This window comes from Phragmites australis, chromosome 16, assembly GCF_958298935.1.
Source record: "Phragmites australis chromosome 16, lpPhrAust1.1, whole genome shotgun sequence".
NCBI classification, from domain to species: Eukaryota; Viridiplantae; Streptophyta; class Magnoliopsida; order Poales; family Poaceae; genus Phragmites; species Phragmites australis.
The window spans coordinates 868,665-997,993 of record NC_084936.1 but is presented as its reverse complement, the minus strand read 5'-3'; the positions used below and the strand labels follow the sequence as shown (position 1 = coordinate 997,993).

The window sequence follows — 129,329 nt, the reverse complement described above, 5'->3', positions numbered from 1 at the left end:
TATGATAGTAAAAACGATGGCAGTTGTAGTTAAAAAAAAAACCTGTATAGCACTATAGCTCACACCTCCTTTGCTAACTTCAGTGTCTATTTTGGTTGACAGGCCATAACTCTCTGCCCCAATGTTGCAGTATATTGGACGAACCGAGCACTTTGCTATAAGAAGCGGAAGTCCGTAAAACTGCTACTCCCTTTTGATTGTTGCATTTTATTGATCAATTTGATGCATTTTCCAGTGTTTTCATTATACTGTGTTCCTATTGAGTTTGGCAGTGAGTGGACTAAGGTTGAGGAAGATTGTAGAACGGCCATCCAGCTTGAAAATCACTCTGTTAAGGTGAGTGGGAGTGTTGATATCTCTTTAGTTATTCTTTATGCATATTTTGTTCGAAGCTGACGATGTGCATGGACCATATTACCGAGAAATGTAATGTGCATTTTAGGGACAAGGTTTTCTTGTAAAGAAATTAAATTCCATTTTCCATCACATTTTTTTGTTGACCAAATATGAACTTATCTGGTATGTTTTATGTCAGTAATTCACCTGCTGCGCACATCGACATGCTAGTTGATTTAGGCTTCATTTGGTATTGCTGCGATCGTCTGCTTTTGAAAGAGGGGGGAGGCAAGAACATAAGAAATCAACTCAAAATCACATCAGAGAAGAACATAAAAAAATGGAGGCACATGATGCATCGATTTTTCATTTGTATTTCACTTGTTAGGATTTATTTACAGACACTCCTAAGCGCACTCCAAGCCTAGGGATAACTGAAAAAACCTCTATTTTAGAGCTGAAATGAAATTATTTTCATAGAGTTGGTAAGATTCTAGTTACTAACTGGATTCTTTGGCTTATCACTATGTGAAACTGCCCTTTATGTCACATGAACAAGCTGAGGTTGCCTGTTGTTGGGTTCAAATGGAAGGTGCACTTGAGAGCAGGTTGTGCTATGAAATTGCTCCTGTTGGCCATTATTAACTCAATTGTTGAGCTTGTTTTTGTTTGCCTCATGCAGCTTGAATTGGATTTTCCATAGGTATGATTTGACAATAGGTAGAAAGTCCTTTGTCGTTTGTTATTGGTTTTATGTTAAAGTGGTTGTGAAAATGGTGGCTAATATTCTCACGTCAGCAAAATGATCTAGAATTGCCCTCCAATGATGTATTCTTTAAGATATGTTTGATGTATTCTTTAAGATATGCTTCAAACGTGTATAGGGATTGTTTCAAGATTCTTTGACATCCTTCTTCAAGGGAGTATGTTTGATATGTTTGTAATTAGGTCCTGGTATTCAATGTTCTGTAGTCAAGGTAAGGAACTGAATATAAGTCAAAACACTATAGAATCTGTTTGTTACTTGTTTGCTAAATTTGATCCTTCTGAACTCACTGTGGGTAAATGGGTGTGGCCACTTTGAAATTGAACTTCAACTCACTGTTCGAATTGAGATGGCACTGCATTGCAACATAGGTGTTCTTTTGTTTTCTGGATGTGGATGAGCAAAACATAATTTTTATCCTATCCTACAATGTCAATAGTCTTAATACCTTGTCTGTACTGATGATAACTTATTTACTACGGTGTCAGGCACATTACATGCTCGGTCTTGCACTTGTCAACAGGCAAAAATTGTCTGAAGGAATAAAGGCTCTGGAGAAGGTTCTCTCTCTCTCATGTGTGCGCGCTATAGTATTACTTTGCTAGTTTGCTGCAATTAATAAAGTTGAAGCTACTTTTTACCAGCCATCAATATTAAGCTGACCACTTCCAAAACTTCATTTACTGACTTCCCAAAGTACCCACTTGAACTGTGTGTAAATAAAATAATGTTCTCATTGTGGGGTGATGGTCCAACTGTGCCTTAAGCTGGCCTTTGTTCCTGCTCCATCTTGTCACATACAGTATACGATGTACAGACACAGGATTGCCAACAAGCATAACACACCATATTAACAAAATGGCATCCAGATGCCCTGTCCTTGTTTCCTCTCTATTTTGTAAAATCAAAACTCTGATCTTAATCATAATTAAGAATAGTTGAATTGTCAATGAGTAATTGAGTACAATAACAACAAAACAGGAAAAAGTACAATTTCAAGCTCCGCTTTTAATGTAGCTCTCTCTTCTGATGATGGTATTGTTCCAGTTAGGAATCAAATTTCTGCTTATGCCATTTTTACTGCTGAATAAAACTTTGCAAAACTAGTCCTTGGAGCTTGGAAGAGGTGCACATCCTGCAAGTTACATGGTTGAGGCAATCTGGCAACAGCTTTCTAAAGCAAAATACATCGAATGGGAAAGCTTATCTAGAGAGCGAGCTACTCAGTTGCGTAAGCTGAAGTACGTAAAATGTTTCCTTGCATTGCTCAATTAGTATCACTAGAGTATACTATAGTCCCCTAATACATCTGTTTGTCTTTTTTAGGGTAGCATGTAAAGAAGCTATTTGTAACTATAACAGCCTTGGTAATCCAGCTGCAGATGCACCTGAAGAACAGCTAAATGAGCTCGAGGAAGTTTTCAAGAAAGCTGCAAAGACTGATACTCCAACAGAAGTATTACACTCCCTTAGACGGTGTTTTCTTTCATTGTCTTGATTGGTTTATTCAGGCAAATTATTTTATTTGCAGGTTCCTGACCATCTCTGTTGCAAAATTACACTTGATATCTTCAGAGACCCTGTGATCACCCCAAGTGGAATTACTTATGAGAGGGCTGCACTTTTTGGCCATCTTCATATGGTAACTGACACAGTGTCAACAATGTCTTGTTATGTACTTGTGTTTTGCATACCAAACTTACGGGACTTCCAAATTCATAGGTGGGCAAGTTTGACCCCGTGACTCGTGAAGCGCTTGAACCACACCAACTGGTTCCAAACCTTGCCATCAAGGAAGCTGTAGATTCATTTTTGAGTGAACATGGATGGGCTTACAAGATAAGATGATCGCTTTACATATGGGGTTGGATGTAAAATTAGCAATACAGATTTTGGTTAGCTGTTGTTCTGGCTTGACATTGGAATGGCTGTGTACAGATCCCCCTTCTCCAGTTAATCTGTCTGTACATATGGGTTGCTTGTTGCTTGTTGCCATAACAGTTGCCAACAAAACACAAAAGAAGTAAAGTCAAATGTCTTTATTTCCAACTGTTGGTTCTTAGTGGAATTATCAGAACTCTAGGGATTTTTAAAAGTCTAGAATGGCTCGTCCGCTAAGAGTCATTTGCTAAAGGTACTTCTTGCGATTTGGGTTCCCAAGCAATGCCAACTGCAAGCAAATACATGTGTTAATTTTCTTTATCAATACCATAGTGACCCATAAATCTGCAAGCGTGTTTAGACTTCAGACTACAGCATCAGGGCCATGCAGCAGTTGCCTACTTTAGAAGCTGGATAAAACAGCTGACTCATACCTTGGCTGCCTTGTTTGAAATTCCATTTTTTGTGGTACTTTAGTATATTTTACTCTGTTTATCCTTTAGTTTAATTCAGTTACAAACCTTTTGACTTGTAAGTTGTAAGGCTCCTTTTGAGCTGTACAAGTTAAACCAGCAAGGGAATTCGTAAGCTGGATTGCCTTTTGGCTTTCTGAGTCTCTGAACCTTTTGATGGGGATGCATAATCCATCACAATAGAAAGACCATGTTCTGCAAGGCGTACCGAAATAGCAAGGTTTCTTGGCCACAACATACTGCGAAAGAATAGAACCCACAGGTTCGTCTTCAACGCCGGGTTGCCGATGACCGATGCAACTAGAACCAATCACCATTCACCAGCCGTCGAAACAGCCTCCATAATCTATATAAGTCAAGCCCACATGACATGAGACCGTCTCTACTTTGTTCACTCCTTAAGCAACAGCTCCGTTGTTCCGGAAAGCTTTGGTCCAATTGAAAATTTACATATATGATTAGTGTTGAAAGTAAATTTCGTCCACTACTTTAAGATCCACATTAAGAATATTTAGCCATCTAAACGGTGATACAGGAGGAGGTGTCTGGAACGCCACTGCATAATTTTTTTCCGTCCCCTGATAGTCAACTAAACTTGACAAAACTACATCCCTATAACTATAGCTATAACAAAGAGGTTTCATACTTTGCTGTTGCACCATGGGGAGCATGGACTATGACAACTCCAAGAAACCCAGAGATCAGCAGCACAGGAGCAGCAAGTCCAGGGCCCTGGTCCTCATCCTCCTCGTCCTGACCAACGCCACCTCCGTCTTCCTCTTCTCAGGAATTATTCGATATAAGTAATTATTTAAATCACATTTAACTTCACATGATCTACATAAAAAATAGCAAAAATATAGAATACGACATAAATCTAGTAAATTTTACTAGCATGGACTCGCAATGGTTGAACCATTCATTAGATGCGCTCATAACTTCAGAATCTAGCAGGTGCCTTGCAAGAATAAAATGTATGAATTCAGATGTTAGTCACAAAAAATACATATAACAAACAAGATAACATAAGGAATCAAGCATACACAGTTACAGAACAACGTATCAATACAATACTCATCCCTCAATGCTCATCACAGATGACTAGATGTCTAGAACTCTAGGTTAGATAATCAATACTGCACTACGTCGATTGTGATTTGGGGGCAACTTACCATTCTGACGTCGGTGGGGGAGGATGGGACATTGGGCGCAGGGGATCGGGCGGCATCGGGCAGCGCGGTGTCTGAGCTCCTCTCCATCACCGTTGGGCAATCGGTGGCCCAACGCCGCGCCAACATCACATGTTCGGGGCTCGGGCGGACAGAATCACGACCTCATGGGAGAACAGTGTCGTGGACGTGGGACGCCAAACAAGCTCAGCCACTTGGGGACCAAGCTGTTAGTGCGTCAGGCGGGCCGACCGCCAGCGGGCCGCGGATGGGTGCCGGCATACCATGCTGTGCCATCGTCACCACCCGCTAACTGTTGTCCTGCTCGGTCTCGGGAGCACGCTACAGCTGCATGTAGGGATGGCAACAAGTCGGTCGGGTACGGGCGAAGCAAATCCGTAATCGACCCGCCACCCGAATCGTCTAACCTAACCTGCGCCCGTGAAGAGTGACAAACAAATTTCCATGTACTAGCCCATGCCTGTCGGGTATTCGAAACCCGTCGGGTTGCTCGCGGGTACCAATTAGATCATGTTCTACAACAGTGGTGGCTGGCTGGGGGATGGGCGCGGGCAAGTGGCGACGGTGAGGCGTGGGCGAGCGGCGGCGGCCGGCTGGGGGAGAGGCACGGGCGGGCGATAGCAGCGAGGCGTGGGTAAGCTGAGACGGCGGGCGCAGGCAGGCAATGACAGTGGGCGCAAGCGGGCGGTGACAGCGGGAGCAGGCGAGCTGCTGGGGGAGGGGCACCCCCGCATTGAGGGGATGCAGATGGGGTGGCCGGGTGGGGGTGGGGTCGCTGGGATGGGGTGGGAGTGGGCTGGGCTAGGGTTAGCAATGGACAGTAGATTGGTTGGACCAACATTACATATCGAGTATATCTGTGGGTAGACTTTAAAACACGTAATCGACCCAATGCTTAGTGAGTATTCGACCTACGGTGCCTTGTGAGCAAGAAATCAAATTCATACCCGCGGGTAGAATTTCCATCCCTAGCTGCATGCGGATCACTCGAGAGCCGACAAGCAAATTAGACCTTGCCTCGGGAGCACGTTGCAGCGCGGAACCTCAGGAAACAAAAAGTTAGTCATCTAGATTGGACAACTCGAGCCCACGAGAGACAGACTGGGCTTAGAGCAGTGGACAGGGTACTCTAGATTGGGCCAAGGACCCGGGGCAACTCGCCCTTACCAGATCGGGTTCAAGAAGGTGCGGCCGAAAGCTGGACCGGGGCATCGAGACGGACGAGTGGGACATCTCGGCGCTGCTCGAGAAGCTCAGGAGGTGACTGACTGAGGTCGCCCGGTCGAGATGAGAACGACCATCCCTGCATCTCACAGTTGATTAATTAACAGTTCTAACAGTTCTCTGTGACAAGGTTGTGCTTTAATTTGCCTAACCGTGTAGACACTTCTTGCTTACTTCAGCTCGTACGTAATTTTTCTTCGTTTCCGAAGGAGCGTTTCTAGCTAGGACAAAGCATTATATTTGACGTTTTGGATATAACACTGCCACTCATGTGTACTTATTCTTTTCTATTAGAATATATTGTAGAAGTCTAATAAAATTATGATATTATGAAAGTATTTTTTAAGATAAATCTGTATATATAATTTTTATATTTCTAAACTAAATATTTTTTTAAAAAACTAATCAAAATGTCACAAGTTTAATTAGATCTTGTTCGATACATCTAAGTATTTATTACATGAGAGAGTACTTATTTACACAGAAGGACGTACAAAAATCCCAAGAAAAATCATGGAGACAGGGAATGGAGCTGCAAAGCATCCTGCAAAAATTCAGGCTAATTTCCCACGATAAATAAAATAACGAACACCCCATGCTACCGGATAATCCTCATTTTCCGATGGCAGGGGCAAGTAAAAATCGAGCGAAAAATCATGGAGATGGAGGGTAGCCCAAATTTTCTTTTAAGCAAGGTGGCAGGTGCTCTGCCATTTCATTTTAAGAAGTTTCAAGTTTAGAAACTAAGTAAATGAAGTTTCGATGTGGCAGCTCGAGGCCCAAAATTTTGGGCTCTTGATGTTAACACTTAACAGTAAGTATTATTGTATCGCCAAAATGTTAAGCTCTGCAATGATTTTGTGTTCCCCAATACTCCTGCTAGATTGAAAAGCAACTCTGATATTGTCCTCACGTCATGGGCTTCTCTAACAGCGCCGTGATGTACCACTGGTTCTTCTCCTTTCCCCGGCCGAGCTTCCGGCCAGTGTTCCCACCGCAGTTTCTTGAACCCGACCCGATCAACCATCGGCGCGTACGTCGTGTTTAGCTGCGTGCCGAGGAAGAGGAAGTGGTCGAGCCAGAACAATCCCCCAGGCCTCAGCACCCTGTAGATGTCGAACAGCGTGAACTCCAGCATCACGTCGGAGATCCAATTGCCGAGTTCGTGCATCGTGTGCACGATGTCGAGTGTGCCGTCGAAGAAAGGCAGCCGGTGCGCGGCGCTGACGTGCACCGGCACCAGCCCCCGCGACGCGATGAAGCTGTTGAACGGCGCGCCGGAGTTCATGGCCGCGGTCACCATGGTCACCCCGCGCTCCAGCATCCGCGCCGCGAACGTGCCCGACCCGCCGCCGATGTCCAGACCGATGCGCAACGTGTCGTACGGCCTCGTCTTGAGCACAGCGTCGATGGAGTAGGACAGCGCGCCGTCGTCGCGCTCCCACCGGTTCTTCTCCTGCCCGCGGTGCAGGTCGAAGCAGCCGTTGCAGCCGTGCGCCTTGACGTTCACCAGGCACGAGTAGTTCTCGCAGGGGTACGCGTCGCAGACGACGGTGGTGTCCGGCGGCGTAGCACAAAGGCTCTTCGGCAGCGGCGTCGGCTGCATGTTCCCTTTCGGCGACCGCGACGGCGCCGCGGCAGCGGCTCGCAGCCGCTGAGCACCAGCCGGTGCTCCAACGGCTCGTCGGACGGGCACTCGCCGCCGGGCGTGTAGCTCATGTACCTCTCGAGGTCGTCTTGGAAGCGAATGCACGCGTGGCCCAGTGCCGGGAACACCACCTGGCCGGCGGCGTTCATCAGCCTGTGGGGGCCGATGACCACCCGTCTTCGGTGGTCAGCTCCCGGGCCCACGCCTTGTATTCGGCCTTTGCCATCGCGAGCCATGGCGTGGAGGAGGGTTTGGAGGAGGGCGTTGGCGGTGCCGAGGGGGGTGTGGAGGCCGGCGAGCTCGTCGCGGCTGGCGTCGAGCGCGGACTGGGTGGCGTTGAGGTCGGCAAGGAGCGCGGCGGCGTCGTCCCAGAGGCGGATGGTGGCGGGCTTGTAGCGGCGGCCCATCTCTCTTCGAAGAGGCAGCCCAATACTAGGAGCAGTAATGTTTTGGGCCGAGCTCGAATGGCCTGGCCTTTTCACAGCCCGCGAACAATCAACGCGTCGGAGGCAGAAAATTGAGTCAAGTACCGATCGAGCAGAAGAAACTGACCTACAGTGGATAGGAATAGGAATACTCCTATTTTGATTTTTGCATGGCCTGAAAAAAAGGTGTTGCTATATTTCAATCATCTGAAAATAATGCTTCAATCAGGTGGCATTCTTATCCCTTTCAACCTTCATCGGATGGCTACCGTTGTTTATTCACCCTCTCGACTGTTGCAGCACTTGTTTCTCTATGCTCCCACCTCCCGCCCTTCTGCATTCATCTCTAGCAACATCCTCCCCACCACATCCGCTTTAGCTGCCCCGTCGTGTTAACCTCTTCGTTTTAGAGCTCCGCCGCCACGCACTGCCCACACTACCACAAAACGGAATTTTGTGAGGGGGATCAATTTTCGTGAGAGACATATTGAACCTACAGGATAATGGTCTTTTTATCATGTGGGTACTTCTGCATCATCACGATAATACTTTTTCATGGTGGGTATCTATGAACCCCCACGAAAATATATATTAATTGTGAGAGCTATATCGAACTGTCATGAAAATTAATGTTTTTCCTTGGAGTTACCTTAAACTTACAGGAAATTAGCTTTTGTATGCATACGTGCCACTTCTTTTTCTCTCTCGAGCATTATTTTGCGTCTGGGCCAATGATAGTTTCGCTTCTGCGTGCTGTAGGCAAAAGAAGAAGAAGAGAAAACACGACCGCGCATAACAGCCCACTCGGTGCATACAATTTCTTGCTGCGCCATCCCTCTCGAGTTCCTCCGATGCGACGCCGCCAACCAGACCGCCCCCAATCACCACCAACCAGGCCGCTCCCAATCCTCCTCAATCACAAATCTGTCATCCCCTCGAGCCATCCATCTTCCCCTCCATCCTCCTCAATCCCAAATCGCCCCAAATCCGGCATCCAAACATGCCGGCCCCTCCATCCACAGTCAGTGCACCTGATCTCATCGACATGAGGGTGTGCTCGTGAGACGCGGATGTAGGGGAGGGTGATTGGTGGAGATGCGGCGGCAGTGGGTCAAAGCCAGTGGAATGGCAACGAAGGAGGTATATGGGGGGTTTGGTTGGGACAAGAGTGAAGCTGCACCATCTAAGAGCGAAGGAGCTAGCGGCCAGTGTTGATCTAGGAGTGAAGGAGGCCCAGTCATCCCCAAATCCTCACTCGGCCTAGCCGTGTGTGTCTCAACGGCTCACAAGCTAGCATCACGACCGAGACAGTCCGCTCCCGGAGATCTGAAGGTAGGTGATCCTAATTTCTATATTATGTTGAGTAAATCAATGTGAATTCTTGAATGGATTATTGACTACTAGTAGTGTCATGATGTTCTTCATGGTAGTGTTCATGTCTATGGCTGCTGGTTGCTTGTTTTGTGGCTGTGGATGCATATGAAATGTGGTCAGTTTCAAATACTAGTAAATGTAATATCATAGTGTTTGATCTGGTGCCTATTAGTTAGCAATGCAAATTGGTTATTGATAGATGTGTCAACTTATTGTGAAACTGAAAATGTCATTTTTGCTTATCTTTTTAGAACAGAACAAATTAATGGTAGACTATGAGTGGATGTACATCGGTTGGTCCCGGGAGAAAGCTCCTGCTAATGATTGGATTGAGAACACACTAATCAATTCTAGACCATGCATTCTCCATGCCTAATCTAGTTGAAGGTGGAATAATTAAGTGCCCTTGCGCATTGTGCCGGAATTGTGTTAGGCATAAAAGGTTTACTATATAGATGCACTTGTGTAAATTTGGGTTTCGGGATGACTACAAAGCTTAGACAGCGCATAGTGAGAGATTTGTTGTTAGTCATGTTGAAGATGCACATGTTGAGGGTTATGGTGAAACTAACCGCATGGATGATATGTTAGTTAACCTAGGTGGTGACCATGCATCGAGAATCGATGAGGAGCTAACGGCATCTGCCCAAGCTTTTTATCGGATGGTTACTAGTGCTGATCAAGCAGTGCATGAGAACACAACACTTTCATCTTTTTCTCCTGCAGCACACTTACTAGCTTTAAAATCACAATACACCATATCAATTGCACACTTTGAAGCAAACTTGCAGTTAATCTATGAATTTTTGCCTCCAGAATCTAAGTTTCCCAAGGACTTCTACCAGTCAAAGAAACTATTAGAGGGTCTTGGTATGCCATATATCAAAATTGATGTTTGTTATAACAATTACATGCTTTACTATAAAGATAATGAAATTAAAGATAAGTGTGATGTTTGTGGGACCTCTCGCTACGAGGAAGGCTTGAATAGAGTCCCACTTAAAGTGTTGCAGTACCTTCCCATTAAAGATAGACTACAAAGGTTATATGCGCATGTGGAGATAACAAAGCTAATGCGGTCTCACAAGCGGTCCCCATCTAGTAAGATAGTGCACCCCTGTGATGGAGAAGCGTGGCGACAATTTGATGAAGACTTTCGAAATTTTTCTAGTGACCGTAGAAATGTGAGGCTTGTTTTTTCAACGGATGGTTTCACGCCCTTCAGTTTGAGTGCAGCTCCCTAGTCATGTTGGCTAGTATTTGTTACTCCATTGAATCTTCCACCATGCACGATCATGAAGTCAAAGTATATATTCCTTTCCCTTATAGTCCCGGGCCTTAAACATCTTGGAAATAAACTGAACATTCTAATGCAACCTTTAGTTGATTAACTAATGAGGTTGTGGGAGGGGGTGGAAACTTGCGATGCTTTATTGAAACAAAACTTCACAATACGAGCAGCCTATCTGTGTTCAGTCCATGATTTTCCTGCTTATGATAACTTTGCTGGATGGAGTACTCATGGTAGGTTTGCATGTCTAGTATGCTTGTGTGACAGTATAACATTTCAACTTTGCCACGGTGACAAGGCTTGCTGGTTTGATTGCCATAGACACTTCTTATGTAGAGACCATGAATTCAGATTTCAAGCAAATGCATTTAGCAAAAACACTGTGGTGCTTCATGAGGCTCCAAGACATTTAACAGAGGATGAAATCTTTGCCCAAATGAATGCACTCGTAGGTGACACAAAAAAAAACTTTGGTAAATTGCATATTGGACCCATATTAGTTGCTTTTGGCAACTTTCATACTTCCATAAGGTTTTGCTACCACACAACATTGATGTGATGCGCAATGAGAAAAATATAGGTGAATCTATATGAAACACATTCTTTGACATACCCGAAAAGACTAAAGAAAATGCTAAGGCAAGGCAAGATCTAGCTGAAATTTGTGATAGTCAATCATTGCATTTAGAGCTGAAGGAAAATGGAAAGTGGCACAAGTCGCGTGCCCCATTTTGCATCAACAAGGATGACAAGTCAATAATTCTTAAATGGTTTCAAGAAATCAAGTTTTCTGATGGTTATGCAGCCAATATTAAGAGAGGGGTTAACTTGTTGCAGAAGAAGATCTTTGGCCTAAAGAGCCATGATTACCACATATTTATAGAACGCATATTCTCAGTTGTATTTTGTGGCTTTCTTCCGAAAGACATATTGTTGTGTTTGGCTGAGCTTAGCTTTTTTTTATTGACATTTGTGTGCCAAAGAGTTGAGCAAGGATACCATACTCTCACTAGAAAAGGAAATTGTTGTTCTTCTCTGCAAAATGGAGAAGATATTTCCTCCTGAGTTCTTCAATCCTATGCAACATCTAATCATTCATCTTCCTTATGAGGCTCGATTAGGAGGTCTTGTCCAAGCCCGTTGAAACTATTCATATGAAAGGTAAATATAGAAATAGCAAACTCTCCTTTCTTTTATAATATTATTTCCTTAATTCTATTTTCGTGTCATGTAGGAAAATCCAAAAATTTAGAAAGAAAGTATGAAATAAGGCTCATGTCGAGGGTTGCATGGTTGAGGCTGAATTAGTTGAGGAGGCCACAAATTACCTCTCTCTTTATTTTAAGCCTCAAGCTTGATCGAGTAGAAACAAGATTCCTCGATATGATGATGGTGCCTCTACCTTTAAAAGTTTATGCAACTTTGAAATATTTTGATATTCTGGCCGATGCACCAGCCCTCGTGGTGTTAGTGAGTTTTCAACAGAAGAGTATGAGGCTGCTTTTTTGTACATTTTGACAAACATGACGGAGATGGATGAATTATTCAAGTATGCACATATTTAATCTACAAACTTGAATTTTTTTCCATATATTTTATTGACAATATGCTTACTTACTTTGTTTCCATAACAATTTTGACAAAGAACAATGGAAGAACCGGACTAAAGCAAAACTCGACCACCTCCGGGAATTAAGGTTTTAATGGGTGGAAGAATAGTTGTGGAAAACATAGGCCTAATTTCTTTGAATGGTTCAAAGAATAAGTAATGTTCCTGACATATTTCACATGAAAGTAACTTAGCCATTTGAATGCACCTAAAACTAACATATCTAATATTTTGAACGTGTGCAGTGCACAAAGATATCTAGCATTGATAACGCTTTACGTGAAATATCATATGATTTTCACAAATAGTAACCAGCTATGGGAGCTATGATGTGAATGGATATAGATTTCGTTTGGAGGAATATGAGAGAACTAAATCAATATTAACTATGGTGAATAGTGATGTTTGTGTATCTTGTGTTGATGACAACAATAGTGAGCTGGAATATTATGGTGTTATTAAGGACAACATAGAAATAAGATGAGAAGGAAGTTTGCAACTCGAGATGGTTTTATTTGATTGCCGCTGGTTTGATCCAACACCAAATGGAACAAGGCGTACGAAAAATTTGAGGTTGGTAGAGATTAAGCATGCTTCAAGGCTTTTCATATTTGAACCATTTGTCATGGCAAGTCAAGTTAAACATACTTATTACTTGCCTTACGCATGTCAGGACAAATTAAATCTTGCAGATTGGTGGGTTGCATATCATATTTCTCTGCAGAGCTATATTCCTCCAAATGACATCAATGATGATTCAAACTCCCCTAATGGGTTAGGTCAGCACAAGAAGTGTCATTCTATCAAGAGAATGAGATGTCTAGCACTTTTGTTATTGATTTAGGAATTGAGCTGGGCAATATAACTTCAGTTGCCTCAGATGAGATAACAAATCCCAATGATTTACAATTTCTATCCAAACTAGACACTGAAGCAGAAGATGAAGAAGATATGGATGATGAAGATACGAATGAAGAAGATGACGAGGATCTTAATGCTCAGTCTAAATATGATCCAAATGATTTCTAAGTTTCTCTTGTTTAGAAAAAAAAAATATGTTGGTCTATGTATGGAATGCTCAAAACAGTTGTACCTACACTTAATATGTCCTTTAAATCAGATGTAGCAGCTAGAACTTAATTCAGTGTTATATGCCCTTTATATGTTGCATACTTTTTTTTTTGCTTATAGCAATCTTTTGGTCATGTACATCTATATTTATTTGTACTTTTCAATTGCAAAGGCTTTATGCTAAATTCAGAAACCACCACCTGCTGATCTACTAAACCGTCTAGCGAATATTAATCCCCATCATCATCAGGTTAGAAAAGTAAGTCCCTACACCGTTGGAATCACGAGCCATCCCTTGATATGTTGCATACATACACATGTTGCGTACAGACCAGTGTACATGTTGAACTCTTCACCAATGGTTTGCTCGTTGTTATATTCTTCAAGCACAATCAAACATTGGCTGATTTTTCTCTCTTGAAATCATTTTGAATATTCGTTGACCGTATCAATGGGTTGCAAGATGAACTTGGAATATCATGTTTGTTTGTTTTTCTGCAAAGTGTAAACAAATCATGATTTCTTCAAAAACATAAAGTGAAAAATTTATGGAGAGTTGGCTGGATATGCATTTTTTGAAGAAAATCTCCAACCTAGCACGTTTATTGTTATTACTTAGCCAAGCTTTACTACATATGGGACCTGAACTAAGTTGTGAATGACAGATACGTGCATCTCTTGCACAAGGCGCATATGGATTCGGCCAAGTATGAATGTACGGTTATCCAAATTATTATCAATTTCTATTTGCATTTTTCCTTTTGCTGTTTGCTTGTACAAAATTGAAGAATCAAAGCTTAGTTGTTCCTCTTGTGTGCTTGTACAAATTGAAACAATATCAAGCTACATACAACAGCTAGTTGGTTTTTCTTGCTTGTTTATACTTGTCATGCATTACACTAAAAAAAAGACACTTGTGCATTTTGGACCGGATGTATGTTATATTTTTGCCTTTTTTTTTCTTTTACAATGGCAATGCACCAAGATTCTAAGAACAACAATTGCCTTTTTCTGGGGTCTGGTTCATCACATGCACCCTCACACCCGGACCATAAGCGCAGCAATGGCAATGACACGAATGCTCAAGGGGGCAGTGATGGCATGGATAGTGATGAGGATTGCAACATGGATGGTGAAGAGGACCGCAATGACATGGACAGTGAGGAGAATGGTGGCAACGATGAGGTTGGCATGGCTAAAAATGAATGTGGCACTACACCTGATCATAACACCAATTGATGTTATGGAGGGGTTGGAACCAGCCTATGGTACTTTTGGTTCAAACTAAGTTGATGCAAGACTAAGTTTGCTAGGTGGAATCAAACTCTAGTGCTTTTGGTTCAAACCTGCATTGATGCAAGACTGAGTGTGCTAACTTTTTGGTATTTTGGTAGGATTTGTATTGCATATGCTGCAACTTAATTAATGTAGGACTGGTAATACTTGAGCAACTATGACTTGCAATGATCGACATTGTCGCCTTTCTAAGTTATTGTAATTGTTGTTCCTCACTAATGGTTGTATGTGTTGGAATGAGATTATTATGATGAGTACATGTGTATGTGTTCCTTAAAATGAGATTTGAGTGAATTGATATTAATTGATGGCTATCGGTGTATCTGGAACCGGAGGTCCCTGAGTCCCAAGGCCAGCCCAGCCGTCCGCCATATGTCACCATCCCGCGAGGTCCCTCCCGCGAGGTGAGGAAAATCTAAGTTCTGGGAGAAAGTGCCCGGGGCCACAGTCCCTGGTCCCCGAGCACCCCAGTCCCCCGATGACCCGCAGAGTCTAAGTACCGGGAGGAAAGTGCTCGGGGAGGTATCTGGTCGCCCCCGAGCACCCTAGTCCCCCGACGATCAGAAGAGCTAAGTTCCGGGAGAGAGTGCTCGGGGGCTGCGCGCAGCAGTCCCCGAGCGCACGATTCCCCGAGGGTCAGTGTAAAAGTGCTCGGGGTTGCGCGTGGCAGCCCCCGGGCTCTCGGTTCCCCGAAAGATCTGTACAAAAAGTGCTCGGGAGAGAGTGCTCGGGGTTGCGCGTGGCAGCCTCCGGGCTCTCGGTTCCCCGAAAGATCTGTACAAAAAGTGCTCAGGAGAGAGTGCTCGGGGTTGCGCGTGGCAGCCCCCGGGCTCTCGGTTCCTCGAAGGTTCGTACAAGAGTGCTCGGGAGAAAGTGCTCGGGGAGGTAAATGGTACCCCCGAGCACCCGATGCCCCGGGGACGAGGATAAGCATTCTCGGGAGAGAGTGCTCGGGGAGGTGAGCAGTACCCCCGAGCACTCGGTGCCCCGACGACCCAGAAAGGCCCCCGAGGGGCCCGCCGATGAGGTGTCAGTCAGTCAGAGGTCTGAGGCCGCATTTAATGAGCATGCACGGCCTGACATTTCCAACTGCTCCCGCAGTAGTGTCAGTTCCTGCCACGTCTTGGCAGAGAGGCGTGGGGCTATTAATTGCACGGGTCCCATCCCGTGCCATCCGTTGTGTCTCGGGATAACATCGCCAGGATCAAGGCATTCCGCCTGCCGCCCTGCCGTGGCAGAAGAACAAGACAGGGCAGGCACGCCGGGTAGCTCGGCGGCTGCCCGGTGGGCCCTCTCAACGGCGCCCGTTGCCAGGGCGTTTATGGTGACAAGCGACTGGGCGTGCGCCGCGTTTTCCACCTCCCCGGTCATTTCGCCCAGAGAAAATGATGACGCCTTTCCCAGTCATGGCGTCTTGGAACTTGTGCCCCCTCCTTCCCGTTCGGGGCATGTCGCAGCCGGCGAACGCATAAAAAAGTAGGCGCACAGAAGAGAAGGGGGACTTAGAAAAAAGAAAAAGGAAGGAAGAGACCGTAAGCATCGAGCACAGAAGCACCAAAAACAATACCGTAGTCCCTGCCCAAGAACAAGGAGCCTCAAGCTCTCAGTTAGACATAATATACTTGTAACCAGCTACATCCTTGAGGGATTTCTCTGAGGACAGTTATTGCATCCATACAGGAGTAGGGTATTACGCCCCCGAGCGGTCCGAACCTGTCTAAATCTTGGTGCATTTACTTCCCTTTCACTAGGCCGATCATCCCCCGCCACCGACCGTTGCATTTACATCCGCTCTCATTCATTTCTCCGACGAACTTATTCAGGATCATCCTCCCGGCCGAATCTCTAAAAATGGGTCTCTCGGGATCCCTGCGACAGGAGTTAATCCTCCGACAGCGGCTAATGGTGAGCCGATTTACATGGTGGTTACACTGATTTTCGTGAGGGTTCAGCCATCATAAAAATAATAACTGACTTGTTGTCCACAACCATTTTCATGAGGGTTTGATTGTCATGAAATACAATATCCTGTTGGTTATTCCAGTTTTCGTGAGGGTTGAGCCGTCACGAAATATCATTTATCTTGTAGGTCACATATATTTTCATGAGGGTTTGGCTCACGAAATAACCATTATCTTGTTGGTCACATACATTTTCATGAGGGTTCAAAACCGTCACGAATTTATTTTCATGATGTCTGACCATCATGAAAAATCTCTATAAAAACCTTATGATGTCCTCTCTTTCGTGACGATGGCCATCACGAACTCCTGCAACGAAATTCATTCTTAGCGGTCAACTCTCAGGAAACAACTCTCAGGAAAATATGATTTGCATGGCGTTTGATTCGTGAGGGTTGTTGCCTGATGGTTTGCCCTCACTAATAATTTTTATGGCGGTTTGTGGCATTTTTGTGAGGGTTTCCAACCCTCACGAAATTTCCGTTTTGTAGCCGCTGGGCTGGACTGTCACCTCCAGAGCTCTTCTAAGCTAACAGCCATGAAACTCCCTAACCTCGAAAATCCCAAAACCCTAAACCTCATCGATCAATGGCGTGGAAGAACGTCGCCGGATCAAAATCCAGAAATCAGACCCCCGAAGAATAGGAGGCGCCAAAAAAAAGAAGATACGTACATGCATGGCCTGGAAAAAAGATCGCATTAACTAAGACGCGTGGCGACGGCGGCGGCGCGTGCACCAACTGGACCGCCACTGCATTACTTATTACTCCGCCGGCCTATCGATCGATCGCCTCAGCAGCTGGCCGGCCGATCGAGCGCGTCGCAGCCAGCTTCCTTCCTGTTCCTGCAGGTCGTCGATCCATCGGTCTGCTCCTGCTGACCAGAAAAAAAGAAAGGTTCAAGCACCATGCATGTAATTTTAATTTGACTTCAATTATCTACACAAACATACGTACACTCCATATTCCATGCATGCTGCCGCAACCAAACAAAATTAGTGTTAATTTCGACATTGCTAGGCCGTTTTGGTCTCAGCTAGCTCAGCTGCACATATATATTCAGCACGCAACGACACAATTAAGCATTCTTTTAAAAAGAGGCCAGATAGTTCTTCTGGACGGCGAACCCTCCTCTGGGGCATTTGATAATTTATCACTTATAAGAGTGTCAATTACTCGTTCTTATTGAAATGTGAGGCTATCTGAGTTAAAGACAGTAAACCAGGTGATAAATAATTTACCACTCAATCTCCGGGGTTGGGGATGAAGGTCGCTGGGCAGCACTGTTTGCCAACTAATCTACGGCTCGTCCTCACGCAAGCATTGAAGCAGCTGACATATCGATATTGATCTTACTAGCTAGTACATTTTTCAGTCGTTTAGATTACTAGCTAATATTAAGTATTGTTGATCATGAACGTTCAATTCTCTTTTGGTGCCGGGTGGACCCACGTTCAAAGCTAGGTGCATAGAATATCGGGTAATTTTTTTATTTTTCAGTCATCATCATATGTAACAAATATATAGGACACCTCCTAATTTAACAAGTGAGACACCTGAATCTCTAATCTAACAAGTGGAATACCTGATTATTTTTTGAGGACTTTTACAGTACACCTAAATAAGTGTATATCGTCCATTTTCTTCATCCGGTGGTTTAGATTGGCCTAATGATACTCTATCGCCTATCAGTATCATGGGTATTATTAAAGAGTATCATGAGTATCATAAGGGTAGGATTGGAAAAAAAAAACTATGATAAACTTGTAAATTATATGTTTAATTAGGGAAGATCAAAATGTTAGTTTATTCTTCGGATAAGCTTTCACTTATTCTGTTCATTTCATTTATTAGGGTTTCCACCCTCCGTCGGTCGGTCGATGATAGGTGGCGAAAGTCCGAAGTCCAGTCAGTCAATGACGTAATTACCCCTAAAGGTATCAAGATAATTACAATAATACCTACTAAAATGGACGGTTGGATCACAACAATGATACTCTCCATCATCTAGTATCATGGTGTATTGTAAATATTCTCTATTTTTTATTCTGGATCCATCGGCCTACGACCTTGTCGCTGCTGGAGTAATTAACTATTCGTAGTAGTGCATCTCAATCGGCCGGCCAAGTCCAAATGAAGACCAAGATGACAGAGTCTCCGGCCAGTAGATCGAACAAGACGAGCGAGCGATCGAGCGATGTTGATCCGTAGCAGCTGGCTCCATGGATCAATCAGGGGGGACCAACAAGAACACTCCCCTGATCAAAAGGGCATTCCTCCATGCGGCATGCGGTGCCACATTAAAAGCTTCTCTCTCTCTCTCTCTCTCTCTCCTCCGTGTGTGTGTGGCAGTAGTGCAGTACTGCACCTTCCTCCTCTTCTCCTTTTCGTATGTATAACCGATCGCCGATCAATGCATGGATGATCCCTTTGTAGGACCAAGTCACCGAACTCACTAAATTGCACCGATCTATTCATCGGCCGGTGCTCCCTGTATATATCCATCGGCCGGTGCTCCCTGTATATATCCATCGGCCTCGCATGCATGCTTTCTTTATTTCATGCGTTGTGCTTTGCATTGCGCAAGCTAGCCACAGCTATATATTTTCCTTCGTTTCCTCTACTAAAGTCATACGCATGCATATGTAAAAGAGGATAGAATAATCAATGCTACGTTTTTTCTGCGAGTATATAAATAACTACTGATATATGTAAGATCAGATGCTTTTAGGAGCACACGCTAGAAGAATGCATGCACGGTGCATGGTTAGTTGCATGAGGAAAATGTGACAAGAAAAACCAAGTTAGGCATCGAGTTTGATACATGTAGGCATCAAAGAGAGAAACTGGTTATGACTGCACAATGTTTTCTCAAGCGTAATTAAGTAGGTAATTGTCTTGGTTCTTCAATTGTTCTAGTACCTTTTTTCATCTAATTGTATAGTTTCGCACACATGTACGTATTTGGAAATATCCAAAAGAGATGCAACAGCACTAGCGCATGCAGGTGAGTCTTACCATTGCATATATGAAATTTACTGTAACTCCATGATATGGTTAAATTTGATCCATTTGCTAGCTAGCTATGTCAATATAGTGTTGGTTTCTATTCATTGTATGGAAAATTACCTAACAGGATAACATTTATCCACAAATTGTACGACGACTCTATTAATTGCTACTCTCTTTGTCTCAATTAAAATATATGATGTTTTAGCCTCTTCTATAATATTTAAATTATATGACGTTCTACAATTTTAAGATAACTTTAGCCCAAGTTTTCTAGTCTTATCTTTCCATTAAGTAGCTTTCTTCCTAATACAAATCTTATTTCTCATGTAACTGTGCAATGAATGATATTAAAAGAGGGTAAGATGACTATTTTATCTTTTACCTTAATACTTGTGCTCAACTCTAAATTATCATCTATTTTTGAGATGGAGGGAGTAGGTCATATCAATCAATCTCATGTAAATTAAGCTAACTATTCCATCTTATTCAATCAGTCTAAATATTGACAAATACATTGAACTTTGCTTCATAACTTGGGTTTGTCAAATGAATAACATTTCTATGGACCGAATAATTTCCACAACTCAATGTTAAAGAGAATATATAGGACACAGATAAATCCTAGGCCACCCATAGATTTTGTCACATACGTTACGATGGCAATATCATAACCAAGTGGCGACTATTCTTGCCGTATGGTATCAGCTTGACGAATTCAATTCGAAAGGTACATCATATGGAAGAAGGAACAAGAATTTATCATCCATTAATGCCTTCGATCTAGCTAGTGATTCTATGCAACTTGCTCGATCAGCAATGCCAATTTTGTGTGTTATTTTCTCATGATGAATTGATCTGTTAATTGAATAATCATGCAATTTTTTAAATGCTTGCGAATTAATGATTGGTGGTAATGCATGTTCAACAATGCAACACTTAGCTCAAGCTTCTATATGTGTTAAGGTCTATAATTAATCAAAAACAATTTTTTGGTAGCTGAAATTTTGCACACATGTAAGTGCTACTAAGTCAAGTTAAATTAGCACCTAACTAATTAAATGAAATTAATGCATTTTTGTTTCTTTAAACATGTACATTATTGTAAAATGTAAGATTTTGTTCTTAAAAATGTATGCATATTTGCACCTTTGATATAAGTGTGACAGGGCAATTTTGAGTTGAATACATAGAAAAAGTGTGAAAGATACAGCTATCTTATCAGAATATCATCGTTGAGATTGAGAAAGATTAGACCAGATTCATTTGACTTTAGCTTAATTTGATCCAGTAACAATTGCTAGCTGTAAAAGTTGCACGCGCTATTCTTTTTCGAATAGAAAAGACCTAATTTTATCTCATGGGACAAGAAAGAAAAGTAAAAAAGTCATATTCAAGATCAGTACTACATATCGTCCGAATCAATCAACAATTGAAAAAAAAGAGCAGATATGAGGAGGTTTCAAGTCAGATGAAATGATCATGCATGGGTGCTACCTAGAGGTCTCATGTATGTCAAAAAGAAACTAGCTAGCTTCACCAAGAGAAAAAAGAATGAAGCTTCATATATTTTAAAAGATGATTCAAGATTGGTTCTTTCAGGAAGCCTCTAGTGGGGTAGTGAACTCTTCAAAATTAAGTTTGAGGAGCAGATTTCAGGCCTTAATAGATATCTTTTCGAACAAACACAGTCGATTTTAGAACGACTAGTCCCTATCAATTGGCATCTATCCCTTCATGGAGAGTCATGGAGAGTGTCAGAGATCAAGATGCTATATGGGTCTAGATCGAATAGGGGACTTCTCTCACTTTTCTTGCTTCTTTACCTTTCTAGACCTCTGGCCAGACCATAATTGTACGCATCTCAAATTAAAGGTCGAGATTCGATACTGCCCTGTCAACGTGTGTGCCTAAGCTAAGCTAGCTAGTTCATTTACCTTGCATGATTTTGACTATCTTTTACACTTTTGAGTCTGAGAAGAATATATTGATGTGACAAATGGGAAAAAAAGATAGGGCATATGCAGTAAAAGATGATCCAACCAGTAACAGAACTATTCAATGATCAGGAGATCATGGTACCTTGAAACATATATCTTCATGCATACATGAATGATGATTCCATATCATGGAGAATGATCCTTCAGCTATATAGTATTGAGCTACTATGCACTGGATCAACTATGCACCAGTCAGTTGATCCGAACAATTTAGATGTACTTCAACACTTCTGTAGGCTCCTTCAAACCTCAAACATGTAATATGAGCAAATAATTAAAAAAATATTAAATTGCGCTGGTCGAGGCTCGAACTCGTATATGTACGGCGAGTCTATTCTGCATATAGGCGTATTGCAGTGCACTGTTGCACCACCCCCAGTTACAACTCAAAAAACCATCAGTTACGACTAAGAAAATAGTCAATTACGACAGTATAAATAATTAAGATACAATCACATAACAAAAGGTATATAATTACGACTAGAGAAGTTATCTGAGTTACGATCATATATATTTGTAGTAACTAACCTATCTTATGGATCACAACTATAATACTTTTAAGATCGTAACCGGAAGGTGTGCACAAAGGTGAACAAGTTACGATCACATGACAAAAAGTATATAATTACGATTAGAGAAGGTATCCGAGTTATGACCATATATATTTGTAGTAACTGACATATCATATGTATCGCAACTATACTGCTTTTGAAATCGTAACTAGGGGTGTATGTAGAGGTGAACTACGTTACACCTAGGCACATAATATAGGTTATTCTGTAGCCAGAGCACCCAATGATCCCGACCGATCCTTCCCGCGTAGCTAGCTGTGCGGGTCCGCGCCATGGACAATGGCGCGGGTCCGCGCCAGATGTCGGCCAGGTCCGCGCCATGGACAATGGCGCGGATGTTGGCTGAGTCCGTGTCATGGACAATGGCGCGGATGTTGGCCGTGTCCACGCTACAATATCCGCGCCATGAACAATGACGTGGATGTTGGCTGGGTCCACGCCATGGTCCATGGCGCGGATGTTGGCAGTGTCCGCGCTACAATATCCGCGCCATTGTCCATGGCGCGGGTGTTGGCTGTGTCCGCGCCATTGTCCATGGCGCGGGTGTCTGTGTCCGCGCCATTGTCCATGGCGCGGATGTTAAACGCACAATTTAAGCAGTCGGGTTGGATCGGGTCGGATGCGTGAGTTGAGTCCGGCTATAGAATAGGATATTCTATAGCTAGTTATATATAAATACATATATATATATATATATATATCTTCGAAGTGTAAGATCACTAGGTGCCTGATGGTTGGTGTAAAGTGCATGAGTGCATGGTGATGTGTACATATCGAAAAGCTCCTGCATGGAATGGTGTTGTGCCAAACTTGCATGGGTAGGCTAGCTCCATTTGCTAGACAAGTATATGTCATGACTCAAGATTAAGTATTCATCAATCTAGACATAAAAGAAGTTAAACGTTGCTCATGATCTATTTGGAGCAAACGTACGTAACACACATATACCATAAGTCGTGCATGCAGCGCGCGTACTGAAAAACTATTCTCCCTAAAATTGCATGCACGTTCAGGTATATATTTTGGTTGTCTCAATGTTACTTCACGCAATTCGTTGGTGGAAGGTCTTTGTATCTGTGCATGCGCACAGATGCAGACAGACCGACAAACAGGCGCTCGTACATGAGAGAGTGAGAGTACAAGTGATCACGGGTATCCCTTGACTGATCACAGTGATGCGTACTAGCTCGTACGAAGACGCAGAGAGTATGGAGATGTTCATGTTCTAATATAACATCCTCCAAAACCCCACAAGCACACTACTATATACTATAGTGCACGTACTGGTGTTAATTAAGCTACGGCGCACTAGCTGTACGTAGCAAGCGACGGCACGTACATGACTTAAATCACCGGCATGCATGGCAAGAATTGCCCCATAAGGACATCCTAGGTGTAAATGCCGACCAGCTGTGTCTTCGACCCGGCCATATCATGCATATATGCAAACCCTAGCTAGCATGCAATGTGTATGGAAATATCTAATCCTGTTCATATATGATATCGGATAACTGCTGATTTCAGTTGATCAGTGCCTGTTTTAACCGTCGCCGGAGAGGTTAGGGTTTCATAGGGTTTAGGATATTTGGGTGGTAGTGGGCTTAAACGAGAACTTGGGGCAATGGCCGGACCAGATGTGTGTGGCACCGGGACAGGGCGGGCGAGGTGGTAAGATGGCAGTGGCGCCGTCGGAGCCACGAGTCAGGTAGAAGGGCAGTGGATAGTGCCGACGGCGGGGCGACGACTGACGAGGCCGATTGGTTAGGAGTCGTCCGGAGCCACCAGAGATAGGGAAGCAGGCGGCAAGGGGAACAAATGATGGTGATGGAGAAAATATGTGTGTGTGAGAGAGGTATTTGGCAAGAGGTTGAAGAAAGCTGTGACATCCGATGACTCACGATCGTCCTCGATTGAGAAAACTGGGGATTTCTGGACGATTGATGGCAAATGGTTCACTTATATATAATATATCCGTCAATGCATGCAGACAGCTGGTTACTATAGTAGAATTAATCAACCTCCATATATATTAAGTCAGAAGTAGGCGATTAGCTAGACCTTATAATTCCTGAGCTGCTAAACAAGCTAAACAATGCATGTGCTATTTAGAGGAATATACTGGCCTTGCCATTGGAGTTTGCTAGAGAAAGAGGAAGACATGGAAGTTGCATGGAAGGCATGCCAAAGATTGGAGATCATCACTATAGAGATATTCGCAAAGAATAAGTGGCGGTTGTCGGAGGATTAACTCCTGTCGCAGGGATCCCGAGAGACCCCTTTTTAGAGATTCGACCGGGGAATGATCCTGAATAAGTTCGTCAGAGAAATAAATGGAAGTGGATGTAAATGCAACGGCCGGTGGTGGGGGAGGATGATCTAGTGCAAGAAGAAGTAAATGCACCAGAATTTAGACAGGTTCGGGCCGCACGGGGGCGTAATACCCTACTCCTGTATGGATGCAATAACTGTCCTGAGGAAGTACCTCAAGGATGTTGCTGGTTACAAGAACACTAGCCTAACTAAGAGCTTCAGGCTCCTTGTTCTTCGGCAGGGACTGTGCCTTGCGTCTTGTGTCGGTCCTTGGTTCTTGTGTGCTTGCGATCTCTTGTTCGCTTGTTGATTGGTTGGGCTCTTTGTGGATCGGGTCCTCTTCTTGGTGCACTTGGTGGGCTGTCCGATTTTTTTTTGTCTCTCTTCTTCTCTTCTGTGTTGCCAGCTCTTTTAAGCACCTGCCGGCCGAGTCATGCCCCGAACGGGAAGGAGGGGGGCACAAGTTTCAAGACGTCGTGACTGGGAAGGGCGTCATCATTTCTTCTGGGTGAAGTGACCGGGGGTGGAAAAAACGCCTCACGCCTGGTCACCTGTCACCATAAACGCCCTGGCAACGGGCGCCGTGGAGGGGGCCCACCGGGCAGCCGCAGAACAGCCCGGCGTGCCCGCCCTGTCTTGTTCCTCTGCCACAGCAGGGTGGCAGATGGAACGCCTTGATCCTCGCGATATTATCCCGAGACGAGCCAGATGATACGGGATGTGACCCGTGCAATAAATGACCCCACGCCTCTCTGCCAAAACATGGCAGGAACTAACGCTGTGGCGGGAGCAGTTGGATGCGCCAGGCCACGCACGCTCATTAAATGCTGCCTCGGACCTCTGACAGGTGGACACCTCATCGTCAGGCCCCTCAGGGGCCTTTCTGAGTCGTCGGGGTACCGAGTGCTCGGGGGTACTGTTCACCTCCCCGAGCACTCTCTCCTGAGCACTCTTGCATGGACTCTTGGGGAATCGGGTGCTCGGGGGCTGCCACGTGCAGCCCCGAACACCCTCTCCCGAGCACTCTTTGTATGGATCCTCGGGGAACCTAGTGCTCGGGGGCCGCCGCTCGCAGCCCCGAGCACTCTCTCCCGGAACTCAACTCTTCTGATCATCGGGGGACTAGGGTGCTCGGGGGTGACCAGACACCTCCCCGAGCACTTTCTTTCCGGTACTTAGACTCCGTGGATCATCGGGGAACTGGGGTGCTCGGGAACCACTGACTATGACCCCGAGCACATTCTCCCGGGACTTGAGCTTTTCTCATCCCTCAGGAGGGACCTCGTGGAATGACGCCATGTGGCGGATGACTGGCCGGGCCTCGGGACTCAGGGGCCCCTGGTTCCTGACACACTGACAGCGGTCTAACAACAGACTATGTGAGAGATGATTTTCCTTTTATCATATAGTTTGTGTTATTTTGGCGGATTTTAAAATGACATAATAATGAACCAGACCGTATGCACTACATAGTGCAGAGGCTAAAAACTCTTTTCTACTATTAAAAAAACTAAACAAGTTAAAAATTATTGCTAGTGCACGGCTAATGCCACTTTTTAGATAAAGACACGGCTAATATATACCATTGAGTGGGCAAAAAATTGCTATTGCAATTTAGAAGTGATGATTTTTTTTTTCTTTTGCCAATTGTATTTTGTTTTTTCCACTGGGACCTCACATGTCAGTGACTCAATGCCAGTGGTAAAACAAAATTTTGTTGCTCCTAGTGGAAAATACAAAAGGATTTCGCTCCTTAATGGGCAAAACAAAATTGCCTCAATATAAATTCATTTGGAGAAGTAGATATCTCTCGAGGTAGACAGGAGTTGAGGGATTAATTGGGCCAACATGATGATTTGAGTCGTCGGCCGCACAAAGAATGTAGGGCCTGTTTGCTTCTGTGTACTAACGACGCCAACATTTGTCACAATATTTTACCAAACTTGACTAAGGTTAGACAACGAAATTGGACGTCACACTTTGACAAGCAAGAAAGAATGCTGCTATACTTTTCCGAGTCACTGATGCATGGAACCGTGACAGCAGGAAAAAAAAATATTGCCACGACCACAGCTAGAAACCGAACGTGTGCCAAAGCTGGTGAAATTTGCCTAACCTTAGACATGGTAAAATGTGGAAAGCTATGGCTATGAAACAAATAGACCGGTAGTGCTTGTAGGAGGAGTACAGGGCCAAGACACGTACGTACTGACCTTCAGATCAAATTCCAATATCATACATGCACGCGTGAGACGAGAGGACAACTTGCACGAGTGTGCCTCTATTGGTCTCGGATTTTTGAAAAATAAATTGCTTCGCTACTTATGAGTGATTATTTTGTTTTATCATTTTAATTATGGGAGTTGCTATATATCATATGTCTGAAAACAAAAACCATCCTTCAGTCGACACCCTGACTGTCGAATTTAAATCCAACGGTGGATCTTCGATCAAACCAACGCTCAAGGGTCATCTTCAACCTACATTCAGCTCCTCGCGTCACCCGTCCGCATCCGTCTTTGATAGCACTCCCACCGCTAGATGCACGTCCACTACATACCGTCACGCTAACCACTCTATTTTCATCGCTCCTACTGTCAACCCCGCTTGCCACCCACATCGCCGTTGCCGTTGCCTCACCGCAGCCCACTGCCACCCCAGCCTCCCTCTAAACCCGGCACCCGGTGAACCTACCCACCCCGTACCCTAAACCCCTCCCCTAACCTTGTTGTCAATTGAAATCGCATGTTCACACTGGCGACTAAAATCGTCTAAGCAACATTCATCGTTCAGACGCCTGAAAAATAGGAGGCTCATTTAATTATCATATATACTTGTATTTGTTGGATTTCTCTGAGATTCATCTTTGCCAATACCACAAGAGGCACAAACACAAAAATACGGGACGGCACAAAATTGAGTGATAAGGTTTGAGTTTTACACTTGTAAGCTGGTGCATAGACAGGCCTTGTAAAGATTTTTTTTTGGGTATCGAAGATGCATGAGAGCTGCGTGCATTACGAAGCAGTTCAGGTCCTTGTAAAGGCCAACGATGAACTTCTTAATTCATTTCTTTCTCGCCTCAACGAACACTATGTGAAATAAGCTTATTAGTGATGAGTGATAATCGTTATTAGTGACGGGTTTCGCACTCATCACCCTAAATACGTTATTAATTAATGATAACATTAGTGATAGGTCATAATAGTAACTCATCACTGACGTACGTCTCCCATGTGCTGAGAAAAAACATATCAGTGACGCGTTATGGGGTTACCCGTCACTTATGTGAATACATTAGCGATAGGTGACGAGATTACTCGTCACTTATGTGTAGGTCATAAGTGACGGTTAATAGTCTTCGCTCGTCACTGATGTGCATCTCCTATGATGTCACTTATGTGTAGGTCATAAGTAACAGGTATTATCTTCACCCGTCACTATTGACCTCACCCCTACAATTTTCTCTTGTTTCCTGGCTGTATCCTGGAGCATAGCTAGGATTTGACAGTCGTCTTCTCCCTGCAAACAATAACAATGCATCTATATCCACATTGACAAATACACTTATATAAGAACTCACTTCATCACATAATCACAAATTTTACAAAGTTCTAATCAATTAATCACATAATCGCAAGCTATAAAGTTATAATCACTTCATATTACATAAGGCCTCACGACCTAGTGTTTCTACAGTGGAACTCGTAGCATGGGTTGATGACTTCAAACATTATGAACTCGGTGATCTGTTGTCGAATCCCCGAGAGTGCAGCGTCATCAAAAAACCAAGCTTCATAATCCTATATAATTTGATGCGCAAACAATGTCTTGTTATCATAGAGTTAAACTAATTACTGAAATTAGTTATGAATAATCTTGTATTGAACTTACATGGGTGGATTTGATATCCTTTGCTCGAATCATGAATAGGAGCAAATTGTACACAACATAGAATTCGCAGGTGTTGCCCGATAGTTGTTGATATCACCATAGAAAAGAAAATTTACTATTTGATCAAAAGGAAAAAAAAAATAACAATAGAGAGCTTTTAGTAATATGTTTGGTAGCATTTACCGTGAACCCGGTTGTCGGTGAATCAGGAACCGGGGGTCCCCGAATCCCGAGACCAAACCAGCAATCCGCCACGTGACGCCATCCCGCGGAGTCTCCTCCACGAGGTAAGAAAGATTAAGTCCCGGGAGAGGGCGCTTAGGGCCACAGTCAGTGGTCCCCGAACACCCAAGTTCCCCGATGATCTATGAAGTCTAAGTGCTGGGAAGAAAGTGCTCGGGAAGGTATATGGTGGCCCCCGAGCACACGAGTCCCCCGACGGTCAGGAAAGCTAAGTACCGGGAGAAACGTGCCCGGGGCCGCGAGCGATGGCCCCCTGGGCACCCAAGTATCCCGAGGACCCACTGAAGGAAGTTCCGGGAGAAAGTGCTCGGGGCTGCGTGCAGCAGCCCCCGAGCACTCGGTCCCCCGAGGATCCGTACAAGTGTGCCCGGGAGAGAGTGCTCGGGGAGGTGAACAGTACCCCTGAGCACTCGTTTCCCCGAGGATCAAGAAAGGGCATTCTCGGGAGAGAGTGCTCGGGGAGGTGTACAGTGACCCCCGAGCACTCGGTTTCCCGAGGATCAAGAAAGGGCATTCTCGGGAGAGAGTGCTCGGGGAGGTGTACAGTGACCCCTGAGCACTCGGTTCCTTGACGACCCATAGAGCCCCCTGACAGTGGCCCCCGAGGGGCCCACTGTTGAGGGGTCAGCCAGGCAAAGGCCCAAGGACGCATTTAAAGAGCGTGCGTGGCCTGTCACCTCCAACTGCTCCCGCCACGCTCAGTGTCAGTCCCTGCCATATTCTGGCGGAAGGGCGTGGGGACATTGAATGCACGGGTCCCATCCCGTGCCATCCGGCCCGTCTCGGGATAACGTCGTAAGGGCCGAGGCGTTCCGTCTACCGCGCTGCTATGGTAGGAGAACAAGACAGGGCGGGCACGCTGGGTCGCTCCGCGACTGCCCGATGGACCCTCTCCCCAGCGCCTGTTGCCAGTGCATTTATAGTGACGGATGACCGGGCATGAGACGCATTTTCCACCCCCGATCACTTCGCACAGAGGCTATGATGACGCCCTTTCCATTTATGGTATCTTGGAACTCATGCCCTCCTCTCGTTCGGGGCACGCTACTGCCGGCGAGTATTTAAAGCAGCCGGCAGCACGGACAAAGACAAGCTCTCCGGTGCTCAAGAATATCATAACAGGCTTTGAGTAGAGAAGAGAAGATCGAGAGCACCCAAAGCCAAGAGATACGCGCAAACCGAAGAACAAGGAGCCCCAGTCTCTAAGATAGGCAGATATTCTTGTAATCTTCAACATCCTTGAGGGACATTCTCAAGACATTTATAGTATCCATACAGGAGTAGGGTGTTACGCCTCCGTGCGGCCCGAACCTGTCTAAACACCAGCGCATTTACTCCGTTCCACATTAGATCATTCCACCCCGCTGGCCATTGCATATATACCCATTTATTTCTCCGACGAACATATTCAGGATCATCCCCCCGGTCGAATCTCTAAAAAGGGGTCCCTCAGGATCCCTACGACAGGAGTTAACCCTCCGACACCGGTGTTGTGTGTCAGTCTGCGGCCATTTTTCGCGTTATAATCAGGATCAGCTCAAAAGTACTTATCAAAAGCCCTGCATAAAAAGGAGCCGATTAGAGAATATTTGAATGCTAGAAAAATTAAATATGTAAATTAAGCCAGACAAAACTTATGCGTCAAAGAGTCCTTTTACAACATTGTAATCGCGCTCTTCAGGTTTGCCTTTTGGTCCTGCTAATCTTGATGAGTCGATGTACCACACCAAGTTCCACTTGAGGTAAATTACCAGTAAGATCCAATGGTCACTGGTGTTGTGGTCGCCCAACAAGTAGTCCATCTTATAATAGTATTGCATTGTCCTGACCATATAGTCCACAACGTAGTCGCTATGCACTTTGATGATCGAGACTAAAATGGCCTCAGGGTCAAGAAATCTGATGGGCTCCTTCTTCTTTGTTTTCTTTGATCAAGTGTCTATAAATATAAAAATAGTTAGATTTAATACTTAGTTGTATTAATTAATTAATGTTGAGTTTCAAGGGACTTATAATGTGAAGATATGTAATAACGATATATCGATGGCATCAAGATTGAAGAGTCATATAAGTCATTGAAACCCACAAGGAAGTATCACTTTATATTGCATTAAAGAAAAAGCGCAGGCTTATGATAGCCTCACAAACCTTAATTGGGAAGATGTTCTAAATAGCTACCGTAAGCAGTGACATCATCATCACATGGCAATCATGGAACTTCATCATGGTGAAATTCATTTTCTACTCTTTCACCGAAATAAGTATTGCGATGTTAGACGAGTAACTGGAGGAAACTTTCATACTGTGCAAGAACTCAAAGAATTCTTTTTTCTCCTTCTTGGAGAGAGTGATAGCTACTGGGGTAGGTATTTTTCTTTTTCCGTATCATGTGCATGAAGCTTCGACCTTAAGCATATTTCTTCAAGGTCAGCTCGTGCGTTCTCATGATCATTTTCTTTTCACTTTATTTGGAGTAATGTAACGATCAGATTCTCGCCAATATACTTCTTTATATGTATGCTGTCGATAGAGTAGCGAACATCTAATTTTTCCTAATACTCTATCTCAAATAGTATTGATTTATTATTCCATATTCCTTTTTTTCATATACCTCAAACTACATGTGTCATTTAAGCAATAGGAGCAAGCTTCACCTTTTCTTTTACTCTGATCTGACAAGTTACGAAATGCTCGCGGATCATTGATGGTGATGAACAACATAGCGTGCAAGGTAAAGTATTCTTGCTTGTACTGATCCAAAACCTTGATGCCTTCCGACTAGAGTTTCTTAAGATCATCGACTAAAAGTCTAAGGTATACATCGATATCTTTGTCAGGTTGTTTCAGTCCTGATATCAAGATTGACAACACAATGTATTTTCATTTTTTATAAATCCAAGGTGGAAGGTTGTAGATCGACAATATAACATGACATGTGCTATGTGAGGTACTCGTATTACCGAATGGATTCATGCTATGTATGCTCATAGCAAACCTAATATTTCTCAATTCTTCAGCGAACCAACCGATTGTGGAACCAATGGTTCGCCACTAAGTGGAATCTGTTGGGTGCCATATCAATGTGTTGTTCTTACGACCTTCATTATACCAACGCACCAATTGGGTCTCCTTTTTGTTGTCAAACAATTGCTTCAAAAGGAGAATTATAGGAAAATATAGCAGCACCTTCCTAGGAGACCCTTTACTTTTCTTGCCTCCATCCTTGCCATCACTGTCATTTCTATGCTTATATTGATGGGTTCCACAAACGGGGTATTGACCCAGCTTTGCATACTCTCCACGAACCAAGATACAATCATGCTTACATGCATGTATTTTTTCTATTTCCAGTTAAAGGATAATTCATCTTCTTCGTATTGTAGACGCACTCAGTCACAAGTTCCCTTTGGTAGAATGTCCCTTAGCAGATCCAGAAATACTTCAAAACTCTTGTCAGTCCAACCATAGGTTGTCTTTAGCTGTAGAAGTTTTAGGTCCCCAAATAACTGTGTGTACTTCTTATAGTTGGCATAAATAGTCACCTTGGAATCTCATACAAATTCCTGGAATTTAGCAAATTCACCATTATTATACTCGTTCTGTCACTCAATATCCCGCACCATCTGATCCACATTCTCCATAAAATCCACAAGATCATTATCATTGAAACCAAATATGTCATCATCCTTGAGATCATAATCCATACCACCGGGTATAAGTCCTTGATCCACACTATCGGCATGGATACCTCGATACATCTCTCCTTCGTTAAGGCCTTCCTCTCCATGTTTGTTTCAACATGTATTATTTTCTTTGAATTCACGCATGACTAAGTGTGCATGGACATTATCTGGTTTTAAAAACTTCTTATCATTTCTGCAATCGTGACATGGACAATACATTGCCTTTTTACCCTGATATTTCATATCCATCAATGCAACACTTATGAAATACTTCACCCTGCTTAGGTACTCTGGACAAGTCCGGATCTCAAGGTATATTCAACTTCTATCTGCCATGCATCTACAATGTGAAAACCTTCATTCTTCATTAATAATTACCTTAATTGCGTGATTAAATATGTGATTAAAAATTTCATATAATTATACTAGATCTGTGACATCTCATGATAGATCATGCAAACCTAGTATCAAATCTAACATAAATACAACTCACTTATACTAAGATTTTAGATAAAGATACAAAATAATTTATTACAACTCCAAGTACAAAACTCTACTAAATAGGGGTTAGGAGAGGAGGAAAGGGGAAGATACAAATCTTCAAAGACCTAGCAATAATTCAAACTTTAAATCAACAAGATATTAGAGTCTCTAGTGGAACTGAAGAAAATCGCCAGAAGTTGGTGCCAAGGTCGCGCTTTGTAATTGCTGGGCGCATAATAACCATGTCACAATAGTACACGTCACTTAATATTTGTCATCAGACACGATATTAGAGAATCATCACAGTGACAAGTCATAATAATATACGTCACTTAATATTTGTCATCAGTGACAGATCCTACCATGACACGTCACTTACGACTAGCCTAGGGAGATCCATCACTAATATCATGTCATAAGTGACAGGTCATAACATCAGGTATCAATTATAACTGGCCTAGATAGATCCGTCACTAATGTGTGACGGGTGTATTTATGACCTGTCACTAATATCATTAGGGACGGATCATGGTCTGGTCTCGCCCGAAACTACATAACTGACCTCACTAATTATGTGTCTCTTGTGTCTGTTTTTCATGTAGTGGAAGGTAAAGGATTTTTTGAGCTGAAAATAATACTGCATGTGTCTCAGAGAGATTCAGAAGAAGCATGGATTCTACTCGGTGCATGATCGATGAAGCCAGCTACGAGAATCTGAATCTCACACGCCGTGTGTTTGGAGTTCGGGACCATATATACATGAGCTAGGGTGCAAGCAACGCCGCCGCTGTCCCACTCCGCCGACGTGCAGTCGATTGACCTAGCTAGCTGGCTTCTCGCTGCAAAAACTGGACAAGCCAGTATACGTAGCGCTCAAATTTATAGGCCACCGCTGAGCTTTTGTTGCAGGTCCCCTTCCCTCTTTTCTTTTCAAGCTTCAACTGTAGCCAGTTCCTTCCCGGCTAGCTATTAGCTACTAGCTAGTATATATAAGAACCTGCAGGCCAAACAATACTATATTGTTCTCTCCTTTTTTACCTGCAGGGGCACTAGCTACTTACAAGATGACACATAAACATATGTTCAGAGGTATATATATAAGAGTAGCTAGAGCAACTGTGTGATGTGTGATCTCTCGCTCCAAATCTTGGCAGCTAAAAGTAACAGCTATTAATACCGGTACATATCAACAGGTCTTCATCTTAATCTTAATTGGTGCTGTCTAATTAAGTTTTAGGTATCTAATCTTCTTATCTGTCCCTTCCACCACCAGTAGTACCACCACTTGCACCAATTAACCTCATTTCGAAGAGACGAGGAAGACCACGCCCCACAGCGGTATAGGCCGGCCGGTCGGCCATCCCCTTGTCTAGTTGTGTCTCGATCTGTCTCTGTGTGTGGCGTGTGTGTGTAGTTAGGGCTGGTGGTCTAGTACTATAGTCCTCCAGTCCTTCTCCTCCTCATGTTCTCCCTCTTCTCCTGCTGCTATAAAGGTTGGCTGGCGAGAGAGGAGATCGATGACTCAAGGCCGCCGTCGAGCACGGGGAGATCATAACCACCACGTGCACGACATGGCGTGCGGCGCAGGCGGCGACGACGTGCAGGCGCACGACATGGTGATGCCGGGCTTCCGGTTCCACCCGACGGAGGAGGAGCTCATCGACTTCTACCTCCGCCGGAGGGTAGAGGGAAAGCGCTTCAATATCGAGCTCATCAACTTGGTCGACCTCTACCGCTACGACCCATGTGATCTTCCGGGTAAGCAACTGAACGGCCACCAGCTAGCTGCTAGTAATTAAAAGATCTATCTATGCACGCTCTGATTTGGGCATGATTTCATGCATGTGACCCCCTTTTGATTTCATGTGAGCCTTCAACTTTTCGCTTACTTTTTCATCTATCATGGGATGCATTCTTGTGTCTACATGCTCTACATAAACAACAGCTTTGGCTTCGATTGGGGACAAGGAGTGGTTCTTCTACGTGCCAAGAGACCGCAAGTACCGCAACGGCGACCGGCCGAACCGGGTCACGCCGTCGGGCTACTGGAAGGCGACAGGGGCGGACCGGATGGTGCGCGTCGAGGGCAACCGGTCGATTGGGCTGAAGAAGACTCTGGTGTTCTACGTGGGTAAGGCGCCCAAGGGCATCAGGAGCAGCTGGATCATGAACGAGTACCGTCTGCCACATGGCGAGACCGATCGATACCAAAAGGTTAATTTCTATCTAGTAATGTTTTTTTTTGAGAAATCTTGTGTTTCTAGATGTTTTAGTTTTCCTTAATTGGATGTTTTATGAGATCCTTAATAGGATTGGTTTTGGACTTTTGATATTCTTTGAGATCTTAGAAAAGAATAAAGTGTTCCAGTGAAATATGCATCCACTTAAAATTCCCCTCACGCTTTTGGGAGTTGGGTTGATGCATGATGGCTAGCTTCGATCTGTTTGTGATCGCCGGCCGGCATGTGTATGCAAACTGCTGTGCATAAGTGTTAAAAGCGCACCGTGAGAATTGCAAGTGCAAGATCTAGGCATCTAGCTAAGATCATCATGATTTCGTAGGCGGTTAAACCTAATCGACAATTTTTTTTTTTGCGACAACCTAGCTAATTATTGAAAAATAAATTAAAATTAGATCTATGCACACATACCTCTCCAATTTGTTCAATCCCCAGTTAATTATGCTATTCGCATCACTTGCAGTTAGGGCATCTTATTTTTTTCAGTAATTAATTAGTACGTTTTCAAAACAGAAAGAACTTGAAAACTTTTCCCAATTTTCGCACAGATCGATGACTCTTTCTTCAGTTTGCCTTTGCAAAGGCTGGTCCCTCCTTTTTGGATGTATGCATCATGCATCGACATCCTTCATATGTAAAAAGTTTGTATCTTACTTTTCTAAGATGTTCGTATCTGGGATAACTAACTACCCCAAAAGGGAAAACCACCCCACGGTTCTAAAACAATACAGTAGATAGCTCTAGAAGCCAGACAGCATGAGATCTAAATAAGAAATTTAACTAATATTTTGGACTGTTATAGAGAGTACTTAATTGTTTCTTTAGGGTAGCATGAAGCACGCCCTTTATTTGACATTGAATTTAGTTTTTCTTTCAACATGGCAGAATTATGTTATAACGTAACCTATTCTATCTCTTCTTTTTTGCTTGCACATTTCCTCTCTTCTTCTTATAACTGGGGCCTATACTTATGTGTGATCAAATCACTTTCATAATAAGAATAATTTTTCAGCCTCTCCTAATTGTATGCGTTATTATTTTTTTTCATTTGGAATCGCTAATTTTATTTTGGATTAATCTAATTAGTTCCTTCATCTAATCGCCATATATATCAGGAAATTTCTCTCTGCCGAGTGTATAAACGCCCAGGGATCGAGGAAAACTTCCACCTCAACACCACAACAACACGATCATCCGGCTCAAAGGCGGCAGCGACGATGGACAAGAAGCACCGGACGTCGGCGTCGCCCCGCCTGGCGCCAATGTTCAACGGCGGCCACTCATCTGCTCTCATGAATAAGCCATACAATGGCGCAATAAACACCGGCATGACATCGTCTACTGCAGCTCCAGCAGCAACAATGGCGCTGCAGACGTCAATGTTCCTCTCGACCGCCTCGCTGAGCTCCACCACGTCGACGGAGGAGGACGGTACATCGCTCTACCACATGAAAGGCGCCAATCCACCTATAATGCTCCCTTCTTCCACGCACGCTCTGCTTAATGCAAACTCAAACGCAATGGCAACCATTCCCATAGATGAGCTGAGTAGGGCAATTGGGTCTTACAATAACGAGGCAAACCCTAACCAGCCCTTACCATCACAAGGCCCACTGCTTCCTTTCCCTAGCATGGAAAAGATTTGGGATTGGAACCCTCTGCTAGAATCTCCCAAGGTTTGCACAAGCTTCAAGTAACTTCTGCATGCATGATCTGGGGCTCAAAGCATGCATGCTTGCATGCGTACTTGCACGTATTATATATGTATACATATGTACATGCAGACACTTAATTATTTGGGCTAGGGCATGGTTAATATGTAACGGAATAGGATGAGGTAATTCTATGCCCATGCAACTGCTGCTCCATGCATGAATTAGTTCACATAGCCTGTGTAACAGTATGCTAATTTCTATTTGATCATGCAGAACTCGATTAGAGACGGAATAAAGATTAAGTGGCCTTATGCATATTTTTATGTTCCAATCAATATTTCCTCTTTATTATTTTGTTTCCAAGTTAATCTTCATCTGAACCATCGATTGATCTTTCCTTTTGGCATTAGCTCACATCTTTCTTTTTTTTGTTACATGAAATGATGAAGACATAGAACAATATACATATTGAGACTTACAAATGTACGGTGGCACATAAAAATGCTTGATCTTCCAAGTTCTAATATTAAACCTTTTTGTCATACATATAGGTTCATGAACATTGCTCAGAAACTAGAATCCAGCCGCTTCACTCTAGATATTGTAAACGACATTGTGTTTCTTTTGTTCCATGTGAAACCTAAAATATTATGCATTTATATATCCTATGCTTGAAATAAAAAAAAAACCTCTTGCGATATTAATATCCATCCTTCAAGAAGATCCCAACCTAATTAAATTAAGGACCTTGCTAGCCAATTTTATATATACTCCCTCTAGCCACAAATACTAGACGTTTTTTAGAACAATACGGCCATGAAAACTTAGTTTTGACAACTATGTTATATTGGAATATATTTATAAAATCCAATAAATTATGATATCAAGAAAGTGCATTTCAAGAAAAATCTAATAGTACATTTTCATCTTTCCAAAGGATATACTTTGGTCAAAACTTTAAAAGTTTGACTGAAAGCTTGTCCAAAATATCATGTATTTGTGACTGGAGGGGGTAATATGGAACGTAAATACTAACCATAATACAAATAAAGCCGTTCTTTCCAGAAAATTTCAGGCGTGATAATGAAACATTCTGCATAATTATGTGGCTTGCACAATTAAGCTAGACACAATGTCACATATATAACCGCATGATGTTCCTTTTTTATGCTAAGAAAATTCTCATGATCTTGCGCGTTGGATCTGCTGGCCGGCACGCAGAATTACCAAGCTATCTAGCATATACGTAGCTCACGATAAAGTGGGTATATACCCTAAACCCTAGTAGTTCTTCAAAGTGGAATTGAATTAGCACGTGTATTCATGGTGTAATTCTTAGAAGGGAAACGCAATATTGCATGCATGCAGCGGTGAATTAAACAAGACGTGTGCATGAACCGGTGGCCATACTGCACGATGGAATAGATTTACCATATGATCATGCGTGCGTGTGTGAGATTTTCCTCTTCTTTTGGGAGTGAGAGAAGAAGTGTTTCTTTTTCTTTGTGTGTGTGTGTGTGTGTGTGTGTGGAGTGTGTAGGAGAGGGGCGGTGTTGAGTTGGTGAGGGGAGTTATGATTGGGAGCACTGCAACCGCCACGCTTAATTTTACACGCGCTTTGGGCCAACCGAACCGCGTGTGCATGCAGCTGGGCCATGACCACGCCGGCCTGCTTTATTGCGGCATTCACTTGGGCTGGGCCACAACCGTCATGTTGTTATACCCATGGCGGGCCGATATATTTTATTTTTTAAAATCAAAAAATTGTAAATATATAGGTTCGTTTTGGGAAATTACAAATCTGGACTTCTTTCAGCGAGCGATATGAGTGTTGATTTGCAATTTTCAAAGTAAGTGCCAGTGGTAATAAGCATTAGCAACATCGAGTTTACTAAGCATTAGCAACATCGAGAATCACGATAGCTTGGCGTTAAGCAAATTAAGTGCCAATGGTACTCTTAATTGGGCAGGCATACACGTTACTACAGAACCAGTCTTATATACCGATCCATCACTGCTGAATTCTAATAGGCCGACAGTGATGGAACATCATTACTGGTTCGTAAGCTATATGAAAAGAATCAGCATTCATAGCTTATGAACCGACAGTGATGAGGCTCATAATGCCGGCTCTAGCTATGAGCCAGCAGTGATGAGCCTCATCACTGTCGGTTCATAATTCAAACCGGCAGTGATACCGTCTGAACCCAAAATTTCTATCTAATCCGATTTTGGCTCGGGTCCGGCGCTCTCGGCTCGCAAGATATTTTCCTCGGTCCTCCACGCCTTATCTCTCTGTGCCGAGTGGATCGGAGCGTTATCTCCTCAATCTCTCTCTGCGTGTGTGTGTGTGTGTGTGTGTGTGTGTGTGTGTGTGTGTGTGTGTGTGTGTGTGTGTGTGTGTGTGTGTGTTCGCAGTCCTCTAGATCTCACCGGCTGTCCTCCTCCTCCTCAAACCCCTCCACTCAATCTCTCCGTTCTAGCTGATCCCATCCTCTCTCTCTAAGAAACCCGATCTCGATCCAGATCCATGGCATGGATCTCGATCTGCTCATCCACTCATGCGCATCCAGAACCACCTACTCCTCCTCTCCCCCTCTCCTCCTCCTCTGTGTCGTCGTCCTCGTCGCGCTCCTCTTCCGGTGATGGCGGAGAGGCTGGGGGAGGAGGGCCTGATTTAGGAGCTGGCGAGCGGCTTTTGCCTGCTCATGGATCCGCCGCGTGGGCTCATCACCTTCGATAGCCTGCACCACAACGCGCCGCTGCTGGGGCTGGGCGGCATGTTCGACGATGACCTCCGCAAGATGCTCACCGAGGGGGACTTCGATGGCGATGACGCGCTCAGCGAGACAGAGTTCTGCGTGCTCATGGTCCGGCTCAGCCCCGAGCTCATGGACGAGTAGCGGAGGTGGGTGGACGACACTGTCTCCCAGGCCTCGCAGTTCCTCTTCACCACCTAGAGCCTAGAGATCACCGATTGTCGTTTCGAGATGGATAGGAATTTTTTAACTTCTTTTCTTTTCTTTCTCCTCTTCCTGTTGTTCGTAGCATCAGGATTAAAGAAGGGGATGCTGATTGGTCGATGGATTCCATGTGTACTCATCTGTTCCTTCTCGGTGTAGTCGTGGCCTCCTCCTCTGCCTGTTGTGCGGTGGTGCACCTCTTCGCCTCCTTTGAAGCGGACCGTGTGTTGTGTGATGTGGCGGCGGCCTTTGTGCCGCCGCATTTGTGTTGTGTGATGTGGTGCTGTGTGTTGTGGATCTGTGTGCGAGGTGGCTGCGGGCGGTGGCGGTGGCGACGGGGGCTGGAGCACAGGCTAGGAGCCGGCTTCCTCTCTGGTGGCAGCAGTGCCCGGCAGCAGCGGTTGCGGGAGCAGCAGCCGAGACGGCTCAAAATCAAGCCAGCTCATATCTTTTTTTTAAAAAAAAAGGCTTCACTGCCGATGGACAAGAGCCAGCAGTGATAGCAATTTAGCTATCACTGCCTGTTGCAAACTGCCGGTTCTAAAACCGGTAGTGAAAGCTGGTTTGGAACCGACAGTAAAACCATGTTCTGTAGTAGTGACAGTAGGTGTCAAATGCATTGTTAGATATAGGGATGTAAGTGGGTGCGCAATGGATAGTTCTGAGTTAACATTTAGTTTATTTTTCTTTAATTTAATTAGGTTAGAGTGAATCTTTGGTTTTTTATAATTTTGGATCGACGCAAGGACTAAAAAATATATAACTTACATGGCTTGTTAGTTCTGCACATAAAGTATCCAGTTAAGAAAAAGGCCAAATTTCATAGGTCAGCCCAAAAAAAGATTTGTTGGTACCGCCCTAAATCAAACATGTCTATATATAATTAATCTCTGCCAATAGAATATTCAGCTGCAGTGTTTTTATATCTTAAGGGAGTTCTCTGAATTGTTCTTGTTACTTCCTGTGCTAGTACCAATAAGAAGAAAAACCTATATACGAAGGAATGAACATCACGAGCCTAGTTCTGTCTGCTGGCGCCACGATTCATGAAACGTCGCGTGGTCTTATCTTGTCGACCATGCGTGCGTCGCCGAGAGCAGGCTATGGCCGATCAGTCGGTGATCGATCCCTGTTGTCTCTCCTGCCGGATTGTGATGTGATACAGTGATAGCCTCTACGAATCGTCGTCGATCTTGTGATCGAGCTGAATCACCGCCACACCTGCTGCATGCTACGGAAGCAGATACTAAGAAACCATGACCATGATCAGCATGCAACGACAAGGCCTTGGAGTGGATAGGGAAGACACGGATCGGATTTGTTATCGCTTAACAATGCTAGCTAGAAGCAACCTCTCTCTTGGCCAGCCGCAAATCACATAGCACCTCGCATTGTGCAGCGTCGTTTCAAGCTCAAATCCGCTCCAACAGAGCCTTAAATCACGTAGAGGAAGGTTGCACAGGGTCTTCTCCGCCGATTATCGTGTGAAACCCTATCATTCCCGGCCAAATCGAGCCTTCACGCATCATCTTCCTCAACTCCATTATATTCCTCGGTGACCCCGTCAACAAATCGCTGCTAAGAAGCCTTCCCTGAGCAACCAAGAGCACAGTGAGCTTACCTAGACCTCCCTTAGTCTTTTGCCCACGTCAAATCAACCTTGGACCGTCGTCGGCACAACTGTCCATGCGAGCCAAGCAGCGCCGCGCCATGGCGCTAGACACCAGCCATGCTCCGGCCAGGCCCTTCGGTCGGCAATGCCTCAAATGGATTCGCTTTTGCGCACTAGTGTTGTTGTTGTCCTTTCATGACCGAGACATCGTACCGCTTGCCGCCGATGAGCTCACTCGTCGCCGCCCATGGCATGGTGCCTGTGTATAGAGCTGTTGTACTGAGCTTGGTAATATCATGCTGACATGAGTACGGTTACAAGATATTACTAAAATATAGAAGAATAGAATATGGAGAGTGAAATATAGATAATATGTTGGAATGTGAAGAAATATAGATATAGAATCTTTATAGAGGGCACTGCATATGGAGATATGGAGGGTATAATTTGGCTAGTCTACTGAAAAAGCTCTTAGGGCACAAAGTTCTAGGGTTTCCCCATGAGATCACTGATGATAGATGCATGTCCAGCTACCAATTTTCGCGGGTGGGCCATGAGACAAGGGGCTTCAGCCCTGGCCCGTCTTGGGTTGTTTGGTTTTGCCTCCACATTTGTTGCGCTGGAGTCAACGGTCAACCACCCATGCGCCTCTTTCGAGGGTAGGACAAAGATGCAGCGTTGGTTGCACGACACCCCACTCTCTGCCTCATCAGCTGAGCGTTCGCCTTTGAGACCGTTGTTCACCGCGCTGGTCACCAAGGCTATGAGGTCGTCCTCCGAGCAAAAGGGGAAAGTTACCCTCTAGGACGACGTGCTGAGTGCTCCGTTCCATCATGCTCCTCTAACCGGTTTCTTAGCTGCTGCCAGGAGGGCTCAGTCCTCTGCGACTTTGCACTGCTACGGCACTGGAGCGGCTCCTGCAATTCATACCACCTTTCCTCCTTAGCACATAGCCACTTCGATTCTGTTGCCACGACCTGTTGATGATGGCTGGACTCTGGTCACTGGCCATCGTCGCCACCCTCAGGTGCCTAAGGGCTGCCAAGCTGATGCACCATGCATACGCAGCCTGCCGACTGCCCTGGATGACCGCTCCCTCAACTGCTTGCCGTCGACTCACGAACAGGTGGACTGTCGTCTCCCCCCAGTGTGCTTCTGCTATAAAGGTTTTTGACACCATGCCATGGACTGCAAACGTTCGCATGGTAGCTCCTCCGGTTCGGATGGGTCCGGTTGGTGCCAAATCCGCCACGTCTCCTCTTTTGCCGGTCCCACTACGGCTGATTCAGCGGCTGATCTTGACAGCCTACCTGGTTCCTCTCCGACCGGCGCCGGTCTTGGCCTTCATAACTCTCAGTCGGGATCCACTCCGACTGGGTCAGTGGCTCTTGGGCTTACTCCTCCGTGCCTCCCCCCCCCCCCCAGGGCTTTGCTTGCTACAACACTGCAGACCTCCACCAAGGAGGTTGTTGTCCCTCGTCCAGCTCCGATGCCAGAACGTTGCATCGTGCCTTGGACTGATGCCTTCTCTGCGGAGGGGAGTCGCCTCCGTTGGGCGTTTCTGGCTTATGCTGATCGGGCTCGATAGGATCTCCAGGCTCACGACCTTACTAGCTTCATCTTCGGAGCCGTCGGTGTCTCGACAGAGGAGTTCAATGTCACCACTTTCTTCCATGGTAGTTTCTTAATTATTTTCCTTTCTCAGCACGCGCGTGATGCAATTCTCGCCGCTAGCGGTAGACCCTTGTCAGCCGATGTCCGTCGGTTCTTTCGACCTTGGACGAGGTTGGCCTATGCGACTCGTGGCGTCCTGGCCTATTGTGTCGTTGTCTCCTTCACATGCGTTCCTCCCCACACTTGGTCCACTTCCACTGCCCAGCAACTCCTCGGGCATCACTGTTGGGTTCAGCAGATGGCGGACGAGACAACCTTAGCGGAACGGGCAGACCTCGCTGTCTTCCGCGTTGTTACTTGGTGCGACGTTCCGAAGAGCATTACAAGCAATATTGTCATGTAGGTGACGGAACCAGGCCGTGTGGCGAGATGTGCTTGGTGGAATTTTTAGAATTTAGTCATTTTTTTAAAAAAATTCTATGTATGGAACTATGGAGAAATAATTGAAAAATATACCTCTTTTACGGCGCCATAACACTATGATAATTAACATCGTAGTACCTACCATATATGATCTTTTAAATCCAAAATAGAATATCGTCGTGCTATTTAACTACAGTGCTAAATGTTATAGAGTGGTGCAAAAAAGTCTATTTTTAAAAATTAATTTTGTAAGAATTTATTGATACGATATGTTTTTTAAAAGAATCAAAATGTAAAAATTCCACGAGCTGGGAGCGTATGAACTCCGATCCCCAGGTCCGATCCTCCGAAGAACTCCGAGAACCGGCTACTCTGACGTAGAGAATGAAATGTACAAGTGAAAGTATTGTTCTTGCAGTAAATCACTGATCTGGCTGAATTACTGTTTATTAGACCACTGTTCATGCATCCGAGGAAAGTCACAGTTCACCCAGTGCCTTTCCCTACGTGTGAGGTGCGTCAGAGGAGCCGGTTTCAGAACTCCATCCGCATTCGGTTCATGCAATGGGTGTCTGTCCACTAGTAAACTTCCTTAGTTTTCTTTTTGACTTTTTGCTGCATGCATGGAGATTGAGATAAGATTGATATCGAGCATGGCAGTGCAAATCAAAAGGGGTTCCTCCTCTGCCAAGTAACCCTTGCTGGATACAGATCCTCTACAGTACACAACTGCTACTGACTGGGAATGCTGTGAACCGGCAAGACAAGAAGAGCAAGGCATAATCAAATTTACAAGTGATTGCCACTTTCTGCGTTACTTTTCAATCCTTTTAACCAAATTTTGCAAAAAAAAAAAAATCCACAAAAATTTGTAAAAAGTTTTGTCAAAAACATTTTCACCAAAAAATTGTACACAAACTTTTCACAAAAACTTTTTCATCAATAATTTGCAAAAAACTTTCGCAATAAGTTTCCATTAAAAAAAATTAGGCCAAAAAAAGAGTTTTAAAAAAAAAGTCACCTAAAAATTCGAATAAAAAACAGAGAGTACCAGAAGAGAGAAAACTCAAATGTTAAAGAGAGAAAAGTGGAAGGGAATGAGGAGGGCGGTGGCCTTGTTGCTCGGACTAAATAGGCCTTGTTGCTAGGCCGGTCCGAGGCACGATATGTAGGCATAGTCCAGGCACAGCATGGTCCGAGTCGAGACGGGTCGGGCCGGCACGGCATGAGGTCACGGGCCGTGCCTGGACCGAGCGCGCGGCACGGCCCAGTATGATCAGACCTGGTACGCATATGCTCGGTTATTTTTTATTATATATATATATTTAATTTTGTAGCTATTTTTATCTATTTTTATATTTTTATCTATTTTCTATATATATTTTTAATTTTGGCTATTTTTTATGTTTTTGGGCAGATTGTGCCAACGGGCCGCCCGTGGCACTGGGCCGACCGTGCCGCCGGGCCGAAATCATGCCCAGACTGATCCGGCACGGCATGGTCACTGACGGGCCGTGCTGTGGGCCGAGAGGAGGCACGACACAGTCCGTTACAGTAGATGGGCCGTTCGAGCCGTGCCGAATCGGGCTCATACCGGAACAGCCTGAATGGGTCATTTGGCCATCTCTAGCTCGGGCGTATGTTGATCTATTTTGCTTTGAGGAAGAGAATGAAGAAATCCATTCTTTTGCTGTGAAAGAGGGAGAAAGTGCGAACGGGCATGGTGTCTAGTGGCAGAGCTCCAGGCGTGAGCCGAGCCCGCGGGGATTCGTTCCCCGATGTTGTATCCCGTCAAAGAGCCTCCAATGAAAACTCTGGAAAGGAGGTCGGTGTTAAAAAAAAATTCATTTCCCTTTTCTTTTCTGTTCAGTACTTTAGTTGGGCCCATTCAAGACCGGCCCAGTCCGGCCCAGCCCATGTATCCATCACCTGACTGACGCCTTCCTTTCTTCTTCCCCGAGAAGGGAAGGGAAGGGAAGGGAAGAGAAGAGAAGAGAAGAGAATCCGTCCAAGACCAAAACAAAACCCAAGAGACCTCGCCGTCGAATCGAATCGAAGGGGTTAGGGCGGCGATGGGGATCGGCGAGCACTTTGAGGGCGTCAAGCAGCACTGGGCGCGCAACTTCGCCTTCCTCGACTACTACAAGAAGGTCTACGGCCGCGCCGAGCCGCTCCCCAAGTGGTCTGACGCCGACGTCCAGGAGTTCATCGCATCCGACCCAGTCTACGGGCCCCAGGTATCCCCTATCCCGATCCGTCCGCTTCCTCCCTCTTCGTCTTCTTCTCCTCTCGGCTCTCGTCTCACTAGAGATGCGATGCAGCTCAAGGCCCTGCGGGACTCGAGGAAGTTCGCGCTCACCGGGGCCCTCGTCGGCGCCGCCCACCTCGGAGGCATCGCCTTCAAGTACTCCAAGGCGCCGCACGGTACGATGGATTGATGCTTTTGCGGCGGTGGTTTGGGGGTTTCCTGATCGATCTTCACCTCTGTCGGTGTTGCTCATACGAGATGTGATTGCCGGATGGTGGTAATATTGCCTGCAGGTGTTGTGCTGGCTACCGGGTTCGGGGCCCTCACCGGCGCCGTGCTGGGATCGGAGGTGGCGGAGCACTGGTACCAGCTCTACAAGATGGACAAGCAGGGGGCCAACCTTAGGTTCATCTACTGGTGGGAGGACAAGGTCTCAGGTTTGTTCTTTCTGCCGTCATATCCTCCCTTCTCCTCCTCATTCTCATATGATGATCCAATTTCAGCATATGTTGTGTTTAGTGCATATTTACCTCTGTAAGAGAACATTAAGTCAAACATTTCGATTGCGTCGCGCAGATAATGTATTGTTCTGACTACTGAGTGGACTGCAAACTTTGAAATATAGGATGTGGCGTGTCAGTTTTAGCTTGGGAGTATTCGCTTCTGATTGGAGTCATGCAACTGCACGGTTTTATTTCATTAGTCTTGCAGATGCTTTTAGCTTTCGTTGGACGGTATACTTAGTGGTTCTAATTTCATATATGTGAATTTGCAGTACTTAATTAGGACTGCTAAAACTCTGAATGTATAGGATGAATTTGTGTTAACCCCCAGGTTCATCCACATCGCCTCATGCCAGCTAAATACAAAGATAACTTTCTGGAAACACTTGTCATTAATTTTAGACCAAACTGTAGATTTTCTTGCGATGTACAAATTGTAGATTAGTATAACATATAGAAGTACTTTATGTCTATGTTAGAATGTAATGTACTCACTGGTATCTGCACATCAGATCAATTAACCACTGTTGGAAATGGAAAAGGAAGAGAACTCAGCTTTCTGTGTATCTGAAATTGAAAGCTACACCTAATTCAGAAGTACCTTTTTTCATGTGATATCTGATTAATCTAAGAGGCTATGGGCCTCACAAGCTGGCTCATGAAACCCAAATAACTAATACACTTGCCATTTATTCATCCACATCTCCTCAACCCAGGTAAATACATAATGATTCTAGTTTTGCCGGTGCAAAAGCTGCAATAATGACAACTGCTAACATTCTGAAGGTATATAGGCTGAAGTTGTGTTAGTTTCAGCATGATCATACTTGTTAACACAGTTTGATTGCGGTAGGCTACTTCCGTAACAGTTTTTCCTTTCAATTTTCTCCAAAAAGATTCCTTGTTTGTCCTAACCCTTCTTCATTGTTTTGCTTCTGTGAACAGGCCAGAAGAGCTGAAGTACATTAAATGATGTCTATTTGAGCATACCAGCTTGATAAAACTATGGTGTCTCTTATGCGGGATTCGTAGTTTTTGCTTCCTAGTTTTTTCCAATAAGGTGTGTATTGGTTGTGGAAACCAACGGGACAATGTATTTTACTCTCTACCATGAGTGGTGTTTGTACTGAGTACTCTACAGTATTCATTCTCGCTCTGGTGAAACAGTAAACCTGATCTTTTTTCAAGATATGTTTTCTCAAACGACTATTTTGCAGCTAGTAATTTCAAAGTCTGCACACTGCATTCAAAAACATTTCTTCTGGGCCATCCTGTATGCATACAAAGTGACCCGTGGTCTTGGGGCCTGAAGCTGCGATGTTTGTTTCAGAAATTGCAGTTTCTCCTAACCCAATTAGTGATTATGATTCACATGGTTATTCGAATGCTAGGAAGTACACTAGAATGTCAAATTCTTTCTTACCCGATGACAAGAATCACATGTTTATGTTGCAAGCATTGCTCCATTTGTTTTTCATATAAAGCTATCTTTTGTCAGCATTTCGTGGGTAGATGATGTCTGCAGCTATGTGGATAGTGTCATATTTGCCGACCTTGAGTTTAGAAGGTTCGTTCGACCTCTGATACGATTATAGCTATTGTTGTATAACTTAGAAGCAAAAATTGAAATGACGCTGTTGGCACTTAGTTATGCTGATAGACTCAGCGTAGTATCTGACAGTGTTAGTGATTTCCCAGCATGGTTTATAGTGCCTTTTGTACATCACTTTTGCTCACCTTGATCTGCGCAAACTGAGATCATGTGTCCATTTTTGTCCAATTGCACACATCACTTCCTTTGTGTAGTACTGTTAGATACAAAGATTAAAACAAAACACAAACATAGATATCTTAATTAAGTCAGATAACACAACAATTGAACCCATCAAGAGTTCTTTAGGGAAAGTATAGCACAAGAACTCAAGACAATACAACACCAAGGCACTCCTGACCCCTGAGGGACTATGGTCTATATAAGATACGACAAAGTAGCAGAGCAAACCATAACACAAGCTTTATTAGGTGTATTACACGCTAATAATCAACAGAAGAACCCCCCAGGGTGTTATTACCGTTAGAAGGAATAGCCCATCTCTGAATAGCCACTCAGTATAGTCAGTGGGTTAGTGATCTCTTCTATCAGTGGGACTGTACTAAAATGCCCATTCTGCTGATCTGCTACCATCATGCCTACGTCGAGCAAACCACTCTGTTCTACTATCTGCATTCAACAACACATTCATAGCGTCAGCCTCTACCATGACATGACACAAGACCTCAAGGAAGTTTATAGGCCAGAGTCAATTCACAATCGGTACCTTTTCCTGGAGAATTTCGTTTGAAGCTTTCAACATGCCTTCCTGCATATACAGAGATACTTTTAGTACGTTGGGAATGTTGCGTTGGGTGCTTATAGAGTTAAGTAAAACTTTTCTTTGTTGACATGCCTTGCTTTTCAGTGCTTGGATCTCTTGAATCATCATCTGCATCTGTTAGACAAGAAGGCTTCAGCAATGTCTGAAACGATATTTCTTTAAGAATTTTTGGGAGTTTCTGCGAGTTACCTTTGCTGAGCGGATGTTGTACATCCATATCTCTAAGTACCTCTCTAGGGCATTCAGTTCTTCAACAGTCATGTGCTCATTTGCCCTGTTCCCGTATATGTACCTGCCAAGTTTTTTTGTCAGAATAATTAGCAGAATCCATCTAAGTGTGAGGCTGTGAGCAAACTCTGTTGTTTCGTTCGTCTATAGTCGATTTTTGTGAGAGGAAAGTTCAGGTTTTCTAGTGAACAGTTCGGTTTTAAATGTAAGAGCAAAATTTTCTTAGGTTTTGAAGCTTCTGGCACTTAAAGAAATGTTTTATGTTTGAGAAGTCATGTTGAGATGTGCCATGCCTTATCATTTGTGATGAGCAATTGACAAGTTGGTTTGGAGTTAAGTTGAAATGCAGGATTTTGGGGATTGCATGAGCATGTTTATGTTTCATAGTGCATGATTGTTATTTGTGACTAACTAGAGCTGATGAAGGTGATGGAAATTACTGGAGGAGATTCTTGACTCCTGATGTAGGTCAATAGAGTCAACTTAGGCCTTGTTTGTTTTTTGCTTCTGGTTCTGGTTCTGCTTCTGGCAGAAGCCAGAAGTCAGAACAAATGGAGTTCTAGAGAAGTGGCTTCTGAAGAAGCCAGAAGTCGGCTTCTGGAGAAGCCAGAAGTCTGCTTCTGAGGAAAATAAACTAAAGCTGAGAAGCTCGCTGAGATACGCTTTTCTGAGAAGTTATGTGCTAAGAAGCCAAAAAAATTATTGTAGAAGCCAACATCATATTTTCAAAAACAGCTTTTCAGATAAGTCAAAAGCACAGTTTTTCAGAAAAACTCAAAAGCAGAAGCTCAAACAAACAGGCCTTTAGTCGTCAACAACAAAATGACCGGAACCAAGTAGAAGGCTCAGGATGCCAAGTGAAGTCAGGGATGATCCACACCGTACACGTGGAGAGAGCAAGAAGCACATGAAATTTGATGGAGACGACGTTTTGACTAAGTCAAAGTGAGTGGGATGCCGATGCAAATGACAAGAGGGCCCGACAAGCGAGACTAGGAGAGATTTGCCAACGGTCAAGATCACAGGACAAGGTGACATGTGTTGACGTCAGAAGACTTGCTTAGGATACGAGCAAGCGGCAGGGAGTTACGCTTTGAGAAGCGTGCAAACCAGTTTCATGGTTTGGTTTTAAAACCATGGGAATGATGGATGTGTATATGGCGCCATCGCGAAGTTTGCGTCGAGGCAAAACAAAGTGGTGAAAACGTCAGGAGCGTTGGATAGAAGGAGAAAAAGTTGAACAAAAATGCTCCTAGTGGTAGGTAGGGGTGTGTTATGAGTGGAGGACATTTTGGGATGTCCAAAATTGCCTACATATAGAGGGGTGCTGGTTGTGACCTTCTGAGGGTTTCAATTTCAGTTTCTAGCAATGGTTTAGTTGCTAGGGAGGGCTTAGAGACAAAAGGAGAGGAATAGAGGTAGGTATCCTAGTAATGTACCGATGTATTGAACTTCCTTATCAATGAAATGAGATTTGTTGAAGTAATTCCATGCTCCTCTCCATCCCGCATCTCTTCTCTTTGTGTTGGATGAGAAACTAGTGTTTTTCACTTCTTTTGGTGATTTTCATTTTTCCCTTTAGGCTGCGATTTGGGATGGATTTTTGTGAGTCTCTCAAGTGCTATGGCATGTAAGAACATCTCTTGAATGCCTAGATGTACCTCTGGTTCAAGTTTCATTGGATTTGGAGGTCGTTTAATTGGATTTCACCGTTTGGATCTCGCAAGCCCGAGTAGGTTTTTTAGCTCTGCTGTCTGCGCTTACCTCCAGTGGTCAGATCGTCAAGTCAAGATAGAAAAGATGTTGGTTCGAGTTTTATGAGTGCACAAAGAGTCAGACCGCTAGGACTTACGGTCATACCACCAAAGTAGGGGTCAAACCACTAAGAAGGCAGTTTTCAAATCTCTTTGCTCCCCTCGCGGTCAGACCGCTAAGAACCATAAGAACCAAGGCCATACCACTGGAACTTAGTTTGTATTGTTTTGTTTGCTTCTCTTGCCTTCTTCTGCTTTGTATTAAATGGTTTCTAGCCTGGCTCTTACCACTGGATCCAGTACGGTCCATGCATTGATCCATACGTAGCACTCGCTGAAGTACTGAACCAACAAAGCAACATTGAAAGGCCGAACAAGATGACTTAGGGGAGGTGAATATGAGTCTTATAAAATTTTGAATGGTCTTTTCTAATTATCACCTAACGTGTCTCTCTTCTAACCTTGCAAGATCATGTAGTTACTGAGAAACTACTGACCCTAACTTCTAAGCAAACGTAGATGTCATGATTTTCGAAAAGGGAAACATGTTGGCTTATGAAATCAAACTTGACATTTGCTGTAGATTGGTGTTCTTTGAGGATAAGTACGACCTATAGGCTTCTAGTAAATGTCAAATTGTAATACAAGCTGTGGATAGTTACCTCAGGCCCTTCTGGAGCAGATTGATTTCTTGCTGCAGCACCCTTGTTTCCTGTTTTGGGTCCTGGTCACACACATGGTCCAGTTTTTAGGTATCAGGAAGAGCAGAGCAGAAGGTTGCAGCCTGTAAGGCTGGTGCCTGTTGCCTAGCATCTAGTAGTACAAATTGCGAACTGAGAGGATATGTTATTGCAATTTGCAATTAAGCTAAATTTTGGTCCAATCAGGTATGAGATAGATCAGGTGATAGCATGAACACACCAAACGCTCTCATGTATCAACTTATCTAGCAGTTCATATCTGACATCTACCATGCATGAGAAAATTAGCACTAGTAGATTCTGCTCCAGTCACTAGCAACTCATGCTATGCACGTGAGAATCAACACGGGTAAACTGTTAAAAGTGAACATATTACAAGACCATCAAGCAAACAAGACATGAATGTTCAGTATATGATGCAATTAAATATTTAAGTTTTGAAAGGGGCCGAACTGAACTGAACTGAAGTAAACGAGATGGCAAGTTGGGAGGGAGCTAACCATTCTCTGGTCGCCGTAGCCATCAGCCTGCAGGCCGTCACTACTTGCAGTCTTGTACCTCTCGATCAGTTCTTCCATAGTTCTGTCAGTGAACACAGGTTGTTGTTGTTGTTGTTCAGAACACAAGAATCTGAGCCAAGCAAAGCAAAGGCAGAGCCCAGCCTACCCGGTGGTTGCGAGGTCGTAGAGCTTGCCGTGTGCGGAGAAGATGATGATGCCGATGTGTGCGTCGCAGAGGACGGAGAGCTCTCTCGCCTTCTTCAGCAGCCCCGCCCGGCGCTTGCAGAAGGTCACCTGGCGGTGCACCGGGTTCTGGATGCGCCGGAGCTGCACCTTGCCTCTGGCCATGTGGATGGACGTTCCTTCAGGTAGCTTGGTCGCCTTCTTCCTCCAGCACACAACCTCCCACTAGTTTGGACTAGCTTCGAGGTTGCTGCTGCTCCTTCTTCCTTTCACCTCTTTCTTGGCTCTGTCTTGCTCACCAAAAGCCAGCCTAGAGATGCCTCTTATATAGTGTGCTTTGGCAACCAAATTTCTCTCTCTCTCTCTCTCTCTCTCTCTCTCTCTCTCTCTCTCTCTCTCTCCCTGGTTCTCTCTCTCACTCTCACTCGACACACAGGGAAGGGAATAATTTTCGTGTTGCTTGGTCGGGGTGATGCACGGACGCATCTCTGCTTTACTTTACACTTGTTGGCGTTTAATGTTTGGCCCTGCCATGTCGTGTCGCTGCTCTGCGTTTCGTTGCACGGCCATGCTGCTGTTGTTCTGTATCTAGTGCATCCATCCATCGCGTCGGTCCATTGAATGCATGGGAATAGCTGAAGTCAAAATGCACGGCAACGGCATCAGATGATTGGGAGTACTGGTCCCCTGTGACAACTGAATTTGGAATTGGAATATAGATCATCTGTGCTCTATGTGCACCAGGTGCAAGCAGCCCAAATCATTTAGTCCCTGTGGATTGGAATTTTGGATGCCAATTGGTACTGGGCTGGTTTCTGGTTCTTGATCCGTTGATCGTAACCGAATCGTTTGGTTAATTATGGATTGAATTCAGATCTCTGGATAAATGGTCAAAGCACAGTGATCCATTTTTCTTTAGCATGATAAGCTTTTCTAGTAGGGCGTCCATCAAAGATCTATTTGGCAGAATTCCAACTCCGATATTTCAGCTCCGAGAAGCTACAGCTTCTGAGGAAGAAGACGGCTTCAAAGAACCCGGGAGCATTAAAACCGGTGCTTCTTTTTTCGTAATTTATATTGTTCACTAAGGAGCTAACTTCCTGTGAAATTTTGCTGGCCTTTTTGCACCACTAGCTAAGGTTTGATGGCTAATGGCGCCACAAATTCCTCCTCGCTTTGCTTTATGACTGCCTTGTTAGAAAGATGGCTATCTTTGCTAGGGTTCATCGAAAACTGGATGCTCATTTGGTGTCATGTCAAGAACCCCTCCTTTCCTCCTCCTCCTCCTCCTCCTCCTCCTCTCTCTCTCTCTCTCTCTCTCTCTCTCTTGTTGGAGAGAGCATCTCTACCCAAACAATTTGCAGTGCCCAAAGGATACTTTGGGCATTTAAAACTCCTGCCTTCTTAGTGCTCTCACAGAATTTGCATCTCCATGACTCCATCAGCCATCAGCCTCTGCAAATATTTCTCTTGGCCCACAGAAAATGGCTCTACTACTCATTGGAAAACTAGAGAGAGTGAGCTCAATAATACATGGAAGCCAGCATTATTTTTTTAGGATGGAAGCCAGCATTATGTGAAAAGAGAGTGCTTTGTTCATGACAACGATGTTTCCTCGTCTAAAATACATCCTGACATGAACTTAAAGCAGATTTATATGTTATACTAATCTACAATCTGCATTAAAAGTAAATGACAGGTGTTTCTAGAAATGCGTCTTTGTTAGTATTTAGCTGGGTTTAGGCGATGTGGATGAATCTGGGGTTTATTTGTTTGGGTTTCATGAGCCAACATGGGAAGCCCATAGTCTCTAAGATGAATCGGATATCACCGAAGACACTTCTGAATTAAGTGCAGGTTTCAGTTTCAGGCAAACAGAAGACTGCATTCTCTTCCTCTTCCATTTACAACAGTGGTTAATTAATATTACGTGTAAAGACTATAGAGTCCTTTCAAACACATGCATTCTGACATGAACATAAAGCAGTTCTATATGTTATACCAATTCACAATTTGTATGACGCAGAAAAAAATTACAAATTGCTCTAAAATTAGCGGCAAGTGTTTCTAGAAATGTATCTTTGCGTTTAGCTTGGATGAGGAGATGTCGATGAACCTGGGGATTAATTGGTTGGGTTTCAGTGGACTTTGAGAAGCCTATAGTCTATAAGATGAGTCAGAAATAACAAAAATGAATCACTGAACCAGATGCATGTTTCAGTTCTTCAGGTATACAAAAGACTGAGTTTCCTTCTTGTTTTTCCTCTACAACATTGATTAATTGATCTGATGTGTAGAGACTAGAGAGTCCCCTAAATTCACCAAATTAGATGTACATAGAAATCGCAAGAAAGCTCCTTAAATCCAGATGTCAGTCCAGATTCATCTCTGAAATGCTGTTGTTTGGAGAGGGTGCCACCTGGTGGCATTGTAGAAGTGGAGACATCTCCTTGTGGGATGCTTCATAGTAGTAGATGCTAGTGGTTTGGGGCATAAAGCATGAACTGATTCCAATTGGCTTTTGCTTACTGAAAGGCAAAGGCAAAGGGGAGTGAGTGAGTGAGTGCTCATTGGACATTCTTAAAAGAAAAGATTGCTGTCATCTCCTTGCATGTTTGGCCTATGACACTTGAGACCTTTAAGATGCTAGCTGTTTTTCAATGTTCTCTATCCATCAACATAGCATGTTCCTTCTGCAGTTAAAGATCTATGCTCTTAGTTAGCCAAGGATATGTTATTGTGCTAGCTCTTGCTTAGTTCTTTGGCCTTATTCGGTGGTTGTTGCAACTTAAAACCAGCAATTAGACTATGTCAAAATACATAGTACCAAACTACCAATCTATCTTATCTAGTATGGTTCCAAATACATATGCAACTAGAGTCCCCAAGAACAAGATTGTTTGGAGCAATATATTTTGATTATATTGCACATTTTGTTATAAGTACGCTAGGCTGCTGATATTTGAAAAGTTATAAAGCTACCCCCGAAGTAAAAGGTTGCCTTTCTAATTTTCAAGGGATTCTCATTTTTCTTCTGAACAAAATAGTTTTTTTTTTCACGAATTCGCAGGAGGATTGTGTATCATTGAATTAAGAGGAAGAAAAGGTTTTGAATACAAACACAGCATGGTAGAACATACATGCCCTGCGGCAAAAAGAGGCCGCAATACAAAACGGATTACTCGCAAGATAAGCGACCTAAATGACGTGCCTGCTGCAATCCATAGGTCCACATCCACCTTGATGCGCTCGAGGACCTGCAACACCGTTGAAGAACAACGATCAAAGAGTCTGGCATTGCGCTCCTTCCATAGATGCCAAGCTACAAGCATAAAGATGTTGTTGGTGCCTTTCCTCATCGCCGTCGGCTGCAGGGAGGACATGAGAGACCACCAGTCTTGCAAAGAAGAATCCTAACGGAAAATGCAAGAACGCTGAGCCCACGAGAGGGACTCCCACCAGATGGATTTAGCGAAGGAGCACTCGACCAAAATGTGATCCGTAGTCTCGAGGGCTTGATCACAGAGCCAGCAGGAAGAGTGAGCATCAAGACCATCCTTGAGACATCTGTCCGAATGCACTGACGGATCGCAAACTAGATGAAGAATTTCACTTTCAGGGACGCCCAGGATTTCCAAATCCGATCCATGCCTTCAAGAGGAACAATGCCTTGGTGCAGGGCATTGTACACCAACCGCGCAGAGTAGCAGCCGTCCGCAGTCCAGCACCATATGTAGTTGTCTTCCCTTTGCTCATCCAAATGGACCTCTAAGAGACACGACAAGAGTACAACGTATTCAACAAGAGCCTGAGCTGATAACGCCCCTTGGATGTCACGGATCCACTGTCGATCGTGGAGAGCCTGTGCGACCGTCCATGCGCATGCAGCACGGCTGGTGACCATTGCGCACAACGCCGGCGCCAGGGATTGAACATACTTCCCGTCAAGCCAGTTATCCATCCAGAAAAGAGCACGGTCACCATTGCCAAGTTCCACGTAGACTGATGCATTGAAGAGGGCATGGACATCCGGCTCGACGTGCAATTGCAGCGCGGACCAAGCACAATCCTGATCAACCTTCTGCAACCATAGCCAACTAATACGCATCGCATAGCTGGCCAGCTTAAGATCAAGCACGCCGAGGCCACCAAACTTCAAAGGCCCGCACACCGCGCCCCACGCGACTGCGCACTTGCCCCACACCGTGTCATCATGCCCTGCCCAAAGGAATCTGCGACGAATGGCGCCAATTTCCTCAATCATCCAAGTAGGCTGATGAGCGGCCATGATGGTATAGATTGGCATAGAGGAAAGGATGGATTTCACAAGAATTAGACTCCCACTTTTCTTCAATAAATGCCCTTTCCAAAGACGGAAGCTTGGCGGTGAGGCTGTCCACTAGGGGGCAAAGCTGACATTTCGACAATTTCCTGATGGACAAGGGAAGAAAGAGGTATTTGATCGGGAAATTCGTAATTTGGCACCGGAGGATGCCTTTAATACATTGCAGAGCGGCCTTGCAACTATAGATTGGAGTAATAGAACACTTATCTAGATTTGTCCTAAGGCCGGACGCTGCCCCAAAGATGTCCAAGATATGCTTGATTGCCGAGGCCTCATAGAGCGACGGCGAGGCGAAGACGATCACATAGTCTGCATATAAGCTGCATTGATGCTGAATTGCATGATGACCAATCGGTTGAAGAAGAACATCCATAACCAAGATGAAAAGGAGTGGAGACAACGGATCGCCATGGCGCAGGCCTCATTGATGATGGATGGGCAGTCCGGGCTGGCCATTGAGTAGAACGCACGTGGAGGAAGAGGACAGTAAGATTGCGATCCAATTCCTCCAGCGCAGACCAAAACCCCAAGTGTGCAGGACCTCTAGCACGAATGCCCACACAACCGCATCAAATGCCTATGAGATGTCAAGCTTAAGCAACATTTTAGGACTTTTCCGAGTCGAGAGCATCCTCGCAAATCGCTGGATGAACATGAAATTATCTTGTCTCTCCAGAAGTATGCCTTTTCACACAACCAGGTATTAAAATCAGTCTTATCATACATGAAACAGCCACAGAGAATCAAGAGTGAAGTCCAGCCAATCATATTAGGCAACATCATCAGATTAAAGAAGGCTGCATATCTATTGCTTATATCCTCAAAGTAGAGTTCATGGCTTCAGGCTACAGAATATGCTGTTATATATTCTGCCTTAGGGGAAAAAAGTTAGTCATATCAGATATCATATTTCCTGTTAATCATATCAATCATATTAATGCCCATTTCATAACTTAGATGCGCAGCTGGACGCATTAATCCATTAACGAATTCCTCCAGGATTTTCTTATAGTTTGGAGGCTCTGATATAACGGAGCATCTTATGGAGCAATATCACACAAGAACTTGACACTTTACTCCCCTTTTCCCCCTCTCATTTGTAACTATGAGCTTAACATTGGAGCGAGCTCCTGCACAATAATCCTCTTAGCTCGCAAAAAAGTTGTTAAGTAAATCCCTCATATCCATTGATGAACACGACCTGGCTATGACCTCTTACCTTTTTAGCCGTTGAGCTTCGATAGATATGAGTTTCAGAAACGTACTGAAAATGCAACTACAATGATCCTCATCTTCCAAGGCTGTGTGCATCGCGAGATGCAGAGGCCGGAACTAAATTTCCATTATCTAAAAAAGTTCTCATCTTGCCAGCTCTATATGTTTGCTGAACTAAGGCAAAGAATGGACGAACCACAAACACAGTAGATTGAGGCACTGAAAATGTAAACTTATTCTAGCTAATGCCTAGTCTAATCTCTCACAACAATTAGAAAACCTGCAGTCAGGTTAGTGGCAGAATGCAGAGCAATGTGACTAAGCACTTGCTCAGCCAGAGTACACTGAGCCTTGATTCTCTCTGTGTTGGAGGAGGTACAAGAAAAGAAATGACAAGTACCAGCGATCTGCAGGCTACAAGCGTGTGAGCATTGCTGCCGGCCTTTCCAGGATGCAAAGGCAGAGAGCAAGGCGTCCAGGACCACTGCCTTCGGCTCTGAATCTTGGAACACCAAAAGCAGCCAATGCAGAGCCTGTTAAGTTGCAGGGTCAGTTAGTACAAATTAAAGGGGGCAAATAAAATGTCATCCTATGCATGCACGATTGAAGATGATTGATATGATCCCTAGAGATAGATATGTATGCAGATGCGTATAGTTTATGGGTTCCGATTAGGGAGTCTTTCTGGTCCAATAAATGTGTACAACACATGATTTGCTTTTCTTCAAAAAAAAAAAGAGAGAGAGAGAGAAAAAGAAAAGATACACACTCCTTTGTTTATGACTAGTAAACGAAGCTGTTGAACTGGATATAATTTTAGTTTGGTCTCCTGCCTGGAGTTTCACCTGTCTCTTTATTTCAAGTGAGAGGAATGAAGCTCTGGAACTGGAATAACAAATGTCCAAAAGTAAGCGTGGTAACACTCCCATGTTTACTTCTACATTTCTCGTGCCCAACATATTAATACCTGCAGACATCATAGTTGTGCCTCTGAATTCTGATGGATATTTGCATGACATTCATTGGTAGCTGTTGCACTGATGTTTCTGTAATGAAATTACTAGGTCTGGTTCAAAATATGTGAACTGAGCCACAATTCACTCAATTTTGCTCAAGTTTTAAACGAAAACGGGAGTGGACTTGGCGAGTACAAGATCTGGAGGCTGAATATATGACACGGCTAGTTTTACTAGCAGAAAATGCATGACACAAACACTAGAATAACAAAACTAGAATCCAAACTCAGAAACACCACATCCAGTGTCTTTCGAAGCAGATAACAAGACATCCGGTGTCTAGGACACAAAGAGTTCTGAACTCAATACAGAAACATTAGTTTGACTATAATCAGCGCATCCGCCGGGAGCCATCATCATTCCCCAGTCCAAGGGACTTCTGTGCATTGGCGATTCCCTCTTCATCTGCAAGATAGAAAATAGAAGGTTTAGCAAGAAACAAAACAAAACTGATGATGTGGAATTTGAACTAAAGCTGGAGGAATATTACATAAGCTAGCTAGATATATTGATCTGTGAACAACGATCCAGTGAAATCAGGAAGGGTCAATGGCTCAATGCTATTTAATGGTCTTTCTTCCCCTTAAGATTTGGAAAACATAACTATTATTTATCACCCACGAGCATCACATGAACTACTGGCTTGAAATTAGTGCTATTCTATTGCCGACATGTTTATTAGAAAAGGCAAACAGAATTTGGGTATTTTGGAGTGGACGATTGTTCACAGAGCAGACATTGTAAGATGCTCTCAGCTCAGTGAATACGAGGGTTATTATCTGTATGCAGGGCAAGATATCTGGCCCTTATTCTTAATTTGCAAACAAGAATGCAATTTCAGGCAACTAAGTTATAAAATGGCATATAGATCAGAAGAGTGGAACCAAGGAAGTCTAACTGCAAACACACAATATGATCTTTCTATCAACAGAGCTTACCCCAGAACTGCGTGAAGATCCGGAAGAAAAAGTTCACATTACGGGAAACACTGTATGCCATTACAGGAGGAAGAGGCTTGACAAGTGTGTCCACGCTAAAAACTCTCTTTAGAAACTGCAAAATGATGAGCTTCTTGTCAGATAATTAAGCAACAGCCAACAAATACTTGATACACATTATCTGTGGTAAACGAGACCCAGACTCGCTATAGAATGATAATTTACTCAAAATAAGTACAAGGTACCACTACTTCAAAGTCAATGGTCCTTAATAAGGGGGTTTGTCTATATTTTGTTTATTTATTTGCTGTGATTCTATCTCTCTATAAAATTTGAAATGATCAAACGAATGGAGTAATAAATAAGAACCATACATAAAGACGATGCCAGTATGTTTCTTCAACAAAGGAGAAAAAGAAAGGCAATGTCACTGTCTCCAAATAGAAAAGTCAAACTCTCACTTTAGGGGGTTAAACAACCTGTAAGTGCTTATGCACTGTTCCAAACAAAAAATCAGCATGTCTTTACAGAAATATAATTAACATGGGATAATATTGCACTGTTTTCACTTGATCCTTTTTCTTGAATCTTGATTCAACCATAATTGGTTTAAAGAGCAGGTAGAAAAGCATGATTGACTAGTTGAGTATAAAAATCAACAACCATATATCATGGATCTTGAAAACTGTAAGTAGTGGCACAATGTACTGGACAGGTGTCGTCACTGTGCTATGACCTGAGTGGAGATTTTAGGTTACAAAATCTACACATCACACAGACACACACGATACCCATTGGATAACCCATGTTCAATGACTTTCAGGTCTTGACTGTGTTCATTGTATTTGCTCAAACTATGAACAAGTGTGTAGCAGCAGACAGGAGTGGGCAGAACTTCATTTGGGGCTTGGGCGAACAATATGCATGTTTCCAGGTTCTGATGGTGGGATGGCACAAGTAGCAAGGTGGTTGGGAGATTACTATGATGAACAAGCCAGCATAAATGTCTGATGTTAACTGCAACAAATACAACGCTATGGTAGAGGATGATGGGCACACCTTTTTCTCAATTGTTACCGCACCATTGATGATGGCAAGACACATGAAACACGTAGATAAAATAAATATAGCAGAGAAGCAATACCACATGTTCTAAGAGAACTTTTTTTCAGTGTAACACTATCTTGAGCAAAAAAAAATAAAAAATAAAAAAATTATACACTTGTAAGATGATGGAAACTGTGACATGAGAGCAAATTATAGTTAAACGTTACAAGGGATACAAATACATGCATGTATGGTTTCTCAGGCGAATGCGATTAATAAGCTTGCAATGCTTTCTCGAGAACCTGGTATATCTCTTCTTTTCAATTCTTGTGGTTAAGAAGGTGAGGACACAATTAAGCATAACCCGGTGTTTTTCCGCCAATAAAGTTTAGATGTTTGCACTGCGTCTATATTAGAAAAACAAAACTCTCTTTGTCTATTTTCTCAGCATTACTCATCATTTTAGAATTCTGAGCTGCCAATTGTTCTCCCAGCGGCGAATAATTCCATTACAGTTGCAACGTTAGCAAGCAAAGAGGCCATCAACACCTAGAGCGCACAGCCGCACGCACATAAATCCTTTTTTTTTTCAAAAAGTCATTCAATAGTATGAAATATTTCATGAACTTTCTAAAACGAAAAGGTTGAGGAAGGAAAACAAAGAAGGGCGCCGAGGAAGGGGGGAAATAAAAGGAAAAGATTGGGAAGTGTTGGGCGGGGAGGGGAGGCCATACCCTGCTGTTCCGCTGGAAGGAGTAGCGCAGCTCGGGGTCGATCTCCTCCTCGTCGAAGTCGTCGACGGCGAGGTCGAGGTCCTGACGCCTAGTGCGGGGCACGTTCATGGTGGGCGTCTCGCCAGGGTTGCTGGTGACGCTGACCTTCCCCTCGCGGCTCAGCCTGGCGGCCTCGTCGTCCTCCGCCGCCTCCCCCGTCCGCCACGGCGCCGACGACAGCAACTCCTTCCGCTTCCGCCCCATGCTTGTCTCTCCTTCTCCTTCGTCGGGGATGGGATGGGATGGGTTCGGCTTTGGAGACGGCGACGATGAGGTTGCTTCATCGCGCACGCTTCCAATGGGTCGACTCAGATCGCATGGCCCATTAGGCCCAATAGCTATTTTTTCCTTTTCTTTTTCGTTCCTCGTAATTTGTTTCTTACGAACCATACTCTGTAGCTAAGTGACCGTGAGTTAAATAAAAATAAAAATATTGGATATGATAATATTAACCATTAACTTAAGATATGAAGATGTGGAGGTGTCAGGGGAGTATCGTCGAATATATATGTCATGAGCGATGTTGTAGTTTGATTTTAGATGAGATTCGAAAAATAAGAGCAAATTATCCGTTAATTTTTCTCATAATTTATTTATTTATTTTTATTAGTAAAATATGTCCTATGTCCGTAGTTGGTAACAGGCAGGTAGGCTGGAGGACGAGAGCAGATATAAAAAGTGAGTAAATTATTCGAATTTTAGAGGTTTTTACATTGTAGATGTATGAAGAGTAGAAAAAAAAAGATGATGCATGTATCAACATGTATTTTAAATAGTAGAGATTTAGATGTAGAATATAAAAAAGAGCTTATGCAAGTCACGTTTTTTTGCATGCTATTTTTCACTTTATTTTATTTATTTATTAGGTGTTGCGAGGATGGTGATGAAAATGAGAACCCGTCTGAAGCTGAAGATATGCATATCCGCAACAAGTAGCTGTGAATTAAGGGTGTGTTTGGATCCTTCAGCAAAGCTTAGCCTCGCCTTGCCGAGCGAGGATACGAAGAAGGCCACGCGTGCTCGATCTTGCACATGACGTGGTGGAAGTCACGAAAACGGTTTAAGAATATATCATGATGGTGCAACGATGTTAAAGAAGATATTAATAATGAACTGGAGCTGATAATATGGAAGAAAGTGTTGATATAAGCATAGAGCTCACAACGTCTGAGGAGAGAGATGGGGGTGATGTGGCAACCTGCGAGGCAATACAATATTCAACATCCTCAAAACCGCATAGAGAAATCGATATAAGGTGATGTGAGCCTAAATTACAAACTTAGAGGTAACTAGATAAAAAAATACTTTAACAGGTTAAGTGAATTCTCGCAATATTTCAGAGAGTAAATTAGATTTTTTTTTCTTTTTCATACCATCTTTTTCCATCTGTAACAAACACGCCTACAATATTCCAAATAGATGGATTTGCAGGCTTCAAGCGGCTGTCTTGGCGTCGCTTCCCTTGCTTTGTCATGACGGTGTCTTTTTACTTAGTTCCAAGAAAGCTCCGCTTGGAATCAGTCTTCCTAATCTGATAGCTGCAGTGTAACTGGCCTCAGGTCTCCCTCCGAAAGCGGCCGGTTAACTGACAATGGCTGCTTCCCACGTTAGATTTTGACGTCGCTCTTGCTTGCTCTATTCTCCTTTGATTAGTTTCCCCTTTTCCCAATCCGTTTCATTCGTGCTGCTGTACGTGTGGTGGTTCCTTTCAGGCAATCACAAGGAGTTGTTTCCAAGCACAAGCAAAGTCAGCACATAATTGAACAAAAAGGGATAAAAATATCTCTTTCGTCAGTGCGTGCATTTGAATATCTGATGTTTGCTTGCAAAGGTATAATTAGAGTCATGGAGCTTGCAAGATAGGAAGTGATAAATACAAACGGCGATATAGGTAGTGGTTTGTTTTCAAAATTCAAGGTCTGAAAAAACTTATTACAACAAAATACTTCTTATTGGAATGAAGAAATTTTATCCACACTTCTTCTTTTTTTCTTTTTTTTTCATCTTACCGTTACGAATTGATTTCTTTTTGAAGATTAAGATATAGCCGAAATAAAGAATCGACTTAATAAGAGAGATATCTCGAATATATTGTATTAAGTTAGAGAAAAGACTCCGAAAGCCGGCTACAACCCACACGCTATAGCTGAGTGATCACGCTATAACCACGAAAAACACACAGCGAGTGTCTTTTTTTCGAGAATCAAGATTCAAGTTTTGGTCTTACAACCGTGCTATCCGCACGTTCTATTTATATATCCGATGGATCATTCTAGACTGACTCTTTTTACTTATTAAATATTAAATACAAAAATTAAAATAAGACAACAAAATCTGCTTTGTGTATCCTTAAATTGAACATTCTTTTGTTTCAGAAAAAAAGATTCAATTATCTTCATGGCGTTTGATTGACTGCAGCTAAGTTTGAATTCCACGAACAATGCATATCTTAGCGGTGGATGGATTTTTTGTTTGACTTGTCCTTTTTCTTTGTAACTTTCTTAATGGTGGATTTTTTTTTACTTGTCCTTTTGAATCATTTCGCGGTGGCAATCTACAAGAGATCGACACCTCGAGAGAGGATGTTGCTATCGGATCAAGAGCAAATTAGCAACGCGGTGCGTGTCCGGCCACATGCATTATTCGGTCGTTGCATGGTCATGGAAAAACGTGTGCTTGGAGTGACCCTCTGCTATTAGGGCTAGCTACATCTGGTTGTGCGTGTGTCGTCAATAAAAAGAACATGGAGTAATTAAAAAGATGAATTTAATCGTTATAAGTAACATCAATGATAAATATTTTTCTGAAACGAATGCGCAACTTCCTTACATTTTAACGATGTGATGTAATTTATCAATTTTTCTCACTTAATACAAAGATGTATATCTTTTCTGTCAGTTTGAGAAAAAAAAAATCCATCACCGTCGAGGTAGGAATAAATTTAGCACGAAAAAACTTGCAAATTCCATTCATGATACCAACTTCTATTTTTTTTCTTCTTGCCCATGCCTTGCAACTCTTTTTCTCCAATTTAATTTACTACCGCCATTCTTTATCAAACACTATCCATAGTTCCATACGTGTACAATTTTGCATAGGAGTACTAGACTTTGACCTTTTTTCTCCATAAGATAGGAAATTCTTAGGTGCTAAGGGTTTGACCAAATCAGAAGGTATCAAAGTTAACCCAGCTAAGCAACTGAATGAACATAGTTTTTTCCTAAATCCATTCAAAATCCCAAACCTTTGAATTGAATCCAAATTTTTTTGAAGCCGGCGACGACGAGTTTTATCTAGTGCTCAACTGCCCTTGTTAACATCTCTCTCTCTCTCTTTTTCTTTTTCACCAACCAAAGTAATTGCTGACTAAATGAAAGGGAAATAGACAAGTGCTTGCCAAAAACCAAACAGAACGACCAAAGGAAAAAAGGCCATCACTGACGGGAGGGAGAGAGATCTTCCGAGGGGCGACGCCTCGCGATTTCCGGCGGCAAGGTTTGATTTTGATCCCACCCCTATTTGCTGCCTCTATCCGAGTCGCTGGTTCCTGCGGAGTACTGGAAAAAAGATCCCTTTTTTTTTGCCAGTTGCAGTTCGTGGCGCCGCCGCCGCTGTACTGCGTGTTTCCGATTCGGCAGTTGCTGGACTGAGGGGAGTTGGTGCGGTTGGATTCATATTCGGATCTGCGGATGGGTCAAGTTTGTGACTCCAATTCGGCCAGCAATGAGGGTTCTTGAATCTTGATACGCGACCAGATGCGAGAGACATATTGGGAAAAGGTTTCTTGAAATTTCCGTTTGGGCTTTGTGGAGTGAGGTCTCTCGCCGGGATCGCCCAATCATCCTATGGGCTGTGTCAGTTCGAAGCAATTCCATGGCGGGGACGAGCGCGGGGACGGGAAGCCTCGCCGGCGACCCTCGAGCAACTCGCTGAAGCGTCTGATTAGTTACAGTTCCAGCAAGAGGCTTGAGGAGTTGGAAGAGGAGGATGAGGAAGGGGTGGTTGTGGCAGCCACGTCCTCCAGCGCCGGTCGTCGCGCCGGGAATGACGCGAGCACCGCGAGGCTGATCCGGAAGCCCCCAGCACCGGTGGTTGAGGCCGTGGCGGCATTGCCAGAGGAGGGAGCCACTTTGGCGATTGGTGTTGTTGATGCAGAGAGGGCAGTTGCTGCTGCAGCTGGGAATTGGAAGCGTGCTCCGGTGGATGTACAAGTTAATGGCACGGCAGAGCAAGAGCCAAGGAGTGGTGGTGTTAGGAGTGAGGGGGAGGCCAAGCCAAGGATCAGGGATGTGCCCAATGGAGTCCAGGGGCAACATGTGGCGGCAGGATGGCCGAGATGGCTCACAGAGGTGGCAGCAGAGGCGGTTCGTGGGTGGCAACCTCGGAGAGCAGAGTCTTTCGAAAAGTTGGACAAGGTTTATCAATATGCTGACCCTTACTTTTATGGCAAATTTACTGTTTCCGTTTTTCAGGACCTTTATTAGCTATGTTCTGGATCATGCTATGAGTTATTGGGTATCTCTGTTTTGAAGTGCTTCATTTTCCAATGGCCTAGCATATTCTGATAGGTACTGAACTAGACATGTTTCTAGGACTCGTAAGATTTTAGGAATTTCATTCCTGAGGATGTGGAGTAGTTAAAAAATTGACTGCAACACTAGAAACACAGCGCTCACCGCAGAGCCCAATTGTATTAAAATGAAAAGAGTTTTGTATCAACGGGTTGCACTACTCCATTTCCGGGACAAAATGCTTTACTAGCTCGAGATAGACCAACACAGAAAACAAAGTAGACAAACAAGACATATGCCATCTTTGTCAATGCAACTGCTACTAGACGACAACTTCCTTAGAACATATACTACAACCCCCTTCTACTTTCTTAATAGAATGAAACATTGCAGAAGAAGTTCCTAAAAGTCCTTAATTGGAATTGGAACTAGTATCAAACCACTGATCCCATGTGACTTCATTTTTCTCATGTCATCTTATACATGTTTCAGATAGGGCAAGGTACATATAGCAGCGTTTACAAAGCACGTGATCTTGAGAATGGCAAAATTGTGGCTCTTAAGAAAGTACGGTTTGCCAATATGGACCCTGAGAGTGTCCGATTTATGGCAAGGGAAATTCACATCTTAAGAAAACTTGATCATCCAAATGTCGTGAAGCTTGAAGGTTTGGTGACATCACGCATGTCTAGCAGCTTGTATCTTGTATTTGAATACATGGACCATGATCTTGCGGGACTTGCAGCTACACCTGGCTTAAAATTCACAGAGCCTCAGGTTTACCCTCAAGATGTGTCCTCTGGTTTTCCATTTTAATTTTTTTTCCATTTGTCTTCAGGTTTATGTTGTCCTCACTTTAAAAAATGGCCATTTCAGGTCAAGTGTTACATGCAACAACTACTTTCTGGACTTGAACACTGTCATAGCCATGGTGTTTTGCACCGGGATATAAAGGGTGCAAATCTCCTACTTGACAATAATGGCATTCTTAAGATAGCAGATTTTGGTCTAGCTACATTCTTTAATCCCAACCAAAAGCAGCATTTGACAAGTCGTGTGGTAACATTGTGGTACCGGCCTCCTGAGCTTTTGTTGGGTGCTACTAACTACGGCGCTGCTGTTGATCTATGGAGTGCTGGTTGCATTCTTGCAGAGTTGCTGTCAGGGAAGCCTATCATGCCAGGACGAACTGAGGTACTGTTTGACTTTTCTTGTTGTGATGAAACTTGCAGATGGTTGCATCCTAAGAATAATGCTGTATTTTCTGCCTGCAATAATCCCAGTAATGCTATAATGTATCTGTGAGTCTGTCTTTTCTCTTATCATGCTATTGGTTAAAATGAATTTGGGTGGATAAAAGTTTTGGGAAGCAGATGAAGGTGAATCAATTCCTTTGAGTACTTGTGCACTGAAGGTTATTTCATTTGAGAAGTCAAAAACGTCAAGGAAATGATATAATTGTTAGCTCAAGATGCCTGTAATCCGTGTACTAAGACATGGTTAATGCTTTTTATATTTATATCCCACAGCATATTCTTATGATTAACATACATACAGGTTGAGTGATATACCAGGCCTATTTTTACTTTTACATGGACCAATACCAGTTTACTGTACACAATATAATTTATAAACTTTCTATCTTCAAGATAAATGGTCAATTTATCTTTCATATATCTTCGTAGTTTAGACTTTTGAGTCTTGACGTCAATGTGAATTGCAATGATTGATTTTGTTGTGTAAACTCAATTCAGGTGGAACAGTTGCACAAGATATTCAAGCTTTGTGGTTCACCGTCAGAGGAGTTTTGGGCTAATTTGAAGTTGTCCCGTGCTACGATATTCAAGCCACAGCATCCGTACCGCCGATGTGTGAATGATGTATACAAGGACTTCCCTCCTGCAGCTTTAGCTCTTCTGGACCGTCTACTTGCTGTAGAACCTGGGAATAGGGGTACCGCTACATCTGCCCTTGAGAGCGAAGTAAGTGCTGGCCGTTAAATTTGTTGCTCTGCATGTCTGGCGTAATTTATGCTCTAAATTGTCTGGTTTATGCCTGCACTAAATTGCAAAATTATTGTGTCTAGCGTACTTTTGTTGTGTTTGGCATGTTGGTGTAGCCCCCCCCCCCCCCCCCCCATATTGGTAGTTACATGTGAACCTTGGCATTTCCAAAGTTAACCTCACCTTCAACTATGATTTATTCTTCCTCATTTTTCTTTAATCTGCAGCCTTGGGCTCCAGATGTTCTCTTTCTTATTTTCTTTGCTAGGAATAATTATTACTCTTAAACACGGGGACATGTGTATGAGATGCTAAAACTGCTTTGAGCTCATGCGTTTACATCCAAACATCATTGGCATAGATCTGGCCATCCAATCCAAAAATATCTTTATTATTTTCGTTCATGTTATGAACTTAATGACACTGCTTTTAATCTGTCATTTTGTCTTTTTATAGTTCTTCACAACAAAGCCTTATGCCTGCGATCCATCAAGTCTACCAAAATATCCTCCAAGCAAGGAATACGATGCTAAACTTCGAGATGAAGAAGCTAGGAGGTAATTCCCTCTCAGCAACCAAGACTTACGTAGAATCTGCATTGACAATCTTCTATGTTGGACATTTCTTATTTGATCTAAGCTCGTACCTTTGTGTACAGGCAAAGAGCAGCTGCTAAAGGACAGGAATCTGAAGCCGGACGGAGGAAGCAACTTCCTGCACCGGATGGCAATAGTGGATTGCAGGTACTGGGAAATTACATTTAAAATATAGAGGTCTCTGAGTGAAAGTTGATAATCATTGCACAGGAATTTCTACAATCTTGTTCTTTTTGCTGGTGCCAAAACGGTAGCACTATTGAGTTTTCAAAATATTGCTTGCAGATTATTGAATCATTGAGGAAAAATTATACTCCCTCTGGTCATAATTCATAAATACTTGTCGCTTTTGACTTTTTATGGTCTTCGACATGCAATTTTGACCATTATTTTCTACTAGAATATAGTTACAATATCTAATAAAAATATAATATTATGAAAGTAATTTTCAAGGCAAATCTACACGTGTGATTTTTATGTTTTCAAACTAAATATTTTGGAAGCTATTGACGGTCAAAGTTTTAAAAGTTTGACCAAATTTTGGTCAAAGCGACAAATATTTATGACCGGAGGAAGTACCGTTTAAGTACATATTAGGAGTTCTGTGAATTTTATTAAGACATGATTCATTATAGTAATTAGCAGGCTAGTACAACCATTTGAGTATTCATTTGGAAGTTAGTATGTATCCGCAATGCATAGACGCTACATATCCAATTCCAGAACAAAATATACCATGTATAGCAACTAATGCTGTCATATTCTGTTGTTTCTTGTTACTGAGTATTCTTGTTTCCGTGACTTCGCAGCAAAGACGAGTGCAGGTGAATCCCAAAAGCAGCAGTTATAAGTTCACTCCAAAGGAGGATGTTGTTGCTGGCCTTCCAATTGATCCGCCAGCAAGAGCTGTGGACAATGGTTACCTTCATCGCGTTCCTTTGATGCATGCTGGCCGTTCTTCCTCCACTCTGGGCAGATCAAGTGGAATGGATCCGAAGGCCCAACGATTTCACACCTCCCAGATTGTTGCTGCTGAAATATCTGACCAATCTACTGCATCCGGACAGCGAGGCAATTCTTCTAAGTTGTCTAACCTTGGGGACAGTGCCAGGAGACAATATTTGAGAGAGCATCGATCCAGTTCAAGATACAGTCAGCTCACTGCTGCTGACCCTTCTGACAGACCTGAATGGAATCATCAATTTCATGAAAGACCGTCATCCTCCCATCGGAAGGATGATGCGGCGGCAAACAAGGAGCCGACAGTGGTGAGCTTTAAATTTATCCTAATTAGCTCTTATTAGTCTTAAAAGTTAAAATTCACTGATAGACTGATGCGTGTTATTCCACAGTTATTTCAGTTGAGATGTTGTCGCAATCTCTTCACAAAATAGTCTCTTTGGTCATAGCATGGTGTACACAGTTTTCTTCATCCGCTCCTACATTCTGTTGACACTTTCCGGTCAATACCAATGATTCTATGTTAATTTATAGAGTGCAATTGGAAATGGTTGTACATGGAGGATATTCCTCACATGCTGCCAAAGAGTAGGATTGCAGGAATCAGTTTGCTGTTGCCATATGATGAGAAGTTTTCTCGCTTGTTCAGGTGAATGGCGCAAAGAAGAACAGAATCCACTACTCTGGGCCATTAATGCCTCCTGGAGTGAACATGGATGAGATCCTTAAAGAGCATGAGCGGCAAATCCAACAGGCCGTACGAAGAGCCCGTCTCGACAAGGGAAAAGGAAGGCACAACGTCGAGAGAGACCAGTCAGAGGCGCTGCTGTATACTACCGGGAACGTCAAGGCGGATCGCTAAGAAGTTTGAAGTTTGGTTCGGTGTCGACCTCGATTTGCAATCAAACCATAGAAAATAGTGTTTGATACCTTAATTTTTTCTGCCCCACCTCAAGCGGAGAGGTTTTTGTTTTGCTAGAAGCTCCACTCCTGATGCGGTTTGGTACCCAGGAGGCAGCAGCAAAAGAAAACCTGTTCCTGTAGAAATTTACCGTCCGAGTTTAGCATAGGCTGTCTGGAATATCTGAGGATTTGTTATCCATAGTCATCAATTGTATATCTCGAGAGTACTCTCAGAAAATTGGTTCTTACACCTGCTTTGGCATATGACGAGAGAAATATAAATTGAAATCACAGGCCATTGGTAATCCTCTGATCGTATGCTGAATGTATTGTTGCTTGAGTGATGTATTTATCTCCAAAGGCGGCAAAAAAGGGGAACAAGAGCGTGCATTTCTCCGTCAAGCAAGTATCGGTTTGAAAAGATGTTGAACGTGCATTTAGCATTCTGCAGTAGCTGTTCGCTATAATACACGATCCAGGTAGAATTTAGAATGAAAGCACATTTCATAATATTATGACCGCATGTGTCATAATGCACAATATGATAATTAAGGATGAGAGGGGCCGCTACGATGAGAAGGAGGTGTATGACTATATGGGTGAGGAAGCCACTGTTGCTCGCGATGCAAATCAAGCTGTCCTCCAGTACATAGAAGTAACTCAAGCAATCAGGAACCGAATATTGCACCACCAACTGTGTGATGATCTTGTGGAGCACCTATGGAGTCTTCATGGAGCACAGTAGGAAGGTTGTCTTGTTCCGTCTAGTCCATGCATTGGTGTTGTAATGTGTGCGTTTAAATTATATCAGTTGCAATGTTATGCTTCGTAATGTAATGCAATGTACGGGAGTAGGCTTTCGCTCAGGAACCACGTCCAATAAAAATATGTTCATATGCTTGGTGCAGAAGAGGAACCAGGAATCTGTGATGGCCAACTTGTTTGGAGTAAACCAGAATAGTGCCTCTCCCAGATGATACATTACATCACCATCAGAAATTCAGAATAGCATGTCAAGCTAAAAAGGTGCAGGTACTAGCTCTCATGTTCCTTTCAGATAAAAATTTTCCAATTTTTTCTTACAAATATTTGTTTCCTCAGACTTACTTATTGAAATCTCCACGGCTCCACTGAGATTTTTCATAGCAGGACTGCATATATGATACATCACTGGGCCTGGTACACTGACTTTTCATAGCAGGACTGCATATATTCTTGCAACCTGATTGGCTAACACAAAAACCAGAAAACCTCTAAATCAAACTGCACTAAACTTACGTGCAAATATTGGCTAACAATCAGGTGAAACCGTACATATAGTAAAGCATGAGACCTACACAAAAACTGCACAGAACGAGTTCAAATACTCAAGGTGACATACAACCATACCATATTACTAAAAGAGTTTGGCCACATCCACACAAAATTTCAAAGTTCGTCGAAATTATTACAAACTAGATGACACTACACTGAGTCCTCGCAAATCCAGCATAAGCACCTTGCGAAGGCATAAGCAACGTGCGTCTACATGTTTAGTTTGGCAGTGTTCCATCGCGCCAGGATTGCCTCCTGTCTCTTCCTATAGTACTCTCTCAAGGGACCACTCACACTGTCCAAGTCAATCTTCATGATACGCTCATCCTGATCATCTTTGCGGATGGATGCCTCCATACGCAACACCTCAATGTGCTCCTTCTTCAACTCCATCATAATCTTCTTAGTTCCACTAAGCTTTGCAAGATGGGTTGCATACATCCCACCCGACACGGTAGGCACAGACGTACTGGATGGGGACCCGCGAGCACGCGCCACTTTAGCTGCCTTCATTCCAATAGGTCTAGGAATCTCTGTAGATGCGTTCGATGTTGCGTCGTTAGGCACTCCATTGCATGCCGCTGGGCTGGAATGAACTTCGGCTCCCTCTTGCATCTTCTGCGCCTTCGTAGCCTCGTGTGCATGCCACTTGAGGTGGTTGGCAAGCATGACCCAGCAGTGCGTGTATGAAAAAGGCTTCCCCTCAATCCCCTTATACGTTGTGCAAGCACGAGCCATTTGCGCAATAAGGGAAACATGAGTGAATGACACAACTACATTCTTTTGAACACATTTGAAGAACAACGTAAAGAATATTGGGAAACACTATACTCATCAGGGGTATGTCACTCTATTGATCGCATTGATGTATAGCCTAGTTGAAGCTAAACATATTTCTGAATATATGTAAATTTAGTCCTTTATAATGCAGCGTGTTGGTCCAATACTAATACTCTGTTCAGAGGATGGTCAACTTGCAACATGTTCAATATGTTCAAAATTTTGGCCAACGTCTGCTTGAGCTTGGTGATGTGAACCTAGTTAAATGGCACAGTTCTCCTCATGCAGGTATGTTCTTCTCTCCTTTCTGTCTACCTAATAGCAATTTTAATAAGGGATTGGATTGCTCTTTACTCCATTGTGGTACCTAGCTATTTTAATCACTATGACTTTCTAGTCAATGATTCTGACAATTTTTGTCTTATTTTTACCATCATCCCCATTATGCAGGCAAGAAATGCAAAGACTAGACGTTATTGATTACTTAGCTTGATCCTCCAAAATGACAAGAACTATTGAGTTGTTTTAGTTAGAGTGTGCATTGACAACAATCAATCATAATACCAAATGAATTTTTAGGCATAATGACAAGAACTATTGAGTTGTTTTAGTACAACATTTCTCGCAAAACACATGACAGCATGTCTTCTTTAGTGCCCCAACATGAAAAATATGTGCATACCTTGTCACGCTCGTTGGTCCCGCTAGGATTGAGTTGATCCACCTTCATCACGTGCACCGCATACTTGCTAACTGCGTCTGTGATGAGCTCCATGTGGTTGATCAAAGCCTTGTCTGACCTTTGCACCATAGACAGTTTCCTGTACGTGTTGAAGTATTAGGCGATCCTGCCCCAGTATATCTCCTTTAACTGATCAGTTCCAACTATAGGATTCTGGCTCACGTTTAACCATGAGGACACGAGCAGCTCATCCTCCTCGTCTGTCCACTTTTTTCAATCCAGTCTTTGGCTCTGCCTTCTTCTTCCTCTTGGAGATAATCACCTTCTTCGTTCCCTTGTCATCGCTACCCATGCTGAACTGCCCCGCAACCTCATCGGGTACGGGGGTATAAGACAGGAGTGTCCGCAACCACGAAGTGGCTCATCTCCAACGTAGGTGCAACAGTGGAGGGTCCCCCTGCATATCTGGCATGGACCAAGCCATCCGTTGCACTTTATCCTAAAGAAAACTCTCGTAAAACGGATCCATGGAGCACCTGCACATCACAGGAAAAAGGAACATGAATATGCAACCGAATGGCTAATTCATATGAACTCTATAAAGATATGTACTTCGTAAGCTAACTCTTCTTACACAAACCAACCATACAACTGCACTACTACTCTAAAGATATGTGCTCATATTAGAATTTTTGCATACAGGAACATCAGTTATTAGAATTTTTTCGTATGTACTGACCCTTATTTTGTCAGACACAACAATGTAGTTTTTTTTATCATTATATGACATTTTGAATTTTTATACCTTTGTTGGAGACATGTTTTGTATCCTAGTGACAAAAATGTTACTGTCTGCCATACCCCATTTGGAGGTCTAGTCAGCTGGGATGAAAAAGTTTAGGATCACCATGCAGTTGCAGCCTGCATTACTGGAAGATCATCTTCCAAAGATTTCAATTGATAAAACATAACAAAGGGCAGTACATCAAAGCATTGTCTTGCTTTTTTGATCCTGGTTCTGGAAATTGATCAAGGACCACAAGCAGAGACAAGAATCTGTTCTTGAGTAATCCCCATGGCATCCAATGCATCTCCCAACAATTGATGTAGGCATCGACAATTAGTACCCAACCACAGTGTGGACCACCAAACAAAGAACAACCAAAATGGCAACCACACTTAGGTACTCCAAGACAGTGGAATAGATAACTACACCTGGAATAGATAACTAGACCTTTTTATAGGATCATATTCACTAGAAAACTATGGTTCACATACAGTTTCATATATATGTCAATACAACTAGTTGAACTGATTATATTGTTCCATAGTGAAGTTAACTATATTCAGTGTACTTCAGAAACTTACTACTAATTCACTCAGGGGTCTATACAGGTTTGTTCTCTGGCTGGAAGCAGTATGGTCGACCATTCTCCCTTGCATTTTGGAGTTTGTGGACAAATACACCAACCAAAGAGTGAAGAGGAACCAAGTTATCGCTGGGGTGCTATCTGGACTCAAGTTATCGCTGGCCACCTTCTTTAACGCAGCAGCCACCTCCTGCACTTGGTCTTGCATCTTCGACACGAAAGCGGCAAGCGTTGTGGCATCCATCTACAACAACAGATCAGGGGAGGCCATAAGCACGCATGTAGTCGGAAGCTCCTGCCGAGGCCGATGTTGCACTGTGGCGACGCACATCCAGTCGCTGACGGCGGACCAACACTACCTACTCGAGATGGCTGACCAAACCGAGAAGGCCTCGAGGTGAGCAAACCCCTCCCCTTCCCCACCTCCCCCCCCCCCCCCCCACCGGCGGCACCGCCGCAAGCAACGCCCAAACACCCCCACAATCCGAACCGTTGCTCCTCCCCTTACTCCGCATGACAAGCTGTCGGCCCTCCATCACCCGATTCGCGATTCAAACACATAGCTCCATCACCTGATTCGCACAAAAAACTCAGATTCGAAAGAGTTTGGATATAAATTCGTACCTCTCGTCGCCGCCGTGCCACTTCCGGTCCAGTCGCCGCTTCCCTCCACACCAACGCGCGGATCTATCCTCTGAGAGCCACTTCTGTCGCCGTCAACCTTCCGCCACCCTCCTCTCTCATGCCACCGTCGCCGTGCCTCGCTTCCGCCTATTTCGCCCGAAAGCGCGAGCTCAACCTCCAGCCCCTTCCCCGCTCGCCGTCTCCGCGAAGGGATAGGAGAGATGTTCCCATGCCCCAAGAACCTCTCTCCTATCCCCTACCGCACCCACCCACGACGGGAGGCCATTGGAGGTAGCGTTTCGTTCCCCTCTCGTTCGTTTTCCCATCGGGAAGGGAATGGTGGGTGCAACGGGAACCCTTGGAGATGCCCTAACCGGAAACAGGGGCGAAGACGGCGGCACCGATGAGACTTGCGAGCGGGTGACCGAAACCCTAGCACGAGCTCTCCTCGGCGATGTGGCGCACGCGTGGCTGAGGATGACGGGCCTGCGGGGACAACGATACCTATACGAGGAAAAGGGCATGGCTGGTGGCGGAGCTACAACGCGATTCGAATTCAAAATAGGAAAAATGTTTCTTTTTTTACACTATAAGGGAGAAACATACAAAATGTGGTTTCTACCATTTTTGAATGATTTCCTTCTCATTTACAACTGTCACCTTCTCCCGAGAATCAGAATCTATCCAACTAGCCAAAAGATTGGACAAATGGATTCTAATTCACCAAAGAAACGTTTATAGGGAGAAACTGGAGCTGTAATGTTTCTAGTAAAATCTGGAACCCTACCAAATGACCATTTATTTGCTAACGAAATATCAATTGCATTGATCTGGACATTACTCAAGTTGATGGTTTTGTGGGGCGCTTTACGGGACTATTAAGCATGCACGTAACAAAGCATTATAACAAATCAGTGAAGAACCAATTAATGAAATGCATATTTCATAGGCAAATCTTTAACATGATTATCTTGAGCAGTAACCACAATGTACAATTTACTTTCGTAGGCAAATCTTTAACAAGATTATCATTCGACAATGCATCCTAAGCATACTTATTTATTACAGTGTTTAGTACAAAGAAAGAAATTATCTACAGCACAACATATTGAGTATAAGATAATAAAACAGCTCATTGCAACAAAAAGGAGCACCACCAAATAGCTCAATAGTGTTCTTTTATTCAAAAAAGAGAAACACAAAATGAATACCTGATTTCCACGATTCTAGGCATCACAAAAAAATATGCCTAAAATACATAAAACAAAGTGAAGAAACAATAATAATGCAAAAACAACTACAATTATCTTGCTTGGTTGGTACAGCTCCCCACCCGTCTGGGCTCCAACCTGAATGCTCACCTCCTTATTAAGTGAAAGCCAGGGTTCATGGCATTATTTCCAAAAAAGAGTTATCCCTCTTAGTTGTCCTTTTACAGTCAACCTTGTAAAATATGTTATATTTAAAGTTCAGTTACGAGAAACAACTATATGATGGAAGTCTAATTGAACTTCACTTAGGAAATCTTGATGAGTAAATTTGCATCAAGGTATGCTGGTAACAGTTCATAGGTCATGTGAGATATTTTGCATCAAGGTATGCAAGTCAATATACCTATTAACACCTTGATCAACTATAGCTTCGACAGTACCCCGCTCTCCCATCATGTTACCGATGCATATGTGGCCAACTCCATCTATTTACACATCAAAATGCATCTAATCCATGTTCGAAAGGAAAGTAAGAAAGGATTTATTCAAGTAACACATAACTAAAAATTATTTCATTTATGTTAAGAAGCAGATTGACACAGAAGCTATGTTGTTGTTTAGATAGTGTGTAGAAAAAGCTAAGAATTAGATAGCACCACAGAGGCCATGATATCACACGAAGAGTCTACAATCCTACTTAATTATCAGATGAGATAACCATGTTAAGCTTTAATACTAATTACAGCATCCCAACCATGACCCTCTTCCTATAGAGCAAATCATGTTCGGAACGTGAATCAATGTGAGCAGAAGGTAGGGTTTCTTTTACCGGTAAATAAAATTTATCTAAGGTCACAAGTAAGTATGATTTAACAGATATATCGAATCAAATTAAAAAAATGGAACAGAAAATGATCAAATTTAAACTTTTATATAAAACAAACAAACACCATAGGGACATAAGATGTCAGTTAGCCTAGTTGTAATCAAAATGTGAGGTCTCAAGTTTGAAATTCGTTTTTAGAGCAATGCAATACCTTTTTAGAGCAATCATGTAGTAGCAGTAGTGGGAATCAGCAGTGCACAGGCGGAGATGCATACACCGGAGTCGAGGAAGGCGACGAATAACACCGGAGTCAATGCACTGGCGGGCTCTAAGCTGACAGGGGAGAGCGCCCGTCCGCGACGCGCACGACGGGTGGGTGTATCTTGGCCGCATGGACCAAGGCAGGGGCGCGGATGGGTGGCGGCCTCCCGCATTAATGGCGCTGGCAGAAAGAACGGAGGGGGAGCGGACAACGGAGGAAGGGAGACAGATAGAATGGCTTGGAGGTGAGGATTGGGGAGAGATGGCTGCCGTGGGAGCGAAGAAGATGACTTCCGTCCGTGGGAGAGAGATGGCTGATGTGGGAAAGCTCCAGCGAGGAGGAGAGGGAGTAGTCGGAATTGTGCCACCGACGACATGGAGAATTAAAAAGAGGGAGAAGAAAGCCTGTTAGGCCTTCCACAATATGCGCTTAGAGTGATACTCGAAATGAAAAGAGAAGGTTGTGTCATCGCTCCCCACGCTGCAACACATGATGCAGCCCCAGAAAAGTTAGAGCGGAATAAGTAGTTGTGCCAGTGCCAACTCATAAAAAATAACTGTTGCATTGGTGCTAAGTTTATATCCAATCATTTTTTATTCATGAAGGGATTTTTTTCCCTTCAACGCTTCAATGGTTTCTCTTTATGATTCCCGTCACGAAAGAATTTTCAAGATTATTCTCTTTAGGATAGGATTATCTCTCTTTTCACTTCACGAATCCTTTCGAAAGAAATCTGTTAAAGATGAAAAAAATAAAGTAAATAGGAACAGAAAAATGAATAAAAAAGAAATAAAATGAAATAAATATGATTAAAGATAGTACTCTAACTCCATAGAAAACAATTGTTGCGTGCTAAGAGATGTGAGGAGAGAGAGACACAGAGGTGTGCCGTGCGAGGAAGACAACATCAACGGCATTTGTTTTCCCTTTTTATTTACGATGTGGGTCCCACAAGTGATGCCTCGCTGTGCCTTTGCAAGTTCGATGCCAATTATCTGATGTGGGACTCGATTATTTTCTAGTTTCACTACCACACTGTGGAAGGCCTTAGAGGTCAGGTGGATTCTTACATGCAGGGTCCATTATCACATCAGCAAAAACCAATTTAGAATCTACTTTGAAATGGTCTAGGGGTAATTTGTAGGTTTTGAGAGTTGAGGAACGTACGATTCCTGTTTCATCTTGAAACGAACCCTGCTTCATCTTGAAACGTCATCGAAGAGGACTATATTGAAAGATGTTCATGTCCGAAATATAGCAAAGTTCTCGTTTTCAGAAAGAGGGCTTTGTGCTTGCATTATATTGCATGTACTCTGGAATAACCACAAGCATGGCATGGTTGCCAATTCATCCCTTTCAAATACTCGAGACAAATTTGATCTGTCCATTGAATGCAACATTTACCAAGCTGGGCTGCTATTGGTACTGAAATGCAAGGAAGGATCTACCGTGCCCCCCTCCCGGGCACACCTATGAGCCCCTTTTCAATTTTTTGACATTTTTGGCATGAAAGCAAAAGAATTGTCAAAAAAATTGAAAAGGAAGATTAGAAGAGAAGAGGACGAGAATGAGGAGTAGAAGTAGAAGGAGGAAGAAGAGTTAGAGCTCCTGCTTGGTGGCCCTGCATCTGCCATTGCTGAAATGAACCCTGTTTCTTTAACACCGGGCCCTCTTCCCGGTGCCTTCTCGGAGGCTTTTTGAAGGGGTGCGAGACCGGAGGCTCGAGCTCCTCACCGGTCCCCTCCATCTGCAGCTCATTGAACTCTCATCACTCATCTACGGCTTCTCTTGTGGGTACCAGTAATTCAGGACCAGTGTTCCTTGGGACTTTGTGCGTCAAGTCTTCTTCTCTGTGCTGTACAGTGGAGCGCCATCGATCTGCAGATTGATTTTGGCCTCTAGAACAACCAACATGCTAGTTTCATCAACCGATGACGGTTTATATTGCTTTTCCAGAGCTGCTTGCTGCCTTTGCAGGATGAGAATGACAGTGGCATCGAGATATGGAAGGTAACATTGCACGAGCAATTTCTTCAGGGCATCTTCTTTGCTGCAGGCAGCATACAAAATTAGATTCAGAAGTACTCACGTTGTGGTACCATCAGTTGTAGTAATATTATCAGTCATTCAGTACTAGAAGCAGTCAATATACCTTTCGATTTCCCAAGCTATCTGGACAAATTCTGCCAAGGAAATTGAGTGATATGTAGGTCCATACGCCTGTACTGCCAAGGAAATCTTAAGGGATTGTGAATCACATGGTATCAGCCTACCAGGTACCAGTGGACCTTCTGCTTGTTTCACACCGATCTAACATTCTTGCCATTCATGCTATCTTGCGCTCCAACGACTTAGCAAAAACTGTATATCATAAACTAAAATCTGCATCCAATGGGGCTGATAATTTTGCACTAATGGGACATGAGCAATGATTGGGATGGTGTGTGCTTTTGTGAAGGGCAATTCGTTTGTTGTTTCAAAAGATAAAATTGTTAACAAATGGCGAATCATTGGATATGGTAAATGTGCTAGAGTTTCTTTGTTTCACACGTTGAAAATCTTCCCAACAGGCGCAAGTGCAACATTCTGAAGATCTCCTCATCAGGTGCCAGTGCAACATTCTAACAAGAACTGTTAGTATCACATCAAGATGGCTAACTACTTTGACAGCTTGTCAGTTACATACATGGCCTAACCAAATTTGTCCATTGTGCACACGATCCAACTTTGTTTAATTAAGCTGATGGGTTTTGTCCTAATTGCCCCTAATCATGGAGGAAGATGAGTAGATGACAATGGACTTGTGCCTAATTCTTCAGGTTGCGTCCAAGAAAAGCCTAGTAGTCTCCAGGTTGGCAGTATGCATCGCAATCACAGGAGATGCTGGTACATGTTCTTTACATACTACATAGCCTGTAGGTAGCATAAAACCTTCACCAAAAAAAGAACAATATTGGTAGTTTATGATCTAAATGAATCTGCAGCTAAGTAGAGTTACTATTCAGTACTCTCTAAGTCCATCTATGTAAGGTGTATTGTAAAATGAAGAAGTCTTCAAAAGTAGAGTTTGATCTTTAATTTCTCTTATGATATATTGTCAATTGCTACAAACTTAAGACCATATTAAAAGCACTTTAAAATATGAATCTATTGATGTAACGTTTGTAAACTGAACATGTGTATAATTTGATTAACTGTTGATCAAACTTTACAAAATTGATTTTTTTTTCAAATAAAAATAAGCTTTACATAGATGGACGGAGGGAGTATTCACTAGTAAACCACAAATTACACTGCTGCATATATCTCAGGGCAAGAATACAAGCAAACAAGAGTGTAGGAATTAAGACCACACTCTACAAAGAGAGGACAAAAGAGAACAATCTCAGTGATCTCCAACTATTGTCCATGGAACATGTACAGTCTAACTAGAAGCATTAATTTTTAACCAAAAACAGATAAAACTATGCACAACGATACACATTAATGTATCTCAGAAATGATTACCATTGCCGGCCGGAACTATCCAGTCAAGAAATCAATCAAAGCACAAGCCTTAACGAGCACGATGAGCATGGCTATAGTAGAGTATTAGGCTGAGTTTTTGTCACCTAATAAAGATCGCAGTTTGTAGCCGTGTTGCTGCGGATGATCACTTATTGCAGGGATTGTTACTGCATGAGGAAGACGAATCAGCCGAAGCAGAGGTGGTGCTCTGCTCATCCCTGTGCACCTTGCTCTTGCCCTTGTGCGCGACGAACATCCTCTTGAGCGTGCGCATCATGACCACCAGCCCCGGCGAGCGCCGCCGCGAGCTCCTCGACGCGCCGAGCGCCGCGGCTTCACGCTGATCCTTGGCCGCCCTCTCTGCAGCGTCCGGCGCGCCGACGGACCGGCGGAGCGATATGTCGAAGGCCAGGTCTTCCCCGGCCACGTCGTCGTCGTTGAGGTCCTCCCACAGGCTATCCATCCTCTCTTCCTCCTCGTCGTCACAGAAGCCAGCGCCGGCGGCGTAGTCGCTGAGCGCAGGGGAGCACGCGCCGTTGAGGAGGTGGCGGCTGAGCACGACCCTGGCGCGCCACGGCGAGGCGGCGCAGTCGGCGGCGGAGAAGCTGCGGCGGATGGGGGAGGAGAGCAGCCAGACCGGCGGGGAGGAGTACGGGGACGCCGAGCAGGGTAGTCGGCGGCCGGCGGGGAGCTGCGGCGTGGGGAAGGTGAAGTCGTCGTCATCTTCTTGCTCCCGCTGCCGCTCCGGCATGGCGTGTGGCGGCACAGCCATGGTGTTGGGTTGCGAGGATGGATTCCTCGGGTGAAGCTGAATGCAATGCCGATGCGTGACACCAGCTATGGATGGAATGACGACAGCCGCGTCTTCGTTACTCGTAACCGATGATCCCGCGCTTAATTTAAAAGCAAAAACTTTCGGCGCTTTATGGACGTCAGATCTGCTTAAACGGTCTGGATTGACACAAGTTGAGCGATCCCAATTTTCGACAACCCTTGGTGTTCCTCTCTTGCTTCAATCTACAGCACCGCTACTTAGAATTTCCCCTCTTCACAGCTAATTTAGGAGGCGTAGTCAAGCGACGATCCGGCAGTGATTTCCAGGGGAGGATTAATGATGGGAGAAGGGAGCTTCCTTTGTTGCTGGACTTAAGAGAGGTTGGGGGAGGGAGGCCGACCTAGCAGAGAAGGCGGATGCGGGAGCGGGGTGGTGAGATGGCGGGAATGTTGTTGACTGTAGACAGTGGAGGACCATCTGATGGGTCAGTGCCGGGGCGGGAAACTCCAGGCGGCGAAGGACCACCTGATAGGTTGATGCCGGGGCGTGGAGCTCTAACATAGAGAGGTTAGCGGGACGACGGGTGGTGGATGTGTATCCGATGGCAGGAGAGCCGTTAGAGACAGGCGGGGCGGAGGAGCGCTGCGGGAGGAAGAAACAACCGGTGAGAAAGAAACTAAAGGAGAAACAAGATGAATAATAACTTTTCTTTTTCGAGTTATTGGATCGGAATCAGATACATATGATTTGTCAACTAAAAAATAAAAATAGGTGCTTGTAGTACTTGTAGTATAGCATCGCCCTTTCTTAATAAAAGCATAGAGTATAATCTGACTAGAGGTGCCATCGACCACCACCCTCTTCGGGGCTCGGGCTCTAATACTCACCTCCTACTTAGGTGAACGTCAAAACTTTCATAATTTTTTTTTAAAGTTGTCAATTGTTTTTTTGATGGGGTAAATATTTGAGTTATATAATGGAAACAAAATCAACCAAAACCTATGTTTTACAAGTGGTATACAATTAATATACACCTTTGGTAGTTAGCGATTGCTGCTGATGATGAGACTAAAAATTTATCTCCTGATCATCTGATCATCAGGGTGGTAGAGGAAGAGACAGCTGGTGCATCTCCAAGTGGTTCTGGTGTGCGTTGACTCCATGGGAACACTGGAACAAGCATAAAGGTTCAAAGGGTTGGTCCAATCGTACCAGATTTTGATTAACTAATTTTTGGTCACCCAACCTAATTGATGTCCTCTCCTCCGTATATATTTTGTAATGTTTTTAGGCTTTATATCTCTTGGACTAGAGTTGGACTTCTCCTACCACAACCACAAAAAACACTAATCTATCATTATCGATTCAGCTAGAATCAACAATAATAGAGTGCATTTATCTATTCATAAACTCCAATGGCTAAATAATCATCGAGGTTGTTGATTCAGCTAGAACCAATAATGATAAAGTATCTTTACCTGTTCATAAACTCCAATAACGAAATAATCATTGAGGTTGCTAGAACTGATGGTAATACAACTTATCGTTGTCAGATTTTGTTATTAACCGGTAGTGGTAAAAAAAAGATATTAATATGAGCGGACAATAATAAATGCTCAATATTAGTTTATGTTATCAACCGATAAAGATACTCTGCACTATACATTGTCTTTGGCCTTCTCCCACTAGGAGCTCAGCAGAGGAGCTGGTCGGCATTTTTGCCTTTTGCAGCATTTGAAGGTCATTTCATGCTTGGAGGCAGGTCCGGTCCTGACATTTTGGTGGCCCGATGTGAGATTAAAAATGGGGCCTCATTATTAAATATAAATCATCCAGATCTAATTTTTTCAGTTTGCTTTTGGGCTGATATACACAGTATACATATGCATATGGGGCCTTTAGATTTTGAGGGCCCGGGACGGACGCATCGCTCGACCCCCCTCCGGATCGGCTCTTCTTGGAGGCTGCTTTAAAACTGAGAGAAATCTTGTCCATCTACTTTCTCTAGGTATCCTTGTCGGTTCTTGTGATAATCTGGTGTTTTGTGGTAGTGTACCAATTTGCACCTAATTTGGACGACAAATTTGTGCCTTAGAAGTCTTGCATCGTACTAGTATTAGGATTAGCTGCTGACTTGCTTCTAATTTGTTTAACCCGGTGTTGTTGTATGGAATCTGCACGGATGCATATGTTCCTATCATTCATTTGCATAATCAGGTAGCTAGAACGTTGAAAAAATAATCAGAAAAGCTAACTACGCTAAAAAAAAATCAGATAGCTAATATATGATATACAATACTGCACTTGTAGTCAAGTGAACAGAAAATAGATTGTGAGCGGACTGAAGTAATAACCGGATCCATGTGAAATGGTTGACTCGTGAACATGCATATAAAATAATGTCTGACCAACCCAGACTGTAGCTGCTACTTTGTTATCTACGTATAGAAAAACAGAAAAACAATTATTTCAAAACTAGAATAAGTATTTAACGTATCGACCAACCTAACATGGGAAAATAATTATTCTGAAACCGGAAATCACGTATTAAAAAATAGGGAAACTGACCGTGAAATCCCTATTACAAAACAGAAAAACATTTATTCCGAAACTAGAAATGCATTTTACATGCCAAACAGATGAGCAGGCTTGAAATGAACTTTATATATGTTGTTTAAGTAGTTTTTATAAGACTATTAGTTTTAAAACAAAATTTTAAGTAGTTATTTCTGAATAATGTTTATGTAGTTGGCTCTCCATGCATATACTACGTACCTAACAAGGTAGGAGTACTACAGTTGCGAGAACTAATCTTGACGCTTCCCTAACCTGCCGACTGGATAACGAATTGAATCGTACAAAGATTGTTTCTCTTCAAGAGACCACCGTACATATGCTATATATGCATGTCCAAAAATACATATGCAATAAGTTTCTTGTCCTGAGACGTACCTAATTAACCTTTTTCGGTTGCGAACTGAGGTGAGATTTTAGTAGTTCAAAATCGGAGTACAATCATCACGGATAAGATACGCGATTCCATATGCAATTATGTACGTACATTTACATATATGCCTGATGTGCTAGGTGTCCTTTCGGGAGTTTTTTATTTCTATATTTTTTATTTTTAAAATATACAAATATATATACTTGTTTTAAAAAATTGTAAATATATACTCTTGTTGCCCGATGAAAGAGTGACAGGTGCCTTCCAACCTGCGATAGGTTTCTAACGCATCACACAGACATGTCGGTTTTGCCACATAGAACGGACGATAAGTAGACTTGTAACCCTTTCAGTGAACGAAAAGAGTATATACATTCGATTTTTTAAAATGAACATCTATTTTATAAATTTTCAATTTAAAACATATAAAAATATAAAATCAAGCAGGCCTGACAAATTACTTCTAGTCTGTGCGATTCTCGGGCCCATGATCATGTTGAGAGGGCAGCCCAATCATAGCCACCAATTAATTTGATTGACTACAAAAGTGATGGGCTCATTGATGTCTAGTTTTTTCTTCCCTCATCAAAATGGAAAACCTAAATCCCACCCTATTGTTTCTCCTCCCTGCAACACTCGTTCTTTCTTTTTTTCTTTTTTTGCAACCTGATTTGTGTCATGATTTGTGCTCGGAGGCTTATTATCCAACTTCGATGAAGCTCCAGCAATGTTAAGGTTCGGGGTGGAGACTTCGAGTACGACAAGTTTAGAGGAAAACCCGTGGTGGTGGTGGTGGTTCAAGAGTGGAGCAGTGAGAGTGTCGACGTTCCGGTAAGACCCTACCTGCCACGATAAAGAGAGAGGGAGGTTGGGGAAGAAAAGACGAAGCTTGACTAGAGAAAGAAGAAAACACGTAGCTGTTGGTGTTGATCCACTGGAGAAAGGGTGGGATGGCCGAGGACGGCTACAAAATCGAGCCCCAGGCACCCGACAAACGAGTCCTCACCTCAGTAGACGGATCCCATCAAAATGGCTAGCTTGACCATGCTGACCAAGGTATCATTAATTAATTTCGCACCATTCATACTGTTGCCTCCTTTGTGAACTGGTTGAGCTATACGTTGACTTACACAATTCGTCGTCGTCGTGGTTCGTTTCGTTCACCCGACGAGGATTTACCGCTTGCGTTTTGCATTTTTTTGGGGAAAGAAAGAAAAGAAGAAGGAAGAAAGAAAGAGAGTGAAAGCACCTGCAGGCAGGTTTGATTGGGGAAGAGAGAGAGAGAGAGGGAGAGAGAGAGAGACCAGTTGTTGAAGGAATCGGTCGTTCGGCGCCTCCCGCGTGGCCATGGCCGAAATGGAACTATGGAAGCAATCTCCCGCACGTCGTCATCGCTGAGTCAGTTCATTCCTTCACGCATTCCACAACCCCGGCCCCTTCCTTCCTTGAATGAATCCTTATCGATCCATCGGATTCGGTTGTTGAGTACAAATGCAAGCAAAGCAAAGAAACATCCACAGGAGCCACGCATTCTCCTCTCCGGCACATTTAATTTCTTCTTCATCTTCATCCCAAATTCATCTGTGCTTCAACTTCCGATCGATCGCCAACCAAGATCATGGCATCTTCCTCCTCCTCCTCTCTCAGGCAGAGGCCGATCTCTGCTCAGCAACCGCAGCTCCAAGAAGAGCAGCAGCAGCCCACCCCAAAGCAAGAACAACAAGGAGCTGCAGCATCGGCTTCGCCGCCGCCGCCGCCGTCAACGTTATCCCAAGCGCTCACCTCGACGGCGAACCTGGCCAACCTTCTGCCCACGGGCACGCTCCTCGCCTTCAACCTCCTCGCACCCACCTTCACCAACCACGGCGCCTGCGACGGCACGACCGCGCTCCTCACCCGGGGCCTCCTTGCCGTCCTCGCCCTCTCCTGCGTCCTCGCCTCCTTCACAGACTCCATGAGAGGCCCCGACGGCCGCGTCTACTACGGCGTCGCCACGCCCAGGGGCCTCTGGCTCCTCGACTACCCGCCCGGCGCGCCGACGCCCGGGGACACGTCCAGGTACAGGCTCGCGCTCGTCGACTTCGTGCACGCCGCGCTCTCCGTCGCCGTCTTCGGGGTCGTGGCGGCCAGGGACAAGAACGTCGTGCGCTGCTTCTGCCCGGCGCCCGCCAGGGAGACGGAGGAGGTGCTCGACATCCTGCCGCTCGGCGTCGGCGTGCTCTGCAGCCTGCTCTTCGTCGCATTCCCCACCAGGCGGCACGGCATCGGATACCCCGTCACCAACGGCAATTAACTTTGAATTAACCTTGGATCGTATATAAGCACTGATTGATCGCTACCACCATTCTACTACTAGCATCAATCACGGAGAGCTGAATTATCGTAGTGTCACCGCATACGAGCAAGGCAAAAGTATTTATTGGTTGATGCATTCATTCATGTTGTTCAGTTCCTTTACTTTATTTTGTTGTATCGAAATATAATTGATTATACAAATACTTATTTAAAGTAGGATATCTAAGTCATCGTATAAGAGAATATGGTATTTTACATATGATATAGAGTTATTATTCTAAAGAATATCGTATGATACGAAATTATATACAGGTTCCGTTAGAATATACGGGTTTGACCTATTATATTTGAGTAATTACAAATAAATCATAAAGACCCAACATATAAAAAGAGATTGCAATTCTTTAACCCCATCTTACTAGTGGAGTTGGAGTGAGATCAACTTAAAATGAATTATCTCATTCACCTGCTTAGCATGTGTGGATGAGATGACTAGGAGAAAACATGCGTGTACGCTCACCTCACCAGTAATAGAGGGAAAGCATACGATACCTGTGTGAATGGTCTGTCAAAATTGAATATAATTGCTTGCATAGGTGTGACATTTTTTTTGCAGCTTTATTCTTTTGGAGCAGCCACAGCGTGTGCTTCAAATCGGTGCTTGAAGGAATATTCTCATTGAAGCACCGAAGCCTGCCACTGCAGCAGCCGGTGCTTGAATCAAAAAAGCAAGAACCGACGCAAGTACATGCACCGATGCCTGAGAATAAATAATGACATAGGCCCACAACCAACCGCTTCCGGTAAGCGAAGCAAAAATCCCGGAGAGAGGATGGATGCTTTTAATATTTCAGTTAAATGGCGGTGGGTCCCTCGATGCCTGAAGTCACACACTGCAAGGAAAAACGAAAATGTAGCATCGAGTGATATGGCAGTGAGATAAAGTTTCAGGCTTCATCGACGCTGTGGCTGCTCTTATCAACATGGTTATATATATAATCAACCGTGGCACGTCTATGCTAATCGTTGCTCTCTCTATATATACGTATTAGCCGCCGCCACCACATAAGAATACAATATAATATGGTTTTGCCTCTCTCTGTTGTGCCACCACAGGTAGACTATTCCATCCCACTATGTTAACGTGCACCGGTGATCGGGAGATCAGACCTCTATAACATGTCGTCTTTAAGATCCTACATTGAAAGATGACGAATAAGATTTCTGAAAAGGGCTCTATGCGGCTGCTCATAATCTTCTCCCTCATCGCCATCAATTGTTTCTCATCACCATCAATTGCTCGCGCAATCTGCTTCCTGTTTGTTGTCGCCTTCTACATCGTCATCATAGGAGCTTCGGCATCGCTTCCTGTCGATCGGTATATTCGTTATGATTAATCATATTTTAATCATGTTGAGCAATGCTCTGTCGTTCATGTTATAGAGTATATATTAGACATGTGTAATTGTGTTACATACGTGCCTAGGTTATACTCTTGGCAATGGTATATCATTCTTTTTTATAATTTATATAGATATTAAATTAAATTTAAAAATGTGTATTTATGCAACATATTCAAGTATCTCTTAAAATAATAATCCTACGTTGTACTTATTAATTAGCACTTAACACTAGTTAATTGCACCGTCCAACAGGTAATCAGACCGTGTGTTTAATTTGCAACTACCGTTTGTTCACAATGAATAAAGCATAAACTTTATATCGGTCCTAAAAACTCGACAATTTGACAAATACTACCTCAAGAAACTAAAAATGGTCCAGGCGACCTATATATGCCTTGGTCGTGGATCCCGTTGTATCAGAGGAGGGTGCAGGATGAAGGATTGGTGGACGGCGCTAGACAAGCTTATGTATTGTTAGATCCTGATCCAACAGGTTGAAATATTAGACAAAATAAAAAAGAATACAAATCCAGACAGCTGAATATTGGACAAATACATATATACATAGATCGTGCATGCTGCATAGATATGCATAAAAGTTTGACATGCTGGGCTGCAGCCGGTCATAGGACAAACTTATTTATCGTTGCCGTTCGTTACATAGGGAGGGATAGATGGAAAGATACTAGACATATCAGTTTGTGTTTATAATTTATCTAGACATTAAATTAAATCTAAAAGTGTGTATTTATCCAACAGGTTCGAGTATCTCTTAAAATAATAAGAGTATGTTGTACTTATTAATTAGCACTTAGTATTGCTCCCTCTGTTCTAAAATATAGGGTGTATTAGTATTTATAAAAGTTAAACTTCACAAATTTTAACCAACAATTAATTAAATTATATATATGTTTTAATATACAAACATTATATCAATATATCTGTGTGGATCCCATTGTATCAGAGGAAGGTGAAGGATTGGTGCAGGGACGGAGCCAGGGAGGGGGTAGGGAGTCCTGGCACCCTATGATTAATGATTTTTTTCTATATGTTATTAGATCTTTTCATATAAAATAAAAACATTTTCTATTTAGCATTTCTAATATTTAGCTCTTTCTATTTGGTCTAAGCTCTGGTGATTTTTTTCCTGGCTTCGTCCCTAGATTGGTGGACAGCGCTAGACAAGATTATGTATTGATAGATCCTGATCCAACAGGTTGAAATATTAGACAAAGTAAAAAAAAAGAAAAATCCAGACAGCTGAATATTGGACAAATACATATATACATAGATCGTGCATGCTGCATAGATATGCATAAAAGTTTGACATGCTGGGCTGCAGCCGGTCATAGGACAAACCTTATTGTTGTCGTTCGTTACATAGGGAGGGATAGATGGAAAGATACTAGTATTGATACTACAATACGCACTGCATGTCTAAGACCTTCGTTTCTACGTAGAGGCCGGCCAGATTACTACTAGCTAATTAAACGATACGATGATTATGACTTAAGCCTGGCGTCCCAGGCGACGTCCACCGGCGGTGGGCTCGGCCATCCCACGGCCCTGCGCCGGAGCAGAGTCGTCGTCGTTCGCCTCCGCGAGCTCATCTTCCTGTGGCCTCATCTGCTGCTGCTGCTGCTGCGACGGGGCGTCGGCCACACGGTGCGCGGGGGCGAAGAGGTCGACCGGCTGGGAGTCGGCGATCTTGCCGGCCTCCAGCGGGGTGCCGTTGTGGAATCCCGTGCGCAGCATCTCGTCGTCGCCCGCCACCTTGGTCCGCGCCGTGCCGTGCTTGATGTCCTCCTTGCTCTGCGCCATTGCAGCTGATGAAAGCTAGCTGCTTCAAGGACGAAGTTGATGGGTGCTTCTGCTCTGTTCTGCTGCGTGCGTGTCTTTCCCTTTTAAATTGGATGGAGCGGTGCAAGGTTCGCGTGGAGGTGGAGACACATCATGATCAGGGTTGGTTTGCGGTGGCGACGTGGCTCGCTCCGGCACTGCCATGCTTGCGTCGCATGCTACTGTAAGCTAGTTTCCAGATATGTGTAAACTAGTTTCTTTCTTTCTTTCTTTTCCCCTTCTTTATCGATACTAGAGCTCTACTGCTTACACAGCTAGGTACGTGTGTTTCTGCTACAATAATTCACATCGAGTCGTTAGTCACGTTATAGATTTTATGTAATTGTTTGGTTGACAATTACAATTATGATAAACCACATTTTGTTAGTCTCTTATCCTATTATTCTGACAAATTATTTTAGCATGATCTATGAGTACTTTAAGAACTATAAGTGGCGTTCTTTGTAGAACAAGGAAATTTTTTAAATCTGAACCTCAAATGAAGAAGTGTTAGTGTTTCGTATCTGAACCTAGAATTTTGTCTGTTGCGTCTCACTCCTATTTGCCCCTGAAAAATATACTACCTCTTTCTTAATAATTGATCTATTCTCTCAACTTACTCACTGATGGAGATAGTAACAGCTAAAATCATTTCACTCCTGGGTTAAACGAACTAGACTCAAAACTCTTGAATTTGCTTTCTCCATCTGTTGTAGTGTTGTGTGTTATATTTATGACTTTACGATGCACCATTATTGGAAGGATGATCGGTGACTTTTACCTATCTTTTCACATAATCACTAAGTATGTGCATTTTATTGTAGTTTTTGGCCCATCTCATTAGAAATTAAAAATTGCGGTGACGTGAGATCTTGCCTGTTTAGCAGGCGAGACCTTTCTCGTAGCAACGTCCGACGGGTCCACCAAAAAGTACCGCTCGTTCATTAGGAGAGATCTTTCTCTCGTCCGATGAACGGGTGACTGCAAGCTATTGTTACAATTTTTTTAAATAGTCATGTAATTCTGTAAATACTAAAAAATATATATTTTCCCAAAATACTGAGTACTTGTACGTCCTAGCCTATTTACGAACGAATCGCGAAACGGCCCAGCCCATTTCGAGGGCACTCAAAAGGCCACCTCACTGACATGTGGGCCCCAATTGGCAGACGGGTGCTTTACTTCTTGTGGGGGTTGGGGGTGGGGGCAAAGCAAAGCAGATCAGATCAGAGTCGAAGCGAAGCCAGAGAGATCTAGAGAGAGATGGGCGAGGAGGCGGCGGGGTCGTCGTCGGTGGTTGGGCGCGCGGTGGATGAGGTGCGGTCGGCGCTCAGCGAGCACGCCGACGTGGTCGCGGAGCTCTTCGGCCGCGTCTCCTCCGAGCTGCGCACCGGCTTCGCACCCGCCGTCGACTCCTTCCTCGGCTTCTTCCACGCCGTCGACTGGAAGGTGCACACTCATCATCACATCCGTTTCGTCCCTGCATCAACGCTCCTTATTGGGTTAATGATGGAATCTCTCTATGCGTGCGTGGATCTATTCATGCCGTGGGTCGAAGGAATCGATTCGTTATATTAGTTGTTGGTGTATAGATGCATCACCACCCAGCGACACAATACTTCGTATGCCTCGTGCCTTTGCACGAGTTCAACTCCTGATGATGATGTGCACATTGATAGAAAGAAAAATCAAGTCTTTTTTTTAGGTGATGGACTGATGAAAGGGAATAATGGACCATGACACTGGAGTATCGGTTTCTAGGACTGGGGCCACTGCAAGCTTAGGCATCAGTTTTACCTAACATGTCCTGTTACCTTGAAAGTAATAGTATAGGAGTATGCCGTCTGTTTAGCTGCTCAGCAACTAATTCTGGTCATACAAACACAAACTTTAATCCACTCATTTTGGGATCTCTCTCATTCGGCTCTTGGAGTATTCACTTCTTATCTAGATGTTAATCCTGCAACCCAGCGACACGGATGCATCTGAAAGCCCATGGGGAAGGGTCCTACTTGTTGCCTCTTCTGATTTTGCCATTCATGAGCTTCCATGATGACGTGTTTCCATGTAAGGTTTACATGTTCGGATAGCGAACCATAAAAGACGACAGATTTTGTTTGATGCAGTTTTGCTTGACTGCTTCTGAAAACGTAATAGCTGATACTAATGCATGGCTTTCATTGTTTGCTTGATTCAACTGATCTGTGGTTATTGCTGAATTGTGTCATCAACTTCACCTCTTTTGTGTTTACAGGAGCCCTGGTTACTCAGCATACTAACTTTTCATGCCATTCTGCTACTGGTTACCATCATCTCGAGGAGAAATGTCAATTTCCAACTTATTTTGTCAGCTTTAACATGTGAGTTTTATTTCGTTATTCTTATTGTCTTCTTTTTTTCTGTTTCACACTTGTTCACAATGTTACGAAATGTGTACGTCATTCTTCAAACTTGATTATCCTTTCCCCTTCCGATCTTCGGACCGGAAGGAGTCTGGGCACGACACAACATTTTATACTCACAATATTTCTTTTTTTATAATCACAACAATTTATATTCACACTGTGAGTTGCAAATGTTTGCAACTGTTTGAAATTGTCAAGATAAGCACATTATCAGCGCACATAGGTCAACTTGTTGCAGTTTATCTAGATAATCATAGTACTGGTGATTCATAAGTTCATCACTGAAAGGAGTGTTCAACATGTTTGTTTAACTAATGGTGCCAGTGTGGAAGGCCTGCATTTTTTTTGTTCCATTCACATTTGCATATGGACTTAATCCTGATATGTTATTGTCCTCCTTTATTGAACTATTCTGCTTGGTTTGGTGCAGTTTCTGGTGTATTTCTCGCCGAGAAAATAAACAAGTTCCTAGGACAAAACTGGAAGAGCTTCTCTAGCCAAAATTATTTTGACCCCCAAGGTCTCTTCATTTCAGTTATCTGGTCTGGTCCCCTCCTTTTGATAACGATCCTTATTTTGGTAAGCACATTTGTCTCATCCTATTTGCGAGATTCTGTTTTTCATCTCGTTCATTATCAACAACTTATACTTTGCTTGTTCTGTAGGTGAACACTCTTGTGACACTGTGCATGCTGATCGTCAGGTGGAAGAGGGCAGAACTCAGGCATCGTTCTCGCGAGGCTCGTAATAAGCAGGACTGATCTTAGCCTGCATCTATATATATTGGTGGCCAGTAGGAAAGCTGTTTTCTTGTTAAATTGATCTAACTAAGAATATTGGCAATGTTTAGACATGTTTCCGAAACGATGTTAATTTGAGTAGTAGTATTTAACATTCGGATATAGTCAAAGTTTTGCTCTTGCGGTGTGCGGATAACAATCAATCACTTTGTTATGTTGTGCAATATGATCTTTGAGCGAGGACAGAATGGGTTGTAGCTGGTTTGTTCAGGTGCCAATCCTGGAACTGTTATGTTTTCTTTTGTTGTGTCCGGTCAGGTGCAGCAACTTCAAATTGTTGATTACCCGAATAATGTATGAACAGATGAATTCGAGCTATTACTCCCTTCCTGAATTCGATGCTTGATATTCGCTGCATCTGGTGTAGATGTAAGCTGTTTGTGATGTTTTTGGTCACTTCTAAAATCTTCTTAGATGAGGCTGTAAACTGATGTTCCGGGTTTGATGTGCTATACAGCGGAACAGTGTAACCATTCTAACAGCTATGTGCTCATAGGCGGCACATGGAGCACGTGGTTCTACAGATCGAACACTGATAGGCAGTGAGAGCATTAGAAAGGTAAAAAGGAGCACGACTGGACTGCACAACAAAAGAAGGAAGAGCAGAGTCGGACATGGTTTGGAGGCTCACACAACGGATATGCAGTAGCCTACTCGGTATAAAGCAAAAGAGCGAGTCCTTGGAAGATCTCTGTGAATGTCTAGACACAGGAAGTGGTTGGTTTGATCATTCATATATATATAGTCTAGCTTGATTGGTTAAGAGTGTGAATGTACGTCTAGATTACTTAAATTCAAGAAATTCAAGTTTTCTTGATACGAATCTGATTGCTTATTATTTTCAAAAATAGTTATGTGTATCTAGATGTCTCGTGGATATAGAGGAGAGAAGTTATATTTTTATTATAAAATAATATATATATTGAAAGATGAATAACAGCTGGATCACAAGGCTTGCAATGACCTTCATTGTAGGTTATCAACATCAAAAGTACAATCCAACCCTACGAAACGCCCTGCAAAATAAATAAAAACAAAAAAGAGATTTAAGCATCAAGTTCAAGGCAGCCAGATCCAAGGATAAAAGGCAGGGCAAAATAGCGATACATATCCATAACTCTAATTTTTTTTTTTAAATATCACCGTGACTAATCGTCAGACTTTATACATTAGGCAAATTATATAATTTGCAACACATCGACATTCTTATATTCTGGTAGGGGTATGTATTGTGATCATTGCCGCGATCTGTTTCACAAGTATAGATACAACAGCATACATATTGAGCGTAAATAGCACCGTCATCTTTCCTAGTTCGATTTAGCTATTTTAGGTAGCGGAGTAGTATAACCGAGAATGGTGATTAAAGGGTGTAAATAAACGTCTTATTAAATTTTTAGATGATTTTTTCTTAAGTTTTTATTATACGTATCTCAAAACAAAGAGCAGAAGTAAAAAAAAAAAAATCACAGTGAAAATCTTCTAAGAAACATGGCTCTCATGAAAGGAATTAAACCCTAGGTTTTATAGAACATAGTCACAAAAAGTTAGAGACGGGAAGAAGAAACACTTACATCAGGAAAATAAATACTTAGATGAAGAAAATTTTCAAGTTGATAGATCTAAAAGCAAGGAAGATTCAAAATCAATTTATATATGAATGTTTTACCTCTATTAATAAGAAGAGCAACTTCGAGGTGATAGAAAATTTCAACTCTCAAGCAAAATGAAAATCACAACAAATAACTAAAAACTCACGATAAAATAAGAGAAACAATAGAGAAAACTAGCAAGAAATGAACATAAATATAAGAGGCAACATGATCTTTGTTATCTGCAAAGAACAACCCTATTTTCGATGACTTATAAAGTATTTTGTATAAAAAAGACTCTCACATAATACATAAGCTAATAACTCATCTCACCCTTATAAAACCATAGCTTATAACTCTCAAATAGCTATCTCAAATGGCACCAGTCCTCCATATATTTATAACATAGGGTTCTTAGCTACTAAGTTTATTATTTTATTCCCAAAAAGCTCTCTCTTCCGATACACTCGTACCTAGCACAAAGGGTATTTTCATCCATCTTTTTTCTCGTCCATCAAACGACTGTTGTACCTTCATGACTTAGTTTCGTCTCGACGCAAGCTTTGCGATGATACCATGTGCACTCATCCTTCGCATGGTTTTGAGAAAAAATATGAAACCGTCTTACATGCTTCTCAAAACGTGACTCGTCGTCACTTGCTTACACCTTAAACAAGCATTCTGATATCGACAAGTGTGCTTCGTCTTATGATCTTGATCGCCGACAAGTCTCTCACGCTCCCGATCTTTTAGCTTGTTATTTACACAGACATTTTTTATTTTAAATAGTTACTATAGTTTAAATTTGTACTTAAAATATCGGTAATATTTATATATCTCTATATTTTAAATTTATGCTTAAGTTATTATGTCTAATATTTATGTTTTTTTAACCATTAGGCGCTTACTTTGCACCAATTAAGTGACTGAACAAAGCACCGAGTCATCGTCGGTCGTCACCCCTTCCCGGCGGCACGGCACCCCTCTGCTTCCCGGCGAGGCGACTATGAGCGGCGGCGGCGGCGGCAGTGGAGGGCTGAGCGGGCCGGACTCCCGTGTGGAGACCATCTCCCGCCTGGCGCAGTGGCGCATCGACACCTTCGGCCCCTGCTCCTACCGCCGCTCCGACCCCTTCAAGCTCGGCATCTGGAATTGTTAACTGCCTGCACACTGTCTACTATCGATCCATCACTTCACACCACCGAGTTCATCGCCTCCAAGCTCCCATCTTTCCAAGCCCCGTGCCCTAATCCCTCCAAATCCCCTGCCCATTCGCTGCAAATCCGTGCAATTCCAAAGGATTTGGGTGCCATTAGGTTAGAAATCTTGATGTAGTAACTTGATTAGACTCACTCAGCTCTGGTTGCTGTCAATTCTTTCTCATTCGTGGTGAAAATTACCCTAGGTACCTGTCGGTGGAGAAGAGCCGGTTCATTTACGTGCGGCTCTTCCCGGAGCCCGGTCGGCTAGCCAAGGAGCAGTCACCACTCGCGCGCTTCGTGCTCCGTGCCTCCTGGGCCGGCCCGCCACGCCGCGCCAGCGTCTCCCCTGGTATGCTTCTTGATTGGCTGGATAACTGGATTGTTCAGCGCATCATTTCTGAATTCTGATGGGTAAAGATTGAAACTTTGCTGCTGTATTTCTATTTTGTAGTGCAGCAATGTGGTTCCTGTATCAGTACTACTAGTCCGTATGAATAGATCACCTGTATATATGAGATAGAGTGAGTGGCTGAGTGCCCAACTTTAGGGTATACACAGCAATATTTGCTTGATTAGATTATCATTTTAATGGCGGCTCTTTTGGAGGAAATATTTACCCATATGAGGTAAAAATAGACTACCATTCAGTTATGACTAGTTACATGTGCCTCGACATGCAGGGGCGAAGCTTGAGCAGTCATATTCTAATTCCGATCATGGCATTCCTCTAGGCAGCAAGTAGATAGAAAATATAGGTTTCATGATAATTTTTTATCCACTGTCATCTCTGCCCACTGAATCTCACATAACAAATCATTTGAACCTTGAGAAATACTGAGGATTAGCCCACTAGGAGAAAGCTGAAATTATAGTCAGATGAGGACACTCTTCAATTATTATTTTTTTTTTTTTTTTGGGGGGGTGGGGGGGGGTGACATTCCGAAGCTCTAAACAGTTGCTAGTCAGAAAGTAATTTGAAGTTCACTGATCCAGTAAACAGCTTTGTTGCTGCTACTTGGTGAAGAATAAGAAATGTGTATTGTGACTGTGTCATTGTGAAGGAGTATTGAATCTCTGGAATCTTGAGGCAGCTTTTAACCCAGAAAATATGGTGATAATATTGTGATGTTGGTTGCACTTGCATTTTTCTAGATAATGGAAAAAGAGTTCCGGCCTTTGCATCATGCGATGCACACAGCCCACATCCTTATTACAATGTTACATCACTAGGCCCATTTTTGGCAGAACAGATCTACTAATTCTTTTATTCCGGTTAGTAAGAGGGATCTTGCATCATGCGGTTCACACAGCCCACATCCTTATTACAATGTTACAGCACTAGGCTGTCAAATCAAAATAACAAGGCACATGATGTTTGAAAGGTTGCACCCGCATAGTTGCATCCTTCATAAATATGAGTGAAATGTTCATATTCCACTCTGTCTGGCAGGCCTTCCTAGCCTGGCCGGATTCCCCCTTGTCTCTAATTCCAAATTCTATTTAAACTGTTTTTGTTATCAAAGAAAAAGGTGCCCCCCCCCCCCCCAAAAAAAAATTCCTGGGGGGAGAAAAAGGATTGATGATATTGAGCATTAAGAGTCTGATGGGTTTCATTGTGACATGTCTTCCTTCCATTCTCTTTGTATTATCTGTTCTCTCAGGCTCTGTAACTTTATTGTAAGTTTCTAACCTTTTTTCTGACAGTGTTCGAGCACCTTCTCCGAAGCAGCGATGACTTTGTGTGGCAAGTTGACATGATGTCCCATGGGCGTTTTACAATCGATGTTGAGTTTCTGGACCTGAGGATAGCCAATGACAATGCAAGTATCCCCTTAGTTGGATTCATATCACTTGCAACATATTTGTGCTTCTTTTCTAGACTTGGAAGATTCATCATCAGGAGTCCTACTGTTAGGGCATCTGCCTGGTGCTGATGATGTCCTAACATTTTCCAATGTGTTCACAGGCTACTGAATCGTCATCGTCGATTTGGCTGAATGAAGGCATGGTGCAGAACATTGCTAGTAAGAGCACTCTCAGATGCCTTTCACGCATGTTCACGGAGTCTATCCATGCTGACGTGACCATCAACACAACGGATGGTGCCCTCAAGGCCCACAGGGCTATCCTCGCAACATGTTCTCCCGTCTTTGAGAGCATGTTCCTGCATGATCTTAAGGAAAAGGAATCGTCCATGATCAACATCAACGACATGTGCCTCGAATCTTGCTCGGCATTGCTTGGTTTCATCTACGGGACCATAAAGCAAGACCAGTTCTGGAAGCACCGCCTCTCACTGCTTGCTGCAGCAAATAAGTATGGCATCAGTGACATCAAGGACTGCTGTGAGGAGAGCCTGTTGGAGGATATAAACTCTAGCAACGTCCTCGAGAGGCTTCACATAGCGTGGCTGTATCAGCTCGAGAACCTGAAGAAAGGGTGCCTTAGCTACTTGTTTGTGTTTGGGAAGGTGTACGACGTGAGAGATGAGATCCACAGCTTCTTCCACCATGCCGATCTTGAGCTGTTGCTGGAGATGTTCCAAGAGGTCCTGAGTGTTTGGAAACCGATGCATTGTGCTTTCAAAGCGCCCCTTGTGAGTTGTACTTGTTTCATAGTTAAAGCTTGTTAAGTTGCTATGTGTAGAGGAAGCTGGTTATGTAAATAGTGTACAAATTTGGAAAGTCTGCTAGAATCTTAAGAGCAGTTAACTTATCCAGCGTCAACTACTGATGTCCAAAGCCTCCTTGTGCAGTTTGTATGTGATTTGCACTGTTACGGGCAGATGCGTATGTTTATTTGGAGTCCACTTTGGTGTGCTATATGACTCTTACTGGAGAATTGATCTGATGTCGATAGGACAGGGGCTCGTTAATTGTTCGATGAAATGGTACTCTCTTTTTGGTCGCGGACAGCGGGAGTTTGCTGATCATGGCAGATAGACAGACAGACCGGAATGCTAATTTGGCTTGGCAAGGTTTTGGTTATGTCAATCAGGATTACCCAAGTCGGACAGTCTGTTGCAATCATCTGACAAAGATCATTTCAGCTGTTCTAGATAGATGGATATACAGATGCTGTGCATACTAGAGGTGTTTAATTACAAGGGCTGCATGTTAGGAAAGACACGGAAGGCAGGTGAAGAAAAAGTATATTTTTCATGCATGTGGAGGTTGAAGAGAGCAATTCAAGGGATCCAGGTGGAACATGTACACGTTTTCTTGCTGTTCTTTTTTTCTTTCTTTGTTATTCTGGAGAGAGACAAGGATGCTGGACATGTGGAAACGTTAGCATGCGTTAAGAGATGTAGAAGGAGATGCGCAGCTGAGAATGGCGCCGCCCGGGAAGATGTGGTACTTGTTGCCGCGGTCGCCGCTATCGATCGTCAGCGCTCGCATAATGCAGCAGCAGGTACTGCGCGTTTAACTGAACCTGAGTAGTTGAATTTTAGTAGGATTTGCAGCGTTTAGCTAACCGATTGGAGGGTCGTGACCTTAAAATCTGAGAGAGATTTGATTCGAAACCGTAGTAACGCTCGCTTCATGTCCGAATTCTCGGCTGCGGCGACCATGTTGTTAGCGCCGGTCCTCTCGTCACCGGCTAAGTGAGGGTGACGCCACAGCTCCATAAGGCTGGCGAGCTGAGTTCTGAGCTTGCCGGCGGCGGCTGCTGTGAACACCAAGGGAAGGGTCCTACCTTCTCATGGTCTGGTCAAGCTCGCCAAGTTTTCGTATACCATACCTCCGTTGCTGCTCCTTCGTCCCGAAGAAGAATAATGGCGGCCCGCAGCCGCCGCCGGCGGGGTTGGGAGGGTGCTGGTGCGGTGCGTGGGTCCACCGTGCCCGCCCTGCCGCTGTCTGTGGGGCCCACCGTAACGTGCGTCGGCTTCATTGATTGATTACTTGTCAGGTCGTGCCCTTTCCATATGCTTGTGCCATTAGTTGATGCATGCATTTGATACTCTCGTCCTCTTCGCCTGTTTCTTTGCTTATTAATCTCATCTCATGCCTCACCACCTTCTACTCCTGCAACTACAAAACTCGTACTCTCTTTACTCAACAAAACTCGGGCATTTTCTGTTCAGACTCTACTTGCACATCTCCACAATGCTGTCAAATCGTTTCTCTAGCCTCACTTGCCTTTGCTTTGTCCAGTTGCCACCCCACAGAGATTCTCGTAGGTATGGCTCAAACGCCAACGATTAATAGTGGTTGGTTAGTGTCCTGTTGTGTTTGTTTAGTTGCTCGAATTTATTAAACGCTGACTCGGTAAATGTCTATAATTTAAGATAAAAATGTATTTAGTTGTTCGTATTCACTGTTCTAGTTTGACATAGTGGAAGCAAATATACGTCTTCAACTTAGGCTAGATTCAAGCTTCACTCCATAACCTAATCCGGTGATGCATCTATTTATACATGCATATCTATTTATCAATATCATAAAATTATATTTGTACAAGTAATGATTACATTCTTAACTTTTGTATCCGTATATGCTATCTTAAATTTAATCAACTAAACTAAAACTCATGACAAGTATGCAAGATCTGAAATTTAATATTTACCGGAGCTTGGCAGGTACCTGGTACCCAAGGTTCACGTTACCGACCGGAGCTCAGTTACTGAGCTCCGGCGGTAACCGAAATCTCGCGGTAACCGTAGTTACCGGTCAAAAATTCAAAAAAATTCAGAGAAAATTCATTCGGTAAACTTTGAATTTTTGCGAAAAAAAAATCATGTTTTTGCCCTCTCGGTAACCGCTCGGTTTTGGTCGGTTACCGAGCGGTTTGGGTCGGTTACCGAGCGGTTTGGGTCGGTTACCGAGCGATTTTCTCGCATTTTTGATTTGGTCGGTTACCGAGCGGTTTGGGTTGGTAACCGCTCAGTTTTCTCGATTTATCGAGCGGTTTTATCGAACTTCAGCGTAGTTCAACAAAAAACCTAAAAAAGGGCACAATCTTGTAAAATCAATAACTAATTCATCTGAGCTTCGAATCAAGTGAAACAAATTTTGTTGGCTTCTTTGTAACATGATCTACATGATAAAAGTATTTATACTCATAAAAAAGTTCAAAATTTTCTGTGAGAAATTTTATTTGTTAAACCAAGTTAAATGCATAGTTTACTCTTTGCTAATACAAAAATCATGAAACTAATTTTGTTAGTCTTCTTACATGATCCTATATCTTTTAAAAATACATGAACTCATGAATTAGTTATTGTAACATGCATAATTGTGTAAATGTGTTGTGACTAGATTAATTCATAACTGACCCATCACACCTCAAAAATTAGTGAAACCACTTTCATTAGCTTATTTATACTATTCTTTACATAGAAAAAATAATAGTAGACATGAAAAAGTTAATTACAGTGCTGTTTCTTAACATATTCACTTTATGCTTGTGAACTTTGTAAAAATCATAGAGAATTTAATAAAACTCTAAATAAAGTGAAATCAATTTTAAAGATTCTCTTAAAATACGTTTTATACAAGAAAAATATGTTTTTGCATGTTACACTTTTCCTTAACGTGAGTTAATAACTGAGCCGCACGCTTCAATTTTTTTTCATTTTTTTCAAACTTTCTCCCTATAGAATATGATGCAAACGACATTATTTTTGAAAAAAAAATTTCACATAAGGTCTTAGAATTGTGTCTAGTTTTTTTAAGATTTTTTTTATTTTTTTGAATTTTTTGAATTCAAATTTCGGTTACCGTTCGGTTTCTGAAACCGGACCGGATCGAGAAGGTCGGTAACCGCGATTTTTGGGCGGTTACCGAAGGTTTTTTGAACCCTGCTGGTACCATGTCATGTCGTAATGGTACAAGAACAAGTAGTTTAGATTAGGTATAGCAAGAAATTTAGGGAAGACAGCCAGAATAACATAGGGTCCAGGCAGGGTTTAACTTATCATCGATTATTGTTTGGTAATCGTGATTATCAAGTTTATCGGATCATACTGTAGTTGTAAATCGAATGGTTTTTGAATTTGAATTTAAAAAAATTAAAAAAATCCTAAAAAAGCTAGAGACAGTTATAGGACCTTTTGTGATTTTTTTTTTCAAAAACAATATCGTTTGCATCATATTCTATAGGGAGAAAGTTTGAAAAGGTAGAAAAAAGTTGAAGCGTGTAACTCATTTATTAACTTATGTTAAGAAAAAGTTTAACATATAAACACATATTTTTCTTTTGTAAGATGTATCTTAAGAGTATCTTTAAAATTGGTTTCACTTCATTTAAAGTTTTATTAATTTATCCATAAATTTTACAAAGTTCACAAGTATAAAGGGAATATATTAAGAAACAATACTGTAATTAACTTTTTCATATCTACCATTATTTTTTCTACATAAAGAATAGTATAAGTAAACTAATAAAAATGGTTTGACTCATTTTAGAGGTGTGATGGGTTAATTATAAATTAATCTAGTTTCAATACTGTCGGTGTATCGGGAACCAGGGGTCCCCGAATCCCGAGGCCAGGCCGGCCATCCGCCACATGGCGCCATCCCGTGAGGTCTCTCTTGTGGGATGAAGAAAGGCCAAGTCCTGGGAGAAGGTGCTCGGGGCCACAGTCGGTGGCCCCCCGAGTACCCGAGTACCCCGATGATCCATGGAATCCGAGTACCGGGAAGAAAGTGCTCGGGCAGGTGTCCGGTCACCCCCGAGCACCCTAGTCCCCCGACGATCAGAAGAGCTAAGTTCCGGGAGAGAGTGCTCGGGGCTGCGCGCGGCAGCTCCCGAGCGCTCGGTTCCCCGGAGATCCGTACAAGAGTGCTCGGGGCTGCACGTGGCAGCCCCCGAGCACTCGGTTCCCTGAAGGTTCGTGTAAGAGTTCTCGGGAGAGAGTGCTCGGGGAGATGAACAGTACCTCCGAGCACCCGGCACCCCGAGGACAAGGATGGGCATTCTCGGGAGAGAGTGCTCAGGGATGTGAACAGTACCCCCTGAAAGTGCCTAGAGGGGGGGGGTGAATAGGCTTTTCTGAAATTTAAAACTAAAAACAGCGGATTAAACTGCCGGATATTCCGGTGAAGTCCGGATACTCCGGTATGGTCCGAAGTATCCGGTCTAGTCCGGAGTCTCCGGCCTGACAGGAAATTTTAGAATAAATTTGGACTGAGGATCACAGCTAGATTCTATGAGATGCACTAGGTCAAGTAGATGTTACTAAGCTAGAACAACAATTAAAACTAGCAAGATTGATACTATAGCAATTTAAATGACAAATGATCAAATGCACACGATCAAGTGAGTTTCACAAGAAAGAACACGAGAATATATCCCGGAGTTCGGCCACCTCACAAAGAAGTGCCTACGTCTCCGTTGAGGAGCTCACAAAGAGCCGGGTCTTCTCCAACCCTATCCTCTTCTAGCGACCACAAAGATCAAGCTAGAAATTCTTACTCAATATGAAGGTGCTTACAAACTTCCCGAGGCACACCACAAGTTTTGGGTGCTCTTCGGGCAACTCATTTCCTTTTAGAAACCCAAAGCTTCAAAGGAAATGATCGCAGTAAATGCTCGATGAAGAACTCAATGCTCAAGTGGCTTGAACTCTCTCCAAACCCACACTCTCAAATTTGTGCAAATTTGGCTCTAGAGATGATTGGAGAGGCTTTGAATGCTCTTAAAGTGCTCAAGAGGTCTCAAGGAAACCAGCCACAGCAAAAGCTAAATGATATGGAGAGAGGAGGCATTTATAGCCCTCTCTCACAAACTAGCCGTTACTGTTTTTGTCAGAGCTTACCGGAGTATCCGGTGAACACCGGAGTCTCCGGTCCCAATTCCAAAAACGACGTCAGAACGGTCACGAACGTGTCAGAACTAGCCGTTACAGTTCTGTTTAATTACCGGAGTCTCCGGTGAACACCGGAGTCTCCGGTCCTGACAGATCTTCCAAAACAGACTAAGTCCGGAGACTAGCCGGATCCTCCGGCATCTCCAGGTACCGGAGTATCCGGTGAACACCGGAGACTCCGGTCTTTCCTATTAATTATCAAAAAGATTAAAAGCTAACCGAGAGCCTCTGCCGGAGTCTACCTCGGAGACTCCGACTGCACACAAAACATTTTACCGAAGTATCCGGTGAACACCGGAGACTCCGGTCTTTTTCTTGAAAAGATTAACCCGAAGCCGAGACTCTCTGCCGGAGGCTAGCACGGAGACTCCGGCTGAGCGCTGAGTACCAGAGTCTCCGGTGAACACCGGAGACTCCGGACTCAGAAGATTTTCAGAAAGAGTTTTGTGTCCGTGAGTGAATGTGTCTCTCAATTGGGTGATTCTAAAGGATCTCTTGAGCATTGAGACACTAATCAAGCAAATAAATTCATCCATCTAAGAAAAAATCTATCCTAGACTCAATTGCAAAAGTAAAAAGAATTTAAGCCCTATCTTATATCCTTCGTTGATTCTTCAATTGTTTCGACGGGCGTCAAACGTCATTTACCTTCACAACTAATGCTCATACCTGTTCAATACTCACAAAGCATGTTAGTTCTTTAATCGTTTTGTCATCAATAAGCCAAAACCCACTTAGGGGGCCTAGATGCACTTTCACCCCCCCCCCCGAGCACTCGGTACCTTGACGACTCAGAAGGGCCCCCGAGGGGCCTGCCGATGATGTGTCAACCAGCTAGAAGTCCGATGCCGCATTTAATGAGCGTGCGTGGGCTGACACCTCCAACTGCTCCCGCCGTGCTCAGCGTCAGTTCCTACCACGTTTTGGTAGAGAGACGTAGGGCCATTAATTGCACAGGTCCCGTCCCGTGCCATCCGGCTTGTCTCGGGATAACGTCGTGAGGATCAAAGCGTTCCGTCCGCCGCACTGCTGTGGCAGGGGAACAAGACAGGCGTGAGCACGCCGGGTTGCTCCGCGGCTGCCCGGTGGGCCCTCTCCACGGCGCCCGTTGCCAGGGCATTTATGGTGAAGGGCGACCGGACGTGTGACGCATTTTCCACCCCCGGTCACTTCACCCAGAGGAAATGATGACGTCCTTTCCATTTATGGTGTCTCGGAAGTCGAGCCCCCTCCTTTCCGTTCGGGGATGTCGTGGCCGGCGATTACTTAAAATAGCCGGCAACACAGAAGGAAAAGAAGGAGACGAAGGAGACCAAGAACGAGAGACACTGTGAGCAAGATTGAGTACAGTTCCAGCCGAAGAACAAGGAGCCTCAAGCTCTTAGTTAGGCCAAAATTCTTGTAACCAGCAACATCCTTGAGAGACTTTCTCAGGACAGTTATAGCATCCATATAGGAGTAGGGTATTACGCCCCCGTGCGACTCGAACCTGTCTAAATTCCGGTGCATTTACTTCTTTTTACACTAGGTCGACACCCCCACCACCGGCCGTTGCATTCATTCCAATTTATTTCTCCGACGAACTTATTCAGGATCATCCCCCGGCCGAATCTCTAAAAAGGGGCCTCTCGGGATCCCTGCGACAGGAGTTAATCTTCCGACAAATACATTCACACGATCCTGTATAAGTAAATTAATAAAAATGGTTTCACTCGTTATATTGGGTTTGTTTGGTCTTTCGTAATCGTTTTTCTTAAACTTCTTCCCTAATCGTTGACATCAAGATGGCATAATACTGGTATGAAATCACCTCTTACCGGCCAGTTAGTTGGTAGGACCGGTTACCGGCGGCAGTCAGCTGGTTACGGCCGGCCAGGGCCACGGTGGCCGTCGAACCGAAACGCGGCGAAGCAGAAAAGTTTTGCTGTTTGCAAGGGGGCCGTGAGCGAAGAGCATTCCTTACCTTTTTACTGTAGGCAGTGGCGAAGCTAGCGTTCCAAAGATCATGATGCCGGTGGTGCACGCGTTTGGGCCTATGAGGTGCATAAGAGGTGAGAATTAGTTGCTAATCACTGAAATTTTATTTTAACCCTGATGCCGGTGCACTTGAGTCAGCCTATGTAGCTTCGCCCCTTACTGTAGTTACGTAGCAGGCGAAGAATATGTATATATATATATCTCTTTCAGTTACAAACTTTATTGACCTTCCTAGCGTACGTGTTGTTGAAGCTTTGATCATGAAAGGCCTACTTTTGTTGCATGTTCTTCCAGAGGAGTAGGATCGGATCCCATTCCCATGTCTCTACTTAGAGGGTTTGCCGGCCTGGAAAGTTCTTCTAAGCCGGCTAAACACTTTACCAGATATACCAATGCTCTCAACCATTCCACACCACCTCGCATTCTCTCGATTCCACCTCGAACAGATCCGCCGCTGGCCTGCAGAAACGAGCTGTCGTTGTAGGGGGCATCGAGGATGCCTTGGGCACCTTGCTGTGCAGGAGCGAGGCTGCAGACGAACACAGCATGGTCCACTGACACTCGCTTACAAGATGTCGGCAACAATAAGTGATTCTTGCCCTCTACTGGAGAAAATTGCTACTCCATTAAACACAACCACCGAACAGTCGAATATTCATACATTACGGTCCCACTGTAATGATGCAACTAATTGGCTATTCTGTAACAGAAGAAAATAATTTAGTAGCAGAAAAATAAGAAGGAAAAAAACAAGAGAGAAGGCTTTCCTGCTCGTGCTCAGGAAAGAGGAGAGGATAGGAATACGATACCTTCTCCTCCCCCCCTTTCTTTACATGACTTTACCCCGCAACAAATCCAAAGATTATCGGGGTTACCAGCCAGCCAGCCAGCCTAATTGAGGTAGGGTACTACAAAACCGCCAAGAAACAGCGATCCTGCCGTGATGGCGTCCCACTTCCGTGCCCTCCTCTTGTTGTCCCCCTAGAGGAGGAAGTCGGAAGAGGACGGGAACGACGGGTTTGCTGCTTCAACGCCGGCGACCATGGCCAAGCAGCTGCGCGTGTACCAAGGCTGGAGGGGCAACAACGTGAGATTGATTACATCACTCCTCCATGATTCCTCTCTCTTCTCTAGGGATCCTTTCGTCTTTCTTGGATCCTTAAAGTTCGCGTTTTTCATCGCTTGGATCGGTCCATCGTTCTTGGGATTGGCTACTGTGGCAGTTTCGTCTCTGCTCCTCTTATTGATTTGTTATTGGCTCAGGCCTAACATTTTTGCCATGACCATGTGATTTGTTCTATTCTGCTCTGGTGATGAAGAGAAAGGGGACAGGCTCGTGGATAAGCCGATTAGCACATGCTCTATCTTTATATGTTACCTAGTTAGTTAATTCATCTCTCTCTCTCTCTGAGTGTGTGTGTGTGTGTTAGCGAGACTGGTGAATAAACTATTGGGAGTCGATTTGGAGCTTGGGAGCCAATGTGAATGATAACAAAGGGTAGCTTTTTTTTATCATTCAATTGCACAAAAGGGAAGGTCTAAGTGCTCATCATTCTCTTAGAAGGCAATTCACAAAACTCGCAGCACAACATTGCATCTACTCCATGAATTAATTTCTTAAGAAGCTCACGCCTTTCAACCGTTTTAGGATGATAATGTTCATCATTCCTTTTTTTTTAATTCAGAGTTCAGACTACTGTACGCTATTTTTGGTCATCATGGACTCATGGAGGTTGTAGTAGTAGGGTTTTGATGGCTCGACAGCTCAAGATGTTAGACCAATATCATGTTGAAACTTTAAGTTATCTAATATTTCAATAATTTATTTCTGCTTGTTCAGATAATCTTGTGTGGTGGAAGGTTGATCTTCGGACCAGATGCCAAGGCCACTCTGATATCTTTGTCTCTAATCGCGATCCCTGTTGTTGTCTTCTGTGTCTTCGTGGCGAGGCATCTCATACACATCTTTCCTGCATATAATGCAGGGTATGCAATTCTTGCTGTTACCATAGGCCTTACGATTTATGTGAGTAAGCATTCTTTGCCTATTTACTTCAGAGTTACGCTAAGGTTCTTGAATGTGCTGCTTTCATGGATCTGCTGCTTTCAGTTTTAGTAATTCTTGAATGTGATTTAAATAGCATATTGTACAACATTGCAAGTCATATAATCCTGAAATCTATTAATACTTTCTGAGGAGTTCGGTTTTTTTTTTGTCCTAAAGAAAAAAGAAGATGCTGATTGGGTTGTAACAAAACCTAGTTAATTAGGCACAGACAGGTCAATATGCTTGACAAGCTGTAGTTTTTGCAAGGTGATTGGTTATTTGGCATCATTATGGTCATGAAAGAACCTTGTGTGTACTCTTTTTTTTTTAATTTAGTGACCAACCTTTACAGTAAATGCTGCATCATCAGAATTGTAATTTTAACTGCACACTATATTGTGACCTTTAATGATTTAATCCCCCTCATCAACTATCTCACTGCCCAACATGCTTGGTTCTTGTACATATTTGTGAGCCTTGACTTGGAATGTTCCCATTTTTTTATAATTGACCAGTCCTAAAAAAAATTATTCACATTCTGCTGCTGCATACTAAATATGTTCTTTAAGTAGCTGTTCTCCAGAAGATACATTGTTTCTGAAGAGTGCGGAACTATTCTGTCACTATTTATTTCCTGCTACTTTTTTAAGCAAATGCCATCAAAATCATAGTATCCTTCTCTGCACAACCTGATTGTTAGGTACTGTTACTGCTCTTCCTTACCTCATCTCAAGATCCAGGTATTGTACCACGAAATTCACACCCACCTGTGGAAGAGTTTTCTCATGATGCTTCAGCTCCACATACTCTTCAGTTCCCTCGAGTAAAAGAGATTATGGTCAATGGCGTGCCCGTGAAAGTGAAATATTGTGAAACTTGCATGATATATCGGCCTCCTCGTTGCTCCCACTGCTCCAAATGTGATAACTGTGTTGAGCGCTTTGATCATCACTGCCCTTGGGCTGGCCAATGTATCGGAGAGGTCAGTTATGTTGATTTCTTCATTTTCTCAAGGGAAATAAGTTATGGATTGTTTTTCTTTTGACAGCCTGACAGCTGTTCCTATAAAAACAGCCTAGGCTTATCTGCATGCCTTTTCCTTTGCAGCGAAATTACCGCTACTTCTTCTGCTTTGTTTCTTCAGCGGCAATCCTGTGTATCTATGTATGTGCAATGTGTGCATTGTACATCAGGCTTCTGATAAGTAGGGGTCATCATTCGGTGTGGAAGGCCATTAAAGAATCTCCAGCTTCATTGGCAGTCATGGCATATTGTTTCATTTGCTTCTGGTTCGTTGGTGGTCTCACAGGGTTCCATTCTTATCTTATTGCCACAAACAAGGTTAGTGCTCCAAGCCAATGTCAAGGCATAATGCCTAAACCTCTTCTGCCAAATAAAAAATGGTGCATATGCTCCAGATATGTTAAGTGGTAACTTGCTAATTTTGAAATATAATGAACACAGCAAATATCATTGGATATTTATCCTGAGTTGGAAAGATAAAAAACGATATGTCAGTATGTACTAGTACTAGTGACTTTCTGAATTACAACAGTTTTATTTTACTGAACTGAGTTCCTGCTTTCTTTTCTGAAGACAACATATGAGAATATCAAGTACAAGTACACCAACCAACCCAACGTGCATGACCGTGGTTGCGTGCGCAACTGTCATGAGGTCTTGTGCACAAAAAGGAAGCCTTCTAGGATCAACCTAAGAGCTCTTGTTCAAGAGGAACATGAGGTAGCGCTGTCACGGATCAGCCATTCCAATATACCAGAAGATGATGCGCCCCACCGTCCACGAGCCAGAGTCGAGGATGATCTAGAGATGGGTCTCGACATCCTGAAGACCTCAAGGCGCCGGACAGATGAACTCAGCGACGAAGAGTTGGAGGCTGGAAGCAATGGTGTTAAATACCTCACACCGGATTCAGATACCGAGATTCCTGTTACCAGAACCAAGGCTGTGATCTCTAGTGAAGTTAGGGATCTTGACTTGTTGGTTAGTAGTGCTGCACGACCTTCATCTCCTGAGCAGAAACAACACCCTGACGAACTTTGCTGATGATACATGAATGTGCCTGTTCAAGGTAAAGTTGTTTTTGCGGATTTCCATATTGCAGGCACCAACGACTTGTTCATCAGGGCAGTGAATGATTGGATTTGAAGGCATCTGTTCTCCTTTGCCATCTCTTTCCGGGATTTAGACTCTTGCTTGATTAATCATAGGATTCTGTGTGTAAAGATCCCCAGTTATGCAGTTTATGAAGGTTTCAAAAGATTCTAGGGATTGTTTAAAAATCTTCAGGAGTGTATGAAGATTGAAGACTTGATTCATAATTGTACATATGCTGCATAACGATATGATCACTGAAATGTAAATTGTGTCCTTTTCTAAATGCATCTTTAGGAATGGGCTGTAACTGCTTTCTTTGAAATGATTTTTTTTTTCCCGAGCCATAAATGGAAGGATGCACTACACATTGTGGGAAGCAAATAGTCCTGGCATGCAAATGAAGACAGTAGCGGGTTCTCCGGGAAGCCATCATCTGTTGATCTGAAAAATTCTGTTGCGTTGATTATTAAGGTTTTCCTATCTTTTGATCCTTACGGGCTCCGTAAGGGAAAAAAAAAATCCGAGAATTTGCATCATTCATTAGGACTGAAATAAACAGGCGACCAATATCCATGCCAAGGTGGGCCTGCAGACTTTGGCGTCGGATGGGCACGAGACTGGCGGCTTGCGCTGACCGGAGTTCTCAAGGGAGTTTGTAAGGGTCTTAATTCTTCAGTGATCCTTATAGCTTAGCTAAGTTGGAAGTACCGAAACCAGTGCGTCTTCGATGGCATTCGGCCTGGGGTAGCGATGCTCCTACATGAGATCTATGAGTAGGTTAGTCGCTGGGGAGCGGCCGGCGCAAAGGGGTCGCATATTCAAAGGAACACACAGCTAGTCGCAATGATTAAAGGGATCACATGTCGGTACATCAATAAATCTGAACGGTAGTGCTTTGAAGCTGAACTATATTAACTAACCGGTTACATTCAAAGACTGAAAACCATATCCATGCCTAGACGAGCGACGGTGGTGCTTAGGGCGTCATTTTCCTCCTAGGAGGTGTCGCTTTGGAGGATCCTACATCGTGTTCTGGTGGTTGATGTCTTAGTCGCGGCGGGCCTTTACTTCGGCGGCGGTTGTAAACACTTCAGGCCTCCAAAGGGGTAAGTTGTCGGCGAGGCCTCTGCTCTTTTGGTGCTGCACTGTTCTGTCCATTAGTGTGCTTTTGTAGAGTCGAAACTACTACGTCTAGACATCCAACAAGCTTGATAATGATGACACGTGGTGTCACACCCGATTTTAAAGGAAACAACCAGATGTATTCCACATGTATGCCAGGATCAAGTTTACATACATGCAGCGACATCATTAGTGATAACATAAACTGTGTCTCAAATAACGTAAACAATCCTTACAAAAGGACCCGTAGGTCTGAAAGAAAATACTAATAAATCTTCAATTGGCAGCGGAACACCCATCCATCCACAGGCGTTGTCCGGGGGAAACACCAGCCTAGGACATGGTCTTCACTCGACGCCATCTTCCTTCTAGAAATCAGCGTCCTCGCCTGGGACTTCCTCGAAGACTTCACCTTCTGAGCAGCATCCGAGGGTAGGGAAAAGGCAAGCGTGAGTACATAAAGTACTCAGCAAGTGGAGGAAAAATATGACATGCAGGCTATTGACAAGGAAAAGTCAACTTGGGGATTTACTGTGACTATGCTCAGCTAAAACAGACTCAAACAACCTAGCAATCCTATTTACTAGATTTTATTCCATCAATATAAGAACATAACTCATCGGATCCCATCCGACTACCAGACTCACCAGATATCCCATATCCGGCTACCGACTCATCGGGAGTACCACCACCCGACTACCCAAACCAACCCTTAAAGTTCCCATCTAATCCTGAAGAAGTCCAAGCCGCTCTTGACCGTGAGCACGGCTGATCGATCAGTTATTTACTTTGCAGAGTTTGCACACTTTACCCACGAGTCGTGATTCCCTTTTTGCCTTACACTTCTGGGGTGTATGGCCGGGGTCTCACTACAAGGCTGTTACAAAGTATCTCCACATCTATAAGCACCCACTGAGATTTCACCGCTAACAGGGATCCCATCCACTGCAGAGGCCCCATCTTGTGCCACCGAACCAACCATTGGTGCGTACAGAATGCGAAGAATACTAATTACTTAGCCAGGCCGTACCCATATAGGCCTCATGGTTGTGCTGTTTTGCCAGGTTACAGGCTCCAAGAACCGGTCCTTAGGATCCCACACAGGAACATACACAAACCCTGCTGTGTAGCTCCACCACATACTAGCCATCCAGTTGGGATCTCTAAATTCAAGTTACTACAAGATTATCAATTCTCCCAAGTACTTGTTCCATAGTTATTAATCAAAGTTCATAATAATTCTAATCCATGACTGCACTAGCATGACTACCCTTTTACAGGACCCAAAAACCCCAAAAGAGGCTACAAGGAATGGCCATACAAATTCTAGTAAACCCTATTCATGGGATTCAAAATTAGACAAGCATGCAACTAAGGAAAAGAAAACTATAATGATCTATGGTTAAATCAAGGTGATCAAGGACACTTGCCTTCGTAAGTTGGCTGCTCAGAATCTTCGAAAACTTGGTCTTGAATGCTGGCACTCTGCTCTCCTCCTAAGTCGAAGCACACACCGGAAAGAAATAACAAAACAGCTAAATACAACACACTAAACAGGAGAAACTAACTCTAAAAAGGCTAAGAACGGAAAGTACACGCTGCTACGATCTCGGGGGCGCGAAAATCACCTAAATCGGAGGTCGTATGGAAAAGTTACACTAATTCTACTCTACAGGGGCTTTTCTGAAAGTTTGCATGGACTAACTTGTAAAACAGATAGTTCTAGGGGCTTAAGTGCAAAGTTCAGGGACCTAAACATAATTACCCTAAAATCCAGGGGCCTAATTGCAATTATCCTATAGTCCAGGGGCCAAATTGCAATTATCCAGAACTATCTAAGGGCCTATATGCAAAAACAGTGAAGCCTAGGGGTATCCTTGCAAATCTCCCTATTTTCCGAGAATAGGTGGAATTCTTTTCATACTGAAAATCCTAATTAATGCGCAATGCTGACGTCACAGGCTGACTGGGCTGCTGACTGGGCATCCAATGCTGACTGGGCTCTGCCACGTAGGACAGGGACATCCACGTGGCGCACTGACGTGTCTCTGCTGCTGACTGGGTTCAAGAGGGACACGTGGCGCAATCTGGACAGCTAGCGAAGGGGTATCTTTGCGATCTAATCAGGAACGTTCAACAAAGATCCGACGGCTGTGGTTGATTGGGGGGGGGGGGGGAACAGGCCGTCGGCGATCGAAACACGGCGGCACCGCCTCGGATCTCGCCGGAGGATCGCCGGAGACACGCTAAACCACGCTACGGACCACTATAACCTACGGCGAGCGGTGGAAAACGAAGGGGGCGCACGGGGAGTCTCACCAGGGGATTCTCGACGGGCGGGGAGGTCTCGGCGGCAGTCGGCGACGAAGAGGGGCGGCGGCGATGCTCGGAACTCGACGGGGACCCGGCTGCGACGGCGGAGAGGCGAAATCGACGGGCGCGGAAGCTTCCTGGGAGACATATGGCGCCGGAGGAGGGGTTAGTTGGCCGCGGGGAGCTTCGGGTGCTGCTAGCGACGGTGAAGGGCGGCGGCGCTTACCGGCGAGCGGAGAGAGCTCGGTCCGACGGCGGAGGAGCGTCGGCGAGTCGCAAAACGGGCTCCTCCCGCTACTGCGAAGCTGGCGGCGAGCTCGGACGCGGCGGGGAGGTTCGGGTGCGGCGGATGGCTCGGCGACGGCGGCGGCTATGGCGCTCGGCTTTCTCGGGTGTTCTTGCGCGTGCACAGGGGGAGAAAGCGGCGCTGCTGGGGATATATAGGCGAGGCAGGCGCGGGTTGTTGCGGGGCGTAGCGCGTAGGGCGGGCGGCGCGGCAGCTGCGGGTTCGGTTCGGATACGGCGCGGGCGCGGCGGGGACGAAGGTGCTGACGGGCGGGTCCCACTGGACAGCGGCGCGCGGGCGGGCTGGGCCGAAAGCAGGCGAAGGCTGAGCTGGGCCGCGGCGAGAAAAACGGGCGTCACACGTGGTGGTCCTGGACAGGGACACGAGGACATCTAGACAGAGGCTAAGGTCCATTTCTGAAAGTCGGAGTTGCTTTGTTGCAATATGCGACGAGCTTGGCAATGATAACTTGTTGACAGACTCCGCGTGTGTTTGTTTTCGAGATGTTGTGCTTTTTTCCTGTTGTTTGTCGATGGCGCTCATATCATCGGGGTTTTTTTTTTTTTTTTGCCGGGTGGCCCTGATTCAACTTGCCGGTTGTTAAGACTTTTAGACCCAATTTTTCTTATAAAGCCATCTCTCTTCTTCTGTAATAACATCGGTATCACCGGTGTCGTCCTTTCGGGGAAAAACATTCAAATGCTGAAACCATCAAGGAATTGGAACACCTGCAATTTTGCTGTTACAAACAAGTTACAGACATGAAACCTGTACCAAACACCCGCATCTTAGAATTTTTGCCGGTTCTTACTTTTGACAAGCCACACTAGAGAGAACAACGGAATGAATCAACACAGCAACAAACTACATCAGCACACACACACAGAATATAAATACTTATTACACAAAGATCCCATTCTACATGTCTGTTCTTATCTCTAATCTATTCGCAAGCCAACTTGGTGTCAAAGCTAGTCAAACAGATTGTAAAGGCCTGGAATGCCGAGAGTGGGTACCGGTAATCCATTGTGAACATGTCCTTGGCGACCTTACCAAATTGCAGGATTGCCTTATCATGATCGGAAGTTGAAGATGAACCCGAAGGCTGGGCTTGTGGCTGAGCTGGCTCTGACGCTTCTGAGGACACAACATCTGCCTGCGGTGCAGCTATCAACTGGAAGTTCTTCACAGAAGCCATGGTCACCCGACCACAGAAGTTGAGGCACCAGCATTGCAGCTGCTCGTGCCACCTTGGCTCTTTGGTGCGGAGAACCAAAGGCCTCTCCTTAGCCTGGCCATCCTCCTCATCTTGCTGGACCCCTCCGCTTTTCTCTGAGAAGCGACAGCTGCTGAAGTCCAAGGAGCGGTCTGTAACCGAGAACCTTGAGCTAGAGAAGGTGTTTGCGCCGCGAAACAATTCTTCGAATGAAGAACCAGGTAGGAGGAGCTGGTTGGGTTGGCCAGGCACCACCCCTTCAGGGTTCAAAGCAGAGGCTGGAATGGAATGCATGGTGCAATGCATGCGCCTGGGTCCCCTTGTGCCAAGCACGTTTAGCTCATAGTTCACCCGGGCAATGGGGTAGCTACCAGTGGGTACCTTTGGGGAAACCCTCCTAGAAGAGATTCGACGGCTGCCATGCTCACAAGAGACAAGGCTCCCAGAATTGTATGGCGGCTGTGTGTCGTATACGATGAATTTGGTGCCGAGAAAATTTGACCTGTTGTCACTATAATGTCAGGTCCAAATGCATATCACCGTACCAAACTCAAATCATTGGAGGTTAGATGGAAACATTGTTGTCAAGTAAGGTACTTCACCTCATTTTTCCAACATAGCCATTACTTGACCGTGATATATTTTTAGGATCCACAGAAATTATGTACTCGGTATATGTAGTACGGCGATTCCTCTTAGCTGCTAGCAAAAACTTCCCATTCTCACTGAGCACAGCTACATGATCCAAAGCATAGCATTCAGCAGGTTACTTGCGAAAATAGTATATCCTAACTTGCTAAGGATATAAAAAATCAACTCTCATGCTTTTTTAATTTACTTTTGTTATCAATATCACATCATAAATTTGTGGAGAAGAAGCATTCATAGGACATGGAATTTTATATATCATGCACACATTCATTTACCAATTTTCCGTATTATAAAATTAAAACTTTTGCATTACAAAATTCCTCTTTGTTACAAGGGGTAATGGAAAAAGAGAACAGGTACTATGCTATGTCACTTTATTCATATCTAATATTCACATATTTAAAAAAAGACTGAAACATATCTCAGAAGCCATAGGAAGTAACATCTTCTGTTCTCCACCAAGAAGTCTTGAGGTGGAAAATCAATAGAGCAGGGTGTAACTGCGGAATTCATTTTTAGCATTTTTTTTATTCATATACAGTAATGGCAGTACAAAAAGCATTTTAGCATTTCTCATGACAACCTTCCAATTGTACCTATGATTGCTCAGCAGGTTATTAATGAGAAAAGTGGAGCATACACTTACCAGGACTAAGACATAGGTAGAGATAATATGTTAATGTTGATTTGTCCCTTCTTATAAAGCACTGGATTAATCCATCTCTAGGTCCCGGCTGTACATGAAAAAACAAAAATTAGACAGGTGAAACATTTGTAAGTGGACATATCATACTGCCTAAGCTGGTCTCTTCTTCTCAATCACAAGAGATAAAATTGCAACAAATCAGTACTTGATAAGCATTGTAACAGCTATTATCTCCGTTCATGTTTACTTCTCACTTTTGACCTTGGCACAATAACCAAGGCAGTCACTTTTTTTACCTAATACAACCAAATGACCCTTGAGCAAACTCGATAAAACAATTTGTCCTGGAATCACAGCTTGGAGGAAGGGGCTGGGGTGAGGAGATTTTTCATAAGGGCAAACTGGAAATTAGGCATTGAGAAGAGTCTAGTGACAAGTATTGGTGAGCAAATAAAGTGGTCAATAGAATCAAGTATTCACAAACGGAGGGAGTATGTTGATTTGTTAATATTTGGGCCACACAATCATTTTATTTTTCCAGTTATTTGAGAGTATAAGTAATCAAATATGACACCAAAATATAAGATAGAAATCAATAATAACAGTTGCGATTATTGCTACTAGTAACCGAATTAGATTTTGTACCTGTTTAAGTGAAACCGGAAAAGTGAGCTTTCCACAAAACTCTGGGCTCGGCACTATATCCTTGCAGATCTCTCTCCATGTTCTGCAGACCGCTGCACAAGCAACAACATCTTTGCGGGATGGCCAAGTGCTCTCGCCTTCCTCCAGTATTTTCATTACATCACGAAGCAATTCAGGAGGAAGACCAACCCACCTGCTTTGATCAACTACTACAGGTCTATCGCGCAGCTCACTCAGAGATCCTAGGGACCTCCCTCTGTGATGACCAGACAGACCAGGGAGTCCTGAAATTCTCACCTCAAAACTCCGTCTTGATAAGCTACCAAAGCTCTCCCTAAAATCACGGACTATGCTTTGAAAGGACATGTCCAGTGAAAAAGAACAACCAGAAATTCACCAAAGGTCCTATGGTGATTAAGATCTTCAAAGTGAGCTTGCTAGCACTGTGTATGCAAAAGATAAAGCATCAGTAACTCCTGGCCTTCCAATAATACACCCAAAAATAACACTGCCAACAGTATACCACAGTAGTACCTTAACTTTTCTATCAGACAGCAAAACTTCTTTGGTTTATAAATCCAAAGATCACCACAGAACCCTGAAATAGCAAAATAAAAATATTACTCCGCAATGTCAACAGCAATGCAAAACACAGCTGTCAGCGTCACCTCTGAAAACTAAGTACGCAACAAAATAGGATGAATAGCATGTACTCCACAGTAGTACCTTAACTTTTCTATCAGACAGCAAAACTTCTTTGGTTTATAAATCCAAAGATCACCACAGAATAGTGAAAATGGCAAAATAAAAATACTACTCCGCAATGTCAACAGCAATGCATAACACAGCTGTCAGCGTCACCTCTGAAAACTAAGTACGCAACAAAATAGGATGAATAGCATGTACTATAAACTAAGCAACCACAAAGGAAGATGATTAGAGAGTATGAACAAATCCAATCATGTGAGATTAAGTCAAGCCTGTTCTAGAGAATACCGTTCCCACTTGAATAGTCTAACGGCACTTATAAAGTCAGTGTGCTGCCATTTAACTACTTGTTCTTGTCTCACACTTAACACAAGATCACAACATGGGCAACCAACCCTTTGATAGTGAAAGAAGATCACAACATGGGCAGCCAACCCTCTGATGGTGAAAGCCCAACAAATGACCCAATCAACTAAAATTCTAACTAAATCATACATTCATATACCCGGGATGCGAAAATTTGACCGCCTTTTTCCAGATATAAAACTTAACCCCTTTTATCCTACTTTGTGATCTGCGGTACATTTCATTCCTCAAATCTATTGTGGATAAGTACAAGAGCTATAGAAGCTTCCTAGAGTTCTACTTTGACTTGAGCACTAAAGGGTTTTTGTAGTTTGACAAATAAATAACTAAATATTTTGCCCCGAAATTAGCACTGAAAAGATGCTGTAGCATTGAGCATCACAAGCTGAGGTCTTGAAGGGAGAAACAAAATAGGGAGACTGGAGTGAACTAGGAAATTCCTGCTAAAAGTGCAGAATCAGATGCAAAATCGAAGCTTTGATGCTCGGGAACAAAGCAATCAGAAGAAGGAACAGAAATCTTTACCGTACCCAAATCGAGCTCGTCGACTTATTCACAAATTTCAAACAGAATCTGTCGCAAAGATCCGGTTTTCCCACACAAAGCAAGCGAATTCTCCAAAGGAAATCAGCAAAAGCGCCCAGCTTTTTCACCAAGATATCACGCAAGCCTTTTGCGCCCCCAACATGAAGCTCTCTGCTCCGAATTATCTTTCCAAAGCACCTGATTTCTCGCCTGGAACCTTCGAAAGGCGCGACTTTTGATCCAATAGAAGTTGTGAGCTTTTGGCCAAAAGGAAGATAGGGAAGCCCAAATCGCACAGGAGACCGGAAGAGCAGGGGAGAATGAGATGGGGAGATGGATTTTGGGATGGGAAGACGAGAGAGACAAGGGTCGGAAGGAGGGAATTGGGGAACGCGGGAGGGACCAGGAAATGTGAGACAGAAATGGGGAACACGATGATGAGAGAAATTTCAGTATTTGCCACCCAATTCGCGTGCCTCTCTGGAATTGCCATTCAATTCGTGTGCCTTTCAGAATATAACACCGGGCACGTGAATTTTTTCAGAATATGACATCCGCGCCAACACCTTTGGCGCGGAGGTGCTCTCTCCACCGGGTCAAACTATTATACCCCTGTGTACTGTGTAATACCCGCGCCAATGGCGTTGGCGCGGACCCTCCCGCGCCAAACTGCTTGGCGCGGAACATTCTCTGTAGGAACAAGTTCTTCACAGCATTCTCGAACACATAGAGATTCTGCGCCAAGCAGTTTGGCGCGGGAGGGTCCGCGCCAACGCCCTTGGCGCGGGTATTACACAGTACACAGGGGTATAATGGTCTGACCCGGTGGAGAGAGCACCTCCGCGCCAAAGGTGTTGGCGTGGATGTCATATTCTGAAAAAATTCGCGTGCCCGGTGTTATATTCTGAAAGGCACGCGAATTGGATGGCAATTCCAGAGAGGCACGCGAATTGGGTGGCAAATACTGAAATTTCTCCAATGATGAGGGCCAAATTGGAAAATGCCGTAATCTATTGCTTTCGGGTTTTTCTTTAAATTTCATTGACATTTAGTTCAGATGACCAAGTGCTCCGATGCTTGTATAATGCAAGGTGCTTTGGCATGAACATTTAAAAAGATAGAATATTGATACACCATTAAACATTTGTAAAAACTCCTCTCTCCGGTGCAAATGAATGCTTAAATAGGTTTAACTCCTTGTTCGTACACATTAAGCACCTGAAGCAAACGTAAGCATTTTTTCCCTTCGCATCTCATGTGGCAAAAAAAAGATTGGTTTTCTTGTATAAGCAAACACGTAGCTAAAAATTGATACAAAATTTGTCATCTCTAAAGCAAGCGCTTTATCGGTGCTTAAACTAGTGTATTACTCATAATTAAATATAATTATATGAAAAAATGTATTTGCATTGGTATATAGTTAAGCACCAATGCTAAAAAATAGCACCTAATCTATCATATGTGTCAAGGAAAAATATTTTACTTCTCTAAAGTTTTCCATAAGAACCTTCATTGCCGTGCCCTTGTTTCTTCATTGTGTGAGACATGCAAAACGTTTATGGTCCCATTAAGCAAATAATTTCTAAGTTGCTTCAATAATATGGTCCATATAGATCACAAAGGGCAGGAGCGCCTTGTGGATCAGCCGGATACAATCACTTGGAAATGGACTGCTAATAGCCAGTATAGCGCTCGCTAACACATCTTGTTCAATTCCAGGGATCATACATAACCTTCGATGCCACGGCAGGTTGGCGAGCAAATAGGGAAGGAAAACACATGTTCTTTGCTTGGTTGATGATACAGGAAAAGCTACTGACGACACACAAACTTGCACGACGAAATTGGCCCTGTAACCCGTATGCCAACTGTGTGATTAGGAACAAGAAACAGCGGAACATCTCTGTCTATTCTGTAGCTATGCTAAAGAGGTCCGGGAGTTGGTTCATGTTTGGACGCAAGATATGATTATTGCACCGGCATCAAATCAAACTACCAGCCAATGGTGGAATGCCAACTTGGAAAAGCACTCAAGGAATCAAAGGCGCTTGGTAGTGGGGATCATAATATACACAGCTTGGAATATTTGGAAGGAGCGAAACCGAAGAATTTTTGAACAAAAGTCGGCACCGCCGATATAGGTGCTTAGTATGATCAGGAGGAGATTGCTTAGTTTCCGCTATGGGTTTACACTCTGAGGCGTTTTATTATTCTCTTTTGTAAGCAGAACATATGTAGTCTGTCAAACTCTTTTTCTTCTTAAATAAAAGAGTGCTCTGCTCATTGTTCAAAAAAAGAGAGAAAGAAATAGCTGAGAGTTAATGGTTTTAGTGCTTTACTCTTATCAATCTAGTTTATTAGGCTTCAGAATGACAATTGAGCATTGCTTATTTATGTTTGAAGGAAAAAAAAAGAGCACTAGTACTAGCAACTGTGTGATTCCTTGGGATGTTTTTTTTCATCTGACCATCTGCATAGCTAAAAACTAGATTGATTAATGAGTCCCCCATTGATTCTTCAATTAAAAAAGAACTAGATCAGTTAGCCAAGTCTGACTTTCTTGATCTTTGATTCAACACTTAATTTTCTTTTGGGATTGGTTTCTTGAACTTTGACTTTGGAATGCCACGACATGCATGGTTCATGTGTGGATTCAATCTTTGGGCTATTTTGAATTGCTGCTGCGAATTTTGTCCATTTCTGCTCTCTCTTTTTTTTTAAAAAAAAGTGAGGGGATTGGACCTGGCGAAGCAAGAGAAGAGGGGAAAGTCCACTTGTTCAGCCGAGTACCGGTCGTGTAGTCTCGATCCTACCAAATAATAATGGACTGGTATCGCAGAAGAAGAAGAAGAAGAGTGTGTTGTGAATTTGTGATGGATGGCTAGCTGCTCCAAATTATCTAAAAGAGAACATCATATCACATAGTACCTACATTTCGGGTGCTTAATTATCTATCAGTCAGCGCCATATATATCGGAAGCTTTAGTTCCATCAGCTTCGATCTGCTAATGGAGTAGTAGTTAAGATGGGAGCGAGACATCAACTGAATGTCTGAAACTGATACGGAGTAGCAAGTAGTAAAAGTTTTCAGCTCAAACAATTACTTGTGTAATGAGCTTGTATAATTTCTGAAATTTTTCTTTTTTTTTCTCATGGTACAGATTATATATTTTGTCTGAAATTTTTTGATACCTAGTTGATAGCATTCTCTACTCCAAAAAAAAATTTCAGAGTTTTTCATAACTATTTAAATAGTATTTTGAACTTATCTCCCTTACAACGAGTGGTAGAAGGCTAGATTTGTAATTTTTCAAAACAGATATATATATTTATAATTTTTTATTTAAAAAATGTAAAAATGAAAAAAAAAATCGACCACATACTGAATTTCATGGTTCTCAACCTGCATCTGTCCTCATCCAGGCCACTAAAGTAATTCATCCGTTTGTAATTCAGCATTATGTCTCTTGCCCCTTTCTAATTCATGCTGTTGCATTGCAAGGTTATGCATCGTGAAAGACAACACAAGAGAATACTATAGCTAGCAAGAAGAGAAAGAGCGATCGATATTTTCTTTTTCTTTTTCAACGAACAACGGTAGGCGCCAGACCAGCCTCAACTTTCATTAAAGGATGGATGGTGATTACATCAACACTTCAATTTACAAAAACATAGTGAAGACAAATGCTGCAGCTTGCTTGCTCCGATAACTGACATCAGTGTCAGGAAAAAGATACCATACATAGAAAAGTGTCTGCATGCCTGAAGAAAGAAGGCAGCAGATTCCAGACTGAAATTTTGGTCCTGGCTGGCCGGCCGGCTTAGTTCAGAAAGATTGCAGCTAGCTAGGAATGGAATTGGCTGCAGCATCATCTATCGATGGCATATATATACATGATCATCGCTGCTGCTGTGATCGATCTTAATGAAGCTGACAGTTATATTAAAGAGACTGACTCTTGAACATACGGTGGAGTAGTAACTAGCTAATGCGATGACATGATCGATGATGTTGCCTTAATTAGCTTGCCTGAAACTAATTCAGCGTATCTACATCCATTTGCTGCTAGCTTCTCCGGCCGGCCGGCCGGTAGCATATATAATAACACAGCAGGAACGCGTACAATTGATGCATGATAAACAAAATACAGTCAAGCTCAGATTCGCGATGGAATTGAGGCATGCAGTCCAATTGTCCATCAACTCGAAATTACAGTCCAATTGTTTCAGACTAATCCAATTGAGCAGTAGCTCATGTCAATGCTGTGGCGTGGATCCTCACCATCATCGACCATCAACTCGAAATTAAAGATTCTTGTTGTCTGGTCATTGTGTTGATTCAAGTGCTCACTCCATGGCAACCAGAGCTTAAACTCATCCATCATCATGACACAATATTCCAGCTGGCTCCTGAGCAACCGTAACAGTTATTCAGAGATTGCAGGACTGGCCTTTGAGAAAATATTAATGAAAAATCAACCATGAACAGAGGAAAAGAGAGGGTGAAATAGCCAGAGGGAAGTGATGTACTCAGCTAAACATGTTTCAGAGATGGTACAGGATGTGCTCCTCATCGGCAGTTGTAAATCTCAGGTGAAACCGAGGGAAGTGATGTACTAGAAGCCACCTTGGCAAATTACGCAGCTCATTACTCTGCAAAGCAGGTCTTGGCAAATGCAACTCATTGCTCATGGATTGGTTTGCGTTCCAAACTTTCTTTGGGAAGCACTAGTCGAACATCGTAATCCTGCTATAGTTTAATAAAACTCCTGTGATTTGCTCTAAAACAAAGTTCCTTTCAGAAAAAGAGACTGCTTTTTTTTTCTAACCCAAACGATGAACACCTGCCTCGGACAGGTTCGTCGCTCACCTGCGACTTACCAAACGAGCTACTGCTCATTCTCCATAAACAAAAGAAACCCGGTCCAAATATTGATCCAAGGTCTGCTGCAGAGTATGGGCGGCCCAAATTGCGGTGGGATTCTCCGGATCACAACCCAGCCCACCACCGTCGACGGGAAAAGAGGTCCCGGTTGCGGCGGCCTACGACGGCGGTGGCGGAGCCACCGCTAATCCCCATCGGCGTCCAGGTTAGTTCACTGACATGTATTCATCGGCGTCCAGGTTAGGTACACAAAAAACTGTCCTTTTTCCCCTTCTTGTCTGCATTTTTAAACAACTAGCTCGTATAAGACTGCTTGATTTTCCTGGAACAGAGCACCGTTTGTTTCGATTGGTTGGCGGTAAAGTCAGTATTGGAGTCTGCACTTACCACCTGATGAAAAATCTGGGAGCAACTTTCAGGAAAATAATTGCAACAGCATGAATCGTTGGCTCTTTCACTCGGTTAGTACCGGTACAGGTGCTCGCTCATCTAGGTGAGGATTCTTCTCCTCTGTGCGCCAAATTTCAATGCACAATTATTGTACTTCACTACAAGTTTGACAACCGTGCTGCTAAATTTGTGCTATTCAAAGTTGCACGGTCTCCTGCTGCCTGGTATTGCAAAAGGCACATATGTCCTTTACCTCTCTCTCCTTTTCTTTTGCAAAGAGAAAACATAAATTATGTTTCCAGTGACACCCATCATTTTACTATGGCAGCATACTGTTTTTCCTATATTCCTCTCGCTCCGGGTTCATCGCTGGGTTGCCTGCTGGGGAAGCCATCATCTTCTCTCTTTGTTCCTGGATACCTGATACCTCTCCTTGTCACTTACTATCAGTAAAGAGCTGCATCTTGAGCCGCAGTCTTTAAAACCAAACTCCTGAAACTATGTGCTTCGGTCTGTATGGGAGAGAATTTGTGGATAAGAATCCATATGCACACCGGGAAAGATGACACGTTTGTGGCTGCATCCTCTTTGCGATATTCTTCCTTCTGTTGTAGATTGCTACCCGGCCTCTTGTTAGGTTGCTTTCGAATATACTTGGATTTAGTTTTCTGCAAGCTCCCTCTTTAACTTTCCGCTGTGCACTTTCCCACTTCACTATACACTAGTGCATAAGTAATACTTATCGAAGATTAATTCCTGATAATATATTTGTAATTAATTGGGGTGCCTTCGAGATCAGGATTGAACACGAAACGAGATAAGCGATGTAGACAGTTCGGGTCCTCGTTTGGAGTAATATCCTATATCATGTATGTATGATGATGTATATGTATTCTCTCGAGTACAAGTAATGTGTCTAAACCTATTACTAGGAATAAATTGGATCTAAGCTAAATTATTGATGATATCACCGAGTATTTTCTATGATTTTAGTGCTTGCGTCGAGTTGTAGATGCTTGAGTTTCTTCTCTTACCGGGGGTCTGGATCTTCACTTTATATATGGCTGATATATCGTCTTCTATTCAGCCGTAATCCATAGAGAGTTTAGCTGTAATCAATAGAGAGTCATTTATTTTGTCTACCAAGACTAAGCAGATGAATTCGACTTGGATACTAGTCTTTCTCGAGTTGGGCAACCAATCGAGACTTTCCTAGTATACGTCTTTTAGATTTCCGGGTGTACCAGGTACCACAGATTCAGTTTCATAGTATCCAAAGTTATTATACATGTATATAGTATACTCTATCCATATATAATGTACTCTTTATACGTATATAACATATATTTAGATATTTGACAATACGGCAAGGTATTTTTAGTATTTATCAAGGCCAGGCCACTCTCCTTATGATCATTGGGCTCCCTTTCTGCCTCCCGGCCAGTTGTTAATTTCGTTGTGATCGCCTCTGTCTCCTAGTTAATCCTTTCGTCGTTGAAGAATCAATTAGACCTTCAGTTTCATTGCAAGGTTTGGTGCTCTTTGTACATACATACCAAAAATGCCTCCACCGATTTCCCTCTCATGTCATGCTTGTGCGAGCACACAATTAGTTCTGAGTAACCTTTCACGGGAGATTCCCACTTTCAGAACACTCCACTGAACCTTCTCAATCCTAAAACTAGGTACTAGACACAGTATTAATGTATTATTGATGTCTGAGTAATCTCTTAGCTAGTGCGTCTTATGATGTTTTACTGGTGCTCCAAATCTTGGGCTTGATAAGGAGTGGGATTTTGATTGAGGTTGATAGAAAATGATGATTTGTTGTTGCATAGCAGCATCACACCGAAGAGAGTGGGTTACAAAGTGATGTTGATTTGTACGTTTTTGTTATTGACCTAAGAGAGTATTAGGCGCCCCCACCATTGCTATCAAAGTAAGCTCGTTCTTTTACTTTGTTTTTCTTCTTTGTCCAAAGTCCTGATTCTGTGTAATATCTATGAATGTTGGTCCAACAAAACTGAAAAGTACAGGTAGCTAGAATGGAATTCTCTTGCATTGATGAAACTGTTCATTCATCACGTCAACAGCAACATCAGGCGCTTTTCTTTTTCTCTGTAGAGCTGGGTAGAACCTTCAAATTTTCTTCCCAGTAATTATATAGAAGTTTCCATGTCAGATCTAAATGGTAAAGTCCGTGTCAAGTCAGGATATTGTCCATGCTCATGCACCTAAGATTAGGTAATGTTCTCTCCTCTGTGACTTAGCATATATATTCTCTCTTCTGTGACTTAGCATATCTGTCATTTGAGAGCGTCCATTAGGTAATGTTCATTTTGATTTTGATCGGCTCACTTCATTTCACTGTGATAGCAGGGCATGCATGATTCGGTCGGCAGATTTGACCCTTCCTGTGCCTTGACACCTACTGACCACGCAGGATGCCGGTGAGCAAGACTGGAAGTCACAGTGCTAGTGTTCACCTGTGATTAAGGCACATGCAAACGAAAAGGACAGATTAGTTTTATCTCAATGAAATTTAGCTGATCATCTTATTCTTACCCCTTCCAAGGATACGGATGACTGAAAATTGAGAATCAATACACAGTGTTTTACAACTGTACAGAGTTAGTAATGGTTAGAATGGGTTGTTTAGAACGGGAACAAATCTGACATGTGATGAGTTGTGGGCATCTTCTGAGGCATGTTTTACAAGTAGGCCATTGTGTTGTGTAGCTCTTGCTTTGAATTGGGGTCCCTTTGAGATCAGGGATTGAACACGAAGCGAGACACGTGATATAGACAGGTTTGAGCATCCGGTTAGAGTAATATCTTACGTCCTGTATGGATGGTGATATATATGTATTCTCTTGAGTATAAACAATGTGTCTAGACCTATTATTAGAAATAAATTGGATCTAAGTTAAATTAGTGATGATATCGCCGAGTATTTTCTATGATTTTGGTACTTACGTCGAGTTTCAGATACGTGAGTTTACTCTCTTTCTCGGGGGTCTAGGTTCCCACTTTATATAGGCCTGATATGCTGCCTCCTATCTAGCCGTAATCTATAGTGAGTCTTCCATCTTATCTACTAAGACCAATCAAATGAATCTGACTTGGATACTAATCGTTCTCGAGTTGGACAACCAATCGAGACCTTCCTAGTATACGTCTTTTAGATTGCCGTCTACTATCCAGCCATAATCGATAAAGAGTGATCCATCTTGTCTACCAAGACTAATCAGATGAATCCAACTTGGATACTAGTCGTTCTCGAGTTGAACAACTAATCGAGACTTTCCTAGTATACGTCTTCCAATCCGACTTTTAGATTTCCCTCTCATGTTATGCTTGTGGCTGCATCCTCTTTGCGATATTCTTCCTTTTGTTGTAGATTGCTACCCGGCCTCTTGTTAGGTTGCTTTCGAATATACTTGAATTTAGTTTTCTGCAAGCTCCCTTCTTAACTTTCCGCTGTGCACTTGCCCACTTCACTATACACTAGTGCACAAGTTAATACTTATCGAATAATTCTTGATAATATATTTGTAATTAATTTGGTGCCTTCGAGATCAAAGATTGAACACAAAGCGGGATACACGATGTAGACAGTTCGGGCCCCCGGTTGGAGTAATATCCTATGTCATGTATGGATAATGATGTATATGTATTCTCTCGAGTACAAGTAATGTGTCTAGACCTATTACTGGGAAGAAATATGATCTTGGTGCTTGCGTCGAGTTGCAGATGTGTGAGTTTCTTCTCTTCTCGAGGGTTTGGGTCTCCACTTTATATAGGGCAGATATGTCATCTTCTATCCAGCTGTAATATAGAGAGTCCTTTATCTGGTCTACCAAGACCAAGTAGATGAATCCGACTTGGATATTAGTCGTTCTCGAGTGGGCAACCAATTGAGAACTCCCTATCCTAGTATACATCTTTTAGATATTCGGATGTACCAAATACCGCAGATTCGGTTCCGTAGTATCCGAAGTTATTATACATGTACATAATATACCATGTCCATATGATTCGGTTCCGTAGTATCCGAAGTTATTATACATGTACATAGTATATCATGTCCATATATAATGTACTCTTTATACGTATATACCCTATATTTAGATATTCGACAATACTGCAAGGTGATTTTTGGTATTTATCAAGGCCAGGCCACTCTCCTTTTGATCATTGGGCTCCCTTTCTGCCTCCCGTCCAGTTGTTAATTTCGTTGTGATCGCCTCTGTCTCCTAGTTAATCCTTTCGTCTTTGAAGAATCAATTAGACCTTTAGTTTCATTGCAAGGTTTGGTGCTCTTTGTACATACATACCAAAAATGCCTCCACCAATTTCCCTCATGTCATGCTTCTGCGAGCACACAATTAGTTCTGAGTAATCTTTCACGCGAGATTCCCACTTTCAGAACACTCCACTGAACCTTCTCAATCCTAAAACTAGGTACTAGACGTATTATTGATGTATTATTGATGTCTGAGTAATCTCTTAGCTAGTGCGTCTTCATGATGTTTTACTGGTGCTCCAATTTTTGGGCTTGATAAGGAGTGGGATTTTGATTGAGGTTGATAGAAAATGATGACTTGTTGTTGCATAGCAGCATCACACCGAAGAGAGTGGGTTACAAAGTGATGTTGATTTGTACGTTTTTGTTATTGACCTAAGAGAGTATTAGGCGCCCCCACCATTGCTATCAAAGTAAGCTCGTTCTTTTACTTTGGTTTTCTTCTTTGTCCAAAGTCCTGATTCTGTGTAATATCTATGAATGTTGGTCCAACAAAACTGAAAAGTACAGGTAGCTAGAATGGAATTCTCTTGCATTGATGAAACTGTTCATTCATCAAGTCAACAGCAGCATCAGGCGCTTTTCTTTTTCTCTGTAGAGCTGGGTAGAACCTTCAAATTTTCTTCCCAGTAATTATATAGAAGTTTCCATGTCAGATCTAAATGGTAAAGTCCGTGTCAAGTCAGGATATTGTCCATGCTCATGCACCTAAGATTAGGTAATGTTCTCTCCTCTGTGACTTAGCATATATATTCTCTCTTCTGTGACTTAGCATATCTGTCATTTGAGAGCGTCCATTAGGTAATGTTCATTTTGATTTTGATCGGCTCACTTCAATTAACTGTGATAGCAGGGCATGCATGATTCGGTCGGCAGATTTGACCCCTCCTGTGCCTTGACACCTACTGACCACGCAGGATGCCGGTGAGCAAGACTGGAAGTCACAGTGCTAGTGTTCACCTGTGATTAAGGCACATGCAAACGAAAAGGACAGATTAGTTTCATCTCAATGAAATATAGCTGATCATCTTATTCTTACCCCATCCAAGGATACGGATGACTGAAAATTGAGAATCAATACACAGTGTTTTACAACTGTACAGAGTTAGTAATGGTTAGAATGGGTTGTTTAGAACGGGAACAAATCTGACATGTGATGAGTTGTGGGCATCTTCTGAGGCATGTTTTAGAACCTGGGGACTGGAGGGAAGATACAAGTAGGCCATTGTGTTGTGTAGCTCTTGCTTTGAGTTGGGAGTATATTGCAGGGGGAGGGGAGAGCCCACCAGCCTGATTCTCTCTCTACCTCAGCTGGTGCTGGAGCTGTTGCTTGAACTTGATCTGCCACCAACCAACCATACCGTACCATACTGATCATAGTGCTCAATTGCTCCCATTACTCTTTGGGACCAAAGCAATGCAAGAAAGAAACTCCGGAAG

General features: G+C 43.4%; 13 protein-coding genes and 1 pseudogene across 15 annotated transcripts in view; 8 read left to right on the top strand and 6 right to left on the bottom strand.

Annotated features, from left to right (window-relative positions):
* LOC133895813 (E3 ubiquitin-protein ligase CHIP-like) overlaps positions 1–3,307 on the top strand; it is a 4,496-nt gene extending 1,189 nt beyond the window's left edge. Inside the window, exons 2-8 of the mRNA XM_062336330.1 lie at positions 103–170; positions 273–336; positions 1,591–1,662; positions 2,210–2,343; positions 2,429–2,558; positions 2,634–2,744; positions 2,825–3,307. Of these exons, the coding sequence (XP_062192314.1) occupies positions 103–170; positions 273–336; positions 1,591–1,662; positions 2,210–2,343; positions 2,429–2,558; positions 2,634–2,744; positions 2,825–2,950 (705 nt within the window). The 3' untranslated portion in view covers positions 2,951–3,307. The remainder of the gene's footprint in view (positions 1–102; positions 171–272; positions 337–1,590; positions 1,663–2,209; positions 2,344–2,428; positions 2,559–2,633; positions 2,745–2,824) is intronic.
* Positions 3,308–6,779: 3,472 nt separating this feature from the next.
* Positions 6,780–7,925, bottom strand: LOC133895947 (probable methyltransferase At1g29790; annotated as a pseudogene).
* A 26,204-nt stretch (positions 7,926–34,129) lies between these two features.
* Positions 34,130–36,950, top strand: LOC133896239 (NAC domain-containing protein 35-like). The gene is made up of 3 exons (XM_062336805.1): positions 34,130–34,496; positions 34,684–34,952; positions 36,094–36,950. The coding sequence occupies exons 1-3, from the start codon at positions 34,256–34,258 to the stop codon at positions 36,673–36,675; spliced, it is 1,092 nt and encodes a 363-aa protein (XP_062192789.1). The 5' UTR covers positions 34,130–34,255; the 3' UTR covers positions 36,676–36,950.
* Positions 36,951–45,217: 8,267 nt separating this feature from the next.
* On the top strand, positions 45,218–47,183 carry LOC133896467 (succinate dehydrogenase subunit 6, mitochondrial). Its single transcript, XM_062337077.1, has 4 exons — positions 45,218–45,482; positions 45,567–45,669; positions 45,787–45,930; positions 46,942–47,183. The coding sequence occupies exons 1-4, from the start codon at positions 45,318–45,320 to the stop codon at positions 46,953–46,955; spliced, it is 426 nt and encodes a 141-aa protein (XP_062193061.1). The 5' UTR covers positions 45,218–45,317; the 3' UTR covers positions 46,956–47,183.
* A 637-nt stretch (positions 47,184–47,820) lies between these two features.
* On the bottom strand, positions 47,821–52,073 carry LOC133895295 (MADS-box transcription factor 26-like). Its single transcript, XM_062335515.1, has 6 exons — positions 51,721–52,073; positions 51,555–51,636; positions 51,016–51,077; positions 48,561–48,663; positions 48,315–48,485; positions 47,821–48,217 (listed from the first exon to the last, which is right to left on the bottom strand). The coding sequence occupies exons 1-6, from the start codon at positions 51,900–51,902 to the stop codon at positions 48,071–48,073; spliced, it is 747 nt and encodes a 248-aa protein (XP_062191499.1). The 5' UTR covers positions 51,903–52,073; the 3' UTR covers positions 47,821–48,070.
* Positions 52,074–58,437: 6,364 nt separating this feature from the next.
* Positions 58,438–61,337, bottom strand: LOC133895294 (uncharacterized). The gene is made up of 3 exons (XM_062335514.1): positions 61,033–61,337; positions 59,252–59,366; positions 58,438–58,718 (listed from the first exon to the last, which is right to left on the bottom strand). Exons 1-3 carry the CDS (start codon positions 61,273–61,275, stop codon positions 58,645–58,647), a joined length of 432 nt encoding a protein of 143 aa, XP_062191498.1. The 5' UTR covers positions 61,276–61,337; the 3' UTR covers positions 58,438–58,644.
* A 3,012-nt stretch (positions 61,338–64,349) lies between these two features.
* Positions 64,350–70,349, top strand: LOC133895291 (probable serine/threonine-protein kinase At1g54610). Of its 2 annotated transcripts, none has more exons than XM_062335510.1 (9): positions 64,350–64,566; positions 64,665–65,486; positions 66,075–66,359; positions 66,459–66,776; positions 67,337–67,564; positions 68,042–68,142; positions 68,244–68,328; positions 68,991–69,449; positions 69,791–70,349. In XM_062335510.1, exons 2-9 carry the CDS (start codon positions 64,917–64,919, stop codon positions 70,001–70,003), a joined length of 2,259 nt encoding a protein of 752 aa, XP_062191494.1. In that variant the 5' UTR covers positions 64,350–64,566; positions 64,665–64,916; the 3' UTR covers positions 70,004–70,349. The 2 variants fall into 2 exon arrangements, with proteins under 2 accessions (XP_062191494.1, XP_062191493.1); XM_062335509.1 differs by having other exon boundaries at positions 64,659–65,486.
* Positions 70,350–78,431: 8,082 nt separating this feature from the next.
* Positions 78,432–81,566, bottom strand: LOC133895760 (uncharacterized). Its single transcript, XM_062336262.1, has 2 exons — positions 79,266–81,566; positions 78,432–79,163 (listed from the first exon to the last, which is right to left on the bottom strand). Exon 1 carries the CDS (start codon positions 81,390–81,392, stop codon positions 80,766–80,768), a length of 627 nt encoding a protein of 208 aa, XP_062192246.1. The 5' UTR covers positions 81,393–81,566; the 3' UTR covers positions 78,432–79,163; positions 79,266–80,765.
* Positions 81,567–85,620: 4,054 nt separating this feature from the next.
* Positions 85,621–86,853, top strand: LOC133895770 (protein DMP3-like). The gene has a single exon (XM_062336273.1). It carries the CDS (start codon positions 85,961–85,963, stop codon positions 86,633–86,635), a length of 675 nt encoding a protein of 224 aa, XP_062192257.1. The 5' UTR covers positions 85,621–85,960; the 3' UTR covers positions 86,636–86,853.
* A 2,454-nt stretch (positions 86,854–89,307) lies between these two features.
* LOC133895771 (SEED MATURATION PROTEIN 1) lies at positions 89,308–89,873 on the bottom strand. The gene has a single exon (XM_062336274.1). The coding sequence runs from the start codon at positions 89,859–89,861 to the stop codon at positions 89,550–89,552; it is 312 nt and encodes a 103-aa protein (XP_062192258.1). The 5' UTR covers positions 89,862–89,873; the 3' UTR covers positions 89,308–89,549.
* A 1,209-nt stretch (positions 89,874–91,082) lies between these two features.
* LOC133896260 (uncharacterized) lies at positions 91,083–93,402 on the top strand. Its single transcript, XM_062336833.1, has 4 exons — positions 91,083–91,328; positions 92,134–92,239; positions 92,715–92,863; positions 92,950–93,402. The coding sequence occupies exons 1-4, from the start codon at positions 91,143–91,145 to the stop codon at positions 93,043–93,045; spliced, it is 537 nt and encodes a 178-aa protein (XP_062192817.1). The 5' UTR covers positions 91,083–91,142; the 3' UTR covers positions 93,046–93,402.
* Positions 93,403–95,599: 2,197 nt separating this feature from the next.
* Positions 95,600–98,700, top strand: LOC133894778 (BTB/POZ domain-containing protein At1g21780-like). The gene is made up of 4 exons (XM_062334941.1): positions 95,600–95,830; positions 96,081–96,227; positions 97,583–97,698; positions 97,845–98,700. The coding sequence occupies exons 1-4, from the start codon at positions 95,683–95,685 to the stop codon at positions 98,508–98,510; spliced, it is 1,077 nt and encodes a 358-aa protein (XP_062190925.1). The 5' UTR covers positions 95,600–95,682; the 3' UTR covers positions 98,511–98,700.
* Positions 98,701–106,412: 7,712 nt separating this feature from the next.
* Positions 106,413–110,152, top strand: LOC133895590 (protein S-acyltransferase 8-like). The gene is made up of 5 exons (XM_062336019.1): positions 106,413–106,752; positions 107,506–107,691; positions 108,413–108,694; positions 108,820–109,053; positions 109,309–110,152. Exons 1-5 carry the CDS (start codon positions 106,708–106,710, stop codon positions 109,777–109,779), a joined length of 1,218 nt encoding a protein of 405 aa, XP_062192003.1. The 5' UTR covers positions 106,413–106,707; the 3' UTR covers positions 109,780–110,152.
* Positions 110,153–114,262: 4,110 nt separating this feature from the next.
* On the bottom strand, positions 114,263–118,744 carry LOC133895391 (tubby-like F-box protein 12). Of its 2 annotated transcripts, XM_062335684.1 has the most exons (6): positions 118,314–118,744; positions 117,244–117,307; positions 116,710–117,152; positions 116,065–116,152; positions 115,370–115,502; positions 114,263–115,269 (listed from the first exon to the last, which is right to left on the bottom strand). In XM_062335684.1, exons 3-6 carry the CDS (start codon positions 117,073–117,075, stop codon positions 114,495–114,497), a joined length of 1,362 nt encoding a protein of 453 aa, XP_062191668.1. In that variant the 5' UTR covers positions 117,076–117,152; positions 117,244–117,307; positions 118,314–118,744; the 3' UTR covers positions 114,263–114,494. The 2 variants fall into 2 exon arrangements, with proteins under 2 accessions (XP_062191668.1, XP_062191669.1); XM_062335685.1 differs by lacking the exon at positions 117,244–117,307.
* Positions 118,745–129,329: the final 10,585 nt, after the last annotated feature.

What these genes read in the sequence shown, in the direction of transcription:
- LOC133896239 (XM_062336805.1), top strand. Translation starts at nt 34,256, where the DNA reads ATGACTCAAGGCCGCCGTCGAGCACGGGGAGATCATAACCACCACGTG. An exon ending in CGACCCATGTGATCTTCCGG is followed by an intron (nt 34,497 to 34,683) that starts GTAAGCAACTGA and finishes CATAAACAACAG; the next exon opens with CTTTGGCTTCGATTGGGGAC. An exon ending in AGACCGATCGATACCAAAAG is followed by an intron (nt 34,953 to 36,093) that starts GTTAATTTCTAT and finishes CATATATATCAG; the next exon opens with GAAATTTCTCTCTGCCGAGT.
- LOC133896467 (XM_062337077.1), top strand. Translation starts at nt 45,318, where the DNA reads ATGGGGATCGGCGAGCACTTTGAGGGCGTCAAGCAGCACTGGGCGCGC. An exon ending in ACCCAGTCTACGGGCCCCAG is followed by an intron (nt 45,483 to 45,566) that starts GTATCCCCTATC and finishes GATGCGATGCAG; the next exon opens with CTCAAGGCCCTGCGGGACTC. An exon ending in GTACTCCAAGGCGCCGCACG is followed by an intron (nt 45,670 to 45,786) that starts GTACGATGGATT and finishes TATTGCCTGCAG; the next exon opens with GTGTTGTGCTGGCTACCGGG.
- LOC133895295 (XM_062335515.1), bottom strand. Translation starts at nt 51,902, where the DNA reads ATGGCCAGAGGCAAGGTGCAGCTCCGGCGCATCCAGAACCCGGTGCAC. An exon ending in GCTACGGCGACCAGAGAATG is followed by an intron (nt 51,078 to 51,554) that starts GTTAGCTCCCTC and finishes GTGTGTGACCAG; the next exon opens with GACCCAAAACAGGAAACAAG. An exon ending in CTGCTCCAGAAGGGCCTGAG is followed by an intron (nt 48,664 to 51,015) that starts GTAACTATCCAC and finishes AAAACTTGGCAG; the next exon opens with GTACATATACGGGAACAGGG.
- LOC133895294 (XM_062335514.1), bottom strand. Translation starts at nt 61,275, where the DNA reads ATGGGGCGGAAGCGGAAGGAGTTGCTGTCGTCGGCGCCGTGGCGGACG. An exon ending in CCTTCCAGCGGAACAGCAGG is followed by an intron (nt 59,367 to 61,032) that starts GTATGGCCTCCC and finishes ATCATTTTGCAG; the next exon opens with TTTCTAAAGAGAGTTTTTAG. An exon ending in GATCTTCACGCAGTTCTGGG is followed by an intron (nt 58,719 to 59,251) that starts GTAAGCTCTGTT and finishes TCTATCTTGCAG; the next exon opens with ATGAAGAGGGAATCGCCAAT.
- LOC133895291 (XM_062335510.1), top strand. Translation starts at nt 64,917, where the DNA reads ATGGGCTGTGTCAGTTCGAAGCAATTCCATGGCGGGGACGAGCGCGGG. An exon ending in CTTTCGAAAAGTTGGACAAG is followed by an intron (nt 65,487 to 66,074) that starts GTTTATCAATAT and finishes TACATGTTTCAG; the next exon opens with ATAGGGCAAGGTACATATAG. An exon ending in CGAGATGAAGAAGCTAGGAG is followed by an intron (nt 68,143 to 68,243) that starts GTAATTCCCTCT and finishes CTTTGTGTACAG; the next exon opens with GCAAAGAGCAGCTGCTAAAG.
- LOC133895760 (XM_062336262.1), bottom strand. Translation starts at nt 81,392, where the DNA reads ATGGCTGTGCCGCCACACGCCATGCCGGAGCGGCAGCGGGAGCAAGAA.
- LOC133895770 (XM_062336273.1), top strand. Translation starts at nt 85,961, where the DNA reads ATGGCATCTTCCTCCTCCTCCTCTCTCAGGCAGAGGCCGATCTCTGCT.
- LOC133895771 (XM_062336274.1), bottom strand. Translation starts at nt 89,861, where the DNA reads ATGGCGCAGAGCAAGGAGGACATCAAGCACGGCACGGCGCGGACCAAG.
- LOC133896260 (XM_062336833.1), top strand. Translation starts at nt 91,143, where the DNA reads ATGGGCGAGGAGGCGGCGGGGTCGTCGTCGGTGGTTGGGCGCGCGGTG. An exon ending in TCCACGCCGTCGACTGGAAG is followed by an intron (nt 91,329 to 92,133) that starts GTGCACACTCAT and finishes TTGTGTTTACAG; the next exon opens with GAGCCCTGGTTACTCAGCAT. An exon ending in TATTTTGTCAGCTTTAACAT is followed by an intron (nt 92,240 to 92,714) that starts GTGAGTTTTATT and finishes GGTTTGGTGCAG; the next exon opens with TTTCTGGTGTATTTCTCGCC.
- LOC133894778 (XM_062334941.1), top strand. Translation starts at nt 95,683, where the DNA reads ATGAGCGGCGGCGGCGGCGGCAGTGGAGGGCTGAGCGGGCCGGACTCC. An exon ending in CCGCGCCAGCGTCTCCCCTG is followed by an intron (nt 96,228 to 97,582) that starts GTATGCTTCTTG and finishes TTTTTCTGACAG; the next exon opens with TGTTCGAGCACCTTCTCCGA. An exon ending in TGAGGATAGCCAATGACAAT is followed by an intron (nt 97,699 to 97,844) that starts GCAAGTATCCCC and finishes ATGTGTTCACAG; the next exon opens with GCTACTGAATCGTCATCGTC.
- LOC133895590 (XM_062336019.1), top strand. Translation starts at nt 106,708, where the DNA reads ATGGCCAAGCAGCTGCGCGTGTACCAAGGCTGGAGGGGCAACAAC. An exon ending in CTGGCCAATGTATCGGAGAG is followed by an intron (nt 108,695 to 108,819) that starts GTCAGTTATGTT and finishes TTTCCTTTGCAG; the next exon opens with CGAAATTACCGCTACTTCTT. An exon ending in ATCTTATTGCCACAAACAAG is followed by an intron (nt 109,054 to 109,308) that starts GTTAGTGCTCCA and finishes TCTTTTCTGAAG; the next exon opens with ACAACATATGAGAATATCAA.
- LOC133895391 (XM_062335684.1), bottom strand. Translation starts at nt 117,075, where the DNA reads ATGTCCTTTCAAAGCATAGTCCGTGATTTTAGGGAGAGCTTTGGTAGC. An exon ending in TTCCGGTTTCACTTAAACAG is followed by an intron (nt 116,153 to 116,709) that starts GTACAAAATCTA and finishes TTTCATGTACAG; the next exon opens with CCGGGACCTAGAGATGGATT. An exon ending in CTACCTATGTCTTAGTCCTG is followed by an intron (nt 115,503 to 116,064) that starts GTAAGTGTATGC and finishes TGGATCATGTAG; the next exon opens with CTGTGCTCAGTGAGAATGGG.